Consider the following 144,179-nt stretch of genomic DNA (forward strand, 5'->3'; position numbering starts at 1 on the left):
CACCACAAGGGAGATAAATTGAGTGGTGAATGAAGACACTAAGCACATTTTTTAAGGTAATTTAGAAAGGAGTACAGCGTGAACCAGAAGTCTTTGAACCAGAAATCTTCTTACTTAGGGTAAAATGGAGGAGAAGAGCAAGTTAGTTTTGAAGTTAACAATGTGCTTGTGTTCCCTTCACCTCGTTCTTATCTTCTGCCACATACCACTTCCAGGTACTCACTCAAATATAAAAAGTAGACTGTTGGTACACACTTGTCTCTGTGTCAAGGCTGAAATGAAAAAAAGAAAAAAAAAAAAAGCCTGTAAACAGACCGGATAGAAGAATTCCAGAAATAATGAATTTTAAATATATCTTGTTTGGTTACTTATCCCCTTGGGCCACCTAGGGAATGGAAAAGTAGGGTTTAACCCTAGGGAATGGAAAAGTATTTTTTTCTAGTGTCTTTACTGCATATTCATCTGTGATTAAGTAAATATTGTTAGTCACTATAACAAAATGGGAAGATGAGAAGGGGTGAAGTTATGATAGGAGAATGAGTCTTTGAAATTCTGTTAATCAGAGTTCAAAGTAATTTGGTTACATTGACCACAGAAATAAGGGGTCAGCCTTATTTTTGACAAAACTGCCTACAAATGAAGTCCAAGTGATTCGATTGGACATGATGGACTGTCCGTGACAAAGAATCCACTGTTCTTCATGCCATGAGTTGTACTAGGGTCATTCCTGTTTTTAATTGATACAATGAAGTGTGTCGTTTAGTCCACGTCCTGCCTTATTTGCTGCTTCTCAGCTCTTCCTGGATTCAGCTTCACTGTCTCAGAACCCTAAAAGTTATTGAATACAACCTGGATATGATCCTCTGAGATGGTGGGATAGAGGTCAGGAGAACATTTATGCTTAACTAAGGTGTCCCCATCTACTTGTCACATGCTATGATTGCAGTCCACCATCAGATTGTCTTCACTCTGCTTTAACTTAACCCAAAGTGCCTGCCTTCATTTAGTGCCCAGGAGGACTAAGACCACAGATTACTAACAACCTATTGCAAATTATATGGAGTTGTATAATTTTCTCTCTCTCCTGTAAGACAGTAGTTCTCAGAACATTTGAGGGTGTTATGGATGTTTGGAGTAGAGGCATAGTGAAGAAAGATCTTGATGGGGCTCTAGAGGTGAAAACCTGTTTACTAATCGTTGCTCGAGATGAGTTTTGAGAATCATTGTTCTTTCACTTTCTGTTATTATTAGAAAATTGCTTATTTCACCATCTCACTTCTTCTTGATTATATAGCACCTTAAGCAAAGAATCAAAGACTTTTATATCATGGCTCCAAAAGCTATGAGAGTCTTTTAAAGCAGGTCCAGTTAGTTATATAGTTAGTACATTGTTGTAAACATGGGTTTCTTTGGCTTCTATGTATTTTCTTTTCCTACTTTTCAGCTATTTCATGGATCACAGCCATCCCTTCCAGAAAGTGGCAGATAAAAAGAGAAAAATTGAAGCTCATAAAGTGTGTGGGAACTCTGTCTCCTATAGGTCACATAATGGCACTGAACAGTTTGACCACTATTCTGGGCTACTTATGGGAACAAGACAGGCTTTTCTGCCAGTGACATATCTCTTATACTTTATTCTCAACAGTCTATATAAGTTTTTGCAAATAATTAATACAAGAGCCTATGATACAATGGCATATTTGAAAACATTAAATGAATTGATTAAATGAAAATATTAAATGAATATTAAGTGAAACTTGTAAATGAATGTATACAACCTCAAAATGATCCGTGACGAAGGAATCTCTCATGCCCAAAAAATGAGTTGAATACACAGGGCCTTTTCAAACTTGCTAAATGGATTCTCAGTAGAAGAAGGAAATAATAAGGAAATGAATAGTAATAAAAATAAGCAAGTTAATCACTCTCTTTAAAGGACACTATCGGTCCTCTCATTAACAATAAGCATTTCTATTTCTTGTCATTTGCAATGCCTCTGGCACAGTGTAAAGTGCTTAAATGTATTACCTCATTTTATTCTCACAACAACACTGTGAGCTGGTTATTAATACTTCCATTTTATGAATAGAAAACAGAAGCTTAGATAGATTAAGCAACACGCTCAGTTAAAAATGGACAAAACTAGATCTTGAGCCTCAGGTTTATCCTGTTATAAACACTATATTACTCTTGCCACGTGAAGTAGAATAAAGGTAAGTAATAGTCTCTTTCATTTTCTTTCTTTGTTTTAATTATTGGAAAATGAGGCTTGGTGACTCACTGAAGGAGATTGTGGCCAGGTCAATTAAATGACTAGCAATGACTATTTACCTAGTGCCTAAGGGTAAATGGCTTTGGGATAACTGGTTGATGGAGATAGACAGTCCTTGGATAACTATTACCTCTACTATTTACTAACAAGGAGTTCTTGGACGAATTAAGTATTCTGAGACTCAGGTTTCTCAACCAAAAATAAAGATAATAAGACTTATCTTGTAGGAACTGTTGTGAGGATGAAATATTTGTAAGTATATGGCAGAGAATCTAGCTTACATTAGGCAGTAAGTAGATGATAACTGTTGTTAATGCTTGGTACTTGGACATTACAATTTAAAAGTCAACAAGACTATTTGTATATGAACAATTATGCAGAAAGGAGTTTTCTCTAAACATGGAAAAAGAGACATTATTTAATTTTTAAAGTGCCTGTTTTGTTACTTTGAGGCAAGAAGATTCTTTAAAAAAAATAAGTCAACTTTATTTAGCTATAATTTACATAAAATAAGATGTGTAACTTGCAAGTACACAGTTTGATGAGTTTTAACAAATGCATATGTCTTTGTAATCAGCACCACAATCAGGATATAGACTATTTCCATCATTCCATGAAGTCCCCATGAGCCCACCCCGCCCCTGCCCCAGGAAACCACAGATCTGATTTTTTTTTCACCCAGATTAGTTTTATCTGCTCTAGGACTTCATATAAGTAGGAATTAGACAACAGATATCCTTTTGTGTCTGTTCTTTTGCTCAGCATGTCTAAGATTCATCCATGTTGTTGATCAATCTGCAGTTCATTTATCTTTCATGATGAGTAGTGTTTCATGCTATGAACATACCATAATTTGTTTATTTGCTTGTTTGTTTTCCAGACTGGAGCTATTATGAATAAAGCTGCTATGAGTATTCATCTACAAGTTATTCAGTGGATGTATTTTTTATTTATTTTTGGTAAATACTTAGGGGTAGAATTGCTGCATCTTTAGAGTTAGGTATGTGTTTACTTTTGTAAGAAACTATCAAATCTTTTTATAAGTAGTTGTATTATTTTACATTCACACCAGCCGCATACAGAGATTCCGTTGTTCCACATCCTTGCCAACCCCTGATGTTTCAGTCTTTTTTCATTTTAGCCATTGGGTGTGAAGTGGTATTTCATTGTTATTTTAATTTGCATTTCTTTAATGACTTATGATTTTAAGCATTACTTTCATGTGATACTTTTTTGTGTGCTATACATTTTTGAAATATATATTCAATTTTTTGCCCGATTTTTTTCTTATATTCTTATTAAGGTGTAAGAGTTTTTTAGACATTCTGGAAACAAAACTTATGTGAGACATATGTATTACAAATATTTTCTCCATCCATGGGCTTACCTTTTCATTTTCTTAATGTCTTTTGAAGAACAGGAGTTTGTAATTTTGATAAAATCCAGATGATCAATTTATTTTCCTTTTGCATCCTAAGAAATCTTTTTCTAACCCAAATTGACAAGATTTTCTTCCAGAAGTTTTATAATTTTAGCTTTATGTTTAGGCGTATGACCCATTTTAAAATACTTTTGGGTATAGTATGAGGCAGGAGTTGAGGTTTTCTTCATATGGATATCCAGTTGATTCAGCAAAATTTGTTGAAAAGACTATTTCTCCAAGACACCCCTTTGCACCTTTGTCAAAAATCAGTTTGCCTCTATGTGCAGATCTATTTCTGGACTTACTATTCTTTTTTACTAACATGTTTATTCTCATGTCATTACCACACTGTCATGATTATTATAGCTTTATAGTAAGTCTTGCAATCAGATAGTGAAAGTCCTCCAAAAATATTTTGACTGTTTTTGGTTCTTTGCATTTCCATATACATTTTAGAAACAGCCTGACAATTTCTACCCCCCAAAATGCTGGAATTCTGATAGAAGCTTCATTGAATCTATATATCAGTTTGGGGACAATTTATACTTTAACAATAAGAGTCTTCCAGTCCATGAACATGGTATACACTCCACTTATTTAGGTCTTTAATTTCTTTCAGCAGTGCTTTGTAATGTTCAGTGTAGAAACTTTGCATCTCTTTTGTTAAATTTATAAGTATTTTATGTGTTTTGAGATTATTATAATGAAAATATTTAAACTTAATTTTCTTATTGTTTGTTGCTAGTTTATAGAAACAGAACAGATTTTATAAATTGACTTTATATCCTCTTTAAAACTTTGTTTTAGTTAAGATTTAAGGAGGAGAATAATAAGAGACTGTGAAAGAAACCTGACGGATGTAAATAAGAGAACAACAAAGAATGATTCTATATGATCACAAGGAATGATTGTATATGAACAATTTTAGAGGGTAGGTAATGAAAAATAGCACCATATCTGCGAACTATTGCTATGTAACAAATCATCTCAAAACCTGGTGCCTTAAAATAATACACATAGTATTATTTCACAATCCTTTGGGTCAGCTGAGTGGTTATTCTGTTTTCAGCTGAACTCACTCATACAGATACATTCAACTGTACCTTTGTCTCAGAAACATATCTGGTACATACTTTATTCTATCTGTGAATGAATCAATTTATTGGGGAAAACAATTTTGCCCATAAAAAAATCTATTGAAAAGAACATGAATAATTCATTTCACATACTCACAATACTGGAAATAATCAGATACTACTAAAAATATTCACCTACTAATTAATATAAAATATTAATACTTCTAAACTAATTATGATGATTCATTAAAAAATCATAATCAAAAAGAAAGTATAAAGTATTTTATTTACTTATTAAATAAATTTAACCCATCACAGAATCAATAAAAGAGTTGCATAAGAGGAATCAGGAGTAGTATTTGTATATATGAAAGTTTGTTTAATCATGGATAGAAAGGAAATAATTTTTAAATTAATATTAATAATGCATTAATATACATATATGTCTAGTCCAGTACTTTTAATATATAATATAACATGTCCCAAACTGATTATTTTTCTGCAGCAAACTTTTTACTTTATTTTCCTCTCTCTTAGTAACCATAACCCCAGCTGGCTAGTCCAGAAACCTGGGAGTCATCCCTCAGGTCACCCTGTCCTTTACCCCAACATCCAATCCATTTTAGAATATGGTCCATTGGACCTCCTTTAACATTTCCGCTTTTCCCCATCTCCATTTCAAACACCCCTGACAAAGTCACCAATTATCTCTCTCTTAGGCAATAAATTCCTAGCCAACTTCCCCACATTCATTGACCCATGCCCACCCTCACATAGTCCATACTGTAGCTAGGGTGATTATTTTTACAAACACACATATGACGATGTCATTCCTGTCATCAAAACAATTTAGGAGAAGCTCACTTCCCTTAGAGTGAAGTAGAAAATTCCTACTATGGCCTAATGGACTCTGCTCTTGCCAATTTATGTAAGTTCAATGCCACCACCACCGCCACATCCCCATAGCCCCATCTACACTGCTACTGTTCATTGCAGTTTCCAGACCAAACTGTCATACTTTCTCCCATCAGAGTCTTTTTTGCATGAATCACTATTTCTTCTAATCTTTAACTAGCCAACTTCATCGCATTCTTCAAGTCTCAGAACAAATATCATTTCTTTCTGGAGACTTTCACCCCAAAACAAGGTCAACTCCTTCTTTTTTGCACATACGTAGTATACTGCACTTGTTTGTAAAACTAGCCTCACCTGTAATTATGTGCTCAATGCCCGTCTTCTCAATTGAACCATAGTTTCCATAAGGATATAAATTTCATCCATATATATTCATCCAAGTTGTTTATTTCCATCTGTAGGAATGAGGACTTCCTTTATGTGTTGTATGTGGACCAAGTACAATATCTATTCTCAATACATGTTAATAAGTAGTAATAATAAAAATACTTTGTCCTAACTTAGCATGGTTTCAACAAATATGTATTGCACCCCCAGAATCAGTGTGCCAAATGAAAAGTCACTTCAGCTGTCTCAGCATGGGAACTTAAGTATTTACTCACTTGGGAGACAAACGGGCTTAATTTAACCAGAATAGCAGAGCATCTGCTCCAGAGAGGCCTTGGGCTGAAGCAATTGGAACCTTAATCTCACCAAAATGACAAGGTTTTGGCTGAAGTGAATGGGGAATCTTGCCCAATACTTGACCACACCAAACTGGCTTTAGTCAGGCCCTCACATATCATGTACCAACATCTACTTGTTTCTTAATTTAAAAAGGGTAAAGGTAACTTAATTGTAAACAATGCCGTTTTATAGTGGACTAAATAGTTTTAGAGTTATCCCATTTAAATTTTCATTTGTAAATTGAATAATTCATTTAACTGAGTATTCACATTTTCTTAGGACTCTGGTTATTTTATGAGCTGCCCTTTGTTGAGAATGGTGTTTGGACATCTCAACAATGACTGCATGGTGAATTGTGAATGAGATGAGGAGAATAAATAATTTGAGGTGATCTGACACTAAATTGCAAGGTTTATGAGGCAGAAAGCATGCATGAGCATTGAAACGGGGCTCTTAAAAATGCTGTGACTTGCTCTTGGAAGTAACAGGACCCCAGCTAAGAGCAGCTCCAGCTGCAATCCAAATGGTGATATTTTCATATGAGAAGTGCTAAATGATCATTTCGTGATCTTTCAAGCAAACCACAGAGGAAATTCATGAATTACTACAGCAGACTTTGCTTGTGTTGACACTTATGTACACAATCAAAGAGGCTTTTCTGTAAGTGTCTACATTAAAGGCTTGCTTTCACAAAAGAAAAATATCCTTTACAACTAGCTATAGGAAAAAGAATAAAGAAACAGAAGTTACTGTTTTATTTATCAATACATTTTTACTATGCTATAACTCTGTACTAATAATCAGCTATATAAGCAAGTGATTCATAAGAAAAATTGACACAGTTTACCCATTTCCTTATGAGTAAATGGATATTATCAAGTTGATTATTTCTGGAAGTAAATAATACATTTTTTGTATGTGATACTAAGGGACCACTAAAACTACTGCTATATCTGCTACAGTATATTTAATCATCTTTCACAAAAAGATATGTCTTTCATGATGGTACTCCAACTTAATTTCTGATCAGCTCTGCCATAACACTTTGTAAGAGAATGGAGATATATCTTAAATATTCAATGTTTATTTCACATTGACTAGATATTGAGACTAAATGTGATGTCTGAAGAAATTTCTTTTTAAAGAAAACTGGCTGTCGTAAGTATGTGCTCTCTATTTTGGCATTTTCCTTGGAGACTGAGTAAAGTTTCTAATTGCTTAATTACCTATTAGGATGACTGACTATTGTTTATTTATTTATTTTTAAAAAAATTTTTTTTGGGGGGGGGTACGCGGGCCTCTCACTGTTGTGGCCTCTCCTGTTGCGGAGCACAGGCTCCAGACACGCAGGCTCAGCAGTCATGGCTCATGGGCCCAGCCGCTCCGCAGCATGCGGGATCTTCCCAGACCGGGGCACGAACCCATGTCCCCTGCATCGGCAGGCGGACTCTCAACCACTGCGCCACCAGGAAAGCCCTGACCCTTGTTTATTGAATTGACATCCTGTTGGGCTGGTATGGAGCCCAAGTTCTATTTGAGTTACAAGTTAGGAACTATTTTTCGTGATTTTGAGCCTAGTGCATAATAATTGCTAGAACTAAACACTTACCCTATGTCTGCCAAACTATTAACAGAATAGATATAAAGGATGAAATGGTCTGAGACCAAGTGCCAATGGGTTTTAGAATAATACTAAAAGCCAATGAAATGCTGTGGAGATGTACTGAAGCAAAATGTCAATTTTGGGAACTGGATGCTCCAAAAATAGGACTAGGTTTATGCAGCATTGTATTGAGGGTTATCTATGAGCTTGATTTATAATCTTTTCTCAACAGACTCTCAATTTCTTGGAATTTTTCTCAATTTTTGGTAATAATTCCTGAAAGGAAAAAAAAAAAAGATTATAGCAGACATGTGCTTATAATGTCTCTACTCCTCTTCCAAATACTTCATGTCCTCAGAACATGGCTTCCGCTGAGAGATTTGAAATCATTTTCTGGATTTACTGATACAGGCTACTTGCTACTAGGAATTTGAGAAATTCATGGGAGGTGTCTCACCAGGAACCCAAGAAATGGAATTTTAGGTGTGGCTAGCAAATGGCTTAAAACTGCTTTAGTAGACTTCCCTGGAGACAGAAAAGTACTGTCTATGGGTCTAGTGGACTCAAAGCCACACAGTTTTTTCCTTTCTGTAGTGGACTTTCTCACTGCTCCAGAATGAGTGTATGGCAGGTTGGAGTTTTTTGGAATTCATATGTCAAGTTCATAACTATGAGTGGGTAAAAACTCTGCTTTTGCATTCCTACAGGAAACCACTAAAATGAGTCATCCTCTAGGGGGCAGTAGAGCATGATACAGGCTCAGAATTTTCTGGATCAAGTTCCTGAGGGAATGATTGATCATGAAGGACGATTAGTCTTAGACTTGAGAAAACCTTAAATAGGCTCTAACTTTACTATAGTGCCCCAGAATCCCCTCAAATTTTTGTGGCTAGTGAAGCTAAACAGTGCTGAGGTAGACCAATTGATGAATGCAGCTGCCCTGAAGGAGAATCACAGATGAATGAACCTAAACCCCAGATCTGCAGAAGACTTGAAGAGGAAGGGATGGGGCAAGACTGACTGAGCCTCTTGAAGTGTGATGCTCTACAGTGAGACTTCTGACCCTGAGGAGCCCCTGTCTTGCCAAAGGAGTTCCAGTTTGGGGAGTGTCCCTCCTTATTTAACTCCAGTATGATTTTTCAGCTATCTAACTCCCTTCATTTTATAGTATTCAGGATGGCAAGAAATTTTTTCTAGGCGACTTCTGATTTCTCAAAACTTTGGTTATTCAGCTTAGTCCCATGCTGCCTCAGTTATGTTGGTACAGTTCATCTAATAGTCAATTGCCTGTGTAATAGAAAGAATTCTGTGAAATTACCTTTATCCTCATGTTATGAAAACAAGGACCCCAGGAGGGTGGGTGGGCACTAAAATCCTAATGCTGATGCATTTCCTTTCCAATTTTCTAGGAGAAACTTAGACAGACACAGGTATGGTACACTTTCCAGAGTGCCTGATGGGAAGCCTGTCTGACTGAAGAGAAGAAGGAGAAAAGCATGTTGGAGTGTGATGAGTGGTGGTGGTGAGTTGTACAAACACATATGGCATTCTCCTCTTGGTCGTGGGTGCATAAATATCTGATGGGAGAAAGGGTAACAGAGAAATAGAATTACTTTGAAAGTATCCATAGCCTCCCTCACCACTTTGTTTTCTTCCAAGAAGAAAAAAGTATTACTGATTGGATCTCATTTTCTATGCAGAATTTTAGTGATGGCATAATTCTTATGAGAAAAGCAATCAAAGCACAGGGTGAGAGTAAATTTGACAGAGGGCTGCATGCAGCAGGGAAAGTCTCTGTAGGCAGCTAGAGCTATTGGTAAGGGACTCATAGGAGGGTCCCTCCTCTGGAAGGAGGAAAACGAGAGAGAAAGGGTGGCAGTGGGAGAACCATATTAAGGGACTGAGTTGAATATTGAAAAGTGATGAGGAACAAGAAAACTATCCAAAAAAAAAGTTAAGTCATGTGGCTTGTATTAAAAACATGCCATCCGTTTTCAGGCATTTTTCCCCCACCAAGAGACTTGGCAAAGATTCCAATTGCTTTTATTTACTATTTGAGAATAGGCCATTTGGGGACAGGGATTCAATTATATTTAGGTTACAATTAAAAAGTATGTTGACTTGGAATATCATTATATATTTATTACCCTAAGTTACTTCTTTTAGCTCTTTCTTCACTTTATATTTTGATGATACACTTTCCTAAGTAGCAATAAATCTGAAAAAAATTTTAAAAATCAACAACAACAAAAAAGTTCTAGCTGGGTATTACCAGGCTTCCTGCCAAGTACAGTAATTGTTACTTGTGGAATTTTCTTAGAATGGCCAAGGCATTTGACTCAATAACTATAACTCTGGAATGAGTAGCTGGGTGGAGACATTAGTCTGTTGGAATGTTGGTGAGTGAGTTCAAGCACATATGCTGGAAGAAGAGATTTATCGATGGATTCACTCAGGAAATCCAAGAAATACATGGTCTATGTTTTCTTCAAATCAAACACTGAATTTCATTAACCTATGCTGTTGGTTCCCCTTTTCTCTTAACAGATTGTTTGCTTCTTTTTTTCCTACTCTTCTTGCTTGCCTTTTGTGTTTTTTATACCACACTAATAATCCATTTATTAAATGATACTCTTTTTTGGATATATAAGTACAAAGGCCACAGTTAGGTCATGTTAAGAAGGGTGGGTTCAATTATTTAAGAGCACATATTGACTGGAAATAACCACAAAGTATGAGGAACTAGGGCAAATAGGAACCAGAGGACAACTACAGCACTGCTCAGCCAAGCAACACAGAACGCTCAGTTCCCAGCCACGATGTCCAGATCTGGATTTTGACATTCTTCTTTCACTGAATTTGAGTTGAAACTGAATTTCCTTGTCGTTCTATCCAAGTTGGCAATGTGTGGAGCAAATTTATAGAAACTTAGAGTGTAAATGTAAGCAAATAAATTGCAAATGGTACACCCTAAGTGCAACAGTTAATTCAAAAACATTCATCTGTGAATGGGCTGGTTTATCTGCAAAGCATTAGTTAGGATGTGCCCAGTGCAGAGAACAATTAAGGAACAGTTTTGAGTTTTGAATGGTTTTTCATCACTGCGCATTTATTAGGTCCTGAAAGTGATTACGCTACCTTTAGTTTCCTCCCCCTTTTTATTTCAATTTGTTGAACATATCTGTACACAATTTATTTTTGCTTTTGAACTTCCAGCCATTAACATAAACAATTAAATAGTATAAAGTTGTTCTCCTCTTTGATTTGTCCATATGTTAAAAACACTAAACCATGAGATGTGGTTGTGCAGATCTCATCTGAGAATTTGCAAATATGTGGCTCCATTTGCAATGGGCCTGCTGCTGTATAGGGATGTCCATGTGCCTCAGGGCTCTCATCCATTGTTTTTCCCTTGCACATGTCACTTTAATGTTCATTATTTTAGGAAATTACTGTACCTAATCAGCATATAATTTGCCTTTCTTGTCAATTAATGTAAATAAAAAGATCATCGTATTTTCTAAGAAACAGATAAAAAAGCTACTCAAGGAGATAATATTCCTCTGTTATACCTATATAACAGGAAATGTTTCCCTACCCCTTGCACTGAGACATATGAAACTTTACCCCAGAATTTCTTGAAATAAATTTAAACATTGTTTAAAAGGATGTTTATAGAACCTTTCAGTTCACAAATCCCTAGAAGTTAATTTGCTTTGCTTAGAATTCAGCCCTTGACCACATAGAGAAGGAAGTTTGAGAAGTAGTACAGTCCCAACTCACTAGAAGTCAGCAGAGGAAAAACACTGTGCTTAAGCTGATTTTAGACTCAGAATGTAGCTCATTAACATTTTGTAAATATGACACATCCAAGAACCACATTTATTACAAATCCAAGAATAAGTGAGGTCATCTGTTTCAAGCTTGTTAGAATTTTGCTTTGGGACTTTATGGGGGATGTGGCCCCTCTTGTGTGACTTCCTGAACTGCAGGAGTGAGAAAGGTAAAATCTACACCTCTCAGAGTCTGCTGAAGCTAGGGCTGAAGGATTAGGTTCTGCAGTCAGATGGGATGCCCAAAATTTGAAACTTACTTAAGGCATAGGTTTCCCTTCTTCAGTTTCTGCTGATTTTGCTGGTAAGCATGATTGCGCAGGAATTAGGATTCCCTGCTTCAGATGAAGGCCCCAGGTCTATTCAGTAGCTTTGCAGGGCCCAGTTATAGTACAGAGCCTAGGAGGTGCAGAATGGTTCTAGAGCTAACAGCTACACCTTCCAGATCCCTGGATTGCACAGTTAAGGTAAGTGTTCCCAGAGCAATAGTTCCAGGGACAGCTTCCAGATTTCCAGCTTCCCTAAATGTGGTCAAGATAGCAGCTCCCATAGTGGGCCAGAATCATTCTGAAATTATTTCTAGAGTCCAATTCTCTGTCTCTTTAAATGATTTTATAAGTATCTAATTCCCTGATTTAAATTACTTCCAGCTTGAAATAGAGTGTTTTCTGTTATCTGTGACTGAATTCTGATTGATAATAGTGTTTGAGGTAGTAGGTTAGGTATTTAACCTACTTGGGTTTGAAGGAAGTGAGGATTGACCTACCATTAAACAATAATAATCTGTGGAAGCTAGTGGTGAAATAGTTAAATTATTACCTGTATTCACCTGGCTTGAGGTGCCTAGAGGAAACATGACTTTGATAACTGAGTGATAAGGTGGCACAGTATGAAGACATGATGAGTAGGGGTGAACTGGCTACTGCATACTGCGTTAGAGAGATTAAAAAGAGAAATGAAAAATTCAGGGCTTTAAATTATCCACTCAGTGTGGTTAGAGGACTAGGAAATTTTTAGCTTTAAAAAAATCTTCTTTCTTGTGGCTGTTGGTAGCCGGAAACCAGAGTCTGACCCTACGGCTTGTTAAATTACAACATGGGTTGAATTCAAACACTTGCCAGGTTTCTTACGTGAAAATGCATATCTTGGGAAAAAGTAAGATTCTGGAATTTGGAGAGGTGATCCTTGGAAGAATTTGGAAAGTTCTGTTTACTCCAAAACTAAACCCATTGACCTTCCAGTGACAGCAAATGTAGCCCCTTCTATCCTGTGTTCTAATCTTTCCTTGCTTTAAAAAGCTGTGGTGACTTTTGTTGAAGTTGTCACCTAACCAGGGGATACGAATTTGCCTCATGTTCCATTCTACTTAAAGCAGTCCTTCTGGACCTGTAAGTAGAATCTGATCCCACAGGGACCCAGTTACAAAGGCACACATGAAAGGAAAATACGTTGCACTTCAAAACACTGCAAAATTTTGCCAAAAGAAGTAAAGAAATGTGCTGATTCTCACAAGATTTATAGATCTTACTGTGTACCTCATTGCACAGAAGCAGCCAGCCTCATAGAAGAATGAAATGGCTTATTGAAGACAGCAATTATGATGGTAGGTAGAAGTCAGCTCCTTTTGAATTGGGGTCCACAGAGAACGTGAAATCTTGTCTCAACCAGTGACCAATGTATATATGGGTCTGGGAAGAAAGAGGTGCAATTGGGAATATCACTGTTCACAGTATGCTGATGACAGTCTTCCCAAACTGTTGCTTCTACCTTACTATGACTAGGAATGCAAAGCGTTCATTGGCCAGGTCTAAGTTCCATGTCAACCCTCAGTATCAAGCATCGGGTCCACTCAAAACAAATGGTTTGAGAAGTGGGCAGATGGTAGTTCTCCAAAGGAATATCTGAATATGATTGCCAGAAGAAGGGAAGGGAATTCTGGGTAGCAAAACAACTGTCATGTCATCTAGGAAGCCATTGCCCCAAGTATCCCTTATACCATCATAATGACTGAAAATCTACCACAAGCAAATAATTACTGTTGTTTAAAATTTGCCCTTTTAAAAATGGCAGGGACTTCCCTGGTGGCACAGTGGTTAAGAATCTGCCTGCCAAAGCAGGGGACACAGGTTCGGTCCCTGGTCTGGGAAGATCCCACATGCCGCGGAGCAACTAAGCCCGCATGCCACAACTACTGAGCCTGCGCTCTAGAGCCCGCGAGCCACAACTACTGAAGCCCGCGCACCTAGAGCCCGTGCTCCGCAAGAAGAGAAGCCACCGCGATGAGAAGCCCGAGCAGTGCAAAGAAAGGTAGCCCCTGCTTGCCGCAGCTAGAGAAAGCCCGCACGCAGCAGCGAAGACCCAACACAGCCAAATTAATTAATTAATTAATTAATTAATTAATTAATTCTAGAAAAAGACCAAAAAAAACCCCAAAACCTGCAAACACTTTCTACTTAGTGGATTATCCTCATTGTAAAGATGAGAGATTAAGTAATCTGTCTAGAGTGGTAGAAATGGGACTTCATACAAAGCTGTTTGACCACAAAGCCCCTACTTTTAAAGAAAACAAAGTAAGCAAATCACGCATATGCTATAAAATTTAAAAGGTGCAGTTAAGGAATATATAGTAAAAAATAAATTTCCCTTTCACCCCTGCCCCTCAGATACCAGTTTACCTGGAGTGTCTGTTACCAATTTCTTATTTAATCCCCTATGTATATGTCCATACATGTACAAGCATATACACACAAATATTTATCCTAAAAACACAAAAAGATAGCACGATAAGATTATTTTATGCTTTTTTAAAAATATATCCATCTGACTGTCTTGGGGATAATTACATATTAGTAAAGCAGTATGGCCTTGTTGATTTTGCTAATATCTACAGTGTTTATTGTCTATATAGAGCTTTATTTGTGTAACTAGCCTTACTTATACATCTTTAAGTTCTTTCCAAGCTTTTGCTATTATTAAAAAATGCTGCAATGAATATCGTTGTACAGATAGCTTTTTGCTCATATTTAAATATATTTGCAGGATATAGTCCTAAAAAGAGACTTTTTGAATAAAAGGGTATGTGTGTTTTTAATTTGTTAGTCACTGCCAAATTGCCTTCCAAAAGGATGATTTCAGTTTTTACTCCCACCAGCAGTATTTGAAGGCGCCTATTTTCCTGTACTATCCTGCTCATCTCGGTACTATCAAACATTTTGATCTTTATCAATCTGATAAATGGAAATGGTTATTTTTCTTATAGGTTTAATTTGCTTTTCTTTTACTATGGGTGATTTTTAACATCTTTTCTTAAGTCTAAAAGTAATTTGTATTTCCAGTCATGTTAAGTGTTCATATCCTTTATCTCCTGGGTTGTTAGTCCTTTCACTTTGATTTATGGTAGTTAACTGTAGACTAATGAAATAAGCTTTATTTTGCTCTGTTACCAATAGTACCCTCATTTGTTCACAGTACTGTTACTCTAGGCAGAATCTTATTTTCACTTCACTTATGGTTTCTATTGCTGTATTTTAAAATATGGTAGTCTTTTTGGTGTACAGAGTGAGATTGGGATCCCATTTTCCTTTCCTTTCTAGATAAAAAAAACTTCCCATTCCCACAACTATGCAATGTTGCTTTCTTGAGACGATAACAGCTTAACAGCTCTGTCTGCCTTGTGTCCCTCATGGTCCAGTAATTTATCAGTGCCTTTCAAGCTGCTTCCTCAGAGTTGAGCTTTATTTTCTCTTATTATTAATTTATTATTTCTATAGAGGCATAAATGTTGATTTGATATGTTGTATAACTTAAACTTCCACAGTGTCACATGTCATTTGTATCCTGCATAAAGTGTGAAGCTCAGCCAAGAGACGAAGTCATTTCCAATTTCACGCAGGCAGTAAGTACAGAAGCTGGGGTTGGATCAGCTCTACCATGCTGACTACAGAAAGGGTGAAGACTGGAGGTAGTGGTTGGAGCTGCCGAAATCACAGGCCTCAGAGGTGAGCAGGCGGGGATGGAAGGAGCATGTGAGGACAGAGGGAGCGCTGCCGCTCAGGTGCCTGGGAGCCTGGGCTGGGTCCTCGGAGGGCACACCTCCCCACAGCCACCAACCCCCCCGGGCAACCCCCGTATAGAGGACAGAGCTGGGTTGGGTCTAGCAAAGTGTGGTGGATTCCTTCCCTTAAGGCACTGGGGTTGTCATCTGAAGAGAACAGGTGGACCGACTGGTCAGAGGGAATGCAAGTTCCTGCCATGCCCCCCCAGCTAGGCAGCCCCTGGGCCAGCTCCCCGCTGAAAGAGCAGGACTTGATACAGGTCCACAAGGACGGAGGGAGATGTTTAGGGAAGGCTGGCCTCTGCCTCTGCTCAACAGACTAGCACTCTGACCACACAGCAGCCCCGTACACAGTCTTCAACACATGGATCAGGCTGGGGCCTCTGGCTACAACCCACGGGAGAGGGACAGAACCAGAGGCAGGGGTTAGTCTGAGATGGCTTGGAGCTCCCAGAAATCTATCTTCTGGGTATTTTCCCCAAGGCTCAGCTGGTCTTGAGCACTCCTGCCAAGGACTGGCTCAGGCAGCCAGGGACCATGTGGAAAACCTTGCCGTTGTTTTGATGCTGATGGCTCTCAGGAAGATGGCAGCTATTCAAAAGGAATGTACACACCTCTGAGATTTTATGAACCTGACCTTTTAAAAATAAGCCCTAGATTTTCTAAAGCCTGCTATAGCACCTAGCTTGAACTTGGTAAAGTGTGTGAAACTGATTTAAAAAAATTGTGCGGGCCTCTGGGTATAAGTACATGAATAGATTTCTGAGGGAATCTACTTAAACCTTCTGAAATCTGTATTTTTTCAGATAACTGTATATTGTTGTTTCAAGAACTTGACTATTAGATTATTAAGTATTGTATCCAACAGCAAGATTTTTACCTTGGTTTAAAATGAAATAAATAAGTAGATAAAGTGCCTTAATATTGATTGAAAACAAGATCTCTTAGAAAATGTATGTAGTACTGTGTACTCGGCCTAGTCATATAGGTATACTTTTTATAGTAAGAATTCATAGTACTTTCTGGATTCTTACCAGATGCAATAAAAAATTAATTCACTTTGTAATGCGTTTCTGCCCAAAATTGAAAAATAGAAAGTCAAGAAAGTAGTTACTGTTGCTATTAACAGAAAATGACATTTGTGTTTCAATTTGGTAAAATAATTTATGCAATTAAGAAGAAGTGAGTCATGGTGGAGACAGCAAGGGTTAAGAGTCAGATACAGCTGGTACCAATTCTGCCTCTGCCACTAATGGCTCTGTATTCAGGGACAGTTACTTAACATCTCTGAGCTCCCTTAGTTTTTTCTTTTGTAAATGGGGATAATAAAAACTATCTTAGAAGATAGTTGAGAGGGTGATGGCACAAAACAGTCGCTCAGTAATGTTACTGTTTATTAATGACATGGAAAGTGAATTGTCAACCAAGAGCAAAATGTACTTCCTTTGAATCAGAAAGAATTAGGTTACCAAACTAAAGCTGGTTACAGTTACTAAATGTAAATTAAACCATAATCTCTTTGGATTATTGACATTTCTTTATATCTAATAGAAACAGTTTGGAATTTGTAGGAAAAATTTATAGCAAAAAATCAAAGCCTCGTGGGTGGAAATATTACTCCCAAATTTGGAAACATTAGGTATCCACAAGCAAGTCTCTCAGCTACTCTCTGCCACAGTGTTATTATTTCTAAAATACTTACGATAAGGAGCCACTTTCAGGCTAAAATTAAAAGACAAAATGGCTTTGTTTTGGAAAAACCGATTCATCGATATTTTTTTCCCATTGCTATAAAAAGTATTTGAAAATGAATCAAAACAAAGTGGTAAAAAATCTTGGTATGTATTTTTTCCTTGGATAATGAGGTACTCATTCAAGTCCTCTTGGAAAAGGTTATTTTGTGCTCTGGTCAAGGTGGCCTACTTTCTTTTTGTGTGGAAAAGAAATACAAATAACTTCTGAAGTTATTTGAATTAGAAGTTATTTGTATTTTCCCAGGGAGAAAATTAGAAGTTATTAGAAGTTAGAAGTTTGAAATTAGAAGTTATTTGTATTTTCTCAGGGAGTGTTCACTTTGGGAAGAAAGAAATTAGAAGTTATTTTTATTTTCCCAGGGAGTGTTCACTTTGGGAAGAAAGAAAATTATATGCCTGAAGAACATGGTTGGCCAATTTATTGTTGTTTGTCTATGGTAGGCCTAAAAGGAAATACATAGAATTCAAGGGTTTTTTTTTTTTCCCTAGGAAATGCAGTGTCTCATTTTGTTTTATGATAGAATACTATTCTCTCCCTCGTTTTAGTGTGTTCAAAGGTGAATTATTTGAGCCCACAATCTGAACCAAACCATATATATATATATATGTATATATATATATATATGAAATATATTTATATATATATTCATATATATATATGAAATGGAGCAAAGAGAGCATATCAGAAGTCTTTCCTTACAGGAAGGTTTCAATAAGTATGTTTTCCCTCTTCTGAAAGATTGCTCAAACACATTTTAATTCCTCTAAAGTGCTCATTTTGAGAAATTGTCTACAAAAATAAATTCTTCCCTCTGAATTTTTTCATATTCATATGGTCTTTTTCCTGTGTTCTCTATGGAAAAATGAGTATATCAGCCACCTGGGATATTACATAGTTGAGGACTGTCATCAAGAGGAATGTGTAATTGCAATTATCCTTAGCTCCAAAGGAGTTTGCTATGGACACATAAAATAAATTGATTTGTACAAATGGTAGAGCCAAAGAGGAATCTTTAGAACCAGGTGTTGGCAGAATTATTTCATTCATTTGTCCTAAGTGCCCTCTCCTGGTCACTGTGAGTAACGTGCAAGAGCTTATTCTTTTTCTAGATCTGCTTTGCTATGAAACATGGTATGTGCGACTATACATGTACTCCATGCTGGGCTTCCTATATGAGGAAAGAAATCTGGAGAAAAGTGAGTCTCAACCTTACAAGAGTTAGAGTCTTATTTCCCTCCCTCACCCTAGTACCTTTGACCATCAAGATATATTTAATTAGCCTTGTATGGGAGGGTAATACTTTTGTTTGTTGCCCAGCGTGCTCTTCTCTTTTCCTCATGACTTCACCATCGATCCAAGGGAATCCTGTATATGACCTGTTTGTACATGACAAGAGTGATGTGTGGAACAGGAAGCCAGCCTAGAACTTGAGCAGGTGAGGAAATGAACATCCCCCTCTTCTCCCATGCTCACTCATACAACAGCATTTGTGTAAGCCCTAGGAGCGACAGAACTCAGGAAAAGGGAGCATCCCAATGTGATTGAGTGTTAAACCTAAATATCTGTGAAATCACTGAATTTTACTTTAAGTTTTTGGTATCAGGCATAATGGTGGGTGGCCTCAGAATGAGAAATTATGTGAAATTTATTACTGAAAAATTTTACCTTCTATACCTGTTTAAAAATTGTGATTGAACTAGGGATTCTTCTGCCTAATGACTTCAACAGAAAAACACAATTTTTGATCAGAGAGATTAGCATATCAGAGTTGGGAGTGACTGCATATGTCGCCTAACCTAGTTTCTAGTCTAAGATATAATCAGACTTTCGATCTCTTCTGATAGAAGAGGTAAGTGTATTTCCCCACACAAAGAATAGGCTTGCTTTCTGTTTGTTAAAAAAGCAGTAGATTCCTCAAGGTCAGTGTACTTTAGCTGTGATGCAAACCCACTGTGTGCATCAAATCCAAATCGATCTGAGCATATTGGTTCATGTTGATGGGACTTGGGGACAGGAGAACCCGTGTAAATATGCAGATACTCATACTCCTTGCTGTGCCATGAGTAATGGAGTTCTGTGTTCCTAATCAAAGACTTGTGTCTTCAGCCAGCACCCATGAAACAGTAACAGGCTAATTTCTTACTCTGTAAGTAGAGCAAAATCAAATCCCAGACCTGACAATAGCCTTCCACCCAGCTGAAAATATTTTTTCACTGTAGCATTCTATAATTAATATTTTTACCTTCTTTATATGTTAGAAATGAGAGCAATTCCAAAAGCTAATTCATTTATCTTATTCATCTATCCCACTGTGATAATAAACTATTTATAGAAATCAAATTTTAAAACAATCAATATGTTATTGGCAGAAAAGCAGACACATAACTCAATGGAACAGAACAGAGAGCCCAGAAATAAACCTACAAACTTAAGATGAATTTATCTACAACAAAGGAGGTAAGAATATACAATGGCAGAAACACAGTCTTTTCAATAAGTGCTGCTAGGAAAACTAGACAGCTACATGTAAAAGAATGAAATTAGAACATTTTCTCACACCATATACAAAAATAAATTCAAAATGGATTAAAGATACAAATGTAAGGCCAGAAACCATAAAACTCCTAGAAGAGAAAATAGGCAGAACACTCTTTGACATAAATCGTAGCAATATTTTTTTGAATCAGTCTCCTAAGGAAAAAGAAACAAAAGCAAAAATAAATAAATGGGACCTAATTAAACTTAAAATCTTTCGCACAGCAAAGGAAATCATTGACAAAATAAACAGACAACCTACTGAATGGGAGAAAATATTTGTCAATGATATGACTGGTAACAGGTTAATATCCAAAATATATAAACAATTTATACAACTCGATATCAAAAAATGAATAGCTCAATTAAAAATGGGCAGAGGGCTTCCCTGGTGGCGCAGTGGTTGAGAGTCCGCCTGCCGATGCAGGGGACACGGGTTCGTGCCCCGGTTCGGGAAGATCCCACATGCTGTGGAGCGGCTGGGCCCGTGAGCCATGGCCGCTGAGCCTGGCGTCCGGAGCCTGTGCTCCACAAGGGGAGAGGCCACAACAGTGAGAGGCCCACATACAGCCAAAAAAAAAAAAAAAAAAAAAAAAATGGGCAGAAAACCTGAATAGACATTTTTCCAAAGAAAATATAAGATGACTAACAGGCACATGAAAAGATGCTCAACACCACTAATCATCAGAGAAATGAAGATCAAAACCACAGTGAGATATCACCTCACACCTGTCAGAATGGCCATCATCAAAAAGGCTAAAAATGACTTAAGTGTTGGCAAGGATGTGGAGGAAAGGGAACCCTGATGCACTGTTGTTGGGAATGTAAATTGGTGCAGCCACTATGGTCAACAATATAGAGGTTCCTCAAGAAACTAAAAATAGAACTACCATATGATTCGGTAATTTCATTTCTTGGTATATATCCAAAGAAAGTGAAAACACTAATTCAAGAAGATACATGTACCCTAATGTTCATAGCAGCCTTATTTACAGTTGTCAAGATATGGAAGCAACCTAAGTGTATATCAACAGATGAATGGATAAAGACCTGAGATATATGAGATATATATATATATACACAAACACACACATACATACACAATGGAATATTACTCAGCCATAAAAAGAATGAAATTCTGCCATTTGCAACAATTTAGATGGACCTGTTATACTTAGTGAAATAAGTCAGACAAAGAAAGACAAATACTGTATGTTATTTATATGTGGAATCTGAAAAAAATTAATATAACAAAACAGAAACATACTTAAAGGTATAAGTAACAAACTAGTGGGTACCAGTGGGGAGAGGAAAGGGTAGAGGGGCAAAATAGGGGTAGGGAATTAAGAGATACAAACTACTATGTATAAAATAAATAAGCAACAAGGATGTATTGTACAGCACAGGGAAATATAGCCATTATTTTGTAATAATTTTAAATAGAGTATAATCTATAAATATACTGTATCACTATGTTGTATACTTGAAACTAATATAATATATAAATCAACTATACTTCAATATGAAAGATAAAATAAAATTTAAAAAATCAGAATGTAAAAATATGTTACTCGTATAAATAGTATATTTCTTATTAGAAAGCAAAACTTAAGCAAAATTTTAATGAGGCATACTGTACACCTGGCTCCCCTAAACAGGAAAATAGCTAAAATCCAGCACAGATTTGATAATTCTCTGTTTGCCTCACCAAAATTTTGAAGGGAGGGAATATACATATTCAGTCACCACAGATAACCCTAGAGCCTACCACACTGTTCCTGGTACATAAAAGGTGTTCAATTAACAGTCTTAAATGAATAAATAACAATACTCTAAATTTTGTTAACTCTATGATGATGAGCCCAAGGTAATGTCTCTAATTACCATAAAAATGACCATGATGAGTAAGTTACAAACGATGGCTGGAATGGTTATGGTAAAGGGCTCATTACTTTAAGATTGATTTTATATTAATTGGATACATATTTTTCCAATGATCTTTCTTTTTTTATTTTATAATTATTAATTTTTATTAAATAACATTGCATAAAATGACAAGACTTCATCTAAAATATATTCTTAACAGGGATGACATCACACCTAAAGGGGCAAAAATTGATTATTGAGGGCCAAAAAAAATCTTCTTGTTTTTATGTCTAAAGCATAGATAATACATATGTTACATAAACAGATATTCGGTGTATCTATAGTATTAAAATTTCATGGGGAGAGTGATTAGGAAAAAAATTGTCTAAAAAGGGTCCTTGGGTCCATGATTTTCTGATTCCTCATTCATATAGAATATGAGCTCCTGCTGTGCTAATTAAACTATTAAAAGATAAAAATTTTGGCTCTGGAGCTCATTCATTCCTCTTGAAATGCTCAGGGCAACCAGAAGTCCCAGATTTTCTGCCTAAGATATTGGCTCTTGTTGCCTAACCATGTATCATGTATCAAATTTTCTTCTGTCTCACATTGAGAATCTGTCTTCAAACCAAATGGTATTAACATGTCAGAGAACTAAAGGAGAGATGAAAAAGATTTACCTATGTATTATCCCTTCTCAAGTTTTCTCTTCTATTCGCACTCCTACCCCTGAAATATAATCTTTGACATGAAGGATAAAAAGATGATTTTCCCAATGCACTTTAGCTACCACCCTCATCCCCACCCCATCTCCCCACCATCACCCCTCGACCTCACACACAAAAAGACTTTCAGGTCAGGCCCCATCTAAAGTCGTGCAGTAGACAATATTTTTTTTTATTAGTTTCTGCTTTATAAGAAAGTGAATCAGTCATACATATACATCTGTTCCCACATCCCTTCCCTCCTGCGTCTCCCTCCCTCCCCCCCTCCCTATCCCACCCCTCCAGGCGGTCACAAAGCACCGAGCTGATCTCCCTGTGCTATGCGGCTGCTTCCCACTATCTACCTACCTTACGTTTGGTAGTGTATATATGTCCATGCCTCTCTTTCGCTTTGTCACAGCTTACCCTTCCCCCTCCCCATATCCTCAAGTCCATTCTCAAGTAGGTCTGTGTCTTTATTCCTGTTTTACCCCTAGGTTCTTCATGACATTTTTTTTCTTAAATTCCATATATATGTGTTAGCATATGGTATTTGTCTTTCTCTTTCCGACTTACTTCACTCTGTATGACAGACTCTAGGTCTATCCACCTCATTACAAATAGCTCAGTTTCGTTTCTTTTTATGGCTGAGTAATATTCCATTGTATATATGTGCCACATCTTCTTTATCCATTCATCCGATGATGGACACTTAGGTTGTTTCCATCTCCAGGCTATTGTGAATAGAGCTGCTATGAACATTTTGGTACATGTCTCTTTTTGAATTATGGTTTTCTCAGGGTATATGCCTAGTAGTGGGATTGCTGGGTCATATGGTAGTTCTATTTTTAGTTTTTTAAGGAACCTCCATACTGTTCTCCATAGTGGCTGTACCAATTCACATTCCCACCAGCAGTGCAAGAGTGCTCCCTTTTCTCCACACCCTCTCCAGTATTTATTGTTTCTAGATTTCTTGATGATGGCCATTCTGACTGGTGTGAGATGATATCTCATTGTAGTTTTGATTTGCATTTCTCTAATGATTAATGATGTTGAGCATTCTTTCATGTGTTTGTTGGCAGTCTGTATATCCAATGATCTTTCTTTTCCATTTTAAAAAGTGAATTAGAAACATAAGTATAATAATGCCTAAAGTAATAAACAAAATGGAAGAGAAAAAAGCTTTCTATTATGGAAAATTTCAAACATATATAAAAGTAGAGAGAATACTATAATGAGCCTCCAGGTACCCAGCAACCGGTTTCAACAATTATCAAACATGGCCAATCTCATTTCATCTATAACCCCTATTCCTCCACTCCTCCACTTTGAAACAAATCATGAGAGTTTATCTATAAATACTTGAAAACAAACATATTTTTAAGTGAAAAGAATAAAAATTTCCATAAATAATAGAAGACTGTCATGAACTTAATATTTCTAGTCAACTGAAACATGACCAGAAGTGGTGTTTCACACTTTTTAGTACTTTTTAGTACTTTTATTTCATTGGTATGGTCAGCTCTAATATCTGCTCAAGCAGAAAGATATATTAAAGCTCTCCTTTTTTTTTTTTTTTTTTTTTTTTTGGCCACACCGCATGGCTTGAGAGATCTTAGTTCCCCAACCAGGGATTGAACCCAGGCCCTGGCAGTGAAAGTGCCTGAATCCCAACTACTAGACAACCAGGGAGTTCCCTAATTTTTATTACTGAATTTAGAATGTATTGATTTAACTAGATCAATATTAATGGAAACAAAATAAAACCATTTCAATCCTAAATAAAGTTTTCCATCAGAAAAAAGAATATTTTCCAGTTACCACCATTTTCGGGATAGAATTGTTAATACTTGACTTCTATGATAAGAAGTCTAAAAATAATTATTTTTCTCTATTAAAATGGCCATATTGGGCTTCCCTGGTGGCGCAGTGGTTGAGAGTCCGCCTGCCGATGCAGGGGACACGGGTTCGTGCCCCGGTCCAGGAAGATCCCACACGCTGCAGAGAGGCTGGGCCCGTGAGCCATGGCTGCTGAGCCTGCGCATCCGGAGCCTGTGCTCCACAACGGGAGAGGCCACAACAGTGAGAGGTCCACGTACCACAAAAAAAAAAAAAAAAAATGGCCATATTGATTTTTTTCAAAACTCCTGATATTATAATTTGGCAATAGAAACAGCTTTTTCAACATCTTTATTGGAGTATAATTGCTTTACAATGTGTTAGTTGCTGCTGTATAACAAAGTGAATCAGCTATATGTATACATATATCCCCATATCTCCTCCCTCTTGCGTCTCCCTCCCACCCTCCCTATCCCACCCCTCTAGGTGGTCACAAAGCACCAAGCTGATCTCCCTGTGCTATGCGGCTGCTTCCCACTAGCTATCTATTTTACATTTGGTAGTGTATATATGTCCATTCCACTCTCTCACTTGGTCCCAGCTTACCCTTCCCCCTCCCCATGTCCTCAAGTCCATTCTCTACGTCTGCATCTTTATTCCTGCCCTGCCCCTAGGTTCTTCAGAACCATTTTTTTTTTTTGCTTTAGATTCCATATATATGTGCTAGCATATGGTATTTGTTTTTGTCTTTCTGACTTACTTCACTCTGTATGACAGTCTCTAGGTCCATCCATCTCACTACAAATCACTCAATTTTGTTTCTTTTTATGGCTGAGTAATATTCCATTGTATATATGTGCCACATCTTCTTTATCCATTCATCTGTGAATGGACACTTAGGTTGCTTCCATCTCCAGGCTATTGTGAATAGAGCTGCTATGAACATTTTGGTATATGTCTCTTTTTGAATTATGGTTTTTCTCAGGGTATATGCCCAGTAGTGGGATTTCTATGTCGTATAGTAGTTCTAGTTTTAGTTTTTTAAGGAACCTCCATACTGTTCTCCATAGTGGCTGTATCAATTTGCATTCCCACCAACAGTGCAAGAGGGTTCCCTTTTCTCCACACCCTCTCCAGCATTTATTGTTTGTAGATATTTGATGATAGCCATTCTGACTGGTGTGAGGTAATACCTCATTGTAGTTTTGATTTGCATTTCTCTAATGATTAGTGTTGTTGAGCATCCTTTCATGTGTTTGTTGGCAATCTGTATATCTTCATTGGAGAAATGTCTATTTAGGTCTTCTGCCCATTTGTGGATTTGGTTGTTTGTTTTTTTGATATTAAGCTGCATGAGCTGCTTGTAAATTTTGGAGATTAATCCTTTGTCAGTTGCTTCATTTGTAAATATTTTCACCCATTCTGAGGGTTGTCTTTTCATCTTGTTTCCTTTGCTGTGCAAAAGCTTTTAAGTTTCATTAGGTCCCATTTGCTTATTTTTGTTTTTATTTCCATTTCTTTAGGAGCTGGGTCAAAAAAGATCTTGCTGTGATTTATGTTACAGAGTGTTCTGCCTATGTTTTCCTCTAAGAGTTTTATAGTGTCTGGCCTTGCATTTAGATCTTTAATCCATTTTGAGTTTATTTTTGTGTATGGTGTTAGGGAGTGTTCTAATTTCATTATTTTACATGAAGCTGTCCAGTTGGCAGTAGAAACATTTTTTGAGAGTTATGTTAGTGAGCCTATGTATCAATATTTTTGTGTTTGCATATACACACAGTGAAAATGCCTTAGAGTTATGAGAAAATTCTGTAGTTTGTTGGCTTATATTCAGTAAACACACACAGGTTTAGCTGTACTTTCTCAAATAATAAAATAACAATACTTGTAGGTAAATAGCTGCTGTTCTAAACCTCCTGACTGTGTTTCTGCTGCATAGGCCACCTGGATCTCCCCATGATCCAGCATCTAAAAGGTTAAAATTTATCCCAGCAGAGAACATGGATGACACTGTCCTAGCAATAAGCAGCCCTCAATCTGATTGATAGGTACCCCTGCCTTACTGATTGTTAAACAATTTGAAAAACTGATCAAGTTTAGAAGATGGTATAGTACTGATCCACGTAGAAGATGAAAGGTGGGATAAACAGTGACAGGAAAATAAGGAATAGTCCCAGAAAAGCAAGCTGGAGATAACTAAAAAACTTGGCTAAAAGTTCCCTATGTACATAAAAGAAACAGAACTTAGTATTTCAAAGCTAGACTAAGGCTAAATAGAACATAAAGACAACAATAAAAAAAAATCACAGTAGGATTGTATATACTGTGCCTGAACTGAACACTATAAAGCAAGTAAATGAAAACAGAGTTGACTTTGTTGATAAAGGATGCTGCTGGTGGGCACCATAAAAAAAAAAATTCTCCTGTAATACAATGAATTTGCTGTGAATGATTTTGTAAGAAGCTCTATTAACTTATGACTATTTGATCAACTTGCCATACTAGCCAATCTTTTCCACTCCTCTCCATAAAGCACAGATTGGTGCCCACAGTTAGCCAAAGGTGGACAGTCGGCTGAGCTCCTACCAGTTGAGGTATGTTTACCCATATAAGAGTCAGTTCATAGAGCTAATAAGTGAGTTTAACAAGGCTATAGGATATTGAATCAATATACAAAAATCAACTGTATTTTTATGCTAGCAACAATCAGTCAGCAACTGAAAGTAAAAAACAATATCATTTCCAACATCCTTAGATAATATGAGATACTTAGAGGTAAATCTGACAACATATATACAAGTCCCATTCACTGGAAACTATACAAGAGTACTGAGTGAAATTAAAGAAGACCTAAAGTAATCGACAGACATTGCTTGTTCATTGTTCAGAAGATGTTAAAATATTGTTAAGATGTTAATTCTCCCCAATTGATCCATATGTTCAGCTCAATCTGAAAAAAAAAAAATCCCAGAAGGCTGTTTTGTAGAAATTGACAATCTGATTCTAAAATTCATATGGAAATGAAAAAAGACTTAATATAGCCACAACAATTTTGAAAAAATAGAACAAGTCAGGAGACCAAACACTACCTGATTTGAAGATTTATAAGGCTACAGAAAGCAAGGCAATGTGGTATTGCTTTTAAGGTAGGCAAATTTTTCAATGTAACAGAGTACAGAGTCCAGAAACAGACCCACAAGTATATGGTCAATTGATTTTCAATAATATGCAAAGGTAATTGAGTGAAGATAGGATGTCTTTTCCACAGATGGTGTTGGAACAAATAGCTATTCATATGGAAACAAATAAATTTCAACCCATATCTCACATCACATACAAAAATGAACTCAAATGTAGAATCTAAAACTATAAAATTTCCAGAAGAAAACACAGGAGAAATTTTTTTTTAATCTTGGTTTAGGCAGAGATCATAAATACAACACCAAAAGCAGGAACCCCCACACAAAAAAATGATAAATTGGACTCCATCAAAATTAAAACTTCTGAGAATTAAGACAAGTCAGAGATGGGGAAAACTATTTGTAAATCATATATCTGATAAAGAGCTTCTATGCAAATTATGTAACGAACTCTCAAAATTCAAAAATGGGTAAACAAAAATTTTAAGTGGGAAAAATATTTTAACAGACTCTTACTAAAAAGACCTATGAATAGCAAATGAGCATCTGAACAGATGTCAAAAATCCTTAGTCATTAGGAAATGCAAGCAACACCACAAATACGAGATACAACTATACAGCTATTAGAGTGGCTGGAATTAAAGGACTAATATCATGTGTTGGCAAGGATGTGGAGGATCTTTAACACTCATATATTGCTGTTGGCAATATAAAATGATACAACTGCTTTAGAAAGCAAGTTGGCAGTCTCTTAAGAAGTTAAATATGTACCTATCACGATCCAGCCTTTATACTTCTAGGCATTTACTCAAGAGAAATGACAGTGTATGTCCATACAAAGACTTATAGACAAACATTCATAGCAGCTTTATTTGTGATAGTAAAAAACTGGAAACGACCCAAATATCTATGAAATGTGAATAGATTAACAAAATTTGGTGTATCCATACAATGGAATACTACTCAGCAATAAAAAGAACTGAGCTATTTATGAACACACAACATGGGTGAATCTCAAAATCATTATGTTGAGTGAAAGAAGCTAAATGCAAGAACATATGTTCTATATGATTCCATTTATATAAAATTCCAGAAAATGAAGACTAATCTATAGTGTAAGAAGGTTAGCACTGGTTGTCTGGGGATAGTAGATTCAGGTTGAATGGGGGGCAGGAGGGAGGGATACAAAAGGGACAAGGAAACTTTTAGAAGTGATAACGTGTTCACTAATTTGATTATGGTATTGATTTTCATGTGTGTATATATATATACATATATATATATATATATATATATATGTTTGATGCACCGTTATGATTTTAAAAATCAACAAAAATGTGTTAAGGCCTATTAGGTACAACCTATCATACTAATAATTATTCAGCAAACAAATAAATATAAAAAGCTATCTTTGCCATTAAAGAGTGTGAAGGGTAGCTAGAAGAAAGTTTTAAATGAGAGAAATTAAATAGAATAAAAATTTTAAATAACTTTTATTACAAATGGAAGCGGTACCTCTCACAAGGCAGTACATGGTTAAGTGTCCAATGAACCTTCCAGACAATGGTTGCCATGGGAAATCAGAGGTTCATCAAAATCTGGGCTACTTGGGGAAGATTTTCTTCAAAGAAGTACGACTGAAGTTTGGTCTTGGAGGGTTGTATAACATGCACCAAATGTTTGGCTAGACCTAAGAAACACACAATTGCTTTTAATAAATTGTTGGGCTGATGTTCTCTGTTCAGAGAGTCAATATGTTCAGGAATGCACTCTGCCAGTAAAAAGTCAGTCCCTTTAGATGATGATGCTGACAACCCTGCCAGCAGGTCACCCTTCTCCCAGGCCAAATGCACAGTGTGACTGAAGTCTTAAGAGGTCGGTCAGAAATAGCCCACTTGTCGGACCTGGGATGTGTTTGTGGAACTGTGTGTTGAAGCACCTGTACCCACCCATGTCTGGATGTAGTTATTAGTCCTTCATTTTCCCAAGTGGTAAACTTGTTCACAGATGTTACTGGAGGGAAAGAAAATGTTTAGTGTTTACGCAGCAAATCTGTTCTGAAGAAATCATTCTGCTCAACTGAGGAAATGCCACAGTTATTTTGGTATTCCTTTAATTTTGGAAGTCTGCATTATTTGCAGGGCTGACCAAAAGACTTTTTAAAAAAGCCACAAATAAACATCAAATTCCTGTTTAATATGGTGATGTTACCGGTTTTTGAAAAACAAAAAAAAACAGTCAGTCACTCTTGCACCCAACCCCAAAAGCTAGTGGACTTTCTGGTATTGATAACCCAGAAACCTCATGACGTAAACCTTATTTTATTTCTGAGTTGGAACATCTACCTCAAAAAGTAGGCTCTGCAGGAAGGCCCTTTCTATTCTTAACGTTTCTGAAACTTGTAGCAAAGAGCAGACAGAGATAAAATAAAGCTAAGAGGAAAGTTTCCAAAATTGATCTCTCATCAACAGACAAGGAATTCCCACCTCAAAAAAAATTATCTTTATATCTTTTTAACTTAAGCCTTTTCTCAGCTGAATAAATGGAGAAAAGTGCATTTGAGTTCTTTATTTTATCCTTCTTATTGCCTAAGAAAATGTTTATTGTCTCTCAGGAAATAAAGACAAAGGAACGATAATTTATAATTTTTTTCCCACATGTGTAATAACCTGTGTCATTTGGCAAACTGAAGTAATTCTAGGATCAGTTGGGATTGCCTATTCTTTGATTAGTTTAAATAAAACTTGATGTAAGCCCCTCTCTGAAGGTTCTCACTTGGGGGTAGTTGAAGTAAGGGGAGGAGGGGGAATGTCTTCATTTTTTCCTGGCTTTCCTCTTTCATCTTAAGCTCCTGCTTCTATTGAATTTCTAATCTCCACCTTTCATTTCACCTGCAGTCTATGACACTGACTCATACTCCCCTAAATAATACTGCTGTGTGGGGGGGAGAATTTTCTGAAGATTTGGAACCAAGGGTATGGATAGGATGAGGTGGAGCACTTCACACTACATATTAGCTGTGTTTGTAAAAATACTCCAGACATTTCTATAACCAACAGGCCCCCTTTTCTAATAAGGACCTTGCCTCTCCCACACTGCAGCTTTCATCCCCATGCTTCACATCTCCTTGTCACTTCTTTAGAGTTTTACTGGTCCCTCAAATCTAAGATTCCTATAGAGTAGTTCCTCTCTCAAACTTTCCCTAGATCAGAACTCTCCAACTGAGGTGATGGAAATGTTCTATAATCTGCTCTATACAATATGGTAGCCACGTGTGCCTACTGAGCACTAGAAATGCATTAAATGTCACATTTAATTTTAATTAATTTACATTTACATTCAATAGCTAATGTGGCTATTATAATGATTGTTACATTGGATACCACAGCTCCCAACCATCCAACATTGACCAAGAGGCCATTCTTTCCGAACTGGACAGGCTTATTAAAGTGTGTTTCTGAACACAGATATTTAAAAACAGGAGCAGTTATAAACCAGGAATATAAAAAACAGGAGTTTTTTTTTCTTTCCACTTGCTAAGTATCTAATATGGTCTGTGTCCATGTGCATGAAACCTAGCCATAAAAATACTGAAAAGGGGAAAAAACCCTCAATTTAAACCTTTAGTATTCTATTGCCCCAGCCATTCTCTCTCAAATACATCCTTTTAAACATGCTTATATATTCATTTAATGCTAGTGTCCAAATGTAAATTAGTAAATCATGATTCTGTGTTGAAGTTCCTGACAAATAACTTCTTAGAGTAGCCAAACAATTAAATATATCTAAGTCATGGTTTTAAGATGTGCAATTTGTGTTTCTAATTTTTAGGACACACTCCAGTTACATTTTTTTTTCTTTTGTCAGTTACATCTAAGGAAGTTTGGCATGCTAAACAATGGAATCATGTGCTTCAGTCTCAGCTTAATAGTCTTTCCTCTCAAAGAACTAAATATGCCTCTGTTAACATTGTGCATCAAATTGTTATTTCTTCTGGTATAAAGAATAAGCTCTGGAGCACTACAATTCTTTTGAAGGAAATATTACTTATCCCAAGAGTGTAGATTTTATTTTACAATATATATTTGCCTTCTACATTTCTTCCTTTAAAATGTTTATTGCAAATGTTAATTTTAAACAGATGGGTTTTGTTTTGTGATGGAGAGGATCGAGTGTGCATTTAATAGATGCTGTGAACACTTCTCTTCGCAAGTCCATTTACTTTTGGGCCAAGTCCTGACATGATTATTTCCTTGCTGAAACACTCCCTTGTTTAGCTATTTGCTTGTTCTACCTTTCCATTTCTTCTACATTTCCTCCCTGCTTGGTAAGCAAGGCAGCTGCCTTCATTCTGTTGGGCAAAAAGAGCTCTGCCAAAGAAACATTTGTTATCAAACTAGTAATTCATTTCCTTTTAATTTGTCACACTAAGTAAAATCTCTACTTTTATCCAGTCAATATTAGTTTCCATTATTAGCATCTTGTTTTTTAAACGTTGAATCATAATGATTAGTTAAACTCTTATTTTGTCACCCATAATGTATATTAATTTGCTTTTAAAGTCACGAACATCTTTATTACATACTTTAGTTATAAAAGTAACATAGTCACATGAATTAAAATATGAACCGAAGGAAAATATAATGTATTTTCCCACAATCCACCACTTTAATGCAATCACTAATTTATTTATTTTCCCATGCATGTTTTCACATAGCTGTAATAATGATGTCCATACAATTTAGTGTCTTATTTTGTAATTATTTAACATTTTATCATAAGGCTTTTCCATGTTATGACATAGTCTCTTCAACCCTCTTTTTTATAATCATCATTTCAGTGACTATATATTATTCTATTCAGGGGCACACTATAATTTATTTAAATAATCCCCTATTGGTGACCATATGAAATACATCTGGTACTTAAGTTTGATAAATGAGACTCTTAAGAGCATCTTTGTGCTTATAGCTTTTTACATATTTTGTTTAAGTTAATGGGTGTTTATTTATCTATAGACTATTAATTTGTCTAGATCTAAATCTAATAGAGTATATCTGTGTAAATCTATTTATTATTGATTTACTACGATAGTTAAAATTTGAAACCCTAACATCAGGCAAGGGTACAGCCAATTAGTATATTAGGAAGAGATAATTTTTTACAATTTAAATATATTAATTAATTTACTCAAAATATCCTTTTTGAGCAGTATGTCAAGTACTATTCCTGACATATTAGGAAGACAACAATGACCAAGGGAGACACCATCTCTGTCCAGATAAAGCATTCTTTATTATGGGTGGTGCAGAGTAGTCTACAGAAGAGACAATGCTTTGATGGAGGACATAGATATCCTATAAAAACACATAGATGGGGCTCAACCTTCTAATTACAGAACCTTCTAGGGCTTCCTAGAAGAAGTAACTTAAATAAAGCGTAAAGAATAAAGAACTAGTCAGCAAAGATGTCGGGTGGGATAGGGAAAGAGGGTAATGCACTTCAGGCACCACTAATGGCATGTGAAAGCCCACAAAGCAAGGGAATGTGTGTGGTGAAAAAAAAAAAAAGAAAGCAGCGTGCTTGCAGAGGAGATCGTGTGTAGGAACATTTGAAGGTTTCTTTTGCATTTTGCTTAACATTCATCAACAATCAGATTTAAACCTTGACGTATCTGTTGAGCAGATAATCCAAGCTTCCTTTCCAACGAAAGTCATCCTATCCTAATACCAAGCAAAGTATTAGAGGGCCAGTTAAACTGCACCCTTGCCAGCATCAGATGGTGTCATTTAAGTTATTTTAATAGCAGGAGAATGAAAAAGATATTTATGTTTTAAGTATCATTTCAAGATCTATGGAGTGAGTTGAGGGAAACCCTCAAGGGAAGCTGTATTCAACAAGGTATCCCATAATTCTTTTCCTGAACACTGAAATTCGTATTGTTTCTCTCTCCTTTGGCTTCAAGTATTGAAAGCCCATGTTAATTTGTAAATTTGTTAGTGGAAAGGATCAAGTATTCTATTCCTTTTGGCCATGAACACTTTATAATAAATTATCTTTTCATATTGATTAACAAAGAGCTGTATCCTTAAAGAATGTGTCGCAGTAGAATTAAATTTTGATTGTGAATATTTCAATAAAAACAGTTCCTAATAAGCGTTTCTCTTTAGAAAAATGAAAACTTAAGTGTGGATCGTAGACTTGCAGAAGACTTGGAAAGCAGGAGTAGAGAGTGTAAAGAAGGTATTAGCCCCAAACAATAATGAAATGGCTCCATATCATACCCTATTCACAAATTTTCCTCGTCTGAGCCCTGTCCACAATAGCCATTCAAGGGGAAACTGGAAAGTACTTTTGAAATGTAACTTCTTATAAACATCAGATGTGAGACCTTTTTTGTTACATGGCCAATTTTTCAATGTAATATAGACCAGAAGAATCATGGTTTCCTTTATACTCTTTGGCTATTAGGTCACACATTAGTAGGTACAACCTTTATCTTGGGGAGTCATGAAGAGTTGAGCTAGGTGAGGAGGATAGTAATTAATGCAGTTGTTACCCCCGAAATTAGGTGGAGTAATTTAATTTTGATTTGGTTATAAAAATCATCATAACTAATATTTCCAGTCCTATCATATGACACTTGATAGTCACTGTTTAAGTAATTAAACAGTAATTCACTGTTTAAGTACTGTGGCAGTCATTTTACTGTTAACTTCTGATTCTTCTCCTTCTGGGCATATGGTAGTTATCTTCATTCCCTGCCCTCCTTAAGGCTGTACTTGCTTTGGCCAATGGAATGAGAAGAAAAGTGATGTGTGCCTTTTTCAGATGGGAGCAATAGCTGGTGGAAGATGGAATCAAACAGGCTTGAGTTGAACCATATCCATACAATAGCCATTGGGAAATGTGGAATTGTGAGAACTATTGAATGAAGAATGAACTTCTATAATCATAATAAGAAGAAAATGGACAATTACAAATCAGTCTTTTTCTAGCCACATGTCACCTGTTTTGTGGAAAAGCTAGTAACCCTCAAATTCTTCTAAAGTAGTCCTGAAAGTTCAAGGAAACTCTTCCTGTGCTCTGCAGCCAAATATTTTGGCTGCAGTGTGCCATCTGTGATCTTCTCTTTTGCTCCAAATCTCTATGGCAATGGCAATGAACGAAGTAGTCGCTCTTTTGACAATGCACAGCCGAGGTGTTTCTACCACAGTACAGCAATTGCTGAGCCAAGATGGCAGTGCCCTAAGCCAATGACAATGGCACCTAAACCAAAGCTCTGACTGTTGCATTTAATACAAATGCCCCCTTACATTGTCATGTAAGCTTCTAGCATCAATATAGCAATGCCATATATGCTCAAAAATCTTATTTGTATTAGTTTTTATTCATTTTTAAAATTACAATCCTCTTTGTCTCTGAGCTCAAATATGAGATCATGGTGACTAGACCACAGTTACAGACATAAATGGGGCTATGCTCAGAATCATCCTTACCCTCTGTCCTGGCAATGAGTACCCCAAAGAAACCAATGCATCTAAAAGATTCCCTCTCTTCAGATAATTTCTCTTCTGGGAGTCTCCATAGGCCCTTTTGCACATAATGATTTAATAGATGCAGTCTATCCATGCTCCACACTTGTCTTAGGGTGATCATTGGTTAGCCCCAAGTTGTGTACTCACCTACAAATACTTTTCAAGCTTGCTGAGTTTCTTTGATCATATTAACAAGAATGTTGCGGATATAAGGAGATACTGAACTAGAATTGAATTAGAGTGAAATGGAGAAAAAGAAAATAATTACAGTACCTGGACACTTTCCATTCTCCTTTGCTGTTCTCAGTTTGTTGGTTTTCATCCATCTTGATGCAAGATAGCTGACACAGCCCCATACCTACCTCCTTCTTCAATCCTATTCAAAGCAGGAAGCCAAAGGAAAGGACAGGAAGCAGCTTTCTCTTTGCACACCTCTGTCCAAATCAAGGGGGAAAATCATTGCCAGAAGCCCTCTGACATCTTGCTACTCAAATTGTGGTCCTCAGACGACAGCATGGTCCATCACCTAGGAACGTAAAATGCAGCATTTGAGACCCTATCCTGATTACTGACTCAGATTCTGCATTTTAGCAAGATCCCCAGGTAATTCTCATACACAATAAAGATTGAGAAGCACTGCCCTTATAAACTTTTTCTAATGTCTTTTTAGCCAGAACTTGGTGACATAGCTATCCCCAGGTGGAAGGGAGGATGGGAAAGTAATCTTCCTTTTTTTAGCCTCTTTAGTAGGAAAGAGGAAAGGGAAAATGAGGCAGGGAATGACTGTTGGTGGAACAACACCCAGGATCTGCCATAGTATTTCTCTGGAGAAAGGGTGGTGCAGAACGCCATGCTCCCTGCTGTTCAGTGTTACCCTCTGTGGCTCTCTGGGTTCATGTAACCTATGAAACCCGCCCAGAGAAGGAAGCACTGGCCTCATCAGTAGTATTTTTAACAGCAGGTTGAGACTTTACCTGTGTGGTTTTAGAATGGTTTCTTGTTTTTATAATCTTGAGGTTTAAGAGTGCTGTCTAACCCAGGGGAATTCAAAGGAAAAATATTAAAGCTAGTATAATTGAAAGGAAGGTGAAAATTGTAAAATAGCAGGTTTCTTTTCTGCTCTGGTTGGTATGCAACATTTTTTCACTGAAAGCTGCTAATAAAATTTATTTTCATGTACATTTTTTTTCCTTGCTATGCATTAGTTTTCTGGCCTTATTGAAAATTTGTTAAGAAAGTTGTTTATAAGTATGAAATAACTGGCTTAGAGGTTTTTAGTTTAATTTTTTTAATGAGAATTATGTTGTTTCAATGTTGAGGCATTAATAAGCTAAGCTGTCTTAAGGATTTTCATAAGGTAAAATTCTAACAAGTTTTCCAATCATACAAAGTAATAACACAAGGATAAAATGGCATATAGAAAAAAATAATAAAGGAAAAATGTGGGGGACCTCTCAATCATGGGACAAGGACCTTGTAAACTCCAATTTAAGCCAATTTTGGTTTGACTTCCTGGTGATTATATGATGATTTATGTGTGGTAGTATAGAAATAACAGATGTCCTTTTTTGTCTCAAAATACCTCTACATATTTGTTTGAAGCCTCCTAAATCAGTGATCTTTCCCACTGGTTGTTTAAAGGACATTTTGAGAGTGGATATGGGGCTACATTCCTATCCTTCCCAACCAAATCTTTATTTTGTTTAATTCAAGGGAAAATGTATGTTCCCAATGAACCCATCTTGCTATTGCCTTAGCTGTTTGATATGATAGAATAAATTGGGTGTAACTCCAGAGAAACAGAAATTTTTGCAGAAAAAAAACAAAAACAAAAACAGAAGAATCTTCAATATAGAGATGGCTGTTTGATTTCGGAAATGCTGCAGACACACTCAAGAGCATGTCCTTAAATCCAAAGTACAAATGAGTCAGTGGTCGTGTACAGACGAGCAAAGAGTTGGAGGGCAGGTCAGTCCTTACAACACTTGGCATGTTTTAGGTGCACATAGTTCTCATCAAATTGGCTGAGAGGCCTCTACAGAGATCTCTTGGGAGACTGTGGTGCCCACTAAAACAACTGTGACTTTCAATAAAAATTTATGCCATGGATGCCAAAACAAACTTGTGAAAATTGTTCACTTTCAGGCAACCTGGACAAAATCCTTAGGAGGGCTGAAGTCACCATTTAAAAGGCTCCCTATAAGAGCCAAAAGAAATGTACCTTTGATTTATTCAAATACAGGTTCTAGTAAATGGCAAATCCACAGTCAGCCAAATTTGCATTTCATACCTGGAGTCTGGATTTGGCTTAACCTAATCTGGCCAGTGAAAACAGTGAGACTCCTTGGTCCTTGCTCTCTGAGCTGCTAAATGGAGATTTCAGGAATGTGGTCAAACTAGATCTTAAATTTAAAGATTTGGTGGTTAATTGGAGGTTTGGGGGACGTCTTGTTTTCATTCCTTCAGATAGACCATATTCATTGAACCAAAAGGAAAATAATATTTTCAACAAAGCAAAAAAGCAAGTTCGATTATGAAACTCAAGGAAATATTTTTTTTCTTTTTTTATTTGAATTTCAGATTCTCATCAAATGTGAGTTGTATTCAGTCTGCTTAGTAGTAAATCAGAATGTCATCACTTGACGTTGGCAAAGTTACCTGGTAATGAGAATGAAAGGTGTATGGAACAATTTGTGTCTGAGTCACCAAGCTTTCCTTCAACAGGACAAATGTGTCATCTGTTTTGTCATGGCTGGTCTTGAGCAATAGAAGCTGTGGTGGCCATAGAGAGGAATGGGAAGGGCACCAACGTGCAGGTCAGAAGGTGATATTCACACATAAGTATACTTCTGTAAATGCATAGACTTCCTGGAAGAATGCACAACAAACTGGTAACAGAGGTTGCTGCTGCAGTAGGTCCTGAAGTGGGAACCTGGTGAGTCTAGGGTGGGAAAAAAAGTTATTCTTTGTGTATACCCTTTTTTCATTTTTAAACTTTTCTGCATGTTTATCTCTCTCTCTCTCTCTCTCTCTCTCTCTCTCTCTCTCTCTATATATATATATATATATATATATATATATATATATATATATCCCATTCAAGAAAATGAATAATGATATCAAAAGAGTGAGAAAGAATACATATGAGTATATATATATATATATATATATATATATATATATATATATATATGTATTTGACTCCACATTAAACCAGATGGATCATTTTCTCCCTCTAGACCTTAGAAACCTGTTTTCTAAAATGAAGTGGCCTAGAGTTTAGACTAGAGAAATAGCTAATATTTGTTAAATCAGGGACTCCACAATTATAGAAAATAAAAATTTTCATCTGAGTCTGATGTTGGAGAGATACAACATATATAGTTGATAATAACAATATGAACCAAAAGCCATATCTTACTAGCCATAAAGTTCAAAATTCTATTGAGCAGCTGCCCTGAGAAGGAACATTCGGGAAGTAAGAGGGGAAGAGACAAGTTGCTTCTTATTGGGTGGAAGCTGTGGTGGACAGGAGAGCGAGGTGGCTAGCGGCCCAAAAGACAATACGAAATAGGACACATTCATGGGCAGAATGGCTTAAGACCATGTTTTTCTAACTGGGGTCATCGCTTCACAAGAGCCTCTGCCCGTGTTTGCTTTATCTGGGAACAAACTTCGGTGTGGTTGCCTTTGACCAGCCCAGTTGACCTTGTCTTAGCAGTTTCCTGTAACTGGGCTCTGTCCTCATACCTCAGTGTATTCACTTGCCCACAATTCAGACATCTCCTAACTTTATTCTTGCCCACTCTAATTCCATTATAGCTTTCACTGGGGAAGACAGCTCAGTTCTCTGTCCTTGCACTTTCTCTAGCTGGCTTTTGAGTTGCAGAAGTAATTTCACCCTTAGTCACGTAAGACTGAATGTCTGCTGCCTAGTTTGGGGCAGATAATGTGGAAAAGAGACTAAGTTTCAAAGCCCATCAGGCAGGGCCTACATTCACATTTCAAAGGTTTCCTCACTTGGCTGTAGAAATATGACTAAGCTGCTTAAAATCTCCATGCCTGCTGCTTCATTTGTAATGTAGTCCCTTAGTTATGTACCATGAGTCTGGAAAAAACTGTTAACACAAGCTATTCTGGAAAGACAGCATTCTCATTTGAACACTCGGAGAATCCAGAACACAAGCCTCAACCATGGCACTATCGATCCTTTGAACCAGATAATTCTTTGCTGTGGAGGGCTGTTGTTGAGTGTTGTACAATGTTTAGCAGCATCCCTAGCCTGTACCCACTAGATGCCAGTAGCACTTACCCAAACCCATAAGTGGCAACCAAAAATAACTTTAGACATTGCCAAATGTAATGTCTCCGAAGGTGGAGGGGGAAATTGCCACCAGTTGAAAACTACTGATTCAGAGGATGATCTTCCTATCAAGTTTCATTTTGGTTCGTACAGAGTCAGACTAGGGTGGATATCTGGACAATATTGTCTTTTTTCTGATGTTCCTTACCTTGTGCCTTCAATCCAGCTTCATTAGGCAGCTCTCTAGGGCGACAGGAACATGGTTGCCTCAAGAGTTAAGGCTTTCAGAGTTTAGGGAGAGCTTCTACAAGGCAAACAAACTTGGCCTTGCTGATATTGACCAACTCTTAGGTAAAGCTTTCACATGTTATTACTGTAATCAAGTTTCTATCTCAGCAAAGCTCTGTAGGAAATCAGGGAGTGAGGAGACGCAGAAAATTCCAAAAAAAGGGAGAACTCAGTAGCAAACTGCCTGCCTCAAGAACCGGCAAACTACAAGAGTAATCCCTCTCCTTTCTTTCTTTCTAGGTCTCAGAATACAGCACTCCCTGCCAACCAGCTGCCATCTCTCCCCACTCAGTCAGTCTGGTGATCAACAGCATCCACGTCAGGAACTGCAGGCTGTGACTTAGGTTTTGAAATCTTCTTGGATGGATATTTATATTTATCAGGCCTTGAAGTCAAGCCAAGGAATTTGTACTCTCAATAGGATGGTTAAGAGAGAAGAACATTTGTAATAGGTGGGAGGGTGACAGTGTTAGATGCTTCAGAGTCATTTTGGGTGATGGGAACTGAGAAATACTCCAGGATGAGTTGATCAGGATGGCACTCATGATGTTCTAAGACGATGCTTCAGTGAGAGAAGAGGGTAGGAATCAGAAGATAGGCAAAGAGGATGTTTAAAATGAAGAGAGATATGAGGAGAATGGGGGCAGTGGCTTAGACTCTTCTTTATGAAGAAGAGGGTGGGTGCACACAGCATATACAGATTGTTTTTAAGACAGAGGACACCTGAGACTCTGATCGTTGAGAGGAAGAAGCCAGTAGAATAGAAGAGGTGCTAGAGAGGAGGGACCAACCAAGGAAGCAAAATACCAGAGAAGAAACATCCCTCCCCTTGAGACTTGTGAAAAGAAGTAGAATAAGAGGAAATTCCCTTATAATTTACTGTTTTCAATTAAAAAGTTGAAATGCCCTTCATAAAATGCACATGAAAAAGTAAAATATGAGACTGTTATCAGCCAGGAACACTCTAATTTAAACCAGCTTTAGAAATCTGTGGGTAATAAACTAGTGATTAAGTGTTTATTAAACTTTTATTGTTCACATGCCCTAAGCGTTTGGACTTCTGCCAATTCTCTGAAAAGAAAGACAAAATTATTTCAAAATGTTTACATTATATTAAATAGAAAACTTTGAGTATTAATCTGGACTTAACATCTTGTAACTTTTAGTCATCTTCAACCAAGCTGGTCACTACTATCTCTTATAATGAAAAAGGCGTGTGCCCAATTAAGTGGTTGAATATTGACTAAGCACCTATGATTTACAAGTACTGTGCTCAGTCCTGGTTTAGTGGCTGTCAGAAAAAAGGTGGAGGAACAGGGTGGAGAGCTGTGCCAGGATGGCCTGGAAAGCCAGAACTGTGATGAGCTGTCCAGACGCACAGCAAATATTTAAAGCCTAGAATCTCCGGCCCTTGAAACAGGAGGTTTTATAGCACAGTATATACAAAATATTTTATTATCAGTGGAGTAGTGGATATAATACTGAAGAAACATCCTCTGTCCATAGGAAGGAAGATCAAAAGAAAGAAATCCTTCTCTTTGCCTTGGCAATGCTTTCATTGTGCCAAAGATAAAGCAAGGGAGTCCTTTGACGAACTTTTTATTGGAGTCTGAGTTTAAATATGTGGCACATAAACAAATAACAATCTCCTCAGCTTAGACGCCTCATCAGTTTAAAATAGACCAATAATATCTTCTTGCCTGAAGACAGTTGGCTGGGCTGGATGCTATTTTTAAAGTCCACTTGAGCTCCAAGATTTCTATTTCTATGATAAAACCAGTCTGATGCATAGAAAATATAATGCATGTATTGTTCCTTTTCAAACAAATCCATTTTTCTCTTGAACACAGTTAGGGACAATTTACCGTGCTTTTTTGTTTTGGCAATTTAGGAAGGGTTTCCATGGTCTCTGTGGCCTCTTGCTCAGTTTTTCTGTGCATCAGCTTGACCATAAGATTATCTGAGGCCAACATTGTCACCTCTTTGGATGTATGTCTGCTGGGCATGCATTCTCCCTGGGGGCAGTAAAAATTGGTTTTGGGGGTGATGTAATCTTAGATAATACATTGGTTTGTAGGCCACCAAAGGGCCACGATACATAAACAGATATAAGGTATATCTGTGTTAATTAAATTTCATGGTGATGGTGTGGGGGAGAATTAGGGAAAAAAATGTAAAAATACTCAGAGGGGGAGCAATAATAAAATAAATGGAGAAACACTGCCCCGGGCAAAGAGTCCTGAGGGAGTGTAGGGGTATAGGATATTTTGGGTAAGACTTTAACCCATCAAATACAACAGTTTTTTTTTTTTTTTAAGTTTTAGAAGCCTATATTTAAAGTATATCTTCTGCCTTTCTTTCTAATCTACTACAGGACACATTTTGCAATGTTTTAAATTTAGACATTTTCAAATTTACTTTCTGTAAAGACCTTTCTTGTGACAAAAGGCATATCTTGAAAAACGACTGTCTCTTTTGAGGTCAGACTGTTCTGTGTGACAGTCTGGAAGAGAGGTCTTGCAGGAGGCAGTAGAAGGAGAGTCGTTGAGCACACAAAAGACATACGTTTAAATCCCAGATTTGCTTTGGATGAGCCTTGCAATAAGGGGCAAGCCGAGTAAAGCCACGGAGCCCCTGTTTCCTCATTTGTAGAACAAGGCTGCTAATGCTTCCTGTTGCAGTGTTCTAAAGGATTTGAGACAACTGATGTCAGGTGGCTGGCGCTGGCTGTTAGGTGGTAAGGCAAGGGGTAGAAGAGGCCAATAACTGGGTAGAAGAGGACAAGATGCCCAGTGGACCTATTTTGGCAAATTCCACAAACATCCTATTTGAGTTCCTGCTGCTGTTAAAAAAAAAAAAAAAAAAAAACTTCCACCCAGAATGTAGTCCCTGCACAGTTTAAATAAATTCAAAAGGACTGTCAGTAACTTTCAGAGTAAGATTTGGGCTTTGCATCAATGAAGAGACATCAGGACAAGCAGAGATACCATCAAGGAGCAGCATTTCGCCTGCGCCATAAAATCACCGTGATTTAGTCCTTCAATGAAACAAGGGGTTGTGCAGGCACAACAGCTGTGGTTTTATGAGGGGAAAATAAGCCAGAATTCCTTGTGGTGGGGCTGTTGCCACAAGGGGTCAGATCTGGATTATTGGTGGAGGCTGGCATATCCTACAGTGACACAAACACGATTGGAAGTCAAATAGCTTGAAATAACTTGCTTGTTTTAGGGGAGAATAGCTGAAGCAATAACAAACCTGACTAGCTCTGTTTAAGTAAGGGCTTCAGTGTTTTTGATCTGAGGTTGAGTTGAGTGTCTGGAGTGGGAACAGAAGAAGGAATACCATTATCTTTAAGCTTGCCCTGGTTGCTGGTTGCCCACTTAGCACATGTGAGCAGTTTAACTGTCACCATGAATAAGGGCTTTTTCCCCCCCAAGGTTATAAACAGAGATGCATAAATATTTTGGATCCATCAGCCTCCAAGTATTCTTCAGATGTTTTGAGTTCAACAAAACAGAATACACTGTGCTGAGTACATTCTCCCTTGCTTTTTGAGGATCACGTGTGATTTATAGGAAATGGAATCCATATGTTTCTGCTTCATTTACACTTAACTCATCAAAAGACTGTGTTGTAAAGCTATATGATGTCCAAGACGGCTTTTTGAGCTTGGTGTTTTTTAAAAATAAGCTGCTTAAAAGTTTTTGTTCCTTTAAAAGTTAGAGAGAGAAGAGAAAGATACCTAGGAAGGCCTGTTTTGCCGAGATGAAATAGATTTGAACACCAGGAAGTTCAATTTAAGCTGAAACTACAAACCGAAGAATTTCAAATGGGTCCAGAATTTGGAAGAAAACAAAGGTTCCTCTCCAGTCACTTTCCGAAGCATCTCCGATGAATGCAGAAAAGCAGCTGGCAACTCAGCAACCCCACTAAGGGAAGAGAGGGCTGTGAATGCACCATTAGTGACCCAGCTAACACATGTGCCCACTGCTGGAAGAGCTGTTATTCTCAGGCATCCTGAGAGCAGTCACTCTAGTCCAGATAAAGAGCTTTTTGCCCTATTTTAGCATGGAAATATCTGCGCTCCTGGTGTTTTCCCGGGGTTGTCCTGTCCTAGGCCAGCATTTCCTATTTGTTCTTCTGCCATCTGGCCCAAATAGCTGGCCACTAGACTGAATACTGTGTGTGCATTTGGGATGGTGTTTATTTATTGGACAATTTCTTTAGAGCAATATCTCGTTTAGCTCACAATAGGGCCAAGAAAGCATGCAGTATGTATAAAGGAAGAAATATGTTAACGAAGGACCCACAAGTTTGTAAGAAGCCAAATGTAAAAAAACTAAGTTTTCTTTCGCCATCTCAATATTTAGTCACTCTCATAGCAGCTCTTTAATCATTTTAGACATGCTTTATCATCTATATATGGCATCTTATGAAAGTTTTCAGGAGAAAAGCACCCAAATTAGAACTATTTAATGTGATAGTATAATTGAGATAACTATAAATCTCTGTAGAGGACTTATCTGCTCATCTCTAGAACAATATATAGTGTTCGATGTGAAACTTCATTATCCAGTGAGGTCTTTTAGATTGTGTGGACTGAAGTCATTTCAACAGAATTAATAGTCCTGTGAATTACTTATATATACCAAGTCAGTTATCTGGGGGTAAGGGGCAGGATTTTGGAGTCTTTTTTTTTTTTATGTGCAGTTTATTTTTATTTATTTATTTATTGACTGCGTTGGCTCTTTGTTGCTGCATGTGGGCTTTCTCTACTTGCAGCAATCGGGGGCTACTCTTTGCTGCAGTGCACAGATTTCTCATTCTGGTGGCTTCTCTTGTTGCGGAGCACCGGCTCTAGGTGCGTGGGCTTCAGTAGTAGTGGTACGCAGGCTTCAGTAGTTGCTGTGCACGGGCTCTAGACTGCAGGCTCCGTAGTTGTGGTGCATGGCGTTAGTTGCTCCACTCCACATTTGGAATCTTCCCAGACCAGGGATTGAACCCATGTCCCCTGCATTGGCAGGCGGATTCTTTTTTTTTTTTTTATACCATCTTTATTGGAGTATAATTGCTTTACAATGTTGTGTTAGTTTCTGCTGTATAACAAAGTGAATCAGCTATATGCATACATATATCTGCATATACCCACCCTCTTGCATCTCCGCCCACCCTCCCTATCCCACCCCTCCAGGCGGTCACAAAGCACCGAGCTGATCTCCCTGTGCTCTGCGGCTGCTTCCCACTAGCTAACTGTTTTACATTTGGTAGTGTATATATGTCCATGCCACTCTCTCACTTTGTCACAGCTTACCCTTCCCCCTCCCCATATCCTCAAGTCCATTCTCTAGTAGGTCTGTGTCTTTATTCCTATCCTACCCCTAGGTTCATCAGAAGCATTTTTTTTTTAGATTCCATATATATGTGTTAGCATATGGTATTTGTCTTTCTCTTTCTGACTTACTTCACTCTGTATGACAGACTCTAGGTCTATCCACCTCATTAGAAATAGCTCAATTTTGTTTCTTTTTATGGCTGAGTAATATTCCATTGTATATATGTGCCACATCTTCTTTATCCATTCATCCGATGATGGACACTTAGGTTGTTTCCATCTCCAGGCTATTGTGAATAGAGCTGCAATGAACATTTTGGTACATGTCTCTTTTTGAATTATGGTTTTCTCAGGGTATATGCCTAGTAGTGGGATTGCTGGGTGATCTGATCTTTATGATTTCTTTCCTTCTGCTAACTTTAAGATTTTTTTTTCTTCTTTCTCTAATTGCTTTAGATGTAAAGTTAGGTTGTTTATTTGAGATTTTTCTTGTTTCTTGTGGTAGGATCATATTGCTATAAACTTCCCTCTTAGAACAGCTTTTGCTGCATCCCATAGGTTTTGGGTCATCGTGTTTTCATTGTCATTTGTTTCTAGGTATTTTTTGATTTCCTCTCTGATTTCTTCAGTGATCTCTTAGTTATTTAGTAGTGTATTGTTTAGCCTCCATGTGTTTGTATTTTTTACAGTTTTTTTTTCCTGTAATTGATTTCTAATCTCATAGCGTTGTGGTCAGAAAAGATATTTGATATGAGTTCAATTTTCTTAAATTTACCAAGGTTTGTTTTGTGACCCAAGATATGGTCTATCCTGGAGAATATTTCATGAGCACTTGCGAAGAAAGTGTATTCTGTTGTTTTTAGATAGAATGTCCTATAAATATCAATTAAGTCCATATTGTTTAATGTGTCATTTAAAGCTTGTGTTTCCTTATTTATTTTCATTTTGGATGATCTGTCCACTGGTGACAGTGGGGTGTTGAAGTCCCCTACTATGATTGTGTTATTGTCGATTTCCTCTTTTATGGCTGTTAACATTTGCCTTATGTATTGAGGTGCTCCTATGTTGGGTGCATAAATATTTACAATTGTTATATCTTCTTCTTGGATTGATCCCTTGATCATTATGTAGTGTCCTTCTTTGTCTCTTGTAGTAGTCTTTATTTTACAGTCTATTTTGTCTGATATGAGAATTGCTACTCCAACTTTCTTTTGATTTCCATTTGCATGGAATATCTTTTTCCATCCCCTCACTTTCAGTCTGTATGTGTCCCTAGGTCTGAAGTGGGTCTCTTGTAGACAGCCTATATACAGGTCTTGTTTTTGTAACCATTCAGCCATTCTATGTCTTTTGGTGGTAGCATTTAATCCATTTGCATTTAAGGTAATTATCGAATGTATGTTCTTATTACCATTTTCTTAATTGTTTTGGGTTTGTTTTTTTAGGTCTTTCCCTTCTTTTGTGTTTCCCGCCTAGTGAAGTTCCTTTAGCATTTGTTGTAGAACTGGTTTTGTAGTGCTGAATTCTCTTAACTTTTGCTTGTCTGTAAACGTTTTAATTTCTCCATCAAATCTGAATGAGGTCCTTGCTGGGTAGAGTAATCTTGGTTATAGGTTTTTCCCTCTCATCACTTTAAATATGTCCTGCCACTCCCTTCTGGCTTGCAGAGTTTCTGCTGAAAGATCAACTGTTAAACTTATGGGGATTCCCTTGTATGTTATTTGTTGCTTTTCCCTTGCTGCTTTTAATATTTTTCCTTGTATTTAATTTTTGATAGTTTGATTAATATGTGTCTCAGCATGTTTCTCTTTGGGTTTATCCTGCATGGTACTCTCAGCCCTTCCTGGACTTGATTGACTATTTCCTTTAAGGACGTTTTTGACTATAATCTCTCCAAATATTTTCTCAGACCCTTTCTTTTTCTCTTCTTCTTCTGGGACCCCTATAATTCAAATGTTGGTGCATATAATGTTGTCACAGAGGTCTCTGAGACTGTTCTCAATTCCTTTCATTCTTTTTTCTTTATTCTGGCAGGCCGATTCTTAACCACTGTGCCACCAGGGAAGTCCAGGATTTTGGAATCTTGAAATTTAGAGTTGTTTCCCCTAATTCCTAGCCCTATAGAACACTTAATAAAATGTTTCTTAATTTCATCATCCAGTGCTAACTGCTGTTAGCATTTTAGTATATGTTCTTTCAGCTCATGCATGTGGGCATGTGCATGCATACACAGACACACACACACATTTTAATGAGATCATATTATTTATTCTGCTTTGTAGCTTCTCTTTTTCGTTTAGAAATATATTATGGACTTTTTCCTATGTTAATAAACTTTTTTACCTCATCAGGTTTAATACTTACAGAATTTTAAAAATAATGTTTTTAGGATTGTACTATGATTAGCTTAATATTTCAGAGTCTTTTAATATGTAGGGTTTTAAAAAATCTTTATTTTAGATACATTTTTAAATGTTGACCTTAGTTTTTAAAAATGTTTTATATATTTTAAGACACATTAGAAAATAAACTAATTATCTTCTGCATCTTGCATTTCATTATATTTTGGACCAACGCACACTTTGAGAACCATGGAGAATATCCATCTCCCTTTTTTAGAAGAGGCCAAGCTCTCCTATATAGATGATACTTTTTAAAGACCCTAGAAAATATCAATAGGACAATCAGTAATTTTTTTCTTCCTTAGGGAAAAAAAAAATGTTTCCACCCCATTCCATTGCCAAGAAGAGCCTTGTGACTTAAATTAATCTGCCTCCCTTTCTGTGATGTTTAGTCCACTGGTAAAACTCTCAGAGTCAACTTCAAAGAAAGTTGAGATCCATACCTATTTTGCTGTTTGTTTCTGAGTTTCTTCACCCCTTGTTTTGGAGTTTTCCAATCTGTTACTATAGAACTCAGTCCTGTCCCTTTTGTTGACAGGTTGCCAGGATACATCCTGGCAACAAAGGCTGGGGTTCCTGTTCCAGGCAGCCAGCCTCACATACTACATGAACTCTTGCAAGAGGGGATGTGAATCGTGGAGCTCCCAGCTATTCTGCTCCTGTTTCCACCAGCTCCCTCATTGAGGGGTTCAGCAGGTCATGACAAAAGCCAAAATAGAAAGATGAAGAACAAATGTTACAAGGTGAGTCTCCCAGAAGGTGTTCTTTCTTGGTTGTCTGTCTCAAATCTTACCTTTCAACTAACAATAATCTTGATCTCTTCCACTTCCTTCTCACCACTATGTGGTAATATTTCCTTGCTATAGAAAAGGAATCCAAAGAAAATTAACCAATTCTTAAGTTAAAAAAACCCCTCAAATACTACTAAACAAATGAACAAATATCGTTTTACTTCATTGGATGATTCTGACAATAATTGAACTATGGATTAAATGTTTTAATGGCTAAAATAATCAAATTCCATTTAAAGGGATGATTTTTAAAATTTTCTTAAGAAAAGTTGATAAACTATATTTTTAACATAAATTCAGAATTATATGTTTATAAGCCAGATTATCCATGAAAGAAAAGGGGTGATAAAGGCTATAGTTACTCAGTTGACTTGGTAGTTTTTTTTAATTGAGATAAAATTCACATGGAGTGAAATGTAACTGACCTTAAGTTTAAATTCAAGTTCCTAAAAAAACACTGAATTTGATATATATATACAACCATGTAAACCATCACCTTAATCAAGACATAGGACATTTCTATCACTCAGAAAGTTTCCTCGCATCCCTTCCAGTCAGTCTCCCCTCCATAGGCAACCACTGTTCTGATTTCTATTCCTAGAGAATAATTTGGCTGTTCATGAATTCTATATGAGTAGAATCATACAGTATGCATTCTTGTATCTGACTTCATTGGCTCAGCAGAATGTTTTTGAGATTGTTCCTGTTGCTGTGTATATAAGTAGTTCAATTCCTTTTATAGGTGAGTATTAATGCAGTACAAAATTATTCCACATCTGTTTTATCTATTTTCCTATTGATTGATATTTGGTTTGTTTTCAGTTTGGGTCTCCTATAACTAAAGCTGATCTAAACATTCTTGCACAAGTCTTTTGGTGGACATATGTTTTCATTTATCTTGGGTTCAGACCTAGGACTAAAACTGATGGATGATAGGGTAGACATATGTTTATCTTTATAAGGAGCATGAAATGATATGTCACTGTGGTTATAATTTGCATTTCCTTCATGACTAATGAAGTTAAGCATTTTTACACAAGCTTGTTGGAGATTTGCATCTCTTTTTTGTTAAGTATCTATTCATATTTCTTGCTCGTTTTAAATGTGTTTTTCTTTTTATATCATCTTTATTGATACATAATTCACATACAATAAAATGCACACATTTTAAGTACACAGTCTGATGAGTTTCAACAAGTGATTACATCCATTTTACCACCAACGATAAAATATAAGAATATGTCCATTAACTTTGTATTTCATTCTCCACCCACCTATCCACCAAGTAATCACTGATCTACTTTCTGTCACAGATTAGTTTTGCCTGTTTAGAATTTCATATAAATGAAATAATTCAGTATATTCTCTTTTGCATATGATTTCTTTTATTCAGTATAATATGTTTGAAAGAGATCTATGTCATTGTGTGTAATTTGTTCATTTTTATTGTGAAGTAATATTCTGTTGTATGAATGTGCCATAATTGGTTTATCCATTTACCTGTTAATGTATATTTATGTTGTTTCCAGTTTTTCACTGTTAAGAGCTGTTATGAACATTTGTTTTATATTCTATTTGTGGACATATATTTTCATTTCTCTAGGATAATTATTTAGGGACAAAATGTCCATGTCATTAGGTAGGTATATTTTTAACTTTATGAGAAATTGTCCGATGGTTCTCCAGAGTGGTTGTAATGTTTCACATGCCCACCAGGCATATATGGGAGTTTTGGTTTTTTCACATCCTAACACTTTGTATTGGCAATTTTTAAAATTTTAGACATCCTAGTGTGTGTACAGTGGTATCTCTGTGGTTTTAATTTGCATTTTCCTGACGAACAACAACTAATGATATATACTATTGTTTCATGAGCTTATTGATATTTTATACATTTTCTGTTGTGAATAATCTATTCAAAGCTTTTGGCTGAATTAGGCAACCCATATTGGGTTGCTTGCCATATATGTGTCATATATATGTATTGAAAACATTTCTTCCCAATCTGTGGCTTATCTTTTAATTTTCTTAATGGTATTTTTTAAAGAGTAGAAGTTTCTAATTTATATGAAATAAAATTTTAACTTCTTTTTCTTTTATGTTTAGTGCTTTTTGTGATTTGTCTAAGAAATCTTTGAAAATATTGAGGTCATAAAGTATTTTCCTATACTTTCTTCTAGAAGCTTTATAGTTTTAATTTTTATATGTAGTTCTATGATCCACCTCGAGGTAATTTTTGTGTTTGGTGACAGTAGATGGTTGATATTCATTTTTCCACTACATGAATCCAGTGGTTCCACCATCATTTGTTTAAAAGATTTTCCTCGTGCTATTGAATTGTCTTGGCATCTTTGTCAAAAAAGAATTGATCTCATATGTGAATCAGCCATATTTCTGGACTCTATTCCACTACATTAATCTATTTATTTGTCTTTATTGGCATCATTAATTTTTAATAAGCCAGCTCATCTTGGCTTGCATGTAATGAAACAAATATTCAAAACAGATATACAAGTTGAGTCCTTCCATGACTTCTTGCCAGTGGAACCATGCACAAGTGTTTGAATCAGGTTGGGCATTCTGTCTTGTATGTTGTCCAAATCTTTACCTAGGCAGTAATCTGATTTTAAGCAATTCTGTAATAAGCAAAAGCCAAAAATATACATTTATAAATTTAATCAAGAATGATAATCCCAGTAAAAGGGATGCATTTTTCAAGCCCATTTACACAGAATGTACCTTGAACTTAATTTTCATTCGTTCAATAATTTATTGAGTTTCTACTATATTCCAGACACTGTTCTAGACAAGGAAAGTGGGACTAAAATATTTCTTTGTTCATAATTTCTATAAGGAAACAATACTTATAATCTCTACTCTATTGCCTGTTTAACAGTGTATGTCTCACAATTACAGAGAAAAGAAACCCTATGCCTGATAAAATAAGCATCAGATTAAAAGTTTTTATGCATTCCTATGAATTGACAGAAAATTATCAGCACTCAAATGTTTAATAAGGAAAAACATTTCCTCAGTCTTTCCAAGTTTGCTATCACCATCATAAATATCCATTTCTTCTGAGCCTGAGAATGTAAGCTATCATTTCTGTCAGTTGCATTTTCCAATTTGTTTTAGAAATTGAATCTTATATATTATTTCTAAGAGAACTTTGTTCACAAACTGAACCTTAATACGGCTGTTTCTTCTCCAGATCTATATAATTTAAATGAAAATTATGTTATTCTAATATATATATTTTTTAATTTTTTAATTTAATTTTATTCATTTTTTATACAGCAGGTTCTTTTTAGTCATCAATTTTATACACATCAGTGTATACATGTCAATTCCAATCACTCAATTCATCACACCACCATCCCCACACCCCGTGGTTTTCCCCCGTTTGTGTCCATACATTTGTTCTCTACATCTGTATCTCAACTTCTGCCCTGCAAACCGGTTAATCTGTACCTTTTTTCTAGGTTCCACACACATGTGTTAATATACGATATTTGTTTTTCTCTTTCTGACTTACTTCACTCTGTATGACAGTCTCTAGATACATCCACGTCTCAACAAATGACCCAATTTCGTTCCTTTTTATGGCTGAGTAATATTCCATTGTGTATATGTACCACAACTTCTTTATCCATTCGTCTGTCGATGGGCATTTTGGTTGCTTCCATGACCTGGCTATTGTAAATAATGCTGCAATGAACATTGGGGTGCATGTGTCTTTTTGAATTATGGTTTTCTCTGGGTATATGCCCAGTAGTGGGATTGCTGGATCATGGTAATTCTATTTTTACCTTTTTAAGGAACCTCCATACTGTTCTCCATAGTGGCTGTATCAATTTACATTCCCACCAACAGTGCAAGAGTGTTCCCTTTTCTCCACACCCTCTCCAGCATTTGTTGTTTGTAGATTTTCTGATGATGCCCATTCTAACTGGTGAGAGGTGATACCTCATTGTAGTTTTAATTTGCATTTCTCTAATAATTAGTGATGTTGAGCAGCTTTTCATGTGCTTCTTTCCCACCTGTATGTGTTCTTTGGAGAAATGTCTATTTAGGTCTTCTGCCCATTTTTGGATTGGGTTGTTTGTTTCTTTAATATTGAGCTGCATGAGGTGTTTATATATTTTGGAGATTAATCCTTTATCCGTTGATTTGCTTGTAAATATTTTCTCCCATTCTGAGGGTTATCTATTCATCTTGTTTATGTTTTCCTTTGCTGTGCAAAAGCTTTGAAGTTTCATTAGGTCCCATTTGTTTATTTTTGTTTTTATTTCCATTACTCTAGGAGCTGGGTCAAAAAGGATCTTGCTGTGATTTATGTCATAGAGTGTTCTGCCTATGTTTTCCTCTAAGAGTTTTATAGTGTCCAGTCTTACATTTAGGTCTTGAATCCATTTTGAGTTTATTATTGTAGGGAGTGTTCTAATTTCATTCTTTTACATGTAGCTGTCCAGTTTTCCCAGCACCACTTATTGAAGAGACTATCTTTTCTCCATCGTATATCCTTGCCTCATTTGTCATAGATTGATTTCTAATCTCATAGTATTCTGGTCAGAAAAGATGCTTGATATGATTTCAATTTTCTTAAATTTACTGAGGCTTGATTTGTGACCCAAGATGTGATCTATCCTGGAGAATGTTCCGTGCGCACTTGAGAAGAAAGTGTAATCTGCTGTTTTTGGATGGAATGTCCTATAAATATCAATTAAATCTATCTGGTCTATTGTGTCATTTAAAGCTTCTGTTTCCTTATTTATTTTCATTTTGGATGATCTGTCCATTGGTGTAAGTGAGGTGTTAAAGTCCCCCACTATTATTGTGTTACTGTCAATTTGCTCTTTTATAGCTGTTAGTAGTTGCCTTATGTATTGAGGTGCTCCTATGTTGGGTGCATATATATTTATAATTGTTATATCTTCTTCTTGGATTGATCAAGGGATCAATGTTGATCATTATGTAGTGTCCTTCCTTGTCTCTTGTAACATTTTTTATTTTAAAGTCTATTTTATTGGATATGAGTATTGCTACTCCAGCTTTCTTTTGATTTCCATTTGCATGGAATATCTTTTTCCATCCCCTCACTTTCAGTCTGTATGTGTCCCTAGGTCTGAAGTGGGTCTTTTGTAGACAGCATATATATGGATCTTGTTTTTGAATCCATTCAGCAAGCCTGTGTCTTTTGGTTGGAACACTTAATCCATTCTCATTTAAGGTATGTTCCTATGACCATTTTCTTAATTGTTTGGGTTTTGTTTTTGTAGGTCCTTTTCTTCTCTTGTGTTTCCCAGTTAAGGAAGCTCCTTTAGCATTTGTTTTAGAGCTGGTTTGGTGGTGCTGAATTCTCTTAGCTTTTGCTTGTTTGTAAAGCTTTTGATTTCTCCATCAACTCTGAATGAGATCCTTGACGGGTAGAGTAATCTTGGTTGTAGGTTCTTCCCTTTCATCACTTTAAGTATATCATGACACTCCCTTCTGGCTTGTAGAGTTTCTGCTGAGAAATCAGCTGTTAACCTTATGGGAGTTCCCTTGTATGTTATTTGTCATTTTTCCCTTGCTGCTTTCAATAATTTTTCTTTGTCTTTATTTTTTGCCAATTTGATTACTATGTGTCTTGACATGTTTCTCCTTGGGTTTATCCTGTATGGGACTCTCTGTGCTTCCTGGACTTGGGTGGTTATTTCCTTTCCCATGTTAAGGAAGTTTTCAACTATAATCTCTGCAAATATTTTCTCGGGTCCTTTCTCTCTCTCCTCTCCTTCTGGGACTCCTATAATGCGAATGTTGTTGCGTTTAGTGTTGTCCCAGAGGTCTCTTAGGCTGTCTTCATTTCTTTTCATTCTTTTTTCTTTATTCTGTTCCACAGCAGTGAATTCCACCATTCTGTCTTCCAGGTCACTTATCCGTTCTTCTGCCTCAGTTATTCTGCTATTGATTCCTTCTAGTGTAGTTTTCATTTCAGTTATTGTATTGTTCATCTCTGTTTGTTTGTTCTTTAATTCTTCTAGGTCTTTGTTAAACATTTCTTGCATCTTCTCGATCTTTGCCTCCATTCTTTTTCCAAGGTCCTGGATCATCTTCACTATCATTATTCTGAATTCTTTTTCTGGAAGGTTGCCTATCTCCACTTCATTTAGTTGTTTTTCTGGGATCTTATCTTGTTCCTTCATCTGGTACATAGCCCTCTGCCTTTTCATCTTGCCTATCTTTCTGTGGATGTGGTTTTTCATCCACAGGCTGCAGGATTGTAGTTCTTCTTGCTTCTGCTGTCTGCCCTCTGGTGGATGAGGCTATCTAAGAGGCTTTTGTAGATTTTCTGATAAATATTATTATTTTAAGTAATTTCCCCAAACTCTCTGGTGAATGAAACATTTTCAGGAGTATATGCAATTCAGGAAATAAGTTGTGAGTGGTGAAGAATGTGAATGATTCCAGAGCACCCTTCCTGAGGCAGCAGTGGAGATTCCCATGGAGTCTTAAAAACATAGAGAAAACTTTTCTAAATATTACAGTATACAAGTACAGCAGGAGGCACACACAGTGTTGGGGGTAACAGGAAAGGAAAATGTAAAGGAGGCAAGTTGCTAACAGTTCAAAAGTGATGACAAACTGCAAATAGAATTTCCACAGTGCAGTGCAACCAAACATTTATTTCAGAGAAGCCTCTAAAAGGAGGCTAATGGAGTTCTCTGCAAACAAAATTTTGTAGGATTCTGGTTGCGCTGAGTGCTATTTAGTAGATTCACATTGATTAATAGTTGGATGTTTCACTGTTAAAATAAAATGGAGTATCATTTGTATGCTCTAATTCAGGGGTTAGGAAACTTTTCCTATAAATGGCCACATAGTAAATAATTTAGCCCTCGTAGGCAAAAGCAGTCAAGACAAATACATAAATGAACAAGCATGGCTCTGTTCCAGTAAAACCTGATTTACAAAAAGAGGTGGACGGCTGGCCAGGTTTGACCAGTGAGCCCTAGTTTGCCGACACTTGTTCTAATCTTCAAGGAATTCTGATAAAATATCTTCCAAAATTATACATTGACAGTTAAAGAACTGTGGCCTCAAAACTGTTCTTCCTCAGAGTGCCCGGTACTTTGGGGGGCTCTCTTCAGAAGAAATATGACTTCAAAGGAGAATTAAACTTTGAAAGTAATATGCATTCAAAATGCATGTGGTCAAGAAAGACAATATATGAATAGCTCAGCTCAGGAAAACCTAACTGTGTGTTTTTCCTTCCGTTTTCTACCTAGTCATACAGCACCCAATACATGTGTCTACCTAATCATAAGGCTACCTCTGGTGTACTTGTCTAGATCTGTTCTTGGGGGGGAGCTCTATGCCGTAGATGCTCGTTGCTCATTACTTGATGAGCAGTCTTTACCATAAGGTACAGGGCTTGGTCCAAGCCAATGACTGGATTCTCTTTTCTCTTAGATTTGGTAAATAGACAGTCTTCCTTCAGTATTCTTGGGCGTTTGGATCCAGGACCTCCTGTGGGAACCAAAATTAATGGATGCTCAAGTCCCTTATACAAAATGGTGTAGTATTTGCATATGACCTATGCACATCCTCCAGTACACTTTTAAATCCTCTCTAGATTACTTGTAATACCTAATACAAAGTAAATGCTATGTAAATAGCTGTAAATACAATATAAGTAATATGTAAATAGTTCCCAGTGTATGGCAAATTCAAGTTTTTTTTTTTTAACTTTCTGGACATTTAAAAAATATTTTCGATCTGATGTTAGTTGATTCTGCAGATGCAAAACCCACAGATATGAGTGATGTACTATAGTTATGCTTCTAAATATAGAATGGTAATCCCTTTTTTAAAAATTATTGGAATATAGTTTATTTACAATGTGTTAGTTTCAAGTGTACAGCAAAGTGATTCAGTTATACATATACAAATATTTATTCTTTTTCAAATTCTTTACCCATATAGGTTATTACAGAATATTGAGTAGAGTTCCCTGTGCTATACAGTAGGTCCTTGCTGGTTATCTATCTATATATAGTAGGTGTATATGTTAATCCCAAGCTCCTAGTTTATTCCTCACCCCACCCCAGCGTTTCCTCTTTGGTAACCGTGACTTTGTTTTCGAAATCTGTTAATTTGTTTCTGTTTTATAAATAAGTGCATTTATATCATTTTTAAAAATTAGATTCCACATATGAGTGATATATTTGTCTTTCTCTGTCTGACATACTTCACTTAGTATGATAATCACTAGGTCCATCCATGTTGCTGCAAATGGCATTGTTTCATTCTTTTTTATGTCTGAGTAATATTCCGTTGTATATATGTACCACATTCGCTTTATCCATTCATCTGTCAATAGTCATTTAGGTTGCTTGCATGTCTTGACTATTGTAAATAGTGCTGCTATGAACATTGGGGTGCACGTATCTTTTCAAAGCATGGTTTTCTCCAGATGTGTTGGGATTGCTGTATCATATGGTAACTCTATTTTTAGTTTTTTAAGGAACCTGCATACTGTTCTCTATAGTGGTTGTACCAGTTTACATTCCCACCAACGGTGTAGGTGGGGTCCATTTTCTCCACACCCTCTCCAGCATTTATTGTTTGTAGACTATTTGATGATGGCCATTCTGACCAGGGTGATGTGGTACCTCATTGTAGTTTTGTTTTGCATTTCTCTGATAATTAGTGATGTCGAGCATCTTTTCATGTGTTTTTTGGCCATCGTATGTCTTCTTTGGAGAAATGTCTATTTAGATCTTCTGCCCATTTTTTGATTGGGTTGTTTGTTTTTTTGATATTGAGCTGCATGAACTGTTTGTATATTTTGGAGATTAAATCCTTTCAGTCACTTCATTTGCAAATATTTTCTCCCGTTCTGTTGGTTGTCTTTCCATTTTGTTTGTTATTTCCTTTGCTGTTCAAAAGCTTTTAATTTCATTAGGTCCCATTTGTTTATTTTTGTTTTAATTTTCATTACTCTAGAAGGTGGATCCAAAAAGATATTGCTGCAGATTACTAATCCCTTGAGTTAATATTGTTAGGAATATTAAACAAGGGTTAGATGGTCAGATATTCCTAAGACTTGAGAAAATACCACAAAACTAGCTTTTAATCCTTTCTTTCCAAAAGTCCTTTTCTGGTTTTATTCATCTATTTAATTAATGAGCTTGATTCTTGTTTAAAAATTTAGGTTAAAATTAAGCTAATCTTACTCAGCTCATTCAACATTCAACATATTTTGTCAGTGCCTACAACGTGCCTGGCACTGGACTAGGTGCTGGGCATCTAACTATGTAGAAAACAAATGAGCCCCTAATGTTCATGGAGGTTACACCCAAGTGAAGGAAAAGAATACTACACAAGTAAACAAACAAACAAGGTAAAAACATGCTGTAAGAGCTGTGAAGAAAATAAACAGCCTTGTCATAACTGTGCACATAACTGTGATAGTGGTGGTGGCAGTGGTACATGTGTATGTTCATGTGTGTGCATGTGTGCACACCTGTTTCTGTATGTTGCATGTGTGTGTGTGTTTCTGTGTGTGTGTGTTTTAGGAAGAAATTATTTGAGAAAGAGTAGTCAGGAAGGGTCTGTCTGTTTGAGTCAATGATATTTTAACAGAGATCTGGAAAATGAAATGAGAAAGCTATGCAAAGACGGGGAAGATTCTAGGCAGTGGCAAGAGCATGTGCAAAGCTCCTTTTCAGTCTCTCCCCTAACCTACCCCAGAGTGAGAACGAGTTTGGTTTATTTGAGGAACCAAAAGGTGAACATGGGTGAAGCACAGTACAGGTGGGAGAGAGTAAAGGGAGACCAAAGCAGAGGCTTAGGGACACACCAGGTTGCAGAAGTTCAAGAGTTTGGATTTTATTTTGAGAATAGTGCAACAACCACGGAACATTTAGTCAGGGGAGGTATAGGATTTGTTTTATAACTTAAGTAGGTGAATATGACTGCTCTGAAAAAAGAAGGATTAGGCAGTGGGAGTGGTTATTCACCCACTATGCCTGAAACAGCATGTGGATGGCGAGGCCATCCATTCACCTGCGTGGCAGTAAACTTAAGAGGGCAGGCAAAACATCACAAGAAGTTTTCCAACATCACTGGAAGAATGGAGACAGGTGTGAAAGAATATGAGAAAGGAGAGGCATTAAGATGCAAAAAGCAAAAAAGACAGGAGAGGAGAAAGTGAGCAGAAAGAAAATATAAGAAAATGACTAGTGTAAAATAAAATGTTTACTTTTCTGTGAAATCATTAAAATGCACTTACACAGGGATAAAAAATACTAAATCTTTTTTTTTAGAGTGTCTACTAGTCCCTTTTACCTTTTCTCTTGATCTCCTCTCCAAACCCCACATCTCCCATGCAAGCCCACAAGAAGATCAAGAACTTAGTTAGAGAGCTGGGCAAAGGAAGGCATCCTCATGATCATCTCACCTGCCTTCACTATCAGTATGACTTCTCTTAAGTCAAAAGATGTGGTCAAAGTTTATTTTAGTATAATTACTGTGAAATAAACAAAGAACAAAGTGAAAAGTATTGAGGATTGGAGATAGAAGAAATACACGGTTGGAGAAAGACTCAGAATTCAATGTTTAGCCAACAATTGTCCTTATTAGTACCATCTGACCTAGTTACAATCCAGCATATCATTACCAAATACATGCTAGATGGACTGGAATCTTGGCATGGATTCACTGCCAAATGAAGATTTTGACAATGATTATCAGTCTGTTCTCTTGACCTAGAAGGAATATGGAGAGAAATGTATAGAGGTGTGTGTGTGTGTGTGTGTGTGCAATTAGAAGCAGAGTGCTCACCAAAGTGATAATAAATATAACTAATAAGATTCCAGCCTCTTGCCAAGTGTATATATTCATTGAAAGGATGGAAATACATATAGTTTGTGAAAAATTATTTATATTGTAGCTCTTTTTAAAGTCAGAAATGTGTAGTAATTAGTTTTCATATTATTTGAATCACTTCAAGGCATTTTCTCTCAAAAATACCAAATGATTGTGCAATATTAAAATAAGATAAATCTTGGATTGCTTTATCTGTTCAGTTCCAAATGAACCATATTATATATGAAACACATAACATTTCAATCAACAAAAATTAAAATCACATTTTCCTCTTAGCCTATTTCCTATGTCAAATACCATGTCAAGTGGAGTTTAATTATTTTAACTATTGGGGTGGTTATGGGTAACAAGAAGTTTCCAAATAAACTTTTCAACAGAGACTCTTAGGAAATGCTTACTGATAAGTAGCACAGGAACACTGTTCTAGCTGTAATTACTGAAATGGACACTATCGATTGTGTGACTAAATAAAATAGGTTAGGTTTTGATTCACCAACAACTTAATAACATATAGTGTAACTGAATCTATTTCAATCTTAATTTTGTAACTGGAATTTTATAATTAATCTAGAGAGATAAAAATTTGTAGCCTAAAATTGTGTCATCCTTCCATATGATATTTACAAGACAGATTTAAAATCTATACATTTTCAAATAGTGATTTCATAATGTCTTACGATAGTTCAGCTTATTCTATTTCTCCCATATAATTGTGATATTATAAGATTCTGGTATTCAAAAAATTAGAAAACTAGAAAAACTATGAACAAATAGTTACAACACTTAAATGGAAGCTTCAGAAGACAACTGTGAGAAAAGAACAGTGAACAGAAAAAGTGAAAACAAGAAATTTATAAAGCCCACTGAAAGTAAATGTGGACTTACTAAGTGCATCTCATCTGCGCCCTCCCACTCTGGGATCCAGAATAATGAAATAATTCTCAAGATAGAGAGGAAGGAAAAGCTTTTTTAGTCACCTTAGGAGTTAATTGTCATATATGTCTTTTAGTGGAGTAGCCTTTGCAGATGGGACTTCTGGGCCTAAAAGGACAGGAAAGGTAAAGGAGGAGAATGAAAGGAAGAGGACGCTCACAATGACTCTTGTTGGTGTCCCATGGACCTTGGCTGATGGCATTCTCTGAAAAGTTCACCTGGAGGCTAGGATAACCACAAACCTTTACAGAAAAACTACAAAGGAAAAGAGCTCTGCTAGACCCTAGGCTTGGTCCATCTGTCCTATATGAAGATAGTAGAATCACATAATTCAAATAATGCCATAGTAATAGTACAGTAGTTGCATCCATGAAGGAAAGGCCAAGACCATCACTGAAGCACTGGTATTATTGAGAATCTGATTGCTTTTTTTCAAAAAAGACTTCTTACTTTGATAAAAAGATATGCCTCTGTTTCTTTAAGTGACTAGAATAGGATTCTTTTTATTTGTAGTGACACACAATCCTAACAGATACATAAGTGAAGTAAACGTGCTGTAATAGCCTATTAACTCATAGATGGAAGGGTTGGATTATTTGGAAATATCTCTAATGGTGGTCGTGGTAATGGGAACTCAAAAATTATGTCCAAAATATCTGTTCCAGGCTCCACTGCCAGAGGCAGCATTCTGGGCTGAATGAATTATTAAGTAAATCCAGCTCCAGCCAGGCCTTCTTAGTGGACTCAAGTGTACTTAGGGCATTTATTATAAGGATACATGTGCATGGAAACACAGGATAATCAACAGCCAGGCCTAAGGAAGCTCAAGAACTACCTGTTCCAGGGGAATTCCTGGCCAAAGAGTTGAGTGGACTCTGTTCTCCAGGCCAAACACCAAAATAATGAATAGGTAATTTTTATAAAACCTTCAGAATTCTTGAGGGAAATCAAAGGAATTTTCAACCAAGTTCTTTTTATTTCTGCTGATTATTCAGTGTTAATAATCAGGTATTGTCCCCATTGGCTTTTCAGCTCTATACTCATTAGGTCTCTTTCTTGAATTGTTTCAAAAGCCTGAGTAAAACTAGAGACCCGACCCTGCTTTCCCGTTTAGGAGAGGTGAAGAAAGAGCCCTATCCACAATCAAGCTCTGCAAGCCTGACTCGGTCACTGCTTTTCCACCTGTGAGGTGGCCTGCTTCCTCTTTTATATTTGACATTACAAACATTAGTAACATCTGAATATAATTTCTCATTTCTTATTTGGAACATTGTGACAAGCTTCTTCCATTCTCTAATAGAATTATCACAAATCTCCAGGAGTGCAGATATTCTCTAGAAATAGTGCAAGATATAAAGACTAAAGAACATTGTATCTCTTCTGCACCCAGGCAGCAGTGACAGCCCCTCATGGTTGCTCACCTGAGTGTTCCAACATGGACCTGTTCCCATGCTCTACCCTGTTTCACCCACAGTCACTCCATCTCCTTTTCTATCTTCTTTTTTTTTTTTTAATTTTTAAAAATTGAAGTGTAGTTGATTTACAATGTTGTGTTAGTTTCAGGTGTACAGCAAGGTGATTTGCGTGTGTGTGTGTGTGTGTGTGTATATATATATATATACACATAAATATATATACACACATATATATGTACAAAAGTATATATATTCTTTTTCAGATACTTTTCCATTAGGTTATTACAAGATACTGAATATAGTTCTTTGTACTATGCAGTAGGTCCTTATTGTTTATCTATTTTATATAGAGTAGTTTATATCTGTTAATCCCAAACTCCTAATTTATCCACCATCTCCCTCCCCAGCTTTCCCCTTTGGTAACCATAAGTTTGTTTTCTATATCTGTGGGTCTATTTCTGTTTTGTAAATAAGTTCATTTGTATCATTTTTTTGTAGAATCCACATGCAAGTGATATCATATGATATTTGTCTTCGTCTGACTTACTTCACTTAGTATGATAATCTCTAGGTCCATCCATGTTGCTGCAAATGGCATTATTTCATTCTTTTTATGGCTGAGTAATATTCCATTGTATATATATTCCACATCTCCTTTTTTATTTTATTTTATTTTATTTTTATTAATTTTTATTGGAGTATGGTTGCTTTACAATGTTGTGTTAGCCTCCACTGCACAACAAAATGAATCAGCCATACACATACAGATGTCCCCTCCCTTTTGGACTTCCTTCCCATTTAGGTTACCACAGTGCATTAGGTAGAGTTCCCTGTGCTATACAGTATGTTCCCATCAGTTGTCTGTTTTATACATAGTATCAATAATGTATATGTGTCAATCCCAGTCTCCCAATTCCTCCCACCCCACCTCTTTCCCCCTTGGTATCCATACAATTGTTCTCTATGTCTTTGTCTCTGTTTCTGCTTTGCAAATAAAATCATCTGTACCATTTTTCTAGATTCTACATATATGCATTATTATACACTATTAGCTTTTCTCTTTCTGACGTACTTCACTCTGTATGACAGTCTGTAGGTCCATCCACTTCTCTACAAATGACCCAATTTTGTTTCTTTTTATGGCTGAGTAATATTCCATTGTATATATGTACCACATCTTCTTTATCCATTCATCTGTCTGTGGACATTTAGGTTTCTTCCATGCCTGGCTATTGTAAATAATGCTGCTATGATCACTGGGGTGCACATATCTTTTCAAATTAGAGTTTTCTCTGGGTATATGCTCAGGAGTGGTATTTCAGGATCCTATGATAACTCATTTTTATTTTTTTAGAGAACCTCCATACTGTTCTCCACAGTGGCTGCACCAATATACATTCCCACCAATGGTGTAGGAGGGTTCCCTTTTCTCCACACCCGCTTTAACATTTATTATTTGTGCTCTTTTTGATGATGGCCATTCTTATTTGTGTGAGGTGATACCTCATTGTAGTTTTGATTTGCATTGCTCTAATAATTTGTGATGTTGAGCATCTTTTCATGTGCCTTTTGGCCATCTGTGTATGTCTTCTTTGGAGAAATATTTAGCTCTTCTACATAGTCTGTCTTCTTCTTAGGCATAATTTATTTGTTGTGATGTTTCATGCTGCTGTTCTTCAGCTTCACAGCTCTTTCTCAGTGTCCTTTCTTCTTTAGCAACCATTGCTGTTATCTTTTCCAAGAGAGGAATTGTGATTGAACCAGTTCATCTCTTCATATCCAGCCATGTCATAGACTACTGGTGAGCCTATGATGGATAGCCCTTGTCCAATGCCCAAGTTCTGACACAATCAGCTTGGGTTGGGGATCAGGAGTTGAATAATATGCTACATAACATGACCACCCAGGGCCACATATCCGGTGAGGGGGTGGGGCAGATTTCCTTAGCAGGGGCTGAGTATGACAACACCATAATTATAATATTTCATACTGCTTTGATCTGATAATTTTTAAAAATGTACTCATATTTCCCATAACTTTTCAGTATTTTTTTTCCTTTTCAGGACTACAGGTTGGATTGTCTTTTAATGAAATATGAATAAAATGTTATTTGAATTAGCTGCAGAATGAAAATTTTGGAATTCATCAGAATATTTTTAAAAAGGAAGAATAATTTTAAAAATCTATAGTTAGTCTTCTAATTACATTTTTCAGCCTGCAGGATTATTTATGAAAATATGGGGCAGAAGACCTATTAGAACCATATAATAACAATTATGATATCATACTTACTACCTACCAGACAGTGTGCTAAGCATTTTATCTTACTTTTAATCCTCATAATAACTCTGCAAGGTATTATCATCCTACCAAACATAAGGTGAAATTGAGGCACAGAGAGGTTACATATCCCAAGATTCTGTAGCTGATAGACATTTTGGAGCAAGTGTTTAAAATAGACCTGAGTTTATTGCAAAAGTACTTTAAAGTGGAGATTAACAGAGTATTACTGGGTTCTTGGTGTAAGCTACTTTTTCTGCTTTTACTTAGCAAATTAGACTGTACCAATGTATTTGAGAGCTTGCTTTAACTTGGACTCTATTTCCCAGATGTGTTAGTGAAATCTTGATTACGATTTTAATGACCTGAGCCCATGACACACAGAAAGAGGCATGGGAATTGAGTTAGCATCCAAAGGGAAGATGCTGTTGTAAATAAACTCTTTCATTCTTGAAGCTCTGTCTAAATGCAGCAAAATTCTACAGCAGAAGTTCACTTTCTAGTCCAGAAGTATTTGTCAAGATTTTTAGCAAAAATGTTTAGACATATGTCAGCTACTAGTAACATAAGATGGGGCATGGAGCTAACTGCCTGAAGCAACATTAAACAGAATTTCAGAATTGGAAGGAGCATACAAGTCTGGCTCTGTGTAGTATACATAGTCTCAAGAAGTTAGGTACAAATTGCATTTAATAAATCAGAGGGATCTATTTTCCTACTAAAAGTTTACTTGCAGAGTAGACTCTGCAATGGATCCTTTTAGGAAATCAAAGAACTTCCTTTGCCTAGTCTTTAAATGTTAAATGTTGATGTTCTCCAGATTTCCTCACTCATGATCTTTTTTCAGTTGTATGTTATATATAAGAAACTCTATAAAAGTTCCCCATTTCCTATAGGGAAATCAAAATTCTTGAGATTAGTTATAAGGCTTTTCATAATTTGTTCCCAGTATACCTTCCCAATTACTTATATAAGTTATTCACCATTCTTTGCCCTTTCTCACTTTACCCACTACCCACCTTACTGCCCATCTACACACACGCACACACACACAAAACCACTCACATCCATCTACAAACTCATATATACACATCCATTTACATACTCATATCCATCTACACACTCACACCCACACACCCGTATACATACACACTCACACTCTTCCACTCACACCTATTCACACCCCCCAATCACTGATACCCATGTACATATACACATTCACTTACATCCATACACATACCACATCTAACAATTCACACCTCTATCCATACACTCATATTACACCCATCCACTCACAGTCATGTACATACCCACACCTATCCACTCACCATTTACACACTCACATATACATACACTCACACTCATACACATACATTGATATATATACCTATAATCTCACCCATCTGCCTTCCCATTTGCTCAAAGTAATCCTTATGTCAAAGTGGCATATTCTGATTCCTACAATTCTAAATAGGAAATGACTCTACAAAATGGAAATGTGTTTTCAGCTCAGACTCGAAACTGGAAGTAACCTTTTCCACCCAGGAAGGGTTTAAACATCCACCTCCAATTGTTAGAGAAGGCTGACTGAGGTCCTGAGGACAGAGTCAAAAGGAGAGAAGGAAAATATTATGCATGCAGCACTTTGACAAGAAATATAGTCAGTTAACGAAGAGCAGAATGTATTAAAGTCAAGTTTCTGAAGATAATAGTCAATAAAGACTCTACCAGTTGTAAATATGCAGATACAGAAACAAAGAATACAGTCAAAGAGGACAGGGGAGAGCAAGCTTGAAGTGTGTACAGGAAAGACACATAGACCACACAGAGAATGCAAAATCTGAAGGATTATTTCTTCAGCCACACTGGTTGAGGATTCTCACAAGAGCTAGAGAGAGATACTGGAACCCATTCTATAATGTTATGTGAATATTTATGTTTTTGTTACTATAGAGTAAATTGAATTATAATTCTCATTGTAGAGGGCTGACTGGGGCTTCTCAGCAAGGCCCCTGGGATGGAGTCACCCTCGTGGGGTTTCCAATGGAGACTAGAACTGGGTGACCCTGAGCTGACTATTAAGATTCTGGGTCACAGGGGTGCCAAAACTAGTTGAGCAACATTTTTGCAGAAGGCTCCATTCACAATGCTGACATCTTTCTTTTGGTGTGTTTTAGTCTTCTATTACTGCCTTAGCAAAATACCATAAAACAAGAAGCTTAAAAGAACCCCATTATTTTATCATTCTGTAAGTCCATAACTCCATTATGTTATCATTCTATAAGTCAGAAGTCCAACATGGGTATCCTGGGGTAAAATCAAGGTGTCAGCAGACTGTGTCCCTTTTTGCAGACCCTGTGTTTGTTTCCTTGTCCTTCCCAGCTTCTAGAGCCACCCACATTGCTTGCACACAGCCTCTTCCCTCCACTTCTTTTAAAGTCAGCAATGGCTACTTGAATCCCTTTTTCCTTCAGTTGTCCCATCTCTTTCACTAGATGGGGGAACGTTTCTCTACTTTTGAGAACTCATGTGATTAGTCTGGGCCCGTCACTTCTCATCTTGCTTTCTCCAGAATATAATGGAGTTGAAATATAAGACACACTTTTCTAGTGGTGAGCTGGTCTGTGTCTTCAGAGCAAATTAGCAGTGAGGTCAACCACAGGTTGCCGCATTCTTCACTCCCTTGCAGATGGCACCTTGTTCTTAATGTGTTGGGTTGTCCTTCTAGACTTAAAGTGGATACAGACAGACAATGGGAACAATGAAACAAAGACAAAGAGAGCACAGGCAGTGGGAGAAAAAAAAAAGCCTGCGGAAAACACAAGAAACAGTAAAAAAAACAGCATTCACAGAATTGATTTTAAATTGAATTCTTCCAATCAAATACTCCAATCTTTCCAATCCTAGGTGTGACTTAAAAAATACACACAGATCTTCCTTTTGTTTATTAAAGGAAAAGAGAACAAAGCAGTTGATACTCTCACTGACTTCCTTGCTATTTGACACTTACTGGGCATGGGGTGGAAGGAGGTTTTCAGTAAACTTTAAACCATAAAAAATTTAAACTACAAACTAAGAACGTTTGCAAATAAAGAGCTGTCACCACATTTTATGTTTGGCCTGGGCTCTGGGGACCTGGAGAATGAACAAGTTTCTCCTAGACACCAAGAGACTCCTTTTAGTGGTTTTCTCCAGCAGGGGATAGCCTTTGTAAGATTTCCTGAGCAATGACAGGTTGTAGTGGAGGATTCTAACCATCGACAAGTTCAAACCATCTGGCCTGTGAAAGAGTTCCTTGTTCACAAAATTCAGAGATGTTGAATGAATGACAATAGCTTTTTAATGACTTATTTACATAGGAGGATGAGAGATGTGGGGAGGAGAGCAACAGAAAGCCCCTGTTCAGAAACACCCTTCAGCTGGTGGGCGTACCCAAAAGACCAAGACTCCAGGGTCACCACCAGAGAAGACATGCTAAACGTATCAGGAAGTAAGAGCCACATTCATTTACACATAACAGAAACCCAGCCTTGCCTTTTGGGCTCCATCCTGGTTTTGACTTTCTTCCCAGGGACTTTCCTCAGAAACAGCTTTGTGTGGAAAGAGCATTATTAACAAAAGGTGTTGATGTCTGTAATGAATGGTAATGATGATCAGTTTAAGTGTTAACCAGGCTTTGGGAGGCACCGACCTCCTGGAGCTGGGTAGAGCTAAGGCACAACTTTGAGGCTCTTGTAGGACAAGTGGGTGATGTGGTTAAAAAAGGTTCCTTCAGAATACAGTGAGGCCCATTTGTCTTATGCCAATCTATCTTGGCCAAGAAGATCCCATCAAGGGCAGCTATATTTTTCATTGTGTTTGTTTCAACCTGGAGGCACTAGTCTAGTAACTGCACTTCTGACACTAATGCTCTGTGGCTTGGAAGTCTTTGCCAAAGATATTGCACTGAGTTAGCTCTCTGAGACAGTAAATCAAGAGTGTGAAGACGGTGGGAACTCTGTGCAAGCATATCACATAATGGGAACTGGTAAACAATGAATCTATTTGTAGTTCTTTTTAAAATTTAATACTGAAACAAGGGTATCTGTAGTTTTTTCCCCCATTATTTTTTATCATAATACATCAAATTTAGACACTTAATGGATATTGGATATCTCATTCTTTATGAGAAGGAATTACTGTACTGTGCTGTTCTTATACATTTTCAGTTTAAACGAACATAGATGATACTTGAGAAAATGGTCAGCTTGGCAGAAAGAAAAAGTTCACCAAATTCTATAATCCCTGCAAGGAAGCATAAGTCTCTTAGGAAGTATTTCCAGCCCAAATCTTGGAAATGTAACAATAGTCTATATTATTAATAGCTTATTTATGGTTCTTTTTATTGACTGGTTCTTTCTTAATCTAATAACTTAAGATATCCAACATTCTTCACTTGGGAAATCATTTAATGGTAAATCAAGGGCCACTGACTAAAGCAGAAGAGTAGCTCTTATTATATCAATGGATAACTAAATAATTATGGGAATGCTTCCAAAAAGTTCAGATGGTTTCCAAAACACATTTCTTGCCTGTTTATATTTTTCTTTTTCCTTTCGTTCTTCCTTTTTTTTTTTTTTTTTTTCCTTCTATCATCTCTCCTGTGGCTGATCTAAACACAGGCTGCTTGATTTTTTTTTTTTCCTTCTGAAATTAGGTTCATCATTTCCTATGACCCTTTAATAATGTATGAAAATTCTTTCTCAGGTCACTGGTTCTTTTCTTTTTGCCTTGGATATTTCTCTCCTTCCTTGAACCAAGTATTTCATCCTGACTCAACTTTCATTAGGAAGTTTCCCTTCTGAGTTTTTACCAGTGAGTATGTCATGTTTTTAGTAGTTGTCTCCCAGAGAAAAGACTTCAACTGTGTTCTCAGTTTTCCGAGGGCAAGTGCTCCTTATAGTGATTTCAAATATTTAACTGAGGAGAAAAATGGAGGAAAAGGGCATTTTAAAGCTAGAATCACAAAACGGTCACAAACTCAATTGAGTGAGAATCAAGCATGACTTTTTATTTTATTTTATTTTATTTTCTGCAGTATGCGGGCCTCTCACTGTTGCGGCCTCTCCCGTTGCAGAGCACAGGCTCCGGACGCACCGGCTCAGCGGCCATGGCTCACGGGCCCAGCCGCTCTGCGGCATGTGGGATCTTCCCGGACCGGGACACGAACCCGTGTCCCCTGCATTGGCAGGCGGACTCTCAACTGCTACGCCAGCAGGGAAGCCCCAAACATGAATTTTGAATTGAACAAGGGGCTGATGAGAAACTTTGTAAGAGTGAAGATTGGCTGTCTTATCTATAGGTTCAGCCCTTACTCAGTATCCCAGCTTATGTTTGATGTTGCCACATTGGAAGATGGGCTCTAGGCCTGATCTTCCAATTTTTCAAAAGAAACCAAAAATCCCAATTTTGTGTGACATCTCTCAATTTTAAAATAATGGCAACTAATTCAAACATTTTTAACTCTATGCAGGCCAAAAGGGGCATATCTCTGAGCCAGGTCTGGCTTATGAAACATTTCTTTAAAGTCTTGAAAAAGAGCTATTGGAATAGAGTTATTTTATTGGAATCGAACTATCCCAGATGTCAGAAAATATGGCATGTAGATTTGTTTGTTATTCAATGGCTGACTCTCCCAGTTTTTTGTCTATCCTTTGAATTTCTATACATTATAGGCCTCTAATGCGACTGTCCTGGTGGTTTCCATAACCAGTTCTCCATCACTCCAAATGTCAATATTACAATTACACAGTCATACCTGTGTGGCATTTATGACTCTTGCGTACTCTGTGATTTGGATACTCAATATAGAGTGAAAATTACAGGCTCGGTCTAATAATAGCTTTCATAGGGTGATATTATGAGCCTTAACATAAAATGCCCTTGCAGAAGGCTCTACTTAGAAGCATAAAGAGTGCATTTCTCCCATTTTTGGTTTTCATAGCTTTCCTAACACCATAGACTCTTATGTCTACACCTGACAATTAGATGGAATAAAAGTGAAAGAACTTATATCTTGGTTTAAAATTCTTCACAGTGAAGGAGAGACAAGGAAGGGGAAATTTTTCATTAGCTATTCAAAATCAGCCTGGGAATGTCAGTATGGACACCCAGATTCCCTAGAAGTCATGCCTCAGGCTAAATGGCTTTTCTGAAAGTGTTTCCATTTTTTACCTTTCAAACACTGCTCCTGTCTTTCCCAAGTCCTACCACCTCCAGTTCCCAGTTGCTCTTTTGTCTACACATATCAGAATTACTGAGGACTGCAAATGCCACTGGCCCAGGAGGTACCCAGAAGGGAGTGAGAGAACCAACCAGGGTGACTGGACCAGCTCCCCTCAGCACTTCCTGGTCATCTCTGATCTATGAATGGGATTGCCTTACTCTGACTCCCTCTGTGGCTGCAGTGGCCTTATGGCTGGGAAGTCAGTACAGGAAGAGTATCATATAAAAGTAAGAAGAATATGAATATGCCTAAAATGGCAGGTTTCCCCTTATGATATAATTCAGTTGATCACAATGGAAGAGCAACATTTTCTAGCTCTTGAAGGCTCATGATGGTGTAAACATTATAAAGATATGTTTTCAGTGGTCTGAATGAGTTGAGGGTTGAATATTAAGCATCATATTATTTTCTAAGATGCTATGAAATAATTCATTTAAGTTTATTGCAATAGTAAGGTAATATGCAGCTTGAATATCACAGATTTGTATTGCTTATATTCTGAGAGTGACTGTATCAGTCAAGAGACAGAAACCATACCAGTTGTTTAAACAGAGAGAATATAAAGAGTTGTTAACCAGGAATGAAGTTGTTACCTAGGTAACTAGCAAAGTAAAAAGAGAGAACTATTGTATAAGGGAGGTGGCAGCTACCATTCCTAGGGCTGAAGTATCAGAGGGAAGAGGTTTGAATTATTACGACTTAGCAACTTAGAAGAAGCACCCTATGGAGCTAAAAATCCGATTTCCAAAGAGGAAGAACAGACTGGCTGATGGTGCTGTCTGCTGGGGGAGGGGAAATCAATCTGATTTGCAAATGTTGTAAAAACTGTAAACTGGTTTCAGCTACTGCTACAGGAAAGAACTGCTTTTGCTGAGATAAAGAAGTATTGCTGGGGTGATACTCACAAGAACCGAAAGCAGGCAGGAAACGCTTTAAAAAGACACAAGTCTTCTCTCTCCTCTAACCTCACATTTTCCCCCCATTACCAGTATTGGTAAATCATAATGCAAGGCTGGCTGGCAAAGCAGAAATGAGGTGTGCAGAGTCTCAGTGCCAGCATCACAAAGATGGATATAGGAAAGAGTATGGAATACAGAGACAATGCATTAATAACTGGCACAACAATGATGCCTCCTAGCTTTTTCAAAATCTCATGAAAAAAATAAGATTGTATCCTTCTGAAGCAAAATGTCAATTAATTTTTTTCTTAAAAAAAAAATTCCAGGAAAGGAGGTATTGTGAATCAGTTTCTTAAGAACCATTGGCTTAGTACTTAAAGTTTCAAGCTTTTTTATTTCTGATTTTTAGGGAAAAGTATATATTTAATAAGTCAATTTTGCCTAATAAAACCTCTCAATTTTTTTCCTCATCAAAAAACGGTCCTGAAATTTGAAATGTCACTAATAGAATTCATTTTATGCCTAGATAATGACAACTATTCAACTATAACTCAGTGTTAGGTTTTCATGTGAGTAAAAGACTCTTATAAAAATTGGCTAAAATACAAATAAACATTTATTTCTCTTATGTAAATAAGGCCCAAGGAAGGCACTCCAGAGCTTCTATGATGGCTCTAATATTATCAGGGACCAAAGTTCATCAACATCTCTACTCTGTCATGTCAAGGGTTACACAAATATAATCTGACCCAAGATGGCTGCTAGAGCTCCAGCCATCAGTTATCAGTATGAAGGAAGGGCAGAGGAGCAGGTTGTGTCCCCTACTTTTCAATAGGAGCTTTTACAAGTGCCACATAATATTTCCACTAGCTACAAAGAAACCTGTAGGTTTTTGTCTGGGAAATCATGTGCCCAGCTAGAAAGTGGGGGTCTGTTAACTTGAGAGAATTTACACAGAGTAACTATTGGTAGGGAACTAGCTGTCTCTGCCAGACTCTGGGAGGGATATTACCTAATCAATCATAATTCTTAGTGTAAAAGAGTCTATCGGCTCTTTTCTGAAAGCAAGATTTCATTGGTAAGGAAGACTGGAGTGTATATGAGGGTACCAGGCAGGGGAGGCTACTGAATGGGGTGGATGGAGGATATTGAAGACAAACCTCCTCTATTTTATAGTTTTACTCAGAGCCAGCATAAGTCCCAACTCCACCTTTCTTATTTATTCATTTGTCCATTTAAAGAATTTGGATTCTATACTAACAGAGAAAAGGTCATGTATCCATGTTTATTTTGTTTCAAAGAGCTAAATTATTTTTCAAAAGACTTCATCACACTTCTGCTTGTGTTCTTTCCCCTCTCTTTTAGAGAAACACCTCCTAATGCTAAGATGGGTTTTGGATTTTCATGGTTATTATATTCATCTTTGTGAGTTTGTCCCTCCCTTCCCATGAACACCAAAGGGCATGGAAAAATGGCATCATATTGATAAAACGTGATACCTTCCAAGACATTCTTTAAACAGTCTATTTGCAAATGTGGTCAAAATGAATCATTCAGGCCAGTTGGAGTGAACATTTCTCCATGGATGCTTGGGGTGAAACTGGCTGGCTTTGCAAAGTGGTTCTCTTTATAAACTAGCAGCATTGCTTTACGATGTATCTGGGTGACAGGCCAAATTCTTAAGTGATTTAAGTATAAGTGTTTAGTATTTTCCAGCACTCTCACTTTTAGAACTAACTTATAGGATAGAGCAGCTGACTATGCTGTGCCTTGTCACATTGCCTTAGCAGAATCACTGGCAGAAACATCATAAATTTCTCCAGTTCCCCAAAATTTCACTCGCTTCCAGCTACCTCATCTTCCATACATTGATACATTTAATCACAATAAGACAATTTTCAGGAGGACACTGGAGGAAGAAAGAGGATGATTAAAAAAGAAAAGATGAAGATGCAATGGGAATTTTATGATGCTTTGTCATTTTTGCTGCAGAGAAAATATTTGTAGTGCACAAGCACCTGCATGCATAAAGATCCATCCCTAATCAAAATAGTGACAGGGCTGCAAACTGAATGCCATCTGACCTCTTTGGGAAGCCTTCACTTTCACCCTGCAGCCAATTCCCCTCACCCGCCACCTGCAGCTAGTAGTATAGATTTTTGTTAAGGATATTGGTGAGATCAGGAAAGGATTATGTATTGCATACCACACAGGGAAAAACTTCATCTAGAAAACCATTCACAGCAAAATAAAATGATCCCTATTGCTTAAGGAAAAACACTGTCTTCAGTAACCTCAGTTTCTCACCTGCTTTTTCCATCTTGGAGATTTCTCTTCTTCTGTGCCCTATTCCCCTCCTCCCTTTCACCTCTTCCTTCTTCTAAAAGGGAACATAAAAGCAGGTGAGAACTTAGTTACCTTCCCATGGGGTATATGAATCATACATTAAAACAGGGATAATAAACTTAAGAGAAGAAGCTCTGCTGGTGGAATTTTAGGCAGAATGAATAATGGAAAGAGTTGAGCATTGGAGCCAAAGAGAGCAGGAATTGATTCCCAGTTCTGTCATTTAGAAACTGACTGTCTTGGGCAAGTTACTTGTCTTTTCTGAGTCACAGTTTCTTCATTTGTAAAAAGAAAATAATAATACCTGCGTCATAATCATTTGAGAATTAAATGAAATTATGTAAATAAAAATTACAATATCTGATGCATAGCTGGCACTCAGTAAATATTAGTTCTCTTACTTTATGATTAGGGAGATGCAGGAGGTGTTGGAGCAAGTCATTGGGCTTTCTCAGAATTCTCATCTCCAGGGAGCAGTGTGAGGAGGGGGTCAGACTGCAAGCAAGTCTAGGGAAATAAGCTCACTTGATAGCATTGATTTTTCCAATCTGTCTCCTTAAGTACTTTTGCTGTCTGCAACTTCCTGGTATCAAGGAAAATGGGAAACTGAACCAGGAGATCCTTGGTGAACAAGAAATCAGAACCAAAAAAGCAGAGTGGTTTGGAGGATTATTTCAGTCATGTGCTGTTTAAAACCTGATGAAATAATTTTACTGGATTCTTTGTGTTCTCTAGAGCCATTTTCTCTTTGGCTGGTGATGATCAAGTGATAAATTTTGTTTCTTCAAGCTTCATTTTCTGTGTTGGTCATTCTGTTTGGGGCCAACACATTCTTTTGTCACATGTGTTAATATCACTGTCTTAGGATCTGTCAAAATGAAGAATAACTTCCTTTTCTGTGCCAGACCTGATTTGATAGCCTTAATTGCAAAGATTTAGACCTTTCTTGGCACCAAAATACGGGAACTGGGTGCATATCTCACAATTCTTTTTGTCCCTTATCAACCGCAATGCCCAAACAGTGTTTTGATATTACCAGCACGGCTGTCCTTGCTGTGCCTGAAGCCGTGTCTGCTGTGGTCTGCAGGGTCCAACCTCAGATCAGGTGCTGCTCCCTCTGTGAATAGGAGCCTCTAATCCAGAGTGAGGTCATCCTTCAGGAAATGAAGAAGGTCCTAGGACTTTTGAAAATTATCTTTCTTGAGGTAGATTGTAGACCTGGGATAAAACTGACTCATGCCTTTACCCAAGGTAAAAACTCCTTTGGCTTCTGACCATAATGAGATCTTATCAGCCCTTTCTTCTGGTTTAATAAAATTGTTGGCCATGTTTTTTACAAAAGGTAATTTGAAGATAGATAGATAGATAATATCTATATAGAGATATATCTATAGAAAACAAGAACGTGAACACAATAGCTATAAAAAGAGCATCAAGTGAAGTCTGAGCATCTTCATCCCAGGAAAGATGTACAGATATACTACCAGGAAGAGTATAGCCCTGGGTTGCATCCTTGGCTTGACAGTTATGGCCACAATTTAATAATACTCCAGTCCCATGATGAAGAAGAGTGGATACCTGGTAGGTTACAAGAAGATTACATCTCTCTGATGGTTTCCCTGATAATCCTCCTATTCACTATTGAATTACTTCTTCTGCCGGTTCTTAACCCTAGGCCCATGGACACTCAAAAATTCTAGCATATTACTATAGCTCAAGTAAAAGATAAATCACAACTAAAAATATTTGATAAATTATTTCAATAAAATTAGTTTCACTTGTACTAGTAAGAATTTTATTTTTTGCTTTTAAAATTATTATTCTGGGAAGAAGTCCCTAGGCTTCAAAGAACTGACAAAGGAATCCATGGCACTAAAAAGAATCCCTAAGGTAGTGGAAGGAGGTCTTTTTACATGATCTGCAGTTTCATTAATCTAATTTTCAGAGACCTTGGTTCTCTCCTGCATGATCTCACCACCATGCCTCTTGGTTTGTGCCATATATGTCTGTGATGTGCTATTAATGTCCATCTTCCTTTGGGCAGAACACTACTTTCAACACAGTAACAGTGCAATTCATAATGGAAATTTTTTTGTATTTATTTCAATGTTTACTGAACAAATCCTAAGTACTAGTTACTATGCTAGCCAAAAAGGATACTAGGTCAAAAGAAAAAATCACTGTTCTTTATCAACTTAAAATCTAAGTGTGTGTGTGTGTGTGTGTGTGTGTTTGTATGTGGTAACTTCTTGATTTATGTTTCCCCTGCAGATCTTGGAGGCATCTGAGGTTTCATGGGGACTTTCCAACATTCCAGACTGCTGCCCTGCAATGAAGCTCTGAGTCACTGTCTTTGGGTCTAAGGTACTGGCTACAATGTGGAACCCCAGAACAGCCAACCTGACTAACCTTCTCTCTAAGCAGAAGCCCAAAATATGTCTGGCCTGAAATCAGAGCAAGCACTAGAGAAAGACTTCTTTGTTAATGGAAAGAGGAAAGGAGAAAAGGGTTTCCAACACGTTGCAACAGTCTTTCCACCATTCTAAAGAGCCTACCTTCCTTATAAACGAAGCTGTTCTATCTAGTGCATGCCATTCTAGCTTTTTGCCAGAAATAGAGCATGTCAATCCTGGTGAAAAAATAAAGACGGACCCTCAGAAAAATAGACCTGGAACTGTAATACTCCTAAAACGGTCCAGTAGGAGGATTATGTCGGAAAGTCAGCCCAGCCCCCCTGTGATCCCATCCCGCAGGCCCGGGTTCCAGGTGTGCCATATCTGTGGCCGAGAATTTGGGTCCCAATCGCTTGGCATTCACAAGCCCCAGTGCTTGGAGAAGTGGCGTACTGAAAACAGCAAGTTGCCCAAGCACCTGAGGAGGCCAGAACCTTCCAAACCACTGCCTCTCAGTGGAAGTGGATCCTACAATCTTCAGGCAGCATTCCAGAGTTCCCAGGCTCAGCTGCTGCCCTGTGAATCCTGTGGTCACAAGTTCTTGCCAGATCGGCTTCTTGTTCATCAAAGAAGCTGCAAGCCGAAGGGTGAGGGGCCCAGGGCACCAAACCCCAACAGTTCTGATAATCTTGCTGCTCTCAAGAAAGCTTCTGGTGGCATCCCAACCCGACCAAGGGCTCTCATCTGCTACGTTTGTGGTAGGGAATTTGGCACTCTGTCCCTTCCTATACATCAGCCCAAATGCCTGGAAAAGTGGAAAATAGAAAATGACCAGCTCCCCAGGGAGTTCTGCCAGCCACTACCGCGGAAGCCTCAGCCCCTTCCAACTGGACAGTCCAACCAAGAGGGGCCGAGTCGAGCTCAGCTCGTACCCTGCCCAAATTGTAGCCAGACCTTTGCCCCTGACAGCTTTCTGGTACACCAGAGAAGTTGTACAGCTCAACTTAGTGGGCCAAAAGTTCAGGATTTGACATTATGGAGTAAAGGTGGCCTCAAAGAGTCCACTAATTCCAAGCAGCAAAGGAACATGGCAGTACCCACTGTGACTGATAAGGTAATTCGTGCCACATGATATGCACTGGGTGGGTCTGGGGGGTACATTCTGCCTCCAGGGGAATGAGAGAAAAATGTCCCCAGAATCAGCTCCCTCAACTCCTAGGATGGTTTCTTTCAATGCCTTATTTCTGCCTCAGTACAGCCTAACTTGACCTCCTGTCAGACTCCAGGGCTATATCTCTGTTGGCAAAGTAGACATAAAAACACCCTTGCCTGGTGGATTCATAGTCCTCTTCCATTCTGCTGCCTAAAAGAGAGATGGACTTCTTTCTTCCTTGATCCCTCATACTAATAATCCTTGGGAGAGACTGTTATTTGAAAATGAGTCAGTAATGCTGTGTCTACATTGCAGAGATATAATTCCCATTCCAACAGCCAATATTTATTACTGGTTTATTTTAGTCATCTACCTTAGGAATTCATTTTTGGCAATGCTGGTTATACTGAGTTTATCGTACTAAAATAAAATCTGTGTCAAAAACCCCAGATGACTTTAGCATAATTAAACACTGGAGCACTTGCAGAAATAAACATACTCTAAAATGCAGCATGTTTTCTTTTAACAATTATATGGTTGTAGTACCTGGGGAATTAACCCCAGTGCAGACCCAAAGCCAACTATGTGTGTTCATGGATCTAGGAAGTGCTCAGTTTCCGCTGCTGCTCTGTACCCTGTGTTTGGGTCAGACACCAGGCCATGACTTGGGCAGTTGTAAATAACCATGACCCCAGGGATCCCCAACCTGTATGGTGAAATGTTGTTGGGCCTTCACCTGAAATTTCATCATCAACCAGGACTGGGGAAGGATGCAAGATAGAGTGTGGTCCATGTGTTTTGTCCTTCCAGGAAGCCAGGGAAGTGGTTGTGCTGCCAGGTGTCACACCTTACAGAGCATCAAGTCGTGAGAAATAGGAGGTGGTCAAAGTCTTTTCTCTGTGACTTGCTACTTGAAATGTCCCACCTGCAGGGGTTCTTTAAATGAACTGTTCTCAGGAAACTAAGGTTACCCAAGCTATTGCAAAAATTAAACCAGAGGGATTGGGGGATGGGTAGCCATACTTCATTTTTTTCTTCGTTACTTCTTTTATTGAATTATTTTGGCAAATGTCGGGTACTTTTTCCTAACTTCTATGTTTAAAATGAAATCTTTAAATGAGATCTTTCACTTACTGGTTTAGAAGGTTCCAAGGCAGTGATCCTAAAGCTAAAGAGTCAGACTAATGGGCATATTTTCCGATGAACTTGAAAAAGAACAGCTAGTTTCTTTGCCGAATGAAAACCCGAACTCATAAGTGTGGCATGGGCTTCAGGCTGGTCTCATAAACATGAACTGTTTTTCTCATCTTCTGGCTGTTGCTTTTCTTCCAAAACGTGTGGGGTCTGGATTAAGTGAGCAAAAGAATCCATGTCTTAGAGCCACAAATCTGAAACTAGTGTTCTGACTTTCAGCCCTGTTTCCTGATTGTATGCATTTGCTTTAAGTGTTCTCATTACAGATCTCAAGATAGGAAAGAGTGTGGTCAGAATTCTCGTGCTTGTTGCTGTAACACATACTTTGTGCTCCCAAGAGTGGAGCCAGCAGGCTGAGCATAGCATGTTCTCACTCAGTCACGACTGCTGAGAGAGGCTGGCCTGGGCCCCCGGCTTCACAAGAGGACACCCCTGACTCACTCAGTCATCTGGAGGGAAGAATGTCAGGAGAGGCCAGTGAGGGCTGTTGGTGACTTGCGCTTTTAGATCAGAGTAGAAGGAATCCTTTGGAACAGGGGCATCTAGAGGACACAGCTCTGTCAGAGTATGACCAACTCTGAAAAGGTGCGTGTCAGTGAGAAACTGGCACCCACTGCCATCAGATGTGTGCTGGCCCTTTTGGGGACCACACAGGCTTTAGTGGAGGGCATAGAAATGTCATCCAACACAGGGTCCCTTTAGCTGCCAGATTTGGAGCAAGCTTGGGTTCATTAAAATGGAGAAAACTCCTAGTCTTCTGAGAGGCATAAGATCTCTTGAACCAACAGACTTTATCCCTTCCCTTGAAAAGACATTTGCCACTGCATTGTGCTTTCAGCAGAAAGCCTCTCCTGGGTGGTGTAGTTTTCGCTATTGGTTGCATTTTGACCCTGTCTATTGTTGTTTTTCTATCTTTGTATCATTTAAGATTTAGATAGTGCAGTGAATCATTCATTTCCATAAAGATCACTGCCTTGTGCATTATTAGATTTCAGAATTTCATCTGCCTGTGGCGGCCAGCTTTTGGCTGACTGTGAGACACATGCATTGTTTTTTCAGTTCAGATGTTTGCTTCCTCTCTTCTCATGTCAATCAGAACAATTTCCCTCTAGAATCCTTGATCTGACTTCAGATTAGAATCAGCAATCTTGCCCAGTGTTCTCAGGGGGCTCAATCTTGTGGTGAACTCAGGTGAGAAAAATATTTTCAGAATCATGATCACATAACTTGGAAACAACTCATTGCAGTTGGGTAACAGTGACTGTTTCGCTGGCAGAGTGGATTACCCTCCGCTCGGAATGTTCCTCCTACATAGATTGGCTCAGTTCTCTGATGACACAGATGCTCCTGTTACCCGTCAATCAAATCTAAACAAACAAACGCTGCTAAGACGATCCTCCTCCAAGTCTCGATGGGCATTCTGTGCCAGCTCTGCTTTGCCCTCTCACCACTGAATGGGCTTGAATTGTTCCATTGCTTCTCATCCAAAATGTAGGGCTGAATTCACTCTCTCTGATCTCACAGTGAAGTTGTGAAGGATCCCAAGCAGCATGTAAGAGGAATAAAACCCTTGATGCGGAATTTTATTTAAAAGGACCTAGAGTCTGTCATACAGAGTGAAGTAAGTCAGAAAGAGAAAAACAAATACCGTATGCTAACACATATATACGGAATTTAAAATAAATAAATAAATAATAAATGGTTCTGAAGAACCTAGGGGCAGGACAGGAATGAAGATGCAGATGTAGAGAGAATGGACTTGAGGACATGGGGAAGGGGAAGGGGAAGCTGGGATGAAGTGAGACAGTGGCATGGACATATATACACTACCAAATGTAAACTAGATGGCTAGTGGGAAGCAGCCGCATAGCACAGGGAGATCAGCTCGGTGCTTTGTGACCACCTAGAGGGGTGTGATAGGGAGGGTGGGAGGGAGACACAAGAGGGAGGAGATATGGAGATATATGTATACATATAGCTGATTCACTTTGTTATACAGCAGAAACTAACACACCATTGTAAAGCAATTATACTCAAATAAAGATGTTTAAAAATAAATAACAAATAAAAGGTGTGACTGCCTGGGGTGTTGCTCTCCCATTATATGGTGTCAGAGCAAAATCAAACTCCCCTTTTTTCCTCTGAAAGAAGGAAAGCCTGAACAAGCAATATCCAATTTAGCAAGATTTTAAATGTAGTGTTAATTCCAGGTGAAATTTGATGCATAATATGGAAAACTATAGATTATCATTTTAAATTTTAATATTGCACTTATTTAATGCAACCCTTTGATGTCTGTCTTAGCAAGCAATGGTCTAAGTAATGCTAGAAGTATACAAGAATAGAGGTCACTATTGCCTCTTATTTTAATATGAGTGAATACATTTTAATATTTACATTTAATATTTGGGGAAAATTTCCCTTTTCTATAAGCTGATAGTATTTCATTCTTTGACTTAAGGCCTTTCTGGCTAATTGGAACACAGATTGACAGAGTTAATTAAATATAACTACAACCTAAAATGAAGCATTTGTTTAATTACCTTTTATTAGTTACATAATGCTTAGGGTTATTTTCTTAGTATTTTTCTGGTAACATGTGAAACACTGTTTCTAAAAACCCTATACTATATTACAAAATAGGCACTAGTTTTCTTTAGGGAATGTCTTTTTTTTTTTTAATAAAAAATTGTCTCTCTGGATGTAGTTTTAAGCTACCTTTGGCATCCTTGATGCTCAGGTTTGAACTAAAATCCCATCAGACACATCTCTAGCATCGGGTGCTGCCATCTGGTGTTTTCTTTTAATGTAATGTCTTCTACACTTAAAAATATTGTTACCTTTCTCTTTGTGTTACCTTCATATTTGAGAACGTGCCCTTATAATACAAACTCAAATTATTTAGGGCTACAGTTATATATTTGGTTTAATATCATCAGTGCTGTTCCATAGCTAAATATCTCATTCTCTAAAGGCAAACCTGTCAGTGGGAAGGTCACAATCAGAAAGACTCAGCAGGGTAGGATGGATGTTCTCACATTGTCAAGTGTTGTGTGTGTGTGTGTGTGTGTGTGTGTGTCAGGTAAAAAGTATTTGGAGTTTATTAGGAGGAATGGAATAAAGGGAAGTAACTTTTATTAAATATCTTTATGATCAGTACTTCATATACATATTCTCATTTTAATCCTCATAATATTACTATATGACAGATATTACTTCCCTACTTTCCAGGTGGGGAAACTGACATTAAGCAAGTAGCCCAAAGTCACACAGTGGGCTCAGAAATGGTGTCAGAGCCAGATCTGTCTAATTCCAAAGAACAATACCTTTTTATGTCACTAAAGAGAGAGGCATATGTGTGGTACAAAAGGGTATGGCTATGCTGCCAGGCTTATAAGTGTTAATTAAGCAGGACAAAGAGGACAGAAGTTTGTTCATTCAATAAATATTTATTGTTAGGCATTGGACTAAGTACTAAATATAGAGTCATAAAGAAGGTAGACACAGTCCTTGATCTCCTGGAGTTTTTAGTCTTATGGAGGAAATGATAGGAAATAAATAAAAATAAATATAAACATTCAAATTGTAATGTGACAGTGTCTAATGGTGGGAGGTGGACATTTAGGTTCTTGGTTAGAGACAACCTCATGACATTTCAGCTGAGACATGAAAGGTATGAAAGCATTAGCCAATAGTCAGGATGTGAGGGGATGGGAACGACAGGAGGAGGAGACATGCTGGCTAAAGGTAGCATGTATGAAGGCCTTGAGGTAAGAGAGATCTTAAAATGGAACTAAAAAGTCCACATGTGGCCAGAGTGTGATGAAGGGAGGGGGTAGGCACACAAGATAAAGCTGTGGAAACAGCACAGTTTCTGCCAGCTGCCCAGTGGACATAGGGACATCAGTTATTTGGCTGTTGCAGGAATCCAGGTAAAAGCACATGAGAGCTTGGCCTAGGGTGTTGGTAGCAGAGATGGAGATGAGGTATAATGGGCAGAACCTGGTAATAGGTAGGATGTGGAGGAGTAAGGAAGGGGGTCAAGGATGACTAAGATTTCTAGCGTGAGCAACTGCACTGCTTGTGTCACTTTCTATAATGGGAAAAACTTGAGAAATGGGTAGGCTCTTGGGGATAAAGCCCAATTGTTTCATTCTGGACATAGCAAATTCAAAATGCTTGTGAGATATCTAAGTAGGTAAGTCAGGCTGAATATATAAGTCTGGATCTCCAAAGAGGAATTGGGCTGGGATATACATTTGTGCATTGTTAATATATATTTAAAGTCATCAGAATGAGTATAGGGCTAGAAAAATCCACCCAGGGCTGAGCCCTGAAGCATTGCAGTATTTAGGGGTTAGAGGAGAAGGAGCTGGAGAATAAGCGACTGGAAACACTGGAGGAACGACTTGAGAGCATGGTGCCCTGAAAGTTGTGACAGGAGAAAATGTGAAGAATAAGGGTGGAGAAAACAGTACGCAATGCACAGAGGTAGGATGAAGGTTGGAGTAGGATGAAGGCCAAAAAATCTATTTGATTTGGCAATGTGGATTTAGTTTGACACACTTGGAGAGAACACATTCAGAGTCGTGACGGGGGTTGCAGACTGTATGGATGATAAACATAGGATGTGTTTTGAGAACTTGGGCTTAGAGACTAGAAGAGAAATAATGGGTAGGCTAGAAATAGAGATTTTAGGTTAAGAGAGGTTCCCTTAGAAGATGGGAGCTTGTAGACTACATTTGAATATGCTGGATATTGATCCAGTAGAGAGCAGGAGAGGTGATAAGAGCAAATGTAAAACCTGGAGGAGAAATGGGCACCAAGGTGGGATTCCAGCCTGTGCAAAGGGAGAAGATTAACAAGAGGGGACATTTCTCCACTTCAGGAGAAGGTTGAATGCAGGTGGAGGTAAGATTGTAGGTTGTTAGTGGGAAGACGAAGGAGCTACAGTCTGTTAGCTTAGATTTTATATTTTCTCAGTGAAATACCAGGTAAGCTTATCAGGCCTATCAGATGAGAAAGAGAGACATATAAAGAGAGAGGGAAAAGTGAATCTTAAGGGTCTACTTAGTCCTTTGTTTCTTCATGCCCTCAGTTAAACTGAGTTTCTGAAATAAAGACAGGCTCCTAGAACTGTTTGCCTCTTTAATTCCAAAACACAAGCATGACTTGGAACTCTTTGGAGGTGGTAGATAAAAAGTTCAGTGTGATCCTTCTGTGGGTTCTTATCCTTATAGCCATCTTCAGTGGCCCTAGTTCACCTCGTCATGCTCATCAGTGCTGATCATGAAAACCAGGCTCGACCTCACAAACCAGCCCCTGATGATGCTGCCAGCTGGGCCACTAATATCCAGCTCCATGTGCCATTTCTTCATCTTTCTTTGGTGCCAACCATGCCTGAATATCAGGGCAGCATTCTAGGATCCCATGGCTCTCAGGTGTACCAAGCGCAACTCTAAGGTAACAAGAGCATTCCCTTCTGCCCTGTTGGCTCCAGAAACCAACCCAAAGGAATCTGTGTGTATATAGCGTGTGTGAAATATGTGTTGAGGGTGAGAGTTACACATCTGATGTGAGAGCAACAACATCACCAATGAAATTGATATATATTACTTCCTAATATAAAAATTTGAAGAATAATACTCATCTGTACAAATTACACTCTAACGTATTCATTTTTAAAAATCAGCCTCAAATTATAATTATATGTATGTTGTACATATCCATAATGAGAGAGACCATAATAGATATAGCTACCTCTCTCAGAGCCCAAAGATGAAAGCAAAAATAGGTGGTCCTTGCATTGGTACTCCAATATGTGGATTTCTGCTTCTCTGAAAAGAAAAATACTGATGGTAACCTCTGTGATAAGAGAGGATCACATATTATAAATTCAGGTATTTTTCAAGCCTAAAATGAACAGAACTACAACATGCTGTACCCTCAGATAATTTTTCTAGCTTAAATGATTTCATGTGTCTTCCTAAGCCTGCTCTTCATGTCACCCCCATCTCACTCCTTCCAGCCCCAAACACACAGACATCCACATTTTCTAGTGATAGATGCTTAGGAAATCTTTATGTAATGACCGAATGGATATACATAGTTCTTAGAAACCTAAATTCCAAGGTCAACAATTAAAATCTCTCCCAAAATTCTTAGACCTCCACCAAAGGGAGTGCAACACAACCTTGAAAAAGTTCCTCTTGAAACGGAGGTGATTGTCCTATGAACAGACTCTCACTGCTAGATGTGAGGACAAGTTCAGCTTTATGAATAGGTGGAAATTGAGAGAATTTGACTTAGGACTCACCTCTTGCTTTCCCTTTATATTATGTAATTCATCTCCTTCTTACATCCATTGTCTCTTTCACATATTTACCTCTGTGAGGCTGTCTTATAGGGAGAGAGATGTCCTACAAATTGAAGAAGGGTCTAATAAATGGAGGAAATCAATAAATTTCCAATAATCCTGCTCCAAGCACCAACTCTGATGCCATAATGCTGTTATTAAAAGTCCCCAAGCAGCTCTCACATCCTGGCTACCTTTGTTTAAGCAGAAAAGGTAAAAACATAAAGATATCACTGGTCCCAACCTAAAGCTTCAGGAAATCAGAGGCAGAGGGTAGAGAGACAGAGAGGAAAGGGAGAGATTGGGACCAAAAACTCTGATAAGAAAAGAAAAGGAAAAGACAACGACCAAAGAACAAAACTATCTCCTAAGGTTAGAATCCTTTCTGTCCTATATCCAAGATGATATTTTTCTTCTTTTCATTGGAAAACTTCTTTCCTGGGCCTTCCCCCAGAGCTGGGGGCCCTTTAGCATACAAGTTGTAGACAAACCAGTCATGGGAAATAACCTGTCTTCCAAGTTCCAGGTCAGATAGTGCCTATGCTTTACTCTTTTTCTCTCTAACTATAGCAGCTGGAAAAACTGTGTCTGCCACAATTTTTAGGTTTTTCCTTTCTTGTCCCCATTGCTTCATTTTACCCTGTGACCTGGAGCCATCTGACCATGAAGGTCAGGCCTGGTGCCAAACTGAGGATCACAGGAACCAGACACCAGGGACACATCCATTTTCTTCAAGGAAAGTCATTCTTACAAGAATTTGCCAAGAGGTTGAATCAATATCTCAAACACCTCACTTTCTAACCAATATCCTTCCAAGGGATCAGAAAAGAACGCTTCTATCTCAAATGTGAAAAGAAAAAAGAAAAAGAAAAACCTTCAGCTAAGAAATTGTATTCCTTTCATAAACAGAAACTGATTTGGAATTCGTACTTTGACTTAGATTTTTCAGCCTTTGTATGTTAGGACAAGGAAGTAAATAGCTAAAATGCCAAACATGTATTCAAAATACCAACAGTTTGTTTTAAAAAAATCAGGAACATGAAAATACTTTAATGTTAAGAGCATTTCCAAATGAATGACTAAGTCTTATTGTTAAAAGGAGCAAAACAAAACTCCAAATCACAAATAGCAGACTCTCTAATAGTTGGCCAATAGACAGGTTAGATTGGAAAATTCCTTTACGTGGCATCCAGTGATTTCCAAAAACAATTTAATTTCAAACAATGATCCTTCCAGATGTGACATTTGGGTAGGATTGTTTGAAAATGTGAAATGTGAAATACCAGTGGTATTGAGACAATCAAACTCTGCGATTGTTGAGGTTTGAGACTGAACTACAGAGTTACTCCTATATATTAAAATGCTATTAGTACTTTGTCTGCGTGTGTAGGACATGCCTGGGGGAACGGAAACTTAATTATACACTTTCAGTCTCAGTCAAGTTTGTTGAAATTGTGTTTTAAATGGCCACAGGCAAAACTCTGACTTTGGGAATGGCTTTGGGTGACCTGGATCTCCTTTCCCTTTCAGCACCTTCTGCATCTTCCCCGCTCCTACCAACCCCCATATTTTGATACTGTTGGAAGGGGGTCGGGAAAATCTGATAAAATTCTTCATGGAAAAATCTCTCGCATAAGACTATTTGCATTTTGAAAGAGGATCTGGGGAGAAAGTATTTTAATCCAAAGGAATGAACTTTTGAGGTAGTCGAGAGAGCAGAAGTAGGAATTTTATAGGTTTCTCTCAAATCCCATGCAATGACTGACTGTGGACACATAAGGCAGAGCGTGATACTCTGCTGATGACGGATGACATTACTCCTCATGTTTCTAGAAGCCACTGAAATCAAACAGACCTGGAATCAGTTGACAGATGCACAACAAAATCACATATCTCTGAACAAATTACTTCCCTCAGCCTCAGTTCGGCAGGCAAGAGCTTAAATGTGAGAATACCCACAAAAGACCTGGGATCGTGTGTGACAAACCACCACCTGTCATCTCCTCTGTGCTCCCTTCACAGTAGCAGTGCAGTGACAGGCAGTCTGAAGATCCACTGTCTGGGTGCAAAGCAACTTCACCATTTACTAACAGCTCTGTACCTCAGTTTCCTAGTTTGTAAAATAGGGGTATTACATTTTATCCAGAGGATTATTATGCGAAGTATTGAGATAAAGCATGTTAAGTGCTTAGTACAGGGCCTGGCACATAGAAAGTGCCTCGTAACTGTTAGCTGCTACTTGGTCAGACATTTTCAATATTGTAATACGCACATGGATTTCTAAAAGAGGTTTTACTCTTTTTTCCACAAGTACAGGGAAGAAAAACTTTCCCTCATATTTCCCCATCTAACCTTACTGCATTCTACAACATGCCTTGTGCACTTACCACAGACATTTCAATTATTTGGCCTAATAGAAGAGATCAAGAGTGTGGAAAATCTAAAACAGCAGCTATGGCTCAAATTCTTTATGTTTAATTTTGTCATGCAGAAAGAGGAACACTATTGATGGAATGATACCCATTCAAAAGCTGCACAGTCACATAACAATTCCCTCAGACCCTGGCAGGATTGGCCCTGTTTTTGACAAACTGGAATCCAGCTAGAAGTGAGGGAAGCAAAATATCCTCTAGCAAGTAAATGACTTAAGGATTATGCACAGTTACTGTGTGGAAGTGCTGTTGGACCCTCCTCCCTTCATGGAGAGTTTTCTTTTGCCTAAGGACAGGTTTCCAGCCTCCTGTCAAGTTCAAAGTGCCTAAGTGCTTATACTCAAAGGGAGCAGGTAATTTTCAGTGTGACAATTGCTAATGTACCACTGTGCATTTGTTTTCTAAAATACCTCCCTACTTTTTAAATCCCAGAGCCAGAGATTCAGTCCTTTGACTCAAAGCACTGACTCCATAGGAAATTCCAGCTAAAATGCATAGATTCCCTAGCTAGGTAGCAAACCATGTCTAGCTATTAGCATATTAATACAGATTAACCATAAGTTTAGCTCATTTCTTAGAAATGAGATGTAAGGCAAATACCTTTTATTGGGGAGATAAGTGGGGAGAGGGAGTGAAAGAACAGCTGCTCTAAGTCACAAGCTCATATGCTTTCAGGGTTTGGGCAGCTGCATGTAGGGCCATAGGGAATGGTGGAGCCTGTGTTATGCTGGAGAGTAAGTCCCACCTAAGGATATTCACACTGGAAACTTTTAAGAACTTTGTGCCAGTCAAATAAAACTTGGAAGTCCATTGGCTGAAATGGTGGCGAGTCCATCAGTTTACAATCTGAGATCCAGAGTGTAAAACAGAGGGGACATAGTTCCATGGGGTAGCCTGGGTGAGGTGCTGTAAAGAGGACAGCCTGGGTCATGAAGGACCCATGAGGGGACCAACATAGTTGTGTAGTGATTGAGTACAGGGTCCGCTGGCACACATGCTTCATGCCGGGGCAAAGGGTAGCTCACCCTAGCTGCCAAACACCATTTGGATCACGTGTGGGAGACTCCAGAACAATGAGGCGATTCTTGTGGGTCAGATATCTGGGAGCCAAAGCTTCTAAAAATTTTACAAGGCCACAAAAAGTCCAGGACCCTAGAGAGGTTTCCCATCTGGAGAGTAGTCTTCAGAACTAATCAGTCTGACTGAGTTCAAACATATCAATGGGCAAAGAAGTCAAGAATGCTTACTCCACTCAGCAAGCCCCTTTCTCCCCCTGCCCCTGTTTCTTGACTAATTTCAGGGGGAATGGGCTCTGTACACACCAAATAGGGATCTGTCAACTAGACTTATTGCCTCAGACAAAGAGCTTAGGAAAAAATAAAAAATATTCCCAAATAAAGGTGGTGAATTTAAATACGATCATTCCCACAGTTAGGGCCAATTCCCGGTTCTGTCCCTAGCATAGTGCCTTGCACATTGCCTGTAATCAGAACATTCTTCTGAGCAACAGCATCTGGGCTACACTTGAACCACCTCCTGAGAGACAGCCCTTTCCTCCAAACGCATTTCCATTTAGTGCCATTCTCATCTGCTGAATCAGTCTCAGCTGTGTTTTCAGCAGATGTCTCTGGTTTCTTTCCACTCACAGTGCAACTTCAGTGTCAATATTTAGAATCCAAGTGCTTTATTGGCTTTCACGAAGTTGAAAAATCTCTGATTCAACCCAGATATTTACAGACTGGCTCATTACCAGTCATGCTCCATCTGAGAAACAAAGTACACATCAACCTATAGGGCCAATTCTAGGCCATGTCCTGAGACAGGGCAAGGATTGTCCTGTGTATTCTTTTCCATGGCCACCATATTTAAATTGTGTTATCTTGTGACTTGTGTCATTACAGATGATTGATGACAACCAGATGGTTTGAAAATGTCTTAAGGTGGGGCATCTTTTTCTAATTTACTCAAAGTGGTGGTGCAGGCCACAGGGATAGTTTCCCTTTCAGGACATTCTCACACCTCTGGGTTCTTTGATTTCTCTTTGACTCTTAGGTTAATGAATGTCCCCAAATGAACACAGGGTATGTGGCTGTTTTGCTACAGGGATGTTATGATGCAACCTAAAAGGAAGAAAAAGGACCATTAAACTTTCAGCAGTGTTTGTTTCTAAGTAATGTGTGAAGCATGTTACCTGGGGGAAAGAGCGAGGCATTTTATTTACATACATAATTTGGTAATAAAAAAGACATCTTTTACATTTTGATATAGCTGCTTTGGCCCAGCCCCACTAAAATAGCGTCTTTGAAAAGAACAGGCCAACTGCTTCAATGACAGCAAATAAATCCAGGTAACTATAGCCTTACAATGTGCAAATGTGCGAGGCTTCCTTTGTTCCCTGGTAGCAGGGAGGTAATTGTACGTGTGACCTTTTAAAGGCAAAGCTCTCAGCTCTCTTTCTTCCTGAGGGGATTGAGTCTGGAAATGATCATTGGAGGCTGAAAGGAGGGCAAAAGCAAAGCCAGGGAAAATGTAGTGGAATGACTAGTGTGATACAAAGAGAGCCTTACAGTACCCCTGAGATTAACTGAGGAAAACGACTAACTTAACTTACTTGTCTTTTGTGCACAGGTACTCATGCTCGTGCATGTGTGTGGGTGCACACGCACACACACACACACTCATATACTAAAGGACCTTGAACTTTCTCTTACTAGAAGATGAGAAACTGGCGTTAGTTATGTTTCAAATGCCAGATGCCATACACATGGGCACAGAGGGCTAGCCCTGCTTTTAATCTATCCATCCCTGGTGCAGGGGCTCAGGCCCTGACATTCTAAAATTGGATTTTCTGGATGAAATTGTATGTGAATGGAATTGTTACCCACTGCACTTACTCTGGCAAAAATGTTAATGTCCTGGAAAAGAAACTCAATAAAACACTTTATAATTTTCTCTAGTTCTTTTTTTTTTTTTAATTTTCCTCCCATGGTATTTTTTTTTTCAACTGGAGAATTTCTTGGGCGACAAATTAAAGGGTTTAGAATTTAGATCACTTAAAAATATTCTCCAGTTTCTGGCAAAAGTAACCCTAAAACACATTATTTGATTTTGGAATTTCATCTGACAATGTGTATTGCTGACTTTGAACTGACTGCATTGCGTGAGCAGGGGGATGCAAAAATACTCCACTAAACTAGGTCTGCATGAGTGGTGTTTAATCAGCTTCACTGAGGAATGATATACAAACAATAAACTCCATCCATTAAACACATGCAATACAATGAGTTTTGAAAGTTTTATATACCTGTCACCACCATAACCCCTGATTTGATTTTTAGCCATTACAGCTTAGTTTGGATGTTATATAAATGAAATCAGGCAGAAATGTAGTCTTTTATGTCTGACTTCTTTCAGCATAATGATTCTGAGTTTCATCCATGTTGGTGTGGGTAGCAGTAGTTATTTTTTATTGCCAAGTAATAGTCCATTGAATGGTGGAATTACACTTTGTTTATCTATTCATGGACGTTTCCAGTTGCGTTAGAGTTTTTATTATCACTTAAGAGTGCTGCCTACTTCAGTGCAGACAACCAGTTTACATTTTTTCAATATGGAAGAATCAAGGTGTTTTAATATGTGAAAAGTATAAATTGCCTCATCTGGCCCATTCCTTGATCTGATTCTATCTCAAAGGTCCTCATCTTTGAACTGAGGTCTCAAAACAGTCAAGACAGTTTCCATTACTGTTTTTCATTGCCCAGTCTCTGCCTGACTCCCACATAATACAGTGCCTTCACATGGCCAAGGCAGCTCTCTTGGTGTAGGAAGTATTTGCTTCTAGTACTGTCTGTCAAATCCCTCCCCAGCTACTGAAGCATGGCTACCTTCTAATGACAGGAGGATGGAGTCTGGGGTCAGGACCAAGGTGGGAAGCCAGGGAGACCCTTAGAAAAGGTGCTGATCTTTGACTGCATTCTTGAGGTCTGATACTCATGTTTTAGTCCTGTACTGAATAGCCCAATTCCTGCTTTCACACTTCCTCTGGTCAGTTATTCCACTATGGACTTTAAAGCTTTCATGTTAACATACTACAGTACTGTTAAGCAGTTTTTGAATAGGTCATGTTGTTGGGCAATTTGTTTGAGGGAGTTCTGCCCACATCAGTACAATTCTACCCATTCAACAAACCCATTTCAATTATCACCCTCCTCACTGGTTTCTGGTTAAGACTCTTTCCTTTCTTCCTACTTCAGGCTCCTATAGCACTCTGTCTCTGTATCATGACACATAAATTTTGCCTTCTAATTTAGTTTACATGCTTGTCTCCATTACTAAGGAAAACTAAGGATTGGGGTTCCCCATAACCTCCAGCAGGGTGAAGGTATATACTCAATTTAAATGCTTGTTGTTGGAAGGAGCAGATGAATAAATCCTTGGAGGCAATAAAATAGAGGACTGTGGCCTCTACCTTGGGGAATAATGTTGAGTTTGGTGTGGCTAGCAGACCTGTTTCATGGAGCTTAGGCTGGGCCTGAATGAAATCAGTCTGAAGTGTTTGGACTTTATTCTGTAGTCATAGAGAACCACAGAAATTCCTGATATCAAATCAGACCAGCCAAGTTTGTACAAAACTTAGTCAAGTGCACAGGGTGAGGAAGCAGTTGGGATGCTGAATATTATATGATTTTTCGGTCCAGCCACAGTGGGTGGTGACACAGGACCCAAGGGGATGGTTCAGTCCATCCATCTCCCAAATCATCTTTTTGGCTGTCACTTTTCAACATAAGATGGCTCATACCCTACAATCCCATCTAGTTATTTGTGAATTCACTTTTTGGTGAATGCAGCCAAGCTAGGGAAACAAGCCTGAATAAAATGAAAATATTAGGAAGAGCTATACTTAGATCATCTTATGGTGGAAACAGACTCGTGCTAAATCCTGTCCTCAGATTATTTTTCCAGGCCTTTTTACTGCTTTTTGAAGTAATAGAGCTGAATTCTAGGACTTCAGTTGAGTTACATCATGCAAGCATTTAACTAATGTATTTTCAACTATAAACCATTGACAAAATAAAATAGTATTGGAATAATGTAATTTAAGATATTGTCAATATTTTCATTTTGCATTGTACTTTTATGCTATGCAAAGGTGTATTCATTCTTAATGTTATTTTAATTCCAGTTACTAATTGGTTGCATTACTAAACTGTATTATATTCAATACCTTGAATATCATCTTTTATCAGTTATTTAAGGAATTTTCAGAAAGCAATTGGGTCTCCACTTGATTTTTCCTTTTAGGACTGATTTTATTACCTAATCTCTGCTTAAGTTTTGACTCGGGAGTTGACATTCTTTTTTATTACTTTATTATTCTTATAAAAATGACACAAGTTCATTACAAAAGTTCAAGCTGTTATAAAAGTATAAAATTAGCATAAGTTACCCCAGCTTAGTTTGACCTTAGTGAGTATCATTCCAGACATCTATGTAAATAACATACAGATAAATAGACCTGCAGGTTTTCATAGAAATGAGATCATCACATTCAAGTTATTATTGATAGAGGTAATATATTTAATTTTACTTGAATTCAACAAAAAGAAACCAAAGTGAAACTTATGATATTGCTGAACTTCAGAAAAATATTTCTTCACTAAAAGAATGTTAGCTTTTAAAGGACCCACTAATGCTAAAAAACAAAGATACATTATTAAAGAATATGAAAAAAATTTTTAACTATATTTCAATTGTATACTGCTTTAATTGACTGTTTGCCATGAAAGGTGGAGAATTTAGGACCATTAACATCCTTGTACCTACCTCTCCTTCTGTGGCCAATTTTTGTAAGTAAGGTAGTTTTATTTGTCAAGGTGTGTTGCTTTTCTATTCTCTTCCCTAACCATAATTTCTATAGTCATTTTACCTTAGTTCTGTGTTTAAATTGATTCATTGCCATTCTTATAAATCTATATTTCTCCATATGGATTACAGCTTCAATATTTCTGAGCTTTTTTTTTGTTTGCTGTTTTTGTTTCATCTCTTGATTGCTTATATGTTATGGATTGATGTTTTTCAAAAGTGTGTAATTTATTGATGAAACGGGGACATTTAGAGAGTAAAAGAAGGAACTATTAATACTTAGTCAAGACAACAGGTACATTAGGGGCTGTTTTACACAAAGCAGAACTTAAGATCTTCCTAAAGCCAGAGGTGGTATATTTCATAAGTTCTTTCAGGCTTCAGTTCAGTACTTTTAGAGGCATTTAAATGGTGCCAAATGGCTCCTTACACAAAGGAGCATCTATTTGAAAGAAAAGGTTTGGCTCTGACTAAAGGCCCAATATCTCACTTCCTGGGGTTAATGGATGGGTTTTAGGGAGTCCCCCAATCATTCCAAATCATATCCACAGTTCTCTGTACATGTGCATTTTTCTGAGGAGATGGCCATTGCAACCATTATATTTTCAAAGGGGCTTATGGCTCCGTATATATTACTAATTAATATTTCACAACATAGCTCCCAAAAGCTACATCACTGGAGCATGTTCTCCTAAGTCTCCTATAAATAATATCACACAACTATAATTTCACACTATTATTACTTAGTATTTATTGTGGGATTAATATAAGAAATGACCAAATCTACTAGTCATAACTTCTACTTTAGTTTTTAATGTCTCTTTCATTAAGGTTCATGCAATAGTATTTAATGATAGGAATATCTTTTCCTTCTGACCAATTACTATACTTCCTTCTATAAGCTCTGTCACCTATTGAGTTGTGTGGTTCACTGTGGTTTTCTTTCCGCCTGAGCACTCAGGGAGGTCATCAAAAGCTATGTGAAGCTATTTGAAATAGGTATCCTAGTCTAGGTTTTCTGGAACTATGTCCATTCCTCTTCAATCAACACCTCTCTTAAGGTTCTCCACTAAACCACCTTCTTTCCTTGGTCCTTATTCTTTCCCCTTTGATTCAATGGTGATATTACAAATTGTAAAAAAGAATGGATGGATGACAGGTCATCTACACTGATTAGGAGAAAAGTTGTTAAATGTCCACTTCCCTTTGCATTGCACAGTCCTGGCCTAAAAGATTGAACATGAGGCATTCCTGACAAAGAAGAGACATTAACAGAAAGAAAAAAAAATGCTGTGTGGAAAATAGAATAATACTTCCAATGGTGGCCAGAAAAATGATTGAAAACATATGAAAGTTAGTGAATTCAACTTGAAAGAAATATACACATATGAAAACTTCCCCTGAAGTGTTCAAGTGCCTCTGGCTACATCCAACCTAAACAGACTTTCCCAGGAAACTGAAAGAACAAGGGCAAAATGTGATGAGCCCTAATAAACTTGCTGTGTAGGGGCATTTAGCTGCCCCCCTAAAACAGCTCACATCAGAAATAGTGCTTATGTAGTGCTTATGTAGATCAGAACTGTTGATCTAATCCTTTGCTTTGCAGAAACTTTAGACGGACTGGCTTCCTCTTTGCCCTCCTTTGATTACACTTCCTGGAGTTGGCTTGCCCTGGCAGGCCCCGTGTAGACAAGCCCCCTGGGCACACCTTCCGCCACCCTGCCTTGCTCAGTTATGCGAGTCCCAGTAGCACACTAGCCAAGAAGCAGCCGTCTACCCTTTCCACCTGGAATATGGTCTCTTCTTCCTGTTCCTCCTCTCCATCCCCCACTCATCCACTTCCATCTGAAAACACTGAAAAGGCTAAAGAGTAAAACCTTGGCAGTGGCCGTAACCACAAGTTGGAGATTGTTCAGCTTTCTCTGGAAGTTTCAGACTGACAGTTGTGAAATTAATGAACAATAAAAGAGGTTCTCTTATCTCTGTTCAGACCCATGGGGATGCATTTTTCTCTTCAGCTGTGTGTCTGGGTTGCTTGCATTTCCCTAGAGCGTGGCTTAGGAGCAAGATGCTCAAAACCTAAGAATATGGAATATGTTGCAAGTTCAACTGCAGTTCACCCACAAATATAGAGCATGGGACAGGCTTTGGAAAATATAATATAGAATATCTTAGCCTTTTTATGGTATTAATTTTCTCCCACATCCCTGTAAGTTATTTTGTGCCTGTCTTCTAGCCTCTGTGTCTGCCTATTTTCTTCTAATTTTTCCTTCCAGAAGAAGCCTTATGACAATGTGACATGAATGTCTTCATTTATGACCCATACAAATTATTTTGCTTACATGCTTGGTTAAATCCTACATTTGGCTCATACTTTCCATATGGAGTTTTAAGAAATTCATTATTCTCAAAGTAAAAAGAATAACTTCTTATTTTCAAACTTCAAAAACCTGCATCTAATTAATCTTTCAAGTAAATAAACATAGAAAAATAAGAAGGAACTTTTGGATACTTTGAAGATTATTACTTCTGCTTTACTCTTTCTCTTAGGTCTTGAATTCCCTAAATATTTATAAAGTCACTTTTCAAGTGTTAGACATTGCTACATGGCTAATAAGAAGGAAAGATAAAGAACTATTTCATTTTTTTGATTAAGGTGGTATATTGACATAGGTCAGTATAGAAAAATAGAATAAAAGTATTTTTCCTCAAACAATGTGCTTTTTTAAAGACTTGGCTCATCCCGGAAGGAACTCCTCTTTCCATTTTGCTTGGTCTGCATTAAATGTGGATTTACTCATCTAGAATCTGTTATTTCTGTTCGGGCATGCAGAAGTCATAAAACTGTTTCCTTCTGATTTTGATCTTGCCCTGTGCTTTTCCCACTGCAGATGTAACCCCTAAGAGTCTTAGTTAAAAGCAAGCTGATTCTAAAGCATGCACACATTTCACCATGTTTTATTTCCCCAGTGGAGACCACACGACCAACTTAATTTGGTTCTGCTTTCATGCCACCCCAGTGCTACTTCAGAAATATTGCAAAAGTTCATTTAATTCCACTGCAATTTCTTGCAGCTCAACTTAACTGGGCCTTTTCCATTATTCTGTGAGTATTCTTCCCTAATTGAATCACTATTTCCCACAGTGCTTAATCCCAGTATTTTTCACTATTCTATTTCCCAGAATCAGAATCTCTTCATTCTCTAAAGATCACTTTGCCTCATACTTAGAAGACTAAATTCATTTTATATTAGCTTCACTAGCGCCTCGCTTCTCTACAATAATCTTTCTCTAACTCCACCTATTTTATTTTTCTTCCTTTTCCCCTTCCCATTTCCAGTTACACCCTTGACCCCATCTTCTCTTGCCTCCTCAGAGACCTTTTTCTATTGATTATCCCTTTTCTCTTATCTTAGTTCCCCAGCCAGGGATTGAACCCAGGCCCTCAGCAGTGGAGGCTCGGAGTCCTAACCACTGGACTGCCTGGGAATTCCCAGGCCTACGGTTTCTTATTCTCCATCCCAAACACTCCTATCCCCAAAACAGCAAAAAAAAAAAAAAATCTTTCTTAACTCTACTTATCTCTCAAATTTTCTTTATGCAAACTTTTGGAAAGTGTATTCCTCTTCTTCTTGACCTAATCTTTAACTCCTAACAATTTAGTTTTTATTCTTATTACTCCTTTGGAACTAAACTATTCAAAGTCACTGGCTTATAACCTACTGGTAACCAGATCTACCTGCCTTCCTCAGCCACCCATTACTCTCTGTAGCATTTGACAGAGTTGATGGCACCAATTTTCTGGAACCAGAAGTGTTTCCAGAATTCTGAAGGGAGTCTTTTTTTCTCCATGCCCAAGTTTCTTTAACTTCAAACTTGAACCTTTACCTTTTTAGGCTGCAATTTCTCTTGCTCGATCTCCTTATTGTAGATACTCTCCTGGGAATTTTTCTCCATACACTCTCTATATATGCCTTTTCTAGAATTTTTATGGTTTTAAACCTCTTTTCTGTGCAAACAGTTCTGAATCCCACTAATCCTGAATTACAGGCCTCTGTTTCTTATTTTGCCTGGACTAATTTGTGTTTAAATTCTACTAACACATCAAACTCAACAGGTCCAGAACAGAATCCCTTTTTTCTCCTTCCCCAACCTGTCTTTCCAGATTTCTCCCTTTCTGTACGTGACATCACCATCTTCCCTGTTATTTAGAATAAAACATTGGTGTTCTCTTGGACCCATGATTTACTTAACCCCAGAGCCATGAATGCTCAAGCTCTCAAAGATATGCTGCCCTGTTACTCCTTTTATATACAGCCAAATAGAATTTCCTGCAGTGAAGTTATAGGTTATTTCCCTGCCTAACAGCTTCCTATCACTTACAAAACAAAATCCAGATCTTAGACTGCCATTCATGGTTGCTCACAGCATGACCACCGCCTACTTATTTGATTCTAGTTCTCAGCACTACACTGAGCATCAGGCAAGCTGAATTATTTGCTATTCTCTGTACTAACCTTCAGATTCCTGTCCATGGGGCTTTGCTCATGCTGTCTTTGCTCAGCCTCCAAAATCTTTCTCCATCCTTCCCAGCCCTTGTGATCTAAATTTTACCCATTCTTCAGATGCTACCTCCTTAAAGCTTTCCCTGATCTTCACAACTGGAAGAAATATTTCCAACCTCTGAATTTAATTACATTTTAATAATATAGCCATACTATTTTCTTTGGCTTCATGTTTATATGAATTTTTCCCTTCCTTTTACTTGTAATCAGTTTGTGTCTTTATGTTCATAAAATGTGTTTCTTATAAGCAACATATAATTGGGTCTTGCTTTTTTTTTTATCTAGTCTGTCAATCCATGCCTTTTAATTGTGTTCTTTGGTCCATTTATATTTACCCCAATTATAAATATACATAGAATAAAGTCTAACACCTTGGTGTTTTAATCATACTTGTTCCTCCTGCCTTTATTTTTCTTTTTTTTAATTTTTTAATTTTTTTTCAGTTTTATTTTTATTTTATTTTTTAAAATTGTATTGAAGTATAATTGATTTATAGTGTATTAATGTCTGCTGTATGGCTAAGTGATTTAGTTATACATATATATATTATTTTTCATATCCTTTTCCACTATGGTTTATCAAAGGATACTGAATATAGTGTGTTATACAGCAGGACCTTGCTGTTTATCCATCCTATATATAATAATTTGCATCTGCTAATCCCAAACTCCCAACCCTTCCCTCCTCTACCCCCTCTCCCCCTTGGCAAACACAAGTCTGTTCTCTATGTCTGTGAGTCTGTTTCTGTTTCGTAGATATGGTCATTTGTGTTGTATTTTAGATTCCACATATAAGTGATATCATATGGTATTTGTCTTTCTCTTTCTGACTTACTTCACTTACTACAATAATCTCTAGGTCCATCCATGTTGCTGCAAATGGCATTATTTCATTCTTCTTTATGGCTGAGTAATATTCCATTGTGTGTGTGTGTGCATGCTCACACATGCATGTGTGTGTGTGTGTGTGTGTGTATATATATATATATATATATATATATACATACATACATATATATACCACGTCTTCTTTATCCATTCTTCTGTTGATGGACATTAAGGTAGTTTCTGTGTCTTGGCTATTGAAAATAGTGCTGTTATGAACATAACGGTGCATGTATCTTTTCAAATTATGGAGTTTTTTTTCTGGATATATGACCAGGAGTGGGATTCCTGGATCATATGGCAACTATATTTTTAGTTTTTTGAGGAACCTCCATACTGTTCTCCATAGTGGCTGCACCAATTTACCTTCCCACCAACAGGGTAGGAGGGTTCCTATTCTCCACACCCTCTTCAGCATTTGTTATTTGTAGACTTTTTAATGATGGCCATTTTGAATGGTGTAAGGTGTGGTACCTCATGTGGGGTTTTATTTTTTTAACATCTTTATTGGAGTATAATTGCATTACAATGGTGTGTTAGCTTCTGCTGTATAACAAAGTGAGTCAGCTATACATAAACATATACATATATCCCCATACACACTCCCTCTTTCGTCTACCTCCCACCCTCCCTATCCCATCCCTCTAGGTGGACACAAAGCACTGAGCTGACCTCCCTACGCTATGTGGCTACTTCCCACTAGCTATCTATGTTACATTTGGTAGTGTATATATGTCCATTCCACTCTCTCACTTCATTCCAGATCACCCTTCCCCCTCCTCGTGTCCTCAAGTCCATTTTTACATCAGCGTCTTTATTCCTGTCCTGCCCCTTAGGTTCTTCCGAAAATTTTTTTATCTTTTTTTTTTTTTTTAGATTCCATATATATGTGTTAGCATATGGTATTTGTTTTTCTCTTTCTGACTTACTTCACTCTGTATGACAGACTCTAGGTCTATCCACTTCACTACAAATAACTCAATTTCATTTCTTTTTATGGCTGAGTAATATTCCATTGTATATATGTGCCACATCTTCTTTATCCATGCATCTGTCAGTGGATACTTAGGTTGCTTCCATGTCCTGGCTATTGTAAATAGAGCTGTAATGAACATTGTAGTACATGACGCTTTTTGAATTATGTTTTTTTCAGGGAATATGCCCACTAGTGGGATTGCTGGGTCATATGGTAGTTGTATTTTTAGCTTTTTAAGGAACATCCATACTGTCCTCCATAGCGACTCTATCAATTTACATTCCCACCAACAGTGCAAGAGGGTTCCCTTTTCTCCACACCCTCTCCAACATTTATTGTTTGTAGATTTTTTGATGATGGCTATTCTGACTGATGTGAGGTGATACCATGTTGTAGTTTTGATTTGCATTTCTCTAATGATTAATGATGTTGAGCATCCTTTCATGTGTTTGTTGGCAATCTGTATATCTTCTTTGGAGAAATGTCTATTTAGGTCGTCTCCCCATTTTTGGATTGGGTTGTTTGTTTTTTTGGTATTGAGCTGCATGTGCTGCTTGTATATTTTGGAGATTAATCCTTTGTCAGTTGCTTCATTAGCAAATATTTTCTCCCATTCTAAGGGTTGTCTTTTTGTCTTGTATGGTTTCCTTTGCTGTTCCAAAGCTTTTAAGTTTCAGTAGGTCCCATTTGTTTATTTTTGTTTTGTATTTCCATTTCTCTAGGAGGTGGGTCAAAACGGATCTTGCTGTGATTTATGCCATAGAGTGTTCTGCCTATGCTTTCCTCTCAGAGTTTTATAGTACCTGGCCTTACACTTAGGTCTTTAATCCATTTTAAGTTTATTTTTGTGTATGGTGTTAGGGAGTGTTCTAATTTCATTCTCTTACATGTAGCTGTCCAGTTTTCCCAGCACCACTTATCGAAGAGACTGTCTTTTCTCCATTGTTGTATTTGTAGACTTTTTAATGATGGCCATTTTGAATGGTATTTGTCTTTCTCTTTCTGACTTACTTCGCTTACTACAATAATTTTGTAGTAAGATAAGGTGACCATATGTGCATGGTTGATCTTTGGGCTTTATATCCTGTTCCATTGGTCGATATTTCTGTTTTTGTGCCAGTACTATACTGTCGTGATTATTGTAGCTTTGAAGTATAGTCTGAAGTCAGGGAGCCTGGTTCCTCCAGCTCAGTTTTTCTTTCTCAAGATTGCATGGCTATTCGGGGTCTTTTGTGTTTCCATACAAATTGTGCAATTTTTTGTTCTACTTCTTTGAAAAATGCCATTGGTAATTTGATAGGGATTGTGTTGAATCTGTAGATTGCTTTGGGTAGTATAGTCATTTTCACAATGTTGAATCTTCCAATCCAAGAACATGGTATATCTCTCTATCTGTTTGTATCATCTCTAATTTCTTTCATCAGTGTCTTATAGTTTTCTGCATACAGGTCTTTTGTCTCCTTAGGTAGGTTTTTTCCTAGGTATTTTATTCTTTTTGTTGCAATGGTAAATGGGAGTGTTTCCTTAATTTCTCTTTCAAATAGTGTATAGGAAGGCAAGAGATTTCTGTGCATTAATTCTGTGTCCTGTTACTTTACCAAATTCACTGATTAGCTCTAGTAGTTTTCTGGTAGCATCTTCAGGATTCTCTGTGTATGGTATCATGTCATCTGCAAACAGTGACTGCTTTACTTCTTCTTTACCGATTTGGATTCCTTTTATGTCTTTTTCTTCTCTGATTGCTCTGGCTAAAAGCTTCAAAACTATGTTGAATAATACTGGTGAGGGTAGGTAACCTTGTCTTGCTCTTGATCTTAGGGAAAATGGTTTCAGTTTTCACCTTTGAGAACAATGTTGGCTGTGGGTTTGTCATACGTGGCCTTTATTATGTTGAGGTAAGTTCCCTCTATGCCTACTTTCTGTAGAGTTTTTATCATAAATGGGTGTTGAATTTTGTTGAATGTTTTTTCTGCATCTATTGAGATGATATTGTAGTTGTTATTCTTCTGTATGTCTATATGGTGTATCTCACTGATTGATTTGCATATATTGAAGAATCCTTGCATTCCTGGGATAAACCTCACTTGATCATGGTGTATGATCCTTTTAATGTCTGTTGGATTTTGTTTGCTAGTATTTTTTGAGGATTTTTGCATCTATGCTCATCAGAGATATTGGCTTGTAGTTTTCATTTTTTGTGACATCTTTGTCTGGTTTGGTATCAGGGTAATGGTGGCCTCGTAGAATGAGTTTGGGAGTGTTCCTCCAAACTTTTGGAAGAATTTGAGAAAGATAGGTGTTAGCTCTTCTCTAAATGTTTGATAGAAGTTGCCTGTGAAGCCATCTGGTCCTGGGCTTTTGTTTGTTGGAAGATTTTTAACCACAGTTTCAATTTCACTGCTTTTGATTTGTCTGTTTATATTTTCTATTTCTTCCTGGTTCAGTCTCAGAAGGTTGTGCTTTTCTAAGAATTTGTCCATTTCTTCCAGGTTTTCCACTTTATTGGCATACAGTTGCTTGTAGTTATCTCTCATGAACCTTTGTATTTCTGCACTGTCAGTTGTTGTTTCTCCTTTTTCATTTCTAATTCTACTGATTTAAGTCTTTTCCCTTTTTTTCTCGGTGAGCCTGACTAATGGTTTATCAATTTTTTTTATGTCCTCAAAAACCAGATTTTAGTTTTATTGATCTTTGCTATCATTTCCTTCATTTCTTTTTCATTTATTTCTGATCTGATCTTAATGATTTCTTTCCTTCTGCTAACTTTGGGGGGTTTTTGTTCTTCTTTCTCTAATTGCTTTAGATGTAAGATTAGGTTGTTTATTTGCAATGCTTCTTGTTTCTTGAGGTGGGATTGTATTGCTATAAACTTCCCTCTTATAACTGCTTTTGCTGCATCCCATCACAGGTTTTGAGCCATTGTGTTTTCATTGTCATTTGTCTGTAGATATTTTTTAATTTCCTCTTTGATTTCTTCAGTGATCTCTTGTTCTTTAGTAGTGTATTGGTTAGCCTCCATGTGTTTGTATTTTTTACAGGTTTTTTTCCTGTAATTTATATCTAGTCTCATAGCACTGTGGTCAGAAAAGATACTTGATACAATTTCAGTGTTCTTAAATTTACCAAGGCTTGATTTGTGACCCAAGATATGATCTATCCTGGAGAATGTTCCATGAGCACTTGAGAAGAAAGTGTATTCTGTTGTTTTTGGATAGAATGTCCTATAAATATCAATTAAACCCATCTTGTTAATATATCATTTGAAGCTTGTGTTTCCTTATTTATTTTCATTTTGGATGATCTTTCCATTGGTGAAAGTGGGGTGTTAGAGTCCCCTACTATGATTGTGTTACTGTTCGTTTCCCCTTTTATGGCTGTTAGCATTTGCCTTATGTATGGAGGTGCTCCTATGTTGGGTGCATAAATATTTACAATTGTTATATCTTCTTCTTGAATTGATTCCTGGATCATCATGTAGTGTCCTTCTTTGTCTCTTCTAATAGTCTTTATTTTAAAGTCTATTTTGTTTGATATGAGAATTGTTATTTCTGCTTTCTTTTGATTTCCATTTGCATGGAATATCTTTTTCCATCCCCTCACTTTCAGTCTGTATGTGTCCCTAGGTCTGAAGTGGGTCTCCTGTAGACAGCATATATACTGGTCTTGCTTTTGTATCCATTCATCCAGTCTATGTCTTTTGGTTGGAGCATTTAATCCATTTGCACTTAAGGTAATTATCCAAATGTATGTTCCTATTACCATTTTCTTAATTGTTTTGGGTTTGTTTTTGTAGGTCTTTTCCTTCTCTTGTGTTTCATGCCTAGAGAAGATCCTTTAGCATTTGTTGTAAAGCTGGTTTGGTGGTGCTGAATTCTCTTAGCTTTTGCTCCTCTGTAAAGATTTTCATTTCTCCATCGAATCTGAATTAGATCCTTGCTTGGTAGAGTCACCTTGGTTGTAGATTTTTCCGTTTCATCACTTTAAATATGTCCTGCCACTTGCTTCTGGCTTGCAGAGTTTCTGCTGAAAGGTCAGCTGTTAACCTTATGAGGGTTCCTTTGTGTGTTATTTGTTGTTTTTCCCTTGCTGTTTTTAATATTTTTTCTTTGTATTTAATTTTTTATACCTTGATTAATATGTGTCTTTGCGTGTTTCTCCTTGGATTTATCCTGGATGGGACTCTCTGTGCTTCCTGGGCTTGACTGACTATTTTCTTTCCCATATTAAGGAAGTTTTCAACTATAGTCTCTTCAAATATTTTCTCAGTCCCTTTCTTTTTCTCTCCTTCTTCTGGGACCCCTATAATTTGAATGTTGGTATGTTTAATGTTGTCCCAGAGATCACTGAGACTGTCCTCAATTCTTTTCATTCTTTTTTCTTTATTCTGCTCTGTTGTAGTTATTTCCACTATTTTATCTTCCAGGTCACTTATCTGTTCTTCTTCCTCAGTTAATCTGCTACTGATTCCTTCTAGAGAATTTTTAATTTCATTTATTGTGTTGTTCATCATTGTTTGTTTGCTCTTTAGTTCTTCTAGGTCCTTGTTAAACATTTCTTACATTTTCTCTATTCTATTTCCAAGATTTGGGCTCATCCTTACTATCATTACTCTGAATTCTTTTTCAGGTAGACTGCCTATTTCCTCTTCATTTGTTTGGTCTGGTGGGTTTTTACCTTGCTCCTTCATCTGCTCTGTGTTTCTCTGTCTTCTCTTTTTGCTTTGCTTACTGTGTTTGGGGTCTCGTTTTCACATGCTATAGGTTCATAGTTCCCCTTGTTTTTGGTGTCTGCTCCCAGGGGATAAGGTTGGTTCAGTGGGTTTTGTAGGCTTCCTGGTGAAGGGGACTGGTGCATGTGTTCTGCTGGATGAGGCTGGATCTTGTCTTTCTGGTAGGCAAGACCACATCCGGTGGTGTGTTTTAGGCTGTCTGTGAACTTATTATGATTTTAGGCAGCCTCTCTGCTAATGAGTTGGGTTGTGTTCCTGTCTTGCTAGTTGTTTGGCATGGGGTGTCCAGCACTGGAGCTTTCTGGTCATTGAGTAAAGCTGGGTCTTAGCATTGAGATAGAGATCTCTGGGAGAGCTCTCGCTGATTGACATTACAAGGGGCTGGGAGGTCTCTGGTGGACCAATGTCCTGAACTTGGCTTCCCCACCTCAGAAGCTCAGGCCTGACACCTGGCCAGAGTACCAAGACCCTGTCAGCCACACAACCATGTACGTGGGGAGCTTCTTGCCTTTGGGGAAGTCTGATTTCTTCTGCCAGTGTTCAGTAGGTGTTCTGTAGGAGTTGTTCCACATGTAGATGTGTTTTTGATGTATTTGTGGGGAGGAAGGTGATCTCCATGTCATACTCCTCCACCATCTTGAAGGTCCTCTCCCTGCCTTTTCTTTTAATCCTCTGTTCCTCTTTTCCTATCTTTCTTTGGGGGACGGCTAACTCATCAATTTTTTAAAAATATTTTCTCTTCTCATTGACTTTTTATTTATTCCTCTTGGCATGACTTTGTACTTTAGTGGTTATTATAGAGGCTAAAACATGCATCTTTAGCACATCACATTCTATGTTTAAAAATTACTTCAAAAAACTCTAAGAATTCTATGACAATCTATTTCCAGTTTTTAGTCCCTACAACTTATGCTCTTGTTTACTATAACTTTACACATTAGAGAATATAAACTCCATTTTCTTTTGTTATTATTTTTCTTTAAAGAGCCCATGGTCTAAAGTGATTTTGTCATATATATGTACAAAAATTAGAAACATTTTTTAAAAGAGTGTTTTAATTTATTGACCTATTTGCATTTTATAGTGTTTTTCCATTCCTTCTTGCAGAACCAGCTTTCTAGCTGATATTTTCCTTCAGCATTTATAATGTCTTTTAACATTTCTTGTAAATCAACTCTGCTGAGGAAATTCTTTTGCCTTTTGTGTAGATAATGACGTCTTTAGGACTTCCCTGGTGGTCCAGTGGTTAAGACTCTGTGCTTCCACTGCAGGGGACATGGGTTGGATCCCTGGTCAGGGAAGTTCCGCATGCCACAAGGTACAGCCAAAAAAAAAAAAAAAGTCTTTATTTCACCTTCATTTTTGAAAGGTATTTTTACCGACTATGGAATTTTGAAATGACTTGATAATTTTTCCCTTTAAGCATTTTAAAAATGTCATCCTCTTGTTTCCTGTTCTTCATTATTTTTTCCTGATGAGAAGTCACCTGAAATTCTTATCATTTCCTTATTCCCTTGTATGTATTCTTTCTGTTTGAGAGCTTTCAAGCTTATCTTTGGTTCTTAGCAGTTTTACTAGTATATATCTAGTTCTGTTTTTTTATTTATCTTGCTCGGATTTCTCTGAGCTTCTCAGATATGTCATTTTTAGTTATGTTCAATGCATTATAGGCTTTAAGTTCCTCCATGGTAAACTGCCCGTGCTTTGTACTTAGTGTAAGGCCTGGAGCCAAAGGTCTCCTCCTGGTTCTTCTACTACACCTTTAGAATCCTGTGGACTCTACATGCCTGCAACAGAGGGGGGTTCCCTCTTAGTGCTCCCAAGCCCTCCCAGCAGTATACTGCTCTTATCTGGGACTAGCACATGGCCTAATTCTCCAGCTTTACTGTCACATTTAGGCAGGCCCTGTGTTCCTGAATTGGTGAGCGTTGATCTCAATGCTCCTGACTCTCTCCAGTGTTGGACTTTCACCCTCTGTTACTAGGTGCAAGACCCAGTGGGTGGGAAAGTTTCTATAGACAGGACCTACTGCACCTCTGAATGGTATGCTGCACCTCTGAATGGTTCACACTCAGCTGTCCTGCCCTTATCTCCGTGGCAGACAAATGTTGTTTCTAATTCATGTAAAGTTGGAGGGTGGGAGTTGTTCTCTTGTTTCTGCTGATCCACCCTCAAACTGAGGCAGTCCTTTTAGTTCATTAGTTTACCTTGCAACTTTGAGTATCTAATAGGCTCAAAAATTATGTTTCTGCAGGCTATCTGATTTGTTCTCATTGTTTAGGTGGGAGAAATGTTTCTTGTAATGTTCTATATCCTAGACAGAAGGGTTATATCCTTAACTCTTCCTTAGACATGGTTCTCCCAGAAACAAATGTTAAGAAAAGGATTTGAGTTCAAGTAGTCTGAGGGGAGGTGATCCCAGGAACCCCAATAAAAGTAGTGGGAGGAGAGACAGGGAAAAGAAGGAAGTCTACATAGTGTGTTAATGAGTAACTGTGATACAGTCCCACTGGGGACTTCTGGAGGACTGTATGGAAACAGCCTAAGTGAGCAAGCTGGGTCTTTATCCACCAACTCCCATGTGTAATTGATTAGTTGTCCTGCCTATAAGCGGAGTCTACAGCAGATCAAAAAAGGCAGAGACTCGCAGGTGCAGCAGAAATTTTATACATGAAGGAATGCGAGAGGGCACAACAGTGTCTGTTAAAAACTCTCTCTGTGCCAGTTAGGACATTAATTACTTTATTCCTCAGACATATTGATGTACTGAGAGGATGATTCATACCTGATTTATCTTTGTATTCTCCCAGCATGGAGAATAGTCAGAAGACAATCAATCACTATTTATTCAATGAGAAAGTACCTTTTATAAAGTACCAATATGTAAAATTCTGGTTAGCTCTTCTTCATTTCCTGTCCTCCTCCCAAACCAACATCCTTACCCCCCACCTCAATCACTCAGGTAGTATAGTTTATTCTCTTAACTGCCAAAAAAGGTTAAACTCACCAGAATGGTTAGACTTTTTAAAGTTTTACTGATTTTTCTAGCTAATTTAAATGTATTATAATTTAAAAGTATAATTTCCAAACCTGAACTTTATCTAACAGATATTTTGTATTACTTGCAGCCAACAATGATAAGGCATCCACCAAGAGTTGTTTGCTACATCTGTGGTCGTGAATATGGAACAAAATCAATTTTCATCCATGAGCCACAATGTCTGAAAAAATGGCATATTGAAAACAACTTGTTGCCTAAAGAGCTAAGGAGACCAGAACCGAAAAAGCCAGAAGTCAGGACCGTTACTGGTAAGTTTTTGGAAGAAAAGACTTGAGTGTATAAGGGAAGACTTTTCTCTCTAAATTTAAAAGAGTAGAGGTATTCTTTTATTACTTGTTCAAGTAACTGAAGTCAGCAACATTTACTGTCTTGGCTATAGCCAAATAGAAAAAAACAGTTCCAGAATACCTGACCAAATTGTTGTCTTCAGATGCTGAGACATAAAGATACTATGTCCTGGCAAACCGTACAAGGAGAGGGACTCACTGGTATTTGCTATATTTCCCAAAAGTTACTTTCATATATTATCAAACACAAATCTTTAAAACTCTGTAGCCTAAAAAACCTTTGGGGACATCTGGAAACATGTTTTCAAATATGAATGTGTTTTAGTGTTCAAAGAGCGGGGGTACCAAAGTGAAATGCTTATAGGGTCTGCTAGTCAGGATACACAATTGAATAAATTTGTCCATGTGTGGAAAAAGGGAAGGTGGGGACTATGAGTGGGAGAGCACTGTCTTTCTTTCTTTTTTTTTTTTTTTTTTTTTTTACGGTACGCGGGCCTCTCACTGTTGTGGCCTCTCCCATTGCGGAACACAGGCTCCAGACGCGCAGGCTCAGCGGCCATGGCTCACGGGCCCAGCCGCTCCGCGGCATGTGGGATCTTCCTGGACCGGGGCAAGAACCCGTGTCCCCTGCATCGGCAGGCGGACTCAACCTTTGCGCCACCAGGGAAGCCCAACACTGCCTTTCTAAAGGAGACAGCTGCTACCCAGTTCCAGCTGGCGTTACACTTAAGAAATTTAAATTTACTTAAATTTACTGTGATGTATCTTTCAATAATACAAAAGAAACTGGAAATCTAGACTTCTATATGAAATGTCCAGATTTTAAAAATTTTGCAATGAATACTTTGTAAAACACTGCACAGGCTATATGACACTGGAACTTCATAAACTGCCATGTGTGGTTGCATTACAGAGCCTTATGCTTACTCATTTAGGGTGAGAAAGAAGTAGTTCAGAGAGGGTGTTTGCCATACAAGCTCAGACTTGCTCATCATCTGCCATTGTCATTTTCTCAGTTGATCTCCTGATTCCCCTCAAAGGAAAACTATTCCTGGTTTTAAGAGAATCATTCAATTAATTGATTTTCTTTATGTAACCATAGATGTACATGTCCGGAAGGTACCTTGGAGGTCATTTAGTATCAGTTAGCCCTAAGCACTCTTGTTAGAGATGTGACCCAAAGAGACTTTTTTTTTAACAACCCACAGAGTGGAATCTAGATTGTCATGATAAAGTTCTAAAGGCTGCTAGAACCTAACTATTCACAGTCCTTGCCTAAAGGAAGACTCTGCATGAAGGTGGGAAAAGAGCTCAAGGTGAAAATATCCATCTGCTGAAATTCGAGCATTTGCTCACAAAGAAATTGTTCACCTCTTTGAGACTGTCTTCCCATCATTTCTCATTTGGTGTCAAAAATCTATTTCCTTCACTTCTGATCTTTATCACTTTCTCTGCTTGAGCATGCTTATCACAATTCTAGAAGAGGTGAGAGAAATGACTGGTTTGGAAGCCCTGGAGTGTTCGCCATTCTGTTATTGGCTACAGATGGAAAAGTCAGGTCCTATAATTGCACTTTCTACAGTTTTTCTCTTGGCTCCATGCTTTTGTTATTTCAGAAGTTGCCCTTCCTCTCTAGGCAAAGAGAATTCCCATGAATGTTTCCATCCCATGGACTTACTGTAGTCATAGGACTCAAATAGCCCTTCCTCCAGATCCAAAGTACAAGCCCTAAAACTTTCAGAAATGTGATGAATCACCTTCAACTGAGAATCAGTGAATACTCTGGAATTTTTGAGTCCATATTAAAACTCATATGAGTAAGGAGAAAGTCAGTGCCATTCCTTTTTTAACTGTTTTTAAAGCACTCAAAATATACATTCATATCCTGCATGGAAAGTGACACTTGCTTTATCCAAGGGAGAAATACTAGGTTGTCCTGTTGTGCTGGAGTTTAACTTCCCACGGAGAAAAAAATAAAAGAAAAAGAACATGAGTAAGCTTGTTAAAGATTCTAAGGTTTGCTATGTTTGTGTGAACCACTAGACAGAAGTCATATGAGAATTGCCTGGGCTTTAATGAGGAAATATATGCTGTGAAAATAATTTTTTTAAAACTATGTGATATATTTTTGCATGCCTGGCTACATTTTGGGGGGCCTATTTTGGGAAATTCTAAGACATAGTCAATTTAATGTACTAAAGCCATTCTATTTAAATAAGTTTTATTAAAGTTAAATCCCACACTGTTTCTCTAAAATAAACCCATATGCCTTTTTTTCCTGTGCTCTGCCAATGGAGATTATATATCTCTCAGCTGCCTTTGCTGTTTTCTTAAGGACGCTTTTTTTCGTCAGATGAACTTTTCTGTTTGCATTCTTCACTTTAATTACTTAAAGAATCTCTGAGCTTACAGCCATAAAGAGATGATAAAGTTTTAGGATATAATTCATCTTAAATTCACTCTCAACTGTCAGTTATGTCCTCTAAAAACATTCCACTGAAGGATTACAGAAGAAGAAAATACAAATAAATGTTCTTTTCCTTTTGTAAGCTTATATTTAGAGTCAACTGAAAGAAAGCCAAAAGTTATATTTGCAAGATAATAATGTGTAAGCAAAGATGTTAATAATTAGTGAAGAATGCATATCACAACACATAAAACAATGTCTTCCCCTTTTTAAAATCTGAGGACTGAAAAACCTCTAGTTCAGAGCTAACGGTTCTCAACCCTTAAAAGACTGAGCAGCACTTTTTTTTTTTTGGCAAAAGTAATATGATTTGTTTAAAAGCCTCAGTCAACAGGTATTTCCTGAAAATACTTTCCATAAAAAGTAGAGCATGGTTCTCCAGAATGAAAACTGATCCATTTTCCCATTTTCTTTTTCTTTTATTTTTTGTTCTTCTTTTTTTCTCCTCTGTTTTTCTTTAACTTTTCAGCCAAGGGTTTCTATGATCTTGATGCCTTAAATGAAGCTGCTTGGACAAGTGCCCAGAGCCAGTTGGTTCCCTGTAATATTTGTGGGCGTACCTTCCTGCCAGACAGACTGATTGTTCACCAACGATCCTGTAAACCAAAAGTCGCCAAGTAAAGCCCTTTCTCCCTACGAAATAGTTACAGGAATTAAATCCTTTGGAAAGAGCTGGGATATGATGGGGAGGAGGAAAAGGAGGGGAGGAGAGGAAACAAGGAAAAGGGGAATTGACCAAAGGCCATCGAGCACGAGACGCCCAGCTCAGTGCTTTGGGGGCCTGGTGTGACCACTGTGTCACTGCTTTTAGCATGCAGCTGCGTGTGTGTGCCTTGGCATGCCAGGGCCTCGCATGTCACACAGTTGTCAGGCAGAATTACACATGGCCGCGCCTCATCAGAGCTGGCATTTTTATCTCCAGGAAACTTCAGAGCCAGTTGTTGCTGTTTTTCTTCTGGTCTGATTTCCTGAACAAGATTCTGAACCTAACACTTAGGACTATTATTCAGTGAACAGAGACTTTGGGTGGTGACTTCAGGCAACTCTTTAGTTCCCGAGAAAAACTGGATTCCCGCCCATCCCTGTGCTTTCTGAAATAATGTGCCACTCCCTGCTATTTCTGATCCAGGGAAATGTTTTTAATTGAGTTAGTGACCAGGGATCTTCTTTTCTCTATAAAATTGTTCAACAGGAGACACATACCAAAAAAGATCTAAGGACTTAAAGTACTAGAACTCGTACTAGAACTCATACTCCCTTACTAATAGTGAAAAATGCTACAAGGAAAATTCAGCATCAGTGCCAGCCTCATATGTTGGGAGATTGCTGTGATGTGATTCATCACATGGGTGGAAGCTAGCTCCCTCCTCCTACAGAAGAGGTCCAGCAAGAGTTCTCTCTGCCCTCCTAGGGGCTTATAGGTGTTTTATTGTGGAGATCTAAAAGCCTGCCTGGAAGTCCTGTGCCTCCCCACCCAAGGGCCATGCACAGTACGTGGGTTGTGCAGCTGCTCTGGATTTGAGTCCTTGAATGTGTATTCAGAGAGGTGGGACTCCTGGGAGGAGGCCAGGGCCAGGGAGGTGCTCTGCCCAGGAAATTCTGCTCCCTCGGGGTAGCGCTGCTTTGCCTGGACTCCCAGCAGTTTTGCTTGAGATCTTTGTTCATTTTATGGCTGACTTTCAGCGCCATTTTGGATCCACCAGGTAGGTTCCTGCAAACCTTGCATTCATGACCTTACACAGCACAGTTAACTCCAAATTATACAAGCAAATTTATTTGACCTAATAATTTGGTCATAATCTGCAGATTATAAAAGTTTAGGTTAGGATAACTGTGCTAATTATTTGGGTTTTCCTGCATGTTCCAAAGGAAGCAAGAGATGAACTTTTTTTTTTTTTTTTTTTTTTTTTGCGGTACGTGGGCCTCTCACTGCTGTGGCCTCTCTTGTTGCGGAGCACAGGCTCCGGACGCGCAGGCTCAGCAGCCATGGCTCACGGGCCCAGCTGCTCCGTGGCATGTGGGATCTTCCCGGACCAGGGCACAAACCCGTGTCCCCTGCATCGGCAGGCAGATTCTCAACCACTGCACCACCAGGGAAGCCCAAGAGATGAACTTTTTAAAAAGTCTTTTAGATATCCCCCCAAAAGATTAGCATCTTGTAAAGGATAGCCTTTAATGACTCATACCTGATGGTTTGTTCTTTTATTTTGTTAAAAAAAAATGACAACATCTAATGTGTAGTGAGTGTACTGTGGGTCAGGCACTGTGCCTAGTGCTTCCTATATATCAGTTTATATAAATCTCACATCAACCCTACAAGTAGATAGTATCCTTATTTTACACGTGAGAAAACTAATACTTAGACTAAAGTAGCAAATTCAGGGTCACACTGGACTTGAGTTAAGGGTTGGAGTCAGGAAGCAAACTCAGGACTGTTGGACTTCCAAGCCCATAATCTTATCCATTGCCATTTGTGTGCTAGATACCACCATTAATAAGATTAACTCCAACACAAATGATCTGACAAATGTCAATTTTGTACAATGTTTAGTAACTAAGGCAAATGGGAATTTTAGCATGCTTGCCGTTTGGCTGCTGGTCTGGGTTTATCTTAAACCGAGGTGAAAACAAAAGTTTGAACTGCATTGTGTTCTAAAAGCCACTTCTGTATTCTGCTGATGTTTGGAAGTCAGACAGCAAGGGAAATAAAGCAAGAGTTCTGGCCTCAACTTTGAAATGAGTGACCATTTGGTGTCATAAAGAGAGATTCGTGGACCTTCGTTTTCAAAGCATGAGAAAAACAAAACAAAACTAAAAATCTGTAGGAATTATTAAATCTGAGTTCTTGAAGCAGTTGAAAAGAAGCGGATGAGCTCTTGTAAGAACTGTGCTTCCACAGGGAACAGCTTGAGGAATGTCAAGGTGCCGACCGTGGGACTTCCACTTCTGGCTCCAGCTCCAGCTCCATCTGAGCTGGCCTGAAAATGTTACAGGGGATCAAATCTCAAGCGAGTTCAGTCACAATGACATCAATCCAAGGGCTCCCATCTTTCATCAAGGCAAGTCACTGAAGTCTCACCATTAATAGGACAGAACTCATCTGCTCTCTGCCAACTGCCCTCCCCCCAATTTGTTCACATCTGTGCAGATTTTTGTACTCTAAAAAGGAAAATGATTTCTTTAACAATGGTTGGCACATCCATGAGCTTTGAATCTGAATCTTGTAATGGTTCCCATAGATAGTCTCCTAGGTGATGAAGAGCAGGTACTAGATGAAGGTACTTGGAGCTCTTACACTGGCTCAGGTAGGTATCGGCTTGGGATGCAATGTTATTAGAGGCATCAGCAACAATACAATTCCCTCTCTGCTCTGGCAACTGGCGCTGCACAATCTTTTATTGAATTCCCCTTTAGTTGAGGTTATGGGAAGAATTCCAGGATTTCTTGATGCTTATTTGCACATTAAGTTCACATCAAAGGTGCAGGGCATGTCTTATCAGAAGGGAACACTGGAGACAGAACAAGCCTATCCTACTAAGGGATGTGGACAGGGAGACTCTTCTCCGGTGAGTAAGCATGGAGATCTGTTCGAGCTCCGTTGTGGGAGCTCCTCAGGTTGTGGGAGCTCCTCCTCATCAGGCAGCCTTGGATGTATTTCCAAGTAGGGTCCCAGTATTTCCAAGGATGGCTCCCAGATGACACTGCTTCAGCTTGGGGAATATTGGCCTGAGTCTCTTCACAAAAAAAGAAACTTCTACTGAGAAGCAGACCCATTGGTGAGCAGGGAAGAGAAAGAGGGCAGATATCCGAAGTCTTCCATCTCCTGAAAACCTGAAAACAGCCCTTGGTCTCTCTGTACTTCTGACATTAGCAGCATCTCTTCTTTACACCCCCATCTAAACCAACTCATATGGCTTTAATCCCATACCAGGTCAGGTCAGGAAGTTCAGCCCCTTCCTTCCCCAACCCTGTGGGGACCTTTCCCTGCTCTGGCAATGGACAACCTTCCTTTATCATTTATAACTTCCCTCCTGACTCTCTGTCTGGCCCACATGAATGGCCGTGCCTGTTTCAGCTGGCGCTGCCCACTCTCTGTGAGCACTGTGGCCAGAGATGGAAATGAGGTTTTCCTGCACTTGGAAGAAACAGCACACATGAGAGGCAGTTGAGTTTCCGGCGGGGCCCAAATTGAATGGTGTAGAGAGAATTACACCAGGAAAAACACTGTTAATTTAGCATAGGATGGTACACTTTTATGTTTAGTTCTTTTAAATTTTTGTTATAAAAATATTCAATAGATAATACCTGTAGGGTAAAGGATAATGAAGTCTTATATCCTCCACACCCAGACAAACTTAGTTGAAACCCCACTAAGGTTGAATCTGAATGGTCTAAATTTCAACTACTATTCTTTTGGGTATAAGAGGATGAAGGAGGTGGGGAGAGGTGCTGGGAGCACAAGACTGCAGAGTATCTCTGATAATGCCTCTTATTTCTACTTCTGGAAACATGAGATTAAGCCAGCATAGATATAAACCAACTGCAAGTAAGAAAGTGAAACCTGGCCTAGGCATCATGGGGGCTAAGTCCTATCATTGATTCATACTGATCACCTATAGACCAATGTTTTCAGATAATACTTAATTGAGAGTGTGTTTGGCAAAATAATGTCCCCAAATATGTTGATACCCTAGTTCTCCAAACTTATGAATATGTTACCTTGCATGTTATGCTACCTTTGCAGATGTGGTTGAGGTTTTGGGCCTTGTAATGGGGAGAGTATCTCGGATTATCTGGGTGAGCCCAGTATAATCATGAGTCCTTAATAGTGGAATAAGAAGAAAAAATGGTGCTTGAGAGAGATAGCAGCATAAGAAGGATTCAACAGTCTATTGCTTGCTCTGAGATGTAGGGAACTATGTGCAATGACCAGAGAAAAACCTCTCTGAGTTAAGGGCATCCCCAGCAGACAGCCAGCAAAGAAACTGGAACCTCAGTCCTATAACCACAGGAACTGGATTCTGCCAACAACCTGAATGAGCAAGGAAACAGATTCTCCCCTGGAAACTCCAGAAAGGAACACAGCCTGCCAACAACTTGTTTTTATCTGGTGAGTCCAGGGTTGAACTTCTGACCTACAAAACTGTAAGAAAATAAATGTGTGTTGTTTAACCCATTGTTTATAATAATTTATTATGGCAGCAACAGACAACGAATAGAAGAAGCATCCACAGGCAGACCTCAGAGATATTGTGAGTTCATTTCCAGATGACCTCAATAAAGTGAATATCACAATAAAGCAAATCACAGAAATATTTTGGTTTCCTCATGCATAGAAAAGTTATGTTTACATTGTAGTCTATAAGTGGACAGTAGCATTATATCCAAAAAAGCAATACACATACCTTAATTTAAAAAATGCTTTATTGCTAAAAAATGCCCAATTACAATAGTAACATCAAAGATCATTGAATGCAGATCACTATAACAAATATAATAATAATAATAAAAAAGTTTGAAATATTGAAAGAATTATCAAAATGTGACACAGAGACATGAAATGAGCAAGTGTTGTTGGAAAAATGGTGCTGATAGATTTACTTGATGCAGTGTTGCCACAAACTTTTAATTTGTCAAACAAAACAAAAACTCATCTGCAAAGTACAGTAAAGAAAAGCACAATAAAACAAGGTGTACCTCTATGTGGCATAGGGTAGGACCCCCAAACCTTCTGTTGATCAGAGAAATAGAGTCCTCAACTCCACGTGGGACACTGGCCACCTCCACTGCTTGCATTAGTGAGAAGGTACCATAATCAAATTCAGTAGGGCCAGATAGCCCAAGAAAAACTGGCTCCAAGATTTGCTACCCGCAAAATACCCAGCTATTTTACAATATGCACAAAATATGGATGCAAATTTTTAATGTTCAGTTAATATTTTTAATCATAAAATGGATTCTGTTACGTGTACACACTTCTTTAAAAAATTATAAATGGACAAATGCAGTTGAATTACTTGGCAGTTGACTTTTCAGGCCAATGACCCCATGACCTTGTCCTACCCACCTGTCTGTCTTTTCCATGAGCTGCAGAAAGAAAATAACTGCATAATCTGAAATGGTAGAAGGTTATTGTTATGGGAATCTCTAAATAAGGTACTAGCTGAAAAACAGTCAAAATATCCGAGCACTGAAAATGCAGATATGGCTTAAACAAATCTCATCGTTCTCTTATGATCTTTACCAGGGCTTTTCTGAAGGGCCATATGCGGATCTAAAAAGTAGGCTGGACCATCAAAGAAACGTGCTCAAAGTGTAGGGGAAGGGTAGAAAAAGCACCTGATTTGAGGACCGTCATTCAGCTGAATTATCAAGCAAGAAGTTTCCCTTCAATGCCTTCATCTCCCATCTTTGAACCTTCTGAACTCTTTCCTCCCAACCCCATGAAAGTTCCTCCAGGATCCTGCTGTCCTGTCTTCTATCTACGACTGCCCAGACTTCTGTTTCTGTTGGAGAAGAAACTCAGGTGCTCCACCTTCCAGATATCCCTCCATCTCTCCTAGTCTGCCCATCCACATTTCTTTTCCTGTGTCCCTTTCTGGACTTTTCACTAGCTATTTCATTAGAAAGAAACTTGAGAAAGTCATCCACGCTAAGGGGTTTATGGAAGTTGATGGTTTGATGCTCTATCTCTCTCAGATGGTATGGTTATTAAAAAAAAAGTTTCTTAGAAGTATTATGTCTTTATCCAAAATAATGAAGTCCATGTGGTGGAATCTTAGACAAATTGTTGGGATAGAAGTCAATAGGGCATGGGAAGCAGGCCTCTCCTTGACCTTTAGTGACCCTCATCACACCACATAGACCTCTGTTAACTCCACACCTGAGTACAGACACCTCTGATAGGGTTTCTACTGACAGCTTGTATTAAGGTAGGCTAAGTGCTATAACAAATAGACCAAAATATTCTAAGGGCTTGGATAAGACAGAATTTTATTTCTTGCTTTAAAAAGAGCCCTGAGCAAGTGAGCAGTATAGTGAGGCATCCCTCCTTCGTGACATCATTCAGGGCCCTAGGCTGATGAAATCTCTGCCACTTTCAACATGTGACACACAAGTTGCCCTGGTAGGTCCTCTCCTTTCCGCTCATCCACGAGGAGAAAAGAGCATGGAGTTACCTCTTCGACCTAGAAGAAATGCTCATCATTCCACTCATATTCATGGGCCAAATCTCAGCCACATGACTGTACCTGAGTGCAAGGAGGTCTGGACCTTGTGTTCACACTGCCACAGCAGGAGGAAGAGGTGACCAGGGATTTGGGGTAATAATTAGGATTTTCTGGCATGAGCTCAAATTTCTTTCTGGCTTCTTGTTAGGGGACCACTTTCCCTTTTGGGGGAAATTGACAATATTTGGGCATAAACCTCAGAGGACAAGAAATTATTCTTGCCATCAAGGCAGGCAAGGTTGGTAAATAAGACCCCCCAAAAGATAAAACTTTAAAAAATTATAGCCATTTTCACATATCAGAAATAGCAGCATTCAATATTGGAAGGAAAGATTGTCCTTTTTTTAATTATTTGAGGAAACACTTTAAAAGGCATTTTTGATATGCAAAGTTTAGTCCTGAGTTTAGTCTCATAAGGGTAGCTGGGGCAAAGAAGAACAATTCTGCAAAAGAATGTGAATGGCCACCTTTACAGTGGACAAAGCTCCAACTTTGAGGAAGTATTATTGAGTACACTGGTTTTTCATCCTCTTGTTAGAGACTGACAAAAAAGAAATTGGAGTTTTGGGCTCAGAACTAGGTCAAGGGGAACTCCCAACTATGTGACGAGGGACAGAAATCACAGCAACACCTCAGCAAGACAGCAGGTAGGGGGCGCCCTACATTGGGACAAGGCTGGTGGACTTAGGAGCAGCAGTCACTGCTGCCGAATTTTAAATGTCCCTTTCCTGCACTCTAATTCTGTATGTTATCTTCGAGCCTTCACTTTGCCTTATTGTTAGCTGTGCTGGGGTGTGGGGTGGAGCTGTGAAATAAGAGAGAAGCCAATGTCTACACATGGACAACCAGACCAAGGAACACCTTGAAGCTACAAGGAGCCCCCAAGCAGCAGTCAGGAGCAACAGATGGCACGCAACAGCCAAGGCAGGTGCATAGTCTCCAGGAATCCTCAGAATCACCTGAGGAGAGGACTGGGATTCCTGACATCATCTATGAGCAACTTAGATCCTGGTTTTTCAGCTAACAAAGGGGTAAGCAACCCTGGAATGCCAGAGATCGTAGGTATATGGTTAAACGTGCTTCAGTAAAGCATCATTGAACAACACAGCACTGCATGTAACTGACAAGTGGTGGTACACAGGTTCTGACTCCTGCAGCCAAAGCAGATGGGGGAAATGACATCTTTATGAAGACCTCAAGGCAGAGGGAGTTCGGAGCTGGCGCTGAAACGATGAACAGGTAGAGGCAGCAGGGGTGCTAAAGGACACACGAGGGAAGAAGCTCACAGAAACTGTGGTCTACTCCATATCCCTGTAAGCAGCCTCGGGGATGAACACTCTATATAATACCAGTATCAGCATTTTCCAGGTGAAACACAGCGGGAAGCTCTATATCCTTTATGGGGTTTTCTAAATTTAATTTTTATTTTATATTAGAGTATAGCTGATTTACAATGTTGTTATATTCTTTATGTTGATGTGTGACTTGACCACAGGAAAGACAAGTACAGAGCCTTTAGACTATGCGATCAGTTCATACAAGAAGTTATCAAAGTTAACGGCTGAGTTACTTGTTCTGGATAAAGGTATTTCTCTTCCTCTTTTTAAACATGCTTCCTGCCCAACTTCTCTCACCAATGTGGTATTTTCCAGAGATGAAGAACCCAGATCCAGAAGGTGATGAAGCATTAGCACAGAGGGTTAGAAGCAGTCCCCATATGTAAGTGGGCAAACAGGGCAGGCTTAGGAGGGGCTCAAGAGCGCCTTGTTGTGCGTGGAGATTATCTAGGAGAGCAACAGTGGACAGCAAGTGAGAGGAACAGCTGAGCAAGGACGAAGGGCATGTGCAGGATTTGTGTGCAAGGAAGGTGAGGGGCAATGACAAGGCAGAGGTCAGGGTGGTCGTGGATTTATTCTTCCAACCCTGCAACTTGAGGTAAGTGCAAAGCAAATCAGAAGAGGTGTACAATTTTCTGTTTTTATTCAGGAGGGCACTGGACAAGATGACATCTAAAGGAAAAATGAGGGTGAGTGAACACAAAGGGTAGGAGGGGTATAAATCTGCTTTTCCCATTTTGTTCCCACATTTGCTTTTTCCTCCTTTTCGTCCTCTCATAGTATCACTGTCTCTGGCCCCCAGTTCCCTTTCTCTTTCCAAGCAGGCTCATTTCTCACAGCTCCAGCAATGAGCACGCTCTGCCAGAAGAGGACAGCATTGGGAAGCAATGAGCAGAGGCATCCTCACTGTGCAGGCACAAGTCCCGCCAGGCAGAGACAGGGTCTGGTTTTCTGTTTATTCTAGCAGCAAACTCTGAAATAAACATGAATTTATCCCTGAAGTCATATCAAATGACTCCTTCATCTCCCCCGCTCCCAGCTTCTTAAAGGAATAATCATAAATATTCAGGGTATAGATACCAACTTGGCTTCATAACAGGCGATGTTTCAGCCAGTTTTCTGACAAAACTTACATAGAATATTGAATGCAAATATCTAGATATTGTGAGTAATTCAGGCCAAAGAGTCACTTTGCTTAAAGTATGCTGGCTCTTATTATGCAGTTGGCAGGTTGAATTTGTATTCTACCGCTTTTTGTTTTTTGTTTTTTAATGATTGCACAAGTCACTTATTAACTTCCTCAACACATATTTCTTGAGCACCTGTGAGGTGTCATGGGTTGCCTGGACAAGGGGGAGGTAAGTAAACAGCCAGGTGGTATAGATGGATGATGTGGGATTGAACTGGATTTTTGAAGAAGGAAGAGAAAGTTCTAAAAAGGGAAAGCAATGGTGAGTACAGATGACACCTGCCCCATCCCCAGGCATTATGTTATATGGGATATGGGGATCTGACAGTGTCCTTGGGGGACAGAACAGATTTAGTTAGAGTAAGAAGAAGTTTTTTGAATATTTAGAGAAGAAATTGGGGATACAGGTAAATTACAGATAAACTGCTGATAACAGAGTATTAAGGAATAAAGAAAGGGTTTGAGGTAGGAAACATAGGTGGCCTCATAAGTGTATAATCAGTGTATCACATGGAGCACCACACTTAGAAGGCCCCCATGCTTGATTTAATGTCTCGATTTTACAAGCAGGAAATTCTTACTAATTTTTAAACAGGAGATCCCCATTTTCATTTTACATTAGGCTCTGTAATTTGTGTACATGAAGGTGGGGGATATGTGGAAGTTTGGGTAAAACAAGACTAGGGAATTTCCAGATCTGTCTGTGGATAAGAGTTTCCCTGATGCTCTGGGAAGCTGGAATTTCTGTTGGTGTTGAAAGCACACAAGGGTGTAATTCCCAATGGTATAAATACTGATGGTCTTTTATTTATTAATTTTTAACGTATTTATTGGAGTATAACTGCTCTACAATGGTGTGTTAGTTTCTGCTTTATAACAAAGTGAATCAGCCATACGTATATATATGTCCCCATATCTCTCCTTCTTGGGTCTCCCTCCCACCTCCCTAACCCATCCCTCTAGGTGGTCACAAAGCACTTAGCTGATCTCCCTCTACTATTTGGCTGCTTCCCACTAGCTATCGATTTTACGTTAGGTAGTGTATATATGTTCATGCCACTCTCTAACTTCATCCCAGCTTACACTTCCCCCTCCCCATGTCCTCATGTCCATTCTCTACATCTGCATCTTTGTTCCAGTCCTGCCCCTAGGTTCTTCAGAACCATTTTTTTTTCAGATTCCATACATACGTGTTAGGATATGGTATTTGTTTTTCTCTTTCTGACTTACTTCACTCTGTATGACAGACTTTAGGTCCATCCACCTCACTACAAATAACTCAATTTAGTTTCCTTTTATGGCTGAGTAATATTCCATTGTATATATATGCCACATCTTCTTTATCCATTCGTCTGTCACTGGACACGTAGGTTGCTTCCGTGTCTTGGCTATTGTAAATAGAGCTGCAAAGAACATTGTGGTACATGACGCTTTTTGAATTACGGTTTTCTCAGTGTATGTGCACAGTGGTGGGATTGCTGGGTCATATGGTAGTTCTAGTTTTAGTTTTATAAGGAACCTCCATACTGTTCTCCATAGTGGCTGTATCAATTTTCATTCCCACCATCTGTAAAGAGGGCTCCCTTTTCTCTACACCCTCTCCAGCATTTATTATTTTTTGATGATGGCCATTCTGACCAGTGTGAGGTGATACCTCATTATAGTTTTGATTTACATTTCTCTAATTAGTGATGTTGAGCATCCTTTCACGTGTCTGTTGGCAATCTGTGTATCTTCTCTGGAGAAATATCTATTTAGGTCTTCTGCACATTTTTGGATTGGGTTTTTTTTTTTTGATATTGAGCTGCATGAGCTGCTTGTAAGTTATGGAGATTAATCCTTTGTCACTTGCTTCATTTGCAAATATTTCTTCCCTTTCCAAAGGTTATCTTTTCACCTTGTTTATGGTTTCCTTCACTGTGCAAAAGCTTTTAAGTTTCATTAGGTCTCATTTCGTTATTTTTGTTCTTATTTCCATTTCTCTAGGAGGTGGGACAAAAAGGATCTTGCTGTGATTTATGTCATAGAGTGTTCTGCCTATGTTTTCCTCTAAGAGTTTTATAGTGTCTGGCCTTACATTTAGGTCTTTAATCCATTTTGAGTTTATTTTTGTATATGGTGTTAGGGAGTGTTCTAATTTCATTCTTTTACATGTAGCTGTCCAGTTTTCCAGGTACCACTTATTGAAGAGGCTGTCTTTTCTCCATTGTATATTCTTGCCTCCTTTATCAAATATAAGGTGACCACATGTGCGTGGGCTTATCTGGGCTTTCTATGCTGTTCCATTGATCTATATTTCTGTTTTTGTGCCAGTACCATAGTGTCTTGATTACTGAAGCTTTGTAGTATAGTCTGAAGACTGGGAGCCTGATTTCTCCAGCTCCATTTTTCTTTCTCAAGATTGCTTGGGTTATTCGGGGTCTTTTGTGTTTCCATACAAATTGTGAATTTTTTTGTTCTACTTCTGTGAAAAATGCCATTGGTAGTTTGATAGGGATTGCACTGAATCTGTAGATTGCTTTGGGTAGTAGAGTCATTCTCACAATGTTGATTCTTCCAATCAAAGGGCATGATATATCTCTCCATCTGTTTGTATTATCTTTAATTTCTTTCATCAGTGTCTTATAGTTTTTTGCATACAGGTCTTTTGTCTCCTTAGGTAGGTTTATTCCTAGGTATTTCATTCTTTTTGATGCAATAGTAAAATGGTAAATTGGAGTGGTTCTTTGATTTCTCTTTCAGATTTTTCACCTTTAGTGTATAGGAATGCAAGAGATTTCTGGGCATTAATTTTGTATCCTGCTACTTTACCAAATTCATTGATTAGCTCTAGTAGTTTTCTGGTAACATTTTTAGGATTCTCTATGTATAGTATCATGTCATCTGCAAACAGTGACAGCTTTACTTCTTCTTTTCTGATTTGGCTTCCTTTTATTTCTTTTTCTTCTCTGATTGCTTTGGCTAAAAGTTCTAAAACTATGTTAAATAATAGTGGTAAGAGTGGACAACCTTGTCTTGTTCCTGATCTTAGAGGAAATGGTTTCAGTTTTAAACCATTGACAATGATGTTGGCTGTGGGTTTGTCATATATTTCCTTTATTATGTTGAGGCAAGTTCCCTCTATGGCTACTTTCTGGAGGGTTTTCATCATAAATGCTTGCTGCATTTTGTTGAAGTCTTTTTCTACATCTATTGAGATGATCATATGGTTTTTCTCCTTCAATTTGTTAACATGGTTTATCACATTGATTGATTTGTGTATATTGAAGAATCCTTGCATTCTTGGGATAAACCCCACCTGATCATGGTGTATGATCCTTTTAATGTGTGGTTGGATTCTGTTTGCTAGTATTTTGTAGAGGATTTTTGCATCTATGTTCATCAGTGATATTGGCCTGTAGTTTTCTTTCTTTGTGACACCTTTGTCTGGTTTTGGTATCAGGGTGATGGTGGCCTTGTAGAATGAGTTTGGGAGTGTTCCTCCCTCTGCTATGTTTTGGAACAGTTTGAGAAGGGTAGGTGTTAGCTCTTCACTAAATGTTTGATAGAATTCACCTGTGAAGCCATCTGATTCTGGGCTTTTGTTTGTTGGAAGAGTTTTAATCACAGTCTCAATTTCAGTGCTTGTGATTGGTCCGTTTATATTTTCTCTTTCTTCCTGGTTCAGTCTCGGAATGTTGTGCTTTTCTAGGAATATGTCCATTTCTTCCAGGTTGTCCATTTTATTGGCATAGAGTTGCTTGTAGTAATCTCTCGTGATCCTTTGTATTTCTGCACTGTCAGTTGTTACTTCCCCTTTTTCATTTCTAATTCTATTGGTTTGAGGCTTCTCCCTTTTTTTCTTGATGAGTCTGGCTAATGGTTCATCAATTTTGTTTATCTTCTCAACGAACCAGCTTTTAGTTTTATTGATCTTTGCTATTCTTTCCTTCATTTCTTTTTCATTTATTTCTGACCTGATCTTTATGATTTCTTTCCTTCTGCTAACTTTTGGGTTTTTTGTTCTTCTTTCTCTAATTGCTTTAGGTGTAAGTTTAGGCTGTTTATTTGAGATGATTCTTGATTCTTGAGGTAGGATTGTATTGCTATAAACTTCCCTCTTACAGCTGCTTTTGCTGCATCCCATAAGTATTGGTTCTTCATGCTTTTATTGTCATTTGTTTCTAGGTATTTTTTGATTTCCAATTTGATGTCTTCAGCGATCTCTTGGGTATTAAGTAGTGTATAGTTTAACCTCCATGTGTTTGTATTTTTACAGATTTCTTTCCTGTAATTGATATCTAACCTCATAGCACTGTGGTCAGAAAAGATACTTGATACAATTTCAATTTTCTTTAATTTACCAAGGCTTGATTTGTGACCCAAGACCAATTATCCTGCAGAATATTCCATGAGCACTTGAGAAGAAAGTGTATTCTGTTGTTTTTAGATGGAATGTCCTATAAATATCTATGAAGTCCATCTTGTTTAATGTATTATTTAAAGCTTGTGTTTCCTTATTTACTTTCATTTTGGATGATCTGTCCATTGTTGAAAGTGGGGTGTTAATGTCCCCTACTATGATTGTGTTACTGTCGATTTCCCCTTTTAGGGCTGTTAGCATTTGCCTTATGTATTGAGGTGCTCCTTTTTTGGGTGCATAAATATTTACAATTGTTATATCTCTTTCTTGGATTGATCCTTTGATCATTATGTAGTGTCCTTCTTTGTCTCTTGTAATAGTCTTTATTTTAAAGTCTATTTTGTCTGATATGAGCATTGCTACTCCAGCTTTCTTTTGATTTCCATTTGCATGGAATATCTTTTGTCATCCCTTCACTTTCAGTCTGTATGTGTCCCTAGGTCTGAAGTGGGTCTCTTGTAGACAGCATATATACTGGTCTTGTTTCTGTATACATTCAGCCAGTCTATGTCTTTTGGCTGGAGCATTTAATCCATTTGCATTTAAGGTAATTATTGATATGTATGTTTTTATTACCATATTCTTAATTGTTTGGGGTTTGTTTTTGTAGGTCTTTTCCTTCTCTTGTGTTTCCTGCCTAGAGAAGATCCTTTAGGATTTGTTGTAAAGCTGGTTTCATGGTGCTGAATTCTCTTAGCTTCTGCTTGTCTGTAAAGATTTTAATTTCTTCATCAAATCTGTATGAGATCCTTGCTGGGTAGAGTCACCTTGGTTGTACCTTTTTCTCTTTCATCACTTTAAATATGTCCTGCTACTCCCTTCTGGCTTCCAGAGTTTCTGCTGAAATATCAGGTGTTAACCATTTGGGGAATACCCTTGTATGTTATTTGTTGTTTTTCCCTTGCTGTTTTTAGTATTTTTTCTTTGTATTTAATTTTTGATAGCTTGATTAATATGTGTCTTGTCATGTTTCTCCTTGGATTTATCCTGGATGGGACTCTCTGTGCTTCCTGGACTTGATTGACTATTTCCTTTCCCACATTAGGGGAGTTTTCAACTATAGTCTCTTCATATATTTTCTCAGTCCCTTTCTTTTCCTTTTCTTCTTCTGGGACCCCTATTATTTGAATGTTGGTGTGTTTAATGTTGTCCCAGAGGTCTCTGAGACTGTCCTCAATTCTTTTCATTCTTTTTTCTTTATCCTGCTCTGTGGTAGTTATTTCCACTATTTTATCTTCTAGGTCACTTATCCGTTCTTCTACCTCAGTTATTCTGCTATTGATTCCTTCTAGAGATTTTTAAATTTCATTTATTGTGTTGTTCATCATTGTTTGTTTTCTCTTTAGTTCTTCTAGGTCCTTGTTAAACGTTTTTTGTATTTTCTCCATTCTACTTTCAAGATTTTGGATCATCTTTACTATCATTACTCTCAATTCTTTTTCAGTTAGACTGACTATTTCCTCTTCATTTGTTTGGTCTGGGGGTTTTTTACCTTTTTCCTTCATCTGCTCTGTGTTTCTCTGTCTTCTCATTTTGTCTAAATTACTGTGTTTGGGGTCTCCATTTCACAGGCTGCAGGTCTGTAGTTCCCATTGTTTTTGGTGTCTGCCTCCAGTGGCTAAGTTTTGTTCAGTGGGTTTTGTAGAATTCCTGGTGTAGGGGACTGGTGCCTGTGTTCTGCTGGATGAGGATGGATCTTGTCTTTCTGGTGGGCAGGACATTGTCTGGTGGTGTGTTTTGGGGTGTCTGTGACCTTATTATGATTTTATGCAGCCTCTCTGATAATGGGTGGGGTTTGTTCCTGTCTTGCTAGTTGTTTCTCATAGGGTGTCCAGCACTGTAGCTTGCTGGTCGTTGAGAGGAACTGGGTTTTAGCGTTGAGATGGAGATCTCTGGGAGAGCTTTTGCTGTTTGATATTACATGGAGCCAGGAGGTCTCTGATGGACCAATGTCCTGAACTCAGCTCTCCCACCTCAGTGGCACAGGCCTGACACCCAGACGGAGCACCGAGACCCTGTCAGCCAAACGGCTCAGAAGAAAAGGGAGAAAAAAGAAAGAAAGGAAAGAAAGAAGGAAAGAAGGAAAGAAAGAAAGAAAGAAAGAAAAGAGAGAAAGAAAAAAAGAAAGAAAAGGAAAGAAAGAAGAAAGAAAAAAGTTATTAAAATCAAAAATCAAAAAATTATTAAAAATTAAAAAAAAATTAAAAAGCAATTTAAAAAAAGAAAGAAGAGAGCAACCAAACCAAAAAACAAATCCACCAATGATACCAAGTGCTAAAAACTATACTAAAAAAAAAACAAAAAAACCAGACGGAACCCTAGGACAAATGGTAAAAGCAAAGCTATACAGACAAACTCTCACAAAGAAGCATACACATACACACTCACAGAAAGAGAAAAAGGAAATATATATATATATATATATATATATATATATTTATATTTTAAAAAAAGAGCAACATACTCAATAAACAAATCTGCCAATGATAATAAACTCTAAATACTAAACTAAGATAAGCATAAAACCAGAAACAAATTAGATTCAGGAAGCAAGCCCTAAGTCTACATTTGCTCCCAATATCTACCACCTCAATTTTGGGATGATTCGTTGTCTATTCAGGTATTCCACAGATGCAGGGTACATCAAGTTGATTGTGGAGATTTAATCCGCTGCTCCTGAGGCTGCTGGGAGAAATTTCCCTTTCTCTTCTTGTTCACACAGCTCCTGGGGTTCAGCTTTGGAGTTGGCCCTGCCTTTGCATGTAGGTCGCCTGAGGATGTCTGTTCTTTGCTCAGACAGGACAGGGTTAAAGTAGCTGCTGATTCAGGGGCTCTGGCTCACTTAGGCCAGGGGGAGAGAGGGGTATGGTTGCAGGGCGAGCCTGTGACGGCAGAGGCCAGCGTGACGTTGCAGCAGCCTGAGGCATGCTGTGTGTTCTCCAGGGGAAGTTGTCCCTGGATCACGGGACCCTGGCAGTGGCGGGCTGCACAGGCTCCCGGACAGGGAGGTGTGGATAGTGACTTGTGCTTGCACACAGGCTCCTTGGTGGCTGCAGCAGCAGCCTAGCGTTTCATTCCCGTCTCTGGTGTCCACGCTGATAGCCGCAGCTCGCGCCCGTCTCTGGAGCTCGTTTAGGTGGCTCTCTGGAGCTCGTTTAGGTGGTGCTCTGAATCCAGTCTCCTCGCGCACCCTGAAACAATGGTCTCTTGCCTCTTAGGCAGCTCCAGACTTTTTCCCGGACTCCTCACGACTAGCTGTGGCGCAGTAGCCCCACTTCAGGCTATGTTCACGCAGCCAACTGCAGTCCTCTCCCTGGGATCTGACCTCCGAAGCCCAAGCCTCAGCTCCCAGCCCCCACCTGCCCTGGCGGGTGAGCAGACAAGCCTCTCGGCTGGTGAGAGCCTCTCTGCTGGAATCTCTCCACTTTGCCCTCTGCACCCTTGTTGCTGTGCTCTCCTCTGTGGCTCTGAAGCTTCCCCCCCACCCCGCCAACCCCCATCTCCGCCAGTGAAGGGGCTTCCTAGTGTGTGGAAACCTTTCCTCCTTCACAGTTCCCTCCCAGAGGTGCAGTTCCCGTTCCTATTCTTTTGTCTCTGTTTTTTTCTTTTTTTCTTTTGCCCTACCCAGGTACGTGGGGAGTTTCTTGCCTTTTGGGAGGTCTGAGATCTTCTGCCAGCGTTCAGTAGGAGTTCTGTAGGAGTTGTTCCACATGTAGATGTATTTCTGATGTATTTGTGGGGAGGAAGGTGATCTCCAAGTCTTATTCCTCTGCCATCTTGAACGTCTCCTGTGATGGTCTTTTAGGGAGCAATGGTTCCCAGTTCTAATGAAGTAGGGATGTCTGGAGAGAGTCGGGGTCCTGGGAGCACTTCTTGTTCTTTGGATCTGGAAAGTGGGTCTACCCTAGAGCACGTGGGGCCTCATTCAGATTTAGGGGTATTTGGTGCAGAGTTGTCTCTTTTCTAGGCTGTAGTGTCATGTGTGATGGGGTAGTTAAGGGAGGTTTGTAGGCCTCCCTTAAATCCCATAGTAGACAACGCTGTATCTGGAAGAAAGGCATCTTATCAACAGCCAGAGAGCCAGTAAAACATCTCCATGTGGTAAAGTATGTTAGACTTTTCCTGTGTGCTTATGTTACTGAACCAAACTTCGGTCTGCTTGCCCAAGCACAGTAAAGCCAATCTACTGACACTGGGTTGTGGTAAAGGAAAGTGCAGCATTTATTGCAGGGCACCAAGCAGAGGTCCAGGGCAACTAGTGCTTAAAAGACCTGAACTCCCCAAAGGCTTTCAGGGAAAGGTTTTTAAAGACAGGGTGAGGAAGGGGGGGTTATGGGATGTGTGATCAGCTCGTGGACTTTCTTCTGATTGGTTAGTGGTGAGGTAATTGGCATTCGGCATCATGAACATTCTGGTTCCAGCTGGTCTGAGTGAGGGTCTAAGTGTTTGTGGGCAGCATGCAGTTAACTTCTTTCACCTGGTGGGGGTTTCAGTATCTGCAAAACAGCTCAAAGGACATGGCTCAGAATATTATCTATAGCCCTTAAGGGGGAACTAAAGGTCCTTGACTTTTTTAATGCCTAAACTATTATTATTTGGCTTTGTTTGACTGTTTTCCTTTCTTTCTGCATTTTCTCCCTTCTTTTTTTAAATATTTTTTAAAATTTTATTTTTTTTTTGGCTGTGCTGTGTGGCTGCATTTTCTCACTTCTATGATTAAATTTATTCTTTAACTGAAATTGTTCTATAGACAAAAGACAGGCAGAGGACATGGCGGGTGGTGGAGTTTTGTTCTGGGAAGGCCCCATAGGGTCCTGCTTGGTGTTTACACTTTCTGAGTATGATGTCTAGCTTAAAGAGCCTTCTCCCTCCCCAAGACTCTATAGATTCTTACATTTCTTCTAACAATTTTCAGTTTTTATATTTAGCCTTTAATTCCTCTGAAATTTTATGCTATATGTTGCAGAGTAGGGATCTAACTTTTTTTCTTCATTGCAGTTTTTCCATATCATTTATTAGTTAGTTTATCCTATATATGAATGGATGTCGATCTGTTTTCCTATCTCTGCAACATTATCACATGGTTTACATGCTGTATCTTTAGAGGACATTTTGATATTGTATGGCAAAGGCCTGCTTCTTTTTCAAAAAAAAAAATTGGCTCTTCTTACTTATCTCTTCTTCTAGATGAATTCTAGAATCAAACATGTCAAATAACATAAATAATTCTGCTAGGATATTGATCTGTATTGAATCAAACTGTTAAATTTTTTTAAGGAAGAATTAGCATTTTTATAATATGTAGTCTTTCCATTCAGGAACACTATACAATTTGTGTTCAAAATAATAAATCTTCAATCCTGAATTCCATTCACCCACCCATGCTAATTTGTTTTGCCAGTAACAATCTTTTTGCATCTTTTCTACTTTTTTGTGGACCCCTTGGCATCTCCCTTTTCACAGCCATGTGTTTTCAGATAACTCTAAGGGGCAGTGAATACACAGGGAATGGAGAGTTTGAGGATAGTAAAACGTCACACTCAAATTTTCTAGCTACTGGGAGTTTTTGTTCTTTTCTTAAATCTATCTTGTTAATTTGAAGTATTTCTTCTCTTAAGTGCTCCAGAAAAGATTTGGAAAGTTTTGCTTTAGACCCTGAAGATGTCCACATCAATAGTTTCTCTATAATCAGATAGTTAAAATACAAAGCCATATGAAATTAAATGCCAAACATCATTGCAAATCAACATACAGCTGGAAAAGCACTCTACATAACTCAATATATTTTTCAGGAAACCAAAATCTTCAGCAATAACCATCTCGTAAAATGAGGATGTTCATAAAGAAGAAAATCATTTTTATTCAGCCAAATTATTTATTCCACCGACCAAGGCTAATCAAGGCATGTGATTAATAATATTCACTTAAAATTGCATCCTGGGAAGTGTTTTCACTTAGGTTTAATGAAAAACACTTGGAAGCAATTGAATGCTGTGGAGACGTGGTTAGTTATTATCCTTGTTTATGAATTAGCATGATTTTAAAGAGTAGTTGATGCTGAAGGCTAAAGTTTTTATTTCTTTTTCATAACAATATTCCACCCAAAACTGAAACAGAGAGATTGACAAATGTCAGAGGGCATTTAGCCTGCAAAAGGAGCCAGAAGCTAGAAATTTGGAGTCAGAGGTGGTGGGACTGGATAGTCTGATGAAAACCGTGGAGCCCAGAAGGTGGTGATAGAGGCTCTTCTCTCCCCTCCCTGTGCAGGCATCTCAAGTTGTCCAGTTTCTTAACCCAACGTTAGGGTAAACCTAATTTCAATTATCTATGGTCTCCTTGTTCTCATGGAAACAAGAATAGGAGGAGACAGGGTAGCATAGGAGGAATGAAAACTTGTATATAAATCTGAGCCCTTGGGAAGGACTTTGCTTTCCCAAGTCACTGAAGACTCCTATTCATAAAGAACATGTATGTTTCGATAGCCTCTGTAAGGATTGTTAGGATTTTTTTGGGAGGGTGGACGATAAAATTTTTTTAATTAATTAATTTTATTTTTATTTTTGGCTGCATTAGGTCTTCATTGCTGCGCACGGGCTTTCTCTAGTTGCGGCGAGTAGGGGCTATTCTTTGTTGCGGTGCGTGGGCTTCCCATTGTGGTGGCTTCTCTTGTTGCGGAGCACGGGCTCTAGGCACGTGGGCTTCAGTAGCTGTGGCTCGCGGGCTCTAGAGCGCAAGCCCAGTAATTGTGGCACACAGGCTTAGTAGCTCCACGGCATATGGGATCTTCCCCGACCACGGATCAAACCTGTGTCCCCTGCATTGGCAGGCGGATTCTTAACCACTGTGCCACCAGGGAAGCCCCTAAAATTTTAATCATCAATAGTTTCAGCTTAATAGTAAGGTTCTTGGCAGATTTTGGTACGGCTAATTAGTTCAAAGGGAGCTTACTGAAAGGCTTAAACTACTAATGACTGTCATAAACAGCAAAAGTTTAAAAAGTGTTTTCAAGCAGAGCACATAGATAACTGAGATGTTACAAGAAGGAGCTGAAAGACTAAAGGTGCCTTTTGTTATGTTAATGAGGTGACCTTTGGAAAGTGCCCAAGGATGCTGGATGGTAGCCAGAAGAACCAAACAGGTGATTAGAGGGTTGGAACTTTCAGCTCCACCCCCTGACCTCAGAGGAGGGGAGAGGGCCCTGGAAACGGCATCAATTGTCAATGGTCAATGATTTAATCAATCATGCCTGTATAATAAAGCCTCCAGAAAAACCCAAAGGAGAGCTTCCAGGTTGGTGAATGCATGGAGGAACGGAGAGAATGGTTTGCCTGGTGAGAGCATGGTAGCTCTGTTTCTGAATTAAGTCATTAAGTCATATGGACCCTGCTTGGGCCCTAGCATCTCTGTCTTGGTAGGGGGAGGGTTTTTTACCCATTAGGGTGGGGTTCGGACAGCCTAATATCGAAACTGAATCTGACGTTGACAGAGCACAAGCTTTATTCAGTGGCCAAGGAATGGAGAAGCAGGAACTAAGTTCACAGATCTACTTCTCACCCATGTGGTGAAAGGGATTTAATTTTAAAGAGTAAAGACAAAGGGAGGAGGAGTGAGGCTATTGATGAGGAGGCATACGTATTAGTCGACCAGGGAAGGGGCAGGGCTTTTTCCAAGGGAGTGGGGTGCCACCCCCTTTTTATCCTTTTTTGGTCCTGAATGTCTGGTCGTGGCCACTGGTAGGTGTGTCATATAATACACTAATGTAGTAAAAGCAGCATATAATGAGACTCAGGGTCGGTTGGAGGTCAGGTTTGTGGCCACCTTGGTCCCAGCTGGTTCCATCTGTTTTTTGTTTGTTTGTTTGTTTGTTTGTAGCTCCCTTTCTTATCTCTGGACCCTTTAACTTAAAGATTTATGTTAACTCTTGCTAAGGGGTCTGGGGGTGGGGAGGTGTTGGCAGGTTTGAGCAAAGACCTGGAGCAACTCTGGCAACAGCTCCATGCTCTTTCCCCATACCTTGCCCTATTCATCTTTCCCATCTGGCTGTTTCTAAGTTTGGTATACATTCTTTCATTAAAAAAACAGTAATCTAGTAAGTAAAATCTGAGTTCTGTGAGCTGCTCTAGCAAAATAACTGTCCCAAGGAAGGGGTTGTTGGAAGCTGTAATCTATAGCTAGTTGGTCAGGAGCACAGGTGATAATCTGGATTTGCAATTGGCATCTGCAGTTGAGTGGGGAGGGGCAGTTTTGTAGGACTAAGCCTGTGGAATCTGATGCTGTCTCCAGGCAGATAGTGTCAGAATTGTGTTGAACTGTAGGACATCCAGCTGGTGTCTGAGAATTATTTTTGACATGGACTCTCCACCACAGTGGAATTGGATAAGAATCTTTAAGCACTTAGAACAGTATTGTCACAAAGAAGTTCTCAACACACCCTGGCTATTATGGCAGAGATAATTAGTCCTCAGAGCTTATTTATTTTTTCCATTGCATTTCCCAGCCTCCCTTGAAGTTAGTTTAAGGCCAGGTGCCTAATTATAGTCAATGAACTGGAGCAGGAGGACTGAGGCAGGTAAGAGCCAATGTGCCTTTGAGATCTCTCCTTCCCTGATGAAGAGAACTTGGAGACCATGAGTTCCCATTGGTAGAGTGCCAAGATAGAGCACCACCCCTGCTACATCAGGGTGCAATGAGGGTGACAAATTGTTGTGTTACATTACTGAGATTTCAAGATTAACTCATTAACTTAAGATGTCTTCACTAGGTAAGGAAGACATACGATTTTACTATTAGTTTCTTTGCAAGTATTAATTCCAGATAATGACTAATAAAATGAGCAACTGACTTCTAGTTCTTCATAAGCAGAATTTAATCCCCTTGAGGGTAAGGCCTTTATCTATCTTATTTACCATTGAAACCCCAGTGCATAGAGTAGTGCTTGCTTGGCACATAATTAAGTGCTAAATATATCTTTTCTGTGCATGTACTGTGCCTTTTCAATATGTATAGCACTCTTCATATGTTGTATAGTGCTCAAGAACTTAAAACCATGGTCTTTACCCTCAAGGAGTAAATCCAAATGAGGAGACAAATATACCTTTTCTTCCCTTGCCTCCTTCCCCCCTCACCCCCCAGGTACACAAACCAATGACATTGCTGCTTCAACTAAAGACACTATATTTAAACATTAATTTATGCCATAGATGGAAGGTGTTCCATCTATAATAGAGAAAGAGAGACCAGGTGAGTGAAAGAAAGAGGTTAGTGGCATAGCTAGAGGAAAGACCCAGGATTCTGGATATGAGACTACAAATGTTGATGAGACAGAGCCAGGCTAGAAGAAAAATATGGGTGGAGAGGAGAAAGAGAAAAATTGGATGGTGGATGTCATGATAGGCCACCCAGACACCCCCCACTTCGGGACTTAAGCACTCACTCATTCCTCCAGCTGCTGGGACGGTTGACTGCTGAAGACCCCTCCATAAACAGCCCTCAGCTGAAGAGAGCCATCTGGGTCAAGGTCTCACCCTCTTTCCAGGGACAACCCATATCCAATGATTAATTGATGTTAAGATGCAAAGGCTGGGCCTCTTGCCTCAATGAATGGTCCCAGCTCCAAGCATCCTGTGGGGTTACAGAGGCCTCTGTTGTGACCTTATCACGTTTGTCTTTGCCCAGTCCTGCTCTCCTTACTTCCCTGCAGGTATCACTTATGAAAGTAGGCCCCATACTTGCTGCATGCAGATTTCCACCTCAAAAATCTTCTCAGGGACAGGCAGCAAGTTATGAAGCATCACACAAGCCAGGAAGAGCTTAGACTTGTTGGAGTTGAGAAAACAGTCACTAATGACTTCTGAGGAGGGGAATGAGAGTCTAGGAAGGATTCGGCTGATGATGGGATGGAGGGTAGGTGGAGGCGAAGATCCTTCATTTGCAAAGGCAAAAATCACTTTGACAAAGTCTGCTCCACACTCTATGAAGCCCTTCAGTGAAATTCCATTGTCTAGACCCCAGAATATTTTCCCAGAATGTGTCTAGAATTTCAAAGTTCACTCAAGACTCTGAGCTACATGTCTGACGAAAGGAAGGGAGTGAAATTCCTTCCTTGGCTCCGCTTCAAGGAGGATCACTTGACTAGAGATGAGTGTGAGAAGTAGCCAGAGTTGAAGGTGAATGCTCTTTTTCTTGAAGAAAATGTCAGCATTTTGTGACCTTTCTCAACATAGAATTGGGATTGTGAGGGAGTGAGCAATTGAAGGGAAGACAGCATCCTTATGTGGTGAGCTGACTACAGCTGCTCATTCTTACCATTCAGATCTTAGTGTTCCACAGTAGCACTGGCCATAGAATAAAACACCAGCTGATAGGAATATTGTGTCAGGAGAGAGAGAGAAGCCAGGGGAAGACAACCAAGACGAGCTAAGTCAACCTAAGAAGCTGTGGAAAATAGAGATCAATGAATATTGTTGATTGTTTGATGTGGTAACATTTTCAGGTACGATTTATGTAACATTTAGGATCCTTTCTCTACATTAATTAAAAGACATTTTCTCTCTTCCCAACTTTGTTTTCATCTCTTATCTGTTGTTTTAAAGATGTTTGTAATGGCAGTGGGACTACCAAAGCATCAGGTCTTAGAGAGTGATCGCTACTAGAATGATGCTCATTTCACAGAAACTATGTGCAGATCTAACAAATGGTATCAATGGAGTCTTGGAAAACTATTATTTTGATTGGAGCAGTTTTAGAAGTGTTGATTGAATATTTAAATAAGAACTTGGGGAAAAAAGTTAGCCATCATAATGTTTTTATAATGGGGCCATTAGCTCGAGTGAGCTTGGCATGCTGTCCTATTGATCGTAGGTGGATGGAGCCGATGTCCTAAGGTGTAAATGTGGGGATCTGTGGATTCAAACAGAAGAACAAAGATGGGACATCCTGAGGCAGGACGTGTGCAATGAGTGGTTTGTTTGTTTGTTTTTTAATTTATTTATTTATTTACTTATTTTTGGCTGTGTTGGGTCTTCGTTTCTGTGCGAAGGCTTTCTCTAGTTGCAGCGAGCGGGGGCCACTCTTCATTGCGGTGCGCTGGCCTCTTCACTATCATGGCCTCTCTTGTTGCGGAGCACAGGCTCCAGATGTGCAGGCTCAGTAGTTGTGGCTCACGGGCCTAGTTGCTCTGCGGCATGTGGGATCTTCCCAGACCAGGGCTCGAACTCGTGTCCCCTGCACTGGCAGGCAGATTCTCAACCACTGTGCCACCAGGAAGCCCCAATGAGTGGTTTTGACACTAATGAGCCCAGTAAAATGGGAATTACCTGCTTTCTAACCTTATTCAACAAACATTTCTTAATCCTTTACCTGCGCCAAGCACTGCATGGGAGTGTATTTGGCAAACTGATGAAAAATCAGAACTAGTAAGGCCTTCTGAAGTCAGAAAGATGAGGGAAAAGATAGAAGAGACAAAGGGTTTGAGAAAGGACTGAAAGTTGGAATTAGGCAAATGAGGAGAGCTGAGTCTGGATGGAGTGGTCACTGTGAGAAGCAATTGTTCTGTCAGATTCCCTTGTGAGTCCGTGGAGTCACCAGCTGGATCGGGCGATCCTGCGACTTCTGGGAGCAGAGGCATCTGTGGCACATGGGACTTTGGCTAGTTCCTTAATCTCTCTGTCCCCCGGTTCCTCATCTGTACAATGAAATTAATAACAGGACTTCAGGGGATTGTTGCTAGAAGTTAATAAAGTAACTCATCTGGAGTGCTTCACACAGTGACTTGCACTCTGTCATGGTGCTCAAATAGGTTTGCATGTGCTGTATGACAGTGGACACACTGTGTATGGACAGAGAGATCACTGGAGAATTGGAAAGGACACCAGTCCCTGGGATGTAGTCCTTTCAAATGTCTTCCCTCCCTGAGTTCCCTAGGGGATAAAAATAGAAAAATCACCCAGCATAGCAGCATGGGGAACAAAGAGGGATACATTCTCTTTGGAGTCATTCATCTCACCACAGACATCCATAGAGACATGCAATTTCTTTTCTCTTAAGTTTATAGCTTATGGAGTATCTTAGCTTCTGATGGACTGCAGGTACCTTCTGGTGAGACTTAAGCAATTTTCTCAATTTTTGCTTAATCAAAATAATTCACTCTATGTGCTAAGTCTGCATAAATAGTTTCTGACAGATGAAACAGTTTATAAATCCTCAAGAGTTTTCTATTATCCTTGAAAAAACCTTTACACTTACTGTGTACCCTGAGGGCCTGTTGTATGGAAAGGTCTCTCACGCTAAAGAACAAAGGCAGGCGATGTTTTCTTAGAAAACAGGCATATTGTCCTGCTTGATTAAGGCTCCCTCTGACTCCAAACCTTGAAAATCCTGCTCGTTTTTAATATAAGTGCTCTAGCAAGGATAGGAATAAGCCAGATTCAGAGGATTTCCATGTCAGCAGTGCCGGATCCTTGCATGACAGGTGGCAAATGGCTTTTCTTCTTTTTCTTTCACCCTTGAAACCTCTGGCATATCTGAACTCTTGTTCTTGTGTCTTTTCTGGCCTTTGAGGATAACAATGCAGCTGTGTGTTAAGCGAAGGTAAAACAGCCTTTAAAGGGATATTCTGGTTTTCATAGGCTCCACATAAGAATAAGATAAAGAGAAGTGATTTAACGTGCCCCATATGACAATATATTCTGACAGGAGAGCAGAATAGCTTATTTGGAGTTTTTCCTCATCCCTGTTTTAACTCCCATCTTGACACACCAAAGCCAGTTGATAGAAGGGGTGCTCGCCTCCTGCCCTCTCTTCTTAGCTGGACACTTTGCTTTCTAGATCTTCACTCATCTAATTCCATCTTCTGACGTTAGCGTGTGTAAGCCATGTAGAGGGCTGGAGGATATCTTTGTGTGTATCTTTGTGCCCATCCCTGGGTATCAATTAATTTATTAAAGGCCCTAGGGAAAAACTTTTCAGAGACATGGTGTCTGGTGACAGTTCTCCATGAGCCTCTCACGTTTCTGCACATCTTGCAACAGAGATACCAACCATCCTTTCTTCTGGGCTATCTTTCTAAGGATGTGTATAGAGTGGACAGCTTTGGGAAATAGAGCATCTCCCTCTAGAGCAAAGTACAGGCATGTTCCCTCCCCATCATAAAAGATTCAGGTTCCCTGAGCTCAGGGTTCCCCTCCCGTGGCATAACCCACTGCATGTACGGGTTTAGTATGGCTTTCCTGCCAGGGCCCTGGGGTTCAGTGACTAACATAGAAATGTTCCTGCTCTTGCTGTATATAATGAACTGTTCTGTGTCTCTGATCCAGGGGTCCTGTGTCATCTGCTGGCCTCCATGAAACTGTGGCAAGCTAACTTGTTGGTATGTACGTTAAAATCTCAGACCCATCTCAGTTCTTGACACATAGTTCCAAATTTAAAACGATCCTGAGAGATTTACTGATGTACAAAACCCCTGATGAGGATTCTTTTTTTAAAATTAATTAATTAATTAATTTTATTTTTTAATACAGTTTTAAAGGTTACTTTCCATTTACAGTTATTACAAAATATTGGCTCTACTCCCTGTGTTGTATAATACATCCTTGGGCTCATCTTACACCCAATAGTTTGTACCTCCCACTTCCGCATCTCTATGGTTCCCCTTTCCCCCTCCCCACTGGTAACCACTGGTTTGTTCTCTATATCTATGAGTCTGCTTCTTTTTGTTATATTTGCTAGTTTGTTGTATTTTTTAGATTCCACATGTAAGTGATGTCATACAGTATTCTGACAAGTATTCTTAGCGTGTTGACCCCTGTGACACTACACCAAACTGCTCAGCATGTCCCACTGCTTCCTCAAATTCTCAGAAACTCATGCTTTGTGTGTGTAACAATAGCTTCACTCAATCACCGTTCTTCTTGGATCATTATTTTGGAAACTTCTTAAAAATTGGCAAAAAAAGCATTTAACTCTCAGACCACTTTCTAAATATTATCAGATCTTTGATCTATGCAAGGAGGATTGAGTTCCTGTAAATGGCTTGGACAAGTTGTGACTGGCAAAAACACAAAGGCTGTCTCTGTTCCCACTGTATAGATTGGCTCAGTCATTCAGACCCATTCATTTATTCAAATAAATTTATGCATTAACTTAAAAATATATTTCACAGAGTCAAGTAAGACGGGCACATTCCTGCCTTCTTGGAACTTGTAGGCTAATGGGAAATAAAATATTAAAAATATTTACATAAAATTATTTAATATGTCATAAATACTAGAAATGAAATGACTACTGTGAAGTACTATGAAGCATGATAAAGGATTTAATAGGGAATTTTTTTATTTTCTCAAATTTCAAATGTAGCATAGACTAGCAAATAACTCTGCTACAAAAGTACAAAACTTTTTGAACAATTGAGATCTTTTTTCTTTCCTTTTTTTTTTTTTTTTTGCATTGGATCTTTCAGATAAACAAGAAATAAGAACTAAAATTTGTATGTTCTTTAAAATTTTACCCAAATAAAGTAACATTTCCCCCTGGATAAAGTGGATTTGGGGGAGGTTCCACGATTTCTTTTAAGAAAGAAGATGTTGCTCTATTGACAATCTTTAAGAATAAGTTGAAATTTGCTGGCCATTATGTAGAAGTTAGAAGCTGAAGGGAGCATGAGACTAAAAGAGGAACATTTCACTTCTCAAAAGAATGAGGTAGACTTAAGACCCGAAGAAATGTTTTCACCTTTCCCAGCAATGTTTTATAACTATGTTAGGTAACTATAGCCTGTGATGATAAGCACCTAATCTGTTAAGTTTTAAAATAAGTCTTTTGAAATTATGAGAAGGGAGACACACATAAAACAGTTGTTATTTATAACATTTCCAATTAAAATTTCAGAAAAGCAGAAACTTGTAAAATTTTCTAGGCAGCTCTCACCTTCATTCAATTCACAGGCTGATTTGAGCAGAAAAACTGCAAAATGGCAGGATCACCCAGTATTCTGGGGCTGGATGGTATAGTCTTTATCATATCTGTCTGCCTCTCTCTTTCTCTCTGCATGCATGTGATTTATATTTATCTCCCCAGTTTTCTGAATAATTCAAACATTGTGTTTTAATCTGTAAATTATTCCAAATAATGCAGATAATTGATTAAAATCTGTACTTTTGACTAGCATTGGCAAGGTTTAATCATAAAACCCAAGATATAAAAGCTATTTTTAAATGGGAATGAAGAAAGCATGTGATAGGGATTTGACTGAGGAATGGTTAAAAAAAGAAGGTATTATTATGTTCATATAGATTAAAGGAATGTAATCCCATTGAAATTCTTCTTTTAAGGTGGTGCCAGAAAGGAATTTATTTTTCTTTGTAGTAATACTAGGACTTGAAATAACTTATCTACTAATTAGTTACTTCATGGGAAAGAAAAAGCTCATTTGTGTTTGCATTACTAAACATGAAGGCAAAGAAGCCAAGATGTTGTAGACCAGTTCTCTTTATCTGTCAGCAATGGCAGATGTTTATCTCTGTTTTTCCCTGAATGCTGCATGAATATCTGGATGAGGCTGAGTTTCTGCCTAAGCCGGCAGAGCTGATCCTTGCCTCCAGCAAACCACAATGCTCCAGCTATTGCTTCTGGCTTGATAAGCCTCATTACACTACCCAGCTCATTTTAGAAGGGATTGTTCAATACGATTGTCCCTTGCTCCTAAAAGCAATTACATTACAAACTGGTGTAAGATTTCTGGTTTCCTTTCAGAGCATTGGTAGGGGAGTGTGTTTTCTCCAATTATATTGGTAGCACAAATGCCCTCGCATTCAACGTTTCAATTTTATGAGACCTTCAACCCTGCCATCAAAGTCAAATAAAAGTTCAAAGCCTGCAACCCTTTCTTTCATTTCTTCATCCCTTTGAGGGAGGGACTCTTGGGATGAGGTACGGATGGGGGTAAAATGACTTTTTGTGTAAGAAGCAAGACTTCATTATATTGCCTGTGTTTGGAAATATCCATGTGGAGCTCAATTTATTTCTTCACATCTGACACTGACAGTTTCTGGCACATAATAGTAAAATTCTAGTGTTTCCTAAAAGATTCTTGGTAACTGGTTCTATTTTATCTGAATTATAGCTTATAAAATAATGTAAGCAACTAACTCATATCATATTAATAAAGGAAATTCTCCTGCTAGATCCAAGTCAGTATTACAAGTCTAAACAGAAGACAATTGTATTGGGTTTATAATGGAATTCTTAGTTCTATCTACTTCTATGCGGGTGGATCTCAGTGATGCTGCCTGGAGAACTTTGTATAGTGTAAGCCATTTCCATTTAATGACCATCGAAACTAAGGCAAATATTTTCTTCTTTAGGATGTTATCTTTCACAAATTCCACTGACAATTTGAAGCATAGCAATTCAATGAGGGATTATAGAAGCCATACCTTGGGATGTGTTTTTAACTGGGGTAGAATAGGGACTCTTGCTGGTCTGTATATCTCCCTATGTGTCCTAGGGTTATAAGTACAGAGATATTTACCTTAAGTACTGGGTTTTGGACTAGCTACATCGTAATCAGTTGGGTAAATTTAAAAATAATACAGATTTGAAGACACAAGTCCCAGAGATTCTTATTCAATTGGCCTGAAGCAAAGCTTTAGAATCAGTGTTATTTATAAGTATCTTACTCAATTTTAAGTTATGCCATGTTTGGGAAACTGTTTTTAAACCTATAAGCTACTTTACTTTTTCCTATAATGCTTTTTCATGAAAACATGAAGAAATAAAATAATAACTTCTGATGATGCCAAAATAAATGTCCCAGTGCTTTTGTCTGTTTGATTTTATCTTTTCAAAGAAAATGCTGTGGTAGGAAAACAGTAGGTTGTTTAGGAAGAAACAACTCAGGCAAACTTATGTAATTTGTCAAATATATTTTAGGTACTCTTGGGCCCTATGGTTGCATAGGTGTCTCTACCAGTCAGGATAAATTAGGTTATACTGTAGAAATGAACAGGCCCCAAATCTCAGTGGCTTAATATAGCAGTTTATTTACTACACATGCCACAGATCCATATGATCAACGGCAGCTTTGCTCCACAGCATTTTCTCTGGGGCTCAGGCTGACAGAGCAGCCTCTGTCTAGGACATGGCTGGTGATTGTGGAGGAGTAGCAAAGAAGGCATGGTGAGCCATATGCAGGCTCTTAAAGCCTCTGCCCAGGGAAGGTCCCAAAGCCATGCCTGAATTCCATGGGGAAGAGTGTAGAATCAATCCCCCAGTAGGAGGGGATAGCAAATATTTGAGAATCAGAGTGCACCACATAATTCTCTTTAGAAAATGAACAGGGCTGATCTTAAACCAACAGAAAACAAGTATTTATTGAGTACCTACCATGTTCCAGATACTGGGAATATAACTGTAGATGGGAAACACAAAATCCCTGAACTCTTGGGGCTTTCATTGAAGGGGTGGGAGGAGGAATAAAACAAATATTTTTCTTTGAAGAAAAACAAAGCAGAATAGGAGACTAAGAGTGATGAGAGTGTTGGGAGTTCTATTTAGACAAAGTCATCAGGGAAGTGTCTTGTGAGATATTTGAGCATAAAATTGAGAGAAGAGAATGGACTCCATTCCAAGACCTGGGGGAGGAGACTTTGAGACAATGAGAGCAGCAATTGCAAAGGGCCTACAGCAGGAACATGTGTGGCCTGACAGGTACTACGAGAAGGTCAGAGTGAATAGACGCTTCCATTTCAAAAGGGAGAAATAGGAAAGAAAACAGGGGTAAGAGGTCCCAAATAAGTCCAAACTACAAGGCAAGTTCCATGAGATTTAAGGCTTAAGTACAGTCCTCTTTGACTTGATGCTCTGCCCTCCAGGTCCAGGTGGGGCAAAGGTCCCACCTTCCAGACACTGGGGCAGAAGTTCCATCTTGTAGGCCCACTAGGAAAGCAGTCTTTCCCCTGAATCTTTGGCAGGGCTGGGTGGGAACCCCAAGACGCTGGGCAACCCCACCCCTCATGGCTTTGAGCAGAGGCCGTCTGGCCTGTTGAAAGTGAGGTGATAGGCTCCCCTTTTGAAACCAAGGGGGTGGCCCTGATGATCTCTGAATTGCCTTCAGGGTTATTCTTTCCTTGTCTTGAAGAACGGTGCACATTCATAATCAAATAGTTCTAGGGTTCCATCTTGAGAAATTCCGGAAGTCCAACAGTCTGGTCTCCCTTCATCTTTCCCATATCCTTCCTCCTCAGTTCAGACTGGCAGTTTTCCTGCTGGGGTTGCTGATTAAATCCATGGTGCACACACAGACCAATCTCTTTATCAGAGAGATGCTTGGCCACATCCTTAGTGTTCTCTCCCGCACACACTTTCTCAGTTTTGCAATACGGGTAGGATGAGAATTTGTCAAATCTCTAAGTTCTGCTTCCTTTTTGTGTAACAATTCCATCTTTAAGTCATTTCTCTCTTCTTACATTTTCCTATAAGCATTCAGAAGGAGCTAGGCCTCACCTTCAACACTTTGCTTAGAAATTGCTTTAGCTAAATATTCCATTTCATTGCCTGCAAGTTCTACCTTCCACAAAACACCAGAACAGGAGCACAATTCAGTCAAGTTATTAGATACTTTATTACAAGGGTCGCCTTTTTTCCAGTTTTCAATAACATGTTCTTCATTTCTGTCTGAGACCTCATCAGAATGGCCTTTATACGCCATATTTCTACCAACATTCTGGTCAGGATTACTCAGGTATTCTCAAGAAAATGTGAGGCTCTCTCTAGAGCTTTCCTCTCCTGAGCTCTTACCAGAATCACCCTCAATGGTCTGTTCATAGCAATGTAAGATTTTTCTAGCATGCATCTCAAAACTCTTCCAGCCTTCACTCCTTACCCAGTTCCCAAACTGCTTCCACACTTTTAGGTGTTTGTAATAGCAACAGCTCACTCTCAGCATCAAATTCTCTCTTAGTCCATTCAAGCTAAGACAGAATACCATAGACTGAGTGGCTTATAAACAACATAAATGAGAAATTTATTTTTCACAATTCTGGACACTAGAAAGTTCAAGATCAAGGCACAGACAAATTCTCTGATGAGGGCCCACTTCCTGGTTCACAGGCAGCCGACTTCTTGCTGTATCCTCACAGGCTGGAGCGGGTGAGGAAACTCTCTGAGGTCTCTTTTATAAGGACAATAATCCAATGCATGACCTATTTATCTCCCAAAGGCCCTACCTCCTAATTCCATCACAATGGGGTTTAGGATTTCAACATATGAATTTTGGAGGGACACAAACATTCAGTCAGTCTATAGCAAGGTCATTGGTCATTTTGGCAAAAGAGGTTTAAGTGACGTGATATAAGGATTAAAAACTTGACTTGAGCAATAATGGAGGCTGAGAATTTGAAGAGCAATTACAGACTCTTAAGAAGTTTTACTGTGAGTGGGAACAGTTGGCTAGGGTTCACTGCTTCATAGTTATTTTTTTCCACTGTAATTGTACCATTTTACATGTCTGCCAACAGTACTTTAAGAGTTCCAGTTTTTCCACATTTTTACCAACACTTGGTATGGCCAGTTTTTGCTAATTTTAGCCATTCTAATGAGTATATAGTTATATCTCATTGTGGTACTTTCCTGATGACTGATGATATTATTGATCATCATTTCATGTGCTTATTAGACATTTGTATAGCTTCTTTTGTAAAGTAGCTCTTCCAATTTTCCATTTTCTTATTGGGTTTTTAGTCTTTATAATTGAGTTATAAGAGTGCTTTATGTATTCTGGTTACAAGTCTTTGTCTTGTATCTGGCTTGCTAATAGTTTATTTCATGCTCCATGACTTGCGATTGTGTGTTCTCTTTAGTGTCTTTCAGTAAGAAAAAGTTTTCAATTTTTGAAGAGTTCCAATGTATCTATTTTTCCCTCATGCTTCATGCTTTCAGTATTCTATCTAGGAAATATCTCCCTACCCAATATTGCAAAAATTTTCTCTTATGCTTTCTTCTAGAAGTTTTCTCATCTTGTATATTATATTTGTGTCTGTGACCCTTTTTTAGTTACATGTTGGGCATCATGTGATGTGAGGGTTGATATTCATTTTTTCCCTGTGGATAGCCATTTGATTCAGCAATGTTAGTTAAAAAAAATTTTTTTTTCCCATTGAATGGCATTGGCAACATTGCCAAAAATCAATTGAACATACAAACTTGCTTTACTAAATTTTGGAGAAGTGATCACTCGTCCTCTATTTTTTACTATATTTGAATAAGATTGATGTATTATTTCTTTCTTCAATATTTTATAGAATTCACCAGTGAATTTATCTAGGC

At 38.3% G+C, this 144,179-nt stretch overlaps 1 protein-coding gene across 1 annotated transcript; it reads left to right on the top strand.

The window, feature by feature from the left end:
• The first annotated feature begins 15,692 nt into the window (after positions 1 to 15,692).
• On the top strand, positions 15,693 to 111,269 carry LOC308616061 (zinc finger protein 474-like). Its single transcript, XM_081232048.1, has 7 exons — positions 15,693 to 15,786; positions 18,707 to 18,793; positions 18,915 to 19,032; positions 48,083 to 48,287; positions 75,617 to 76,852; positions 107,017 to 107,197; positions 110,173 to 111,269. The coding sequence occupies exons 5-7, from the start codon at positions 75,830 to 75,832 to the stop codon at positions 110,322 to 110,324; spliced, it is 1,356 nt and encodes a 451-aa protein (XP_081088174.1). The 5' UTR covers positions 15,693 to 15,786; positions 18,707 to 18,793; positions 18,915 to 19,032; positions 48,083 to 48,287; positions 75,617 to 75,829; the 3' UTR covers positions 110,325 to 111,269.
• The last annotated feature ends 32,910 nt before the right edge of the window (positions 111,270 to 144,179 follow it).

This window comes from Mesoplodon bidens (genome assembly GCF_964165515.1).
Source record: "Mesoplodon bidens genome assembly, chromosome: 4".
Taxonomy (NCBI): domain Eukaryota; kingdom Metazoa; phylum Chordata; class Mammalia; order Artiodactyla; family Ziphiidae; genus Mesoplodon; species Mesoplodon bidens.

Bases quoted from the DNA above. Each gene is read 5' to 3' on its own strand.
- LOC308616061 (XM_081232048.1), top strand. From the start codon at position 75,830: ATGGAAAGAGGAAAGGAGAAAAGGGTTTCCAACACGTTGCAACAGTCT. The intron at 76,853-107,016 runs GTAATTCGTGCC...TATTACTTGCAG, and splicing joins TACCCACTGTGACTGATAAG to CCAACAATGATAAGGCATCC. The intron at 107,198-110,172 runs GTAAGTTTTTGG...TTAACTTTTCAG, and splicing joins AGAAGTCAGGACCGTTACTG to CCAAGGGTTTCTATGATCTT.